The sequence below is a fragment of the Dasypus novemcinctus genome, chromosome 6 (assembly GCF_030445035.2).
Source record: "Dasypus novemcinctus isolate mDasNov1 chromosome 6, mDasNov1.1.hap2, whole genome shotgun sequence".
NCBI lineage: Eukaryota > Metazoa > Chordata > Mammalia > Cingulata > Dasypodidae > Dasypus > Dasypus novemcinctus.
The window spans coordinates 118,621,072-118,765,250 of record NC_080678.1 but is presented as its reverse complement, the minus strand read 5'-3'; the positions used below and the strand labels follow the sequence as shown (position 1 = coordinate 118,765,250).

The 144,179-nt window shown below is 44.6% G+C and overlaps 1 protein-coding gene, 1 long non-coding RNA gene and 1 other non-coding gene across 6 annotated transcripts; 1 reads left to right on the top strand and 2 right to left on the bottom strand.

Annotated features, from left to right (window-relative positions):
- Positions 1-82,307: 82,307 nt before the first annotated feature.
- On the bottom strand, positions 82,308-84,872 carry LOC101432146 (uncharacterized). Its single transcript, XR_011649114.1, has 3 exons — positions 84,850-84,872; positions 82,985-83,006; positions 82,308-82,390 (listed from the first exon to the last, which is right to left on the bottom strand). It is a non-coding gene; the product is annotated as an uncharacterized protein (transcript).
- Positions 84,873-86,216: 1,344 nt separating this feature from the next.
- Positions 86,217-89,106, bottom strand: LOC139436195 (uncharacterized). Its single transcript, XR_011649115.1, has 3 exons — positions 88,977-89,106; positions 86,376-86,441; positions 86,217-86,288 (listed from the first exon to the last, which is right to left on the bottom strand). It is a non-coding gene; the product is annotated as an uncharacterized lncRNA (long non-coding RNA).
- A 4,187-nt stretch (positions 89,107-93,293) lies between these two features.
- Positions 93,294-143,659, top strand: POLR3A (RNA polymerase III subunit A). Of its 4 annotated transcripts, none has more exons than XR_009186265.2 (32): positions 93,333-93,513; positions 97,921-98,056; positions 98,320-98,457; positions 98,914-99,085; positions 100,164-100,318; positions 103,406-103,645; positions 103,785-103,947; positions 104,090-104,226; positions 105,328-105,431; positions 106,543-106,684; positions 109,776-109,916; positions 112,959-113,028; positions 114,209-114,336; positions 114,551-114,689; positions 115,536-115,700; positions 117,776-117,948; positions 119,325-119,436; positions 120,802-120,920; positions 122,546-122,683; positions 124,486-124,656; positions 126,937-127,050; positions 128,495-128,530; positions 131,923-132,009; positions 132,095-132,177; positions 132,771-132,941; positions 134,187-134,280; positions 134,454-134,546; positions 135,577-135,741; positions 136,203-136,360; positions 136,599-136,730; positions 138,052-138,184; positions 140,627-142,779. XR_009186265.2 is itself a non-coding variant. In XM_004464836.5 (32 exons), exons 1-32 carry the CDS (start codon positions 93,470-93,472, stop codon positions 140,773-140,775), a joined length of 4,209 nt encoding a protein of 1,402 aa, XP_004464893.1. In that variant the 5' UTR covers positions 93,339-93,469; the 3' UTR covers positions 140,776-143,659. The 4 variants fall into 4 exon arrangements, 2 of the variants coding, with proteins under 2 accessions (XP_004464894.1, XP_004464893.1); XM_004464836.5 differs by having other exon boundaries at positions 93,339-93,513; positions 136,203-136,367; positions 140,627-143,659; XM_004464837.5 differs by lacking the exon at positions 128,495-128,530 and having other exon boundaries at positions 93,294-93,513; positions 136,203-136,367; positions 140,627-143,659.
- The last annotated feature ends 520 nt before the right edge of the window (positions 143,660-144,179 follow it).

Here is a 144,179-nt window from a genome sequence, read left to right as displayed (position 1 = left end):
ACAGCAGACCAGGGAGATGATGTGGCTCAAGCCATCGAGTGCCTCTCTCCCACACCAGAGGTCCTGGGACTAGTTCCTGGGGCCTCCTCAAGAGAAAGATGAGAAGAAAATGGACACAGAGAGCAGATGCAGGTGCAAACAACAATGCGGGAGGTAGATTTTAAAAAATGTTTTATATAAATAAAATTAACAGAAGTGCAAACTGCATCAGCAGCAATAAGAAAGGGAAACAGGATCAAAATCTAGCAGATGACTTGAGAAAGAGACAAAAAATATAACAAAAGAGCAAAGAGGTAAACTCTTTGATAAATATGGAGGATATCCAGCAAGCACTTACTTGATGTTCCTGAAAAAGAAAACAGATCTAGTAAAGCAGAAAAATAGTCAGAGATATAATAGAAGACAACATCCTAAATTAAAGCAAGACCTGGGGAAACGGACTTTGGCCCAGTGGTTAGAGCGTCCGTCTACCATATGGGAGGTCCGCGGTTCAAACCCCGGGCCTCCTTGACCCGTGTGGAGCTGGCCATGCGCAGTGCTGATGCGCGCAAGGAGTGCCGTGCCACGCAAGGGTGTCCCCCGCATGGGGGAGCCCCAAGCGCAAGGAGTGTGCCCGTGAGGAAAAGTCGCCCAGCGTGAAAAGAAAGAGCAGCCTGCCCAGGAATGGCACCGCCCACACTTCCCGTGCCTCTGACGACAACGGAAGCGGACAAAGAAACAAGACGCAGCAAATAGACACCAAGAACAGACAACCAGGGGAGGGGGGGGCGGAATTAAATAAATAAATAAATCTTTAAAAAAATAAAATAAAATAAATTAAAGCAAGACCTGAAACTGCAGATCAAAGGGCAATTTTTTTATTTCAGACTAATTTACTCAAGGAAAAGTGAAAACTCCAGTGGGCATCCAGGCAGATAAACAAGTCAGCCAAAAAGGCAGTCAGTCAGGTGGCCTCAGTGTCCCTCTCTGCTGCAGTCCACGCCAAGAGGTAGAGGAGTAATTCTTACAGAATTCAAGATTTTTATAAACTCCACAAAGTATCATTACGTTTAACAACAACAAAGAAGTTCTCAGGAAATAGGGCACCTGTCAAACCCCTCTGAATGATAAAAATTTAGCTGTTTTAGTCTGCTTGGCTGCCAAAAGCAATATACTAGAAATGGGTTAGCTTTTACAACGGGAATTTATTGGTTTACAAGCTTAGAGTTTCAAGGCTGAAAAAAATGTCCACATCAAGGTATCGGGTGATGCTTTCTCCCTGAAGACCAGCTGCCCACAATCCTGGACTCCTGTCACATGGCAAGGCACTTGTGGCATCTGCTAGAATCGCCTTCATCCTCTGGGTTTCCTGCCTCCACGGCTCTCTCTCTTTGTCTGTATCTCATTCGCTTAAAAAGGACTCCACTGAAGGATTAAGACCCACCCTGGGCAATACCTTACTAAACTAACCTAATCAAAAGGCCCTTAACTGAAGGAACGTAATCAAAAGGTCCCACCTACAATGGGTCACCCCCAAAGGAATGGAACCGCTTTAAGAACACGATTTTCTGGAGTACATATAGTCTCGAATCACCACACCAGTCCATCGATAAATGACTCAAAAAGGAGAATAACGAAGAACTCATGTAAAGGAATGCTATGCTAGGAAAGACCTGGTAGTAAAAATTGAATAGACTTAATCAAAGAGAAAAATTAAGAGGAATGTGGGAATTAAGACTACAAATAGAGAGAGAGAGAAAATAACTAACAAAAATCAGAAGACACAGAAGAAAGTAGGAAAAGGTGGAAGAAGTCTGTATGCCCTAAGTCCCTAGTACTTCCTTGTGGGGTGTCAATCCCATCTAAAATTGGGCTCATTTTTTTAACTTTTTAAGCATTATGCCTTCACTATTCAGCTCACTCAGCACCAAAGTCCTCCAAATTCAACCTTACCCATTGTGGGCAAAATTACTTACCCACACTCTCTTGTGGAAGCTTATTTTCCCACATCTAGCCAGTGACAATATTCAGAATAAACCACTAGGGATGATTAATCTTTCCCACTTTCAAAATCCTCCCTACTTGGGGCTGATCTCACAGCTCCAAGCTTACTTGGTATCTGTCCCCAGCTCCAATCTTCTCCTACCTCAGGTGTCCTCTGCCCAACTCAGCCACTCCCTCCATGCAAGTCTCTCTGCTCTGCTCAGTAATCCCTGCAATCCCCCAAATCCCCACCCTCCCCACTGCCATCTGCTCTTTCTCCTACCCCTCTAATTCCACAATTGAGGAGGGGTTCATTCCTTACTCCCCATAGCCACTTGCAAACTCTTGTCTCCCTAAAAACACTCAGGAAAGTCCCTTGCTCCAAAGTCCCTGCCATCACCATCCTTTTCTATAATGTTTCCTAAAACATGTTCCACAGATACTAAGCCTACAAAATGCCCCACTAAGTAAGGGTTACATAGTAACATGTATGTGGGAATCACAGATCCTATACTCTTGATCCTGGAAATTCCCAAGGTACGCAGGTATGTTAAAGGCTATGGGAACCCCAAAGTGAAGATATCCAGCATTTCCCAGACTTCCTCCTCCAAACCTTTGTTGCAAGGACGCCTATTAACATTCAGTTGAACAGGCACTCCATGGAACACACTTTGAGAAATTGGTTTTCCAACTCCAGGACACTCCCCCACACCTGATACAAGTTTCCTTCCTGTTTGGCTCCCTTCCTCCACTTTATCCTTTCTGCTCTTGTATGAACATGACTCTCTGCTTTCTAAGTATCGTTCCCCATGAAAAACATACTTTATTTTCTTTTTGAAGTCCCATCCTGCCCCCCACCCCATCAGACTGTGACTCAGCTCCAAGGTTAAACAGGACTTCGGCCTGGGTAGCGCAAGCATTGCGTCCTCCTGGCCACCGTAATCAGATCACTGATGGACTGGGATCAGCAGCCAGGTCAGGAAGAAGCAGCTTTAAGATCTCTGCTGGGGATTCAGGAGACGGTGCCCGGGCTTCAGTCGGCATTGCTTGGCTGGTAGGATAGAAGCCTGGAGGAGTTGGTGGCCGTCTTTCAGAGACCTGGCCTGAGAAGTAAGCCAACCCAGGGGACAGCAGAACCACAAGATATTCCTGATAGTGAAATGGATCCAGCAATGCCCCAAACCTAATCCTTTTCAGCTGTAAATCAGTAAATTCCCCTTTTTTCCTTAAGCCAGTTCGAACTGAGTTCTATTGCTTGGAACTAAATCAGTAATAGTCATAGTTAATATTTACTTAATACCATACTCCATGCATGTTGTGTGTTTAACCTAGATTTTCCCATTTCATTCTAATAGATAATAAGAAACAAATAGTACTGTCATTTATTCTAAGCACAGAGAGATTAAGTAACTTGCCAAAGTTCACACAACCAGTAAATCACTAACCAAGGACTCAAATTCAAGTTGCTCCCACACCCACCTTCTTAACCACAAAGCTATCTGCTCTATAACTATATTCAAGCATTCTCACCAATATAGCAGGCTCTCCACCCAAACACAGCGCCTGATTCTATCGTTAACCAGGAGGGATTTCAGTGACTGATGAATTCAGGAAAATTTGACCTCAAAAATTCAGCTCAGCTGAATCCCTCTTGCTGCTCAGCAAACCTTTTTAACCAACCTCTCATCAACTGCCTGTCAGATTTCCCACCTCAGCGGTTCTAAATTTTCTCTCTCACTTTGTTGAGAAAACAGGGGCCCTCTGACATGATTTTCCTCAGCAACATTCATCTCAAACTCAAATTTTGTCTTTAGTTACTTATTCCTCCCTTGCAACTCTCTGAGAAAGGCTGGGCCCTCCTCCCTCTGGGACTAATCGTGGACTGGGGTACTTGGTCCCTTCCCCGGGCTCTCCTTCAAAGTAATTGTTCCAAACTGGGAAAATGATTTAGCATATTAGAGTGCCACAATATGATGGGATACTCCGTATGATGTTATCAAGATGTTACAGCAACATGAGAAAAGAGTATTCGGTGTGAAAAGCAGAACCCAAAGTTGTGTGTGAAGTAGAATCTAAAATGCAGATATAGAAAGATCAATAGGTGGGTAAGAAACCCACTAAAATACTGAAAATAAGTGTCTTTTTCCCCAGTGGAATGATAGTGATTTTTGTTTTGAGGTGGAATTTTTTTTTTTTTGTCTTTCTATTCTTCTACATTTTCCACATGTATTTGTAGGTATAACTTTTATAAATAAAAAATATATATATTTCAAAAATATTGATAATCACAGAAAAGAGCGTGGGCAAATTAATTAATTAAAATGTCTTTCAGGTACTATATTTTCTGTTTCCCAACCCCCAAAATTTTGGGGAAAATGTATCTAAACCTTCTTCCCCCACCTTCTTCACTCATCACCCATCACTCCTTCCCCCTTTGTTTTCTGACGTTCCTCCACAACAATCCTCTAACAGCCCCTCAGGAACATCGCTGGTTGGACTACTTCTAGCCCTCTCCATCAGCTAAAAATGTTTCGTTAGGGGAAATTTTCATATATCTAATATATAAGATGCAATAAATAAATATAAATATACTATACAGTACATGAATATATAAGATATATGAGACAATAGTATAACGAGCTTCCATTAACCCATCGGTCGGCTTTCACAGTCATCAGTTACTATCAGTCTTGCTTCAGTCACACCCCACCCACTTCTCCCTATCTAATTTTTTTCTCACATGCAGTTTTCTAAAAGTTTTTTTCCAAGTTTAGGAAAAATGCACATTGTAGAAAGTAGGGACATTCAAAAAAAAATTATAGTCACTATTATTTTGGTTGTAAATGAGCAAAAACCCATCTCAAATCAGCTTAACTGGCTTATCTAAAAAAGGAAATCCAAAGGGAATGCAATAGCTTCAGGCATGGCTAGAACCAGGAGTTGAAATAATGTCACTTGGGTTATATGTTGCAGGGAGCGTGGAGGTGCAGATAAACTCCCTGGCTGCACACTCCACGACAAACAACCGGAAGTAAAATGACAGCCTATATTCCCATTAAAACAAAATAACCATACTTAAATACTGGTATATTTTCTTCCAGTGAAAAATATACCAGTGTATTTCTTCATGCACAATTTACCCTGCTTACGTGCAAATTGTAAACCAAGCTAGGTATCGTACCCTAGAAGGCAAAGTAAAACCATGCGTACATTTTAACTGGCTCCATCACCATAAATAAGTGATGTGCTGACATCGTCACAGACCTTGCAGACAGGTGGCGAGCAAGCACGTCTGCAATGGCGGCTCACACCTAACCGCTGCCTCTCTATAGCAGCGCTATCCAACAGAACTTCCTGCGGTGATGCAGACGCTCAATATCTGCACTGTGCAATATGGTAGCCACTAGACATAGCTACCTCCATTTCCAATATGGCAAGTGTGACTGATGAACTGAATTTTTAATTTTATTGAATTTAAATTTAAACATTTTAGCTGCTTTATCGGGATATAATTCACATGATGTAAAACTCAGTGTTTCAAAAGTGTCCTATTCAGTGGTTTTCCACATATTTACAGTGTTGTGTAACCATCACCATTTTCTAATCTTAAGCATTTACATCACCCCAAAAGGAAACCTCATACCCATTACCAGTCACACTCAGTACCTTCTCCCTCTACCCCTAGCCCCTGGCAACCTGTAATCTACTTTCTGTCTCAAAGAATTTGTCTATTTAGACATTTATATAAATTGTAGCATACAAAATATGGTATTTTGTGACTGGCTTTTTTCAATTAGCATAATTTTTCCAAGGTTCTTCTGTGCTGTAACAAACATCACTACTTCATTCCTTTTTATTGCTACATGATAGTCCTTCATGTGACTGTAACACATTTTTTTGATCCATTCATCAGTTAATAGGCATTGGGTTGTTTCCACTTTGGGGCTGTTATGAATAATTCTGCTGCCATGAATAGCTTTGCATGGACATATGTTTTTATTTCTCTTAGTATATTCCTAGGAATAGAATTACAGTCTTATTTAAAGATTTATTTTATTTATTTCTCTCCCCTTCCCCACTCCTCCCCCCACCGCCCCATTGTCTGCTCTCTGTGTCCATTCACTGTGTGTGTTCTTCTGTGTCTGCTTGCACTCTTGTCAGGAGGCACCAGGAATCTGTGTCTCTTTTTGCTGCGTCATCTTGCTGAGTCAGCTCTCCACTCCTGGCACCACTCCTGGGTGGGCTGAACTTTTCACGTGGGGCGGCTCTCCTTGCAGGGTGCACTCCTTGCACATGGGGCACCCCTACATGGAGGCACCCCTGCGTGACACAGCACTCCTTGTGCACGGCAGCACTGCTCATGGGCCAGCTCACAACACAGTCCAGAAAACCCTGGGTTTTGAACCCTGGACCTCCTATATGGTAGGCAGACACTCTATTAGTTGAGTCACATCTGCTTCCCAATATTGTAACTCTAAGTATAACATTTTTCTTAACTATTTTTAAAGAAGCTTTAGATTACATAATGTTACATAGAAAATATAGGAGATTCCCATATACCTATCTCCTCCCCCACCCACACATTCCCCCATTAATAACATCTTCCATTAGTGTGGTACATTTGTTATAATTGAGGAACTATGTTTAACATTTTGAGGAATTGCCAAGCTGTTTTCCAAAGTCTTCCACCATTTTATATCCCACCAGCAATGAAGGAAGGTTCCAGTTTCTCCACATCCTCATCAACACTTGTTATTTTTTTATTTTAGCTTTCCTAGTGTGTATAAAGTGTTACATTTTTTATTTATGTTTCCTTAGTAACTAAAGATGTTGAGTATCTTTCCATGTGTTTATTGGGTACTTGTATACTTCTTTGGAGAAATGTCTATTCACATCCTTTGCCCCTTTTTAAACTGGGTTATTTGTTCTTTTTTCATATAATAAACTTCATTTTAGAGAAGTTTTAGATTACTTAAAAGTTACAGCAACAGTATTGGGGGGCGGGGGGAAGCGGATGTGGCTCAATTGACTGGGCTCCCGACTACCATACGGGAGGCCTGGGTTCACATCCCGGGGCCTCCTTGTGAAGGCAAGATGGCCCGTGCGCTGCAGAGAGCTGACTGCCCATGCATGCTGTGGAGAGCTGACGGCCCATGCCCATGTGGCGAAGAGGTGACAGCCCACACCTGCACTGCGAAGATCTGACACAGCAAGATGACGTAACAAAGGAAGACAAGCAGACACAGGGAAAAAAAAGTATAGGGGGGAAACGGATGTGGTTCAACTGATACAGCATCTGCCTACCATATGGAAGGGTCCAGGGTTCAATACCCAGGGTCTCCTGACTTGTGTGGTGAGCTGGACCCCACGCAGACCTGCCTCTCACAAGGAGTGCTGTGCCACGCAGGGGCGCCCCTGTGGGGGTTGCCCCATGCGCAAGGAGTGTGCCCTGCAAAGAGAGCTGCCCTGCATGAAAAAAAAGCGCAAGCCCACCCAGGAGTGGCACCGCACACACAGAGAGCTGATTCAGCAAGATGACACAACAAAAAAGAGACACAATTTCCCAGTGCCGCCGAGGGTGCAAGCGGACACAGAAGAACACACAGCAAATGGACACAGAGAGCAGACAACGGGGGGGAAGGGGGGGAGAAATAAATAAAAATAAATCTTTAAAAAAAAAACATATAGGGGATATCCGTATATCCCACTCATTCCCCCTCCCACATTTTCCCCTATTAATAACACCTTTCATTATTGTGGAACATTTGTTACAATTGATGAACACATATTGAAGCACTGCTACTAAGCAAGGGCTATAGTTTACATTATGGTTTATACTTTGTACTGTACAGTTTCATAGGATTTGACAAACTGTATAATGACCGGTATCCATCATTGCAATATCCTGCTCCAATGCCCTAAAAATGGCCTGTGTTCTGTGTTTTCTTTCCTCTCCCTCCCCTTAGAACTCTGGTAACCATTGTCTTTATAGCAATCTTACAATTTCATCCATTACTACTATAATAAGTCTACTTTAGTCCATCATCACACTCGCCCCTTAGGTTTGTTCATTCCTGAATCTTGAGGACTTGGGTATGGTGATGCTCAATCTGCTTCCAGTTGAGAGGGCACTTAGATCTTACGGGGCAGATGGAAGGAACTGTTTTGCTTGCAGTTATAGATATTCTTTTTTGGGAGGGATGGCGGTAGTCCATCATCATCATTTTGTGGTTGTCCTGGGCAAGCCCGATGAACTGGAGAGTAGGTGTTGGCCACAACTCTACTGAGATTCAAGTCTCAACTGGCAGATGAACAGACCAAAGATTTAAGTCCCTGGGACATATTTAATGAGTATTGTGCTAGTTTTGGTTTCAAATAAAACAGGTAAAAGAATCATGTGTAGGGAAATTATAAATGAGTCTAACTCTGTTATATTGGGGAAATAAATTATCATATAATCAAAGGTAAGGCCCACTGATGGGGTGCTGCTTTTGTGGAATTGTGTTCTTTGCCTATAGTGTCCAGCTGTTTCTAGAGCACTCAGGAACAAATGTGTTCTCTTTATTTCTGAGTTGTCAGAGTTTATATATAAATATATATATATATATATATATATATATATATATAGTGAACAGGCCCTTATTAGATACATGATTTGCAAATATTTTCTCTCAATCTGTGGGTGTCTTTTCATTTCTTGATCATGTTTTCTGAAGTACAAATTTTTTTTTATTTTGATGAAGTCCCATATCTGTTTTTCTTTTGTCACTTGTGCTTTTGGTGTCATATCTAAAAAACCATTGCCTAACCCAAGGTCACAAAGATTTAATTCTACATTTTCTTCTAGGGGCTTTATAAAGTTTTAGTGCTTACATTTAGGTCTATGATATATGTTATATATGGTGTCATGTATATCCAATGGTCCCAGAACCATTTGTTGAAAAGACTGTTCTTTCCCTACATCAAATATTCTTGGTACACTTGTCGAAAATCAGTGCCCATAAATCTGAGAGTTTTTTTCTGGTTTCTCAGTTCTATTCCATTCATCTACATGTCTTTCCTTGTGCCAGTATCACACAGCTTTGATTACTGTTAAATTTGTGATAAATTTTTAAGATGGGAAATGTGAATCATCCAACTTTGGCCTTCTTTTTTCAAGATTATTTGGCTATTTTCGGTTCTTTGCATATCCATATTAATTTTTTTTAAGATTTATTTATTTATTCCCCTACCCCCTCGTTTGCAGTCTCTGTCTGTGTCCACACACTCACGGTGTGCTCTCTGTGTCTGCTCATCTTCTCTTTAGGAGGCACCAGGAACTGAACCCAGGACCTCCTACATGGTAGGTGGGAGCTCAGTCATTTGAGCCACATCCGCTTCCTCCATATGACTTCTTTCTCCCCACCCCCCCACCGTTGTCTGCTCTCTGTGCCCATTCGCTGTGTGTTCTTCTGTGTCTGCTTGTATCCTCACTAGGTGGCTCCGGGAAACAATTCTGGGACCTTCTGGAGTGGAAGAGGGGCGATCATTCTCTTGTGCCACCTCAGCTCCCTGTTCTACTACATTTCTTATTGTCTCTCCTCTGTGTCTCTTTTTGTTGCATCTTCTTGCTGCACCAGCACTCCGCATCAGCCAGCACTCCTACACAGGGCAGTGCTCCCACATGGGGTGGCACTCTCTCATGGGCCAGCACTCCACCTGTGCCAGTTCACCACACAGGCCAGCTTGCCTTCACCAGAAGGCCCTGGGCCTTGAAACCTGGACCTCCTGTGGGTAGATGGGAGCCCAACTGCTTGAGCCACATCTGTTTCCCCATATGAATTTTAAAATCATCTTACCAATTTCTGTTTAAAAAAAAAAAAAAACAAGCTAGCTTAGATTTTGTCAGGGATTGCATTGAATCTATAGGTCAATTTGGGGAGTGTTGCCATCTTAACAATATCAAGCCTTCTGATCCATGAACAACGGATATCTATCCATTTATTTAGGTCCTTAATTTCTTTCAGCAATGTTTTGTACTTTTTGGTATACAAGTCTTGTACTTCTTTTGTTAAATTTATTCCTAAGTATTTTATTCTTTTGATGCTATTATCAGTGAGATTGTTTCCTTCTTTAAATCCTTGTTTGGATTGTTCATTGCTAAAGTTTAGAAATAAAATTGATTTCTGTATTTTTTTTTAGAAGGTACTGGGGATTGAACCCAAGACCTCTGAGCTCCATCTGCTGCCCAGTGAGAGTTGGTTTTCTTGTTTGTTTGTTTGTTTTTGTTTTTGAGCGGTACCAGGGATCAAACCTGGAACCTCGTACATGGGAAGCAAGCTCTGAACCACTTGAGCTACATCCGCTCCCCTGATTTTTGTATTTTAATCTTATATACTACAGCCTTGTTAACCTCGTTTCTTAGTTCTAAATGCTTGAGTGTGTGTATCTTTGGATTCCTCAAGATTTTCTATATATGAGATGATGTTATCTGCAAATAGAGACTGTATTAGTCAGCCAAAGGGGTGCTGATGCAAAATACCAGAAATTGGTTGGTGTTTATAAAGGGCATTTATTTGGGGTAGGAGCGTACAGATTCCAGGCCATAAAGCATAAGTTACTTCCCTCACCAAAGTCTATTTTCACATGTTGTAGCAAGATGGCTGCTGGCATCTGTGAGGGTTCAGGCTTCCTGGGTTCCTCTCTTCTTGGGTCTTGCTTCTTCCTGGGCTCAGGTTCCTCCCTTCCAGGGACTTGCTTCTCTTTCCTCTGTGAGCTTACTTCCCGGGGCTTCAGCTTAAGGTTTCAGCATCAAACTCCAACATCAAAACTCCAACATCAAAAACCCCTCAGCTCTGTCCCTTGCCATGTCCTACTGGCACAAGAAGTTTACCTGATTACTTAATCAAGTAAACCTAATAATCCAATATAATCTAATATGTCCAGAGGAGAAGATCAGTTTACAAACATAATCCAATATTTCTTTTTGGAATTCATCAATAATATCAAACTGCTAGAGAGACCATTTTACTTCTTCCTTTCCAATCTGGGTTCCTTTCATTCCTTTTTCTTGCCTACTTTCACTGGCTAGAATCTCCAGTGAAATGTCGAGGAGAGGTGGCAAGAGTAGACATCTTTATGCTATTCCTGTTCTTAGGAAGAAAGCTTTCAGTATTTCACCATTAAATATCATGTTAGCTAAGAGTTTTTTGTAGATGCTTTTCATCAGGTTGAAGACTTTCTCTTCTATTCCTAGTATATTGAGTGTTTTCTAACAAGAAAGAGTGTTGTATTTTGTCAAGGGCTTTTTTCTGTTTATCGAGGGGATCATGTGGTTTTTGTCCTTCATTCAGTTGATAGGGTGGATTACATTGATTGATTTTCATATGTTGAGCCACTCTTTCATTCCTGGGATAAATCCCACTTGGTCATGGTGTATAATACTTTTTTATATGTTGCTGGATTTGATTTACTCTCGTATGTTGCTGAAGATTTTTAGAGCAATATCCATAAAGGATTTTGGACTGTAGTTTTCTTCTATTGTGATATCTTTGTCTAGTTTTTTGGTATTTGGATAATACTGTCCTCATAGAATGGATTAGAAACTTTGTTCCTGCCTCTTCTGCTGTTTGGAGGAGTTTGTGATTGATATTAATTCTTCTTTAAATGATTGATAGAATTCACCAGTAAAGCAGCAACTGGGATTTTCTTTGTAGAAAACTTCTAATCACTAATTAAATATCTTGTTTACAGTTTATTCAGATTTCTTTTTTTTTTTTTTTTTTTTTTTTAATGTACCAGGTAACAGGGATTGCGCCCAGGATCTCGTATGTGCACTCAACCACTGAGCTACATCAGCTTTCCTGAGTTGGTTTTATCGTTTGTTTTGCTTATTGTTTGTTTTGCTTGTCTCAGGAGGCACCAGAAACCAAACCCAGGACCTCCCATGTGAGAAGCAGGCACTCAAATGCTTGAGCCATATCCACTCCCACTATTTCTTTTTAAAGTCAGTTTTGGTAGTTGGATCTTTCTAGAAATTTACCCATTTCATTTACATTATCTAATTTGTTGGCTTATAGTTGGTCATAATATTCCCTTTTATTTTATTTTATTTCTGTAGAATTGGTAGTCATATAACCTCTTTCTTTTTTATTTTAGTCATTTAATTCTTCTCCTTTTTTTCTTTACCAGTCTAGCTAAAGGTTTGTCAGTTTTGTTCCTCTTTTCAAATAACCAAACTTGGTTTTGTTGGTTTTTTATATTGTTTTCTATTCTTTCTTTTAAATGTATTAATAAATATTTTACAGCCTAACATGTGGTATAAACTGAAGAATGCTCCATGGGCACTTGAGAAGAATGTGTATTTTGCAGTTGTTGGATGGAGTGCTCTATAGATGTCTGACAGGGCTAGCTGGTTTATAGGGTTGCACAAGTCCTCTATTTCCTTGCTGGTTTTGTCTCCTTATTCTATTCACTATTGAAAATAGAATATTAAAGTCCCCAACTGTTAGGGTGGAGTTGTCTATTTCTCCCTTCTATCAGATTTTGCTAATGTATTTTGATACTCTCTTGTTAGGTGCATAAATGGTTATAATTGTTTATACCTTTCAATTGACCCTTATATCATTATATAATATCTTCTGTCTATAGTTACAATTTTTGTCTTAAAGCCTATTTTGTCTGATATAAGTATACCTACTCCAGCTCTCTTTTGGTTACTGTTTGCATAGTACAGCTTTTCCTCCCTTTTAATTTCAACCTATCTGTGTCTTTGAATCTAAATTGTGCCTCTTGTACCCAGCCTGCTTATGTATTTTAAAGTAAATCTCAACATCATATCATTTTTTTGTCTTTATTTATTTTTTTAATATTACATTAAAAAAATATGAGGTCCCCATATACCCCCCACTCCTCTCACCCCACTCCTCCCCCCATAACAACAACCTCCTCCATCATCATGAGACATTCATTGCATTTGGTAAATACATCTCTGAGCACCGCTGCACATCATGGTCAATGGTCTACACCATAGCCCACACTCTCCCACAGTCCACCCAGTGGGCCATGGGAGGACATACAATGTCCGGTAACTGTCCCTGCAGCACCACCCAGGACAACTCCAAGTCCTGAAAATGCCTCCACATCTCATCTCTTCCTCCCATTCCCCACATCCAGCAGCCACATGGCCACTTTCTCCACACCAAAGCCACATTTTTTTCGATTACTAATCACAATAGTTCATGAATAGAATATAAGTAAGTCCACTCTAATCCATACTCTATTCCTCCATCCTGTGGACCTTGGAATGGTTGTGTCCACTCCACATCTATATCAAGATGGGGCTTAGATTCCACATGGATGCTGGATGCAATCCTCCTGCTTTCAGTTGTAGGCACTCTTGGCTCCATGTTATCTGAGTGGGGTAAGTCCAATAAACCAGAGTGTAGGAGCTGAAGTCTGTTGAGGCACAGGGCCTGGCTATCATATGGTCAGTCCAGAGATTCAGGTCCCCTGGGTATATATTAAACCCCAGCCCCAACTACAGTTCTGATAAAAGTAACAGGAGAGGCTTGTGAAAAAAGATCACATCTGAGTCCAGCTCCATCACACAGAAACACAAACTCCAAAGAAGGGCCAACTGACATGGCACTGAACTCCATCTGCCATGACCATAGAACTTGTGAGTCTCTATAGCCCTCAGAAGAACCAATACCCGGGGTTGTATCTACTTTATCTGTCTCTGGGACTCTGCTCAGGTGTGCATAAGGGCAACCCCTCTGATAACCTCCCAGCTCTTTTTTGGAGACTCATAGCCATATAAACTCATATGTCCTTTCCATTTCCCCCTTGATTCAGGTCAAAAAACATTTTTAACTCCTGGTATTATATGTAGACTGAGATATTCTGCTGGTCCGAGTTGACCCTTTTATTCAAGGTCATTTTCTAGTTACATCATCAGCTGGTACTTGGTAGTAATCCCTTGGTGCCAGGAGGCTCATCCCCAGGAGTCATGTCCCATGCTGGGGGGAAGGCAACGCATTTACATGCTGAGTTTGGCTTTGAGACTAGCCACATTTGAGAAACATAGAGGCTCTCAGGAGGTAACTCTTAGGCACCCTGCAGCTCTAGGCCTTGTTCTTATTTCAGGTGCACAAGCTCACAAGCATAGTCATTAGTATGGGCTCATTGTTGGACCTTCCTTCTTTTTTGGTCTTTGCCATTGCACTTGGGGGATTGTTGCTGTTCCTTTAGGGACTGTGATAGAGCTGCCCTGGCTAGGAACTCAGCACTCCCTCAGTTGTTGTTTTTAATTGTATCCACTATGAAAATATCCAAACATTTTTATATACCCTGGATATATGCCCTGGAGAACTCCCTGCCAACCATGTGTCCCCTGACAATACCATCCCATACCAGTATTCCTCCGCTGCCATTGTTGAATCTCTCTGTGATCCAAAACTTCCTGAAAAGTGAAGCCCAATATATTGCTCGGTTCCACTAATAGTAAAATGGAGCACAGCAATGAGTTTAAAGGTTAGATATAGAATACATATTAATTAGAAAAAATTATGGTAAAAATAAATTGGGGTATCAAAAAATTTTTAAATGCAAAAGCTTTGTTTTTGATATTTTGCCTTCCATCACTGCAATAAGTGTTGCCCTGTATGCAAATTGGCAAGGCAACTACTTCCATCTTTTCCTCATCCAGAGAAGACCTGTAGGAAGAGGCTGGTAAATCGCCATAAATCTAGGTGACTTTCACGCTCCTTGAATCAGCTCCCTTCCGGTCCCACAACCTCATGGCAGGCAGTGAATGGGACTGCAGCCCCAGCTCCTGGTGCAGCTTGCTGTTGCCAAGGTGGCTTATAAGGACCTAGTCCTCCAGGATCCAGGGAGTGTGTGATCAAATTGATGATCACTGCTTTAATCAGCTCCTTCAGGCACTGGGGGGCCACCTCTAAAGGTAGCATTTTTCTACCATCCCCCCTCTCAGGGAAAGGTGACAGAGGAGTCTTAAAGAGGCAGTACCTATTTTTTCCTCTTTTCTCTTTTCATTCCCCATTTGGGAATAAAAATAGTTTTAAAAGTGCACAGATTGAGGACTCCAAACCTCAATAACAACACTAAAAACCCTAGCAATCCCAGAGGAGTAGGAGATCTAGATTTCCAGAGTTTTAACAATATAGTATTCAGAATGCCCCGTTTACCACCAAAAAATTACAAAACACAGATGCAAAGAAACAAGAAAATCTGGCCCATTCACAAGAGAACTAAAGGAATTTGCCAGAAACCATCCCTAAAAATTCATACATTGGAACTGTTAGCCAAAGACTTTAAATCATCTATACTAAATATGTTCAGTGAGCTGGAAAAAGCTTTAATAAAAGAACTACAGGAAATTAGGAAATGTTGTCTGAAAAAATAAAGAGATAGAAATTATAAAAAGGAACCAAACAGAAATTTAGGAGCTGAAAAGTCCAGTAATTGAAATGAAAATCTCATTAGACAGATTCTACAGCAAATTTTAACAGGCAGAAGAATGAATCAGTGAACTTGAAGACAAGACACTTGAAATTATCAAGTGTGAAGAACAGAAAGAAAAAATAATGTAGAAAAGTGAGGAAGCCAGAGAATGCTGTGGGACACCACCGAGCATACCAGCATATGTATCAATGGAGTCCAGAAGAAGAGGATAGAAGTATAAAGGGGCAGAAAATGTATTTGAAGTAATAGGGGCCAAAAATTTCCAAAATATGATAAAAGGCATGAATAGACACATTCAGGAAACTCAAAAAATTTCAAGAAAGATAGATTCTGAGATCTCCACTAAGACATATTTTACTAGAGACAAATAGAAGATTTTGAAGCAACAAGAGAGACAAGTTGTCAAGTACAAGGGATCTCCGATAAGATTAACAGCAGTTTCTCATCAGAAACTATGAAGGCCAGAAAATAGTCAGATGACATATTTAATGTCCTTAAAGATGAAAAATGGCATCCAAGAACTCTATATATGACAAAAGTATAATTGAAAAATGAGGGAGGAATTAAGACATTTAGAAATAAAAACATTGAAAGTGTTAATTACCAGAAGACCGGCACTACAAGAAATAGTAAAGGGAGTCCTTCAGGCTGGGAAAAAAAAAAAAAAAAAGAACAAAGAACATGAGACAATGACTCAAAACCATAAGAAGAAATAAAGAACACTGGTAAAGGTACATAGAAAATCCTGTATCATTGTACTTTGGGTTTGTAACTGCTTTTTCCCCTCTAGAGGACTTAATAGTCAAATGTTTAAAATAACAATTAAAATCTATATTAATGGGCATACAGTGTTTAAAGACGTAATCTCAGACAATAACAAATAATGGGGGAGGGACAGAGGTATATAAGATATATATAAGGGTTTGCATACTACTGAAACTAGTTTGCTAGAGTTTAACTAGATTGTTATTAATTTAAGATGTTCATTGTATTTACAAAGGTAAGCACAAAGAAAACTAAAAAATATGGAGAAAGGGAAACAAGAAGGGAATCAAAATGGTACACTAAAAAAGCAACTAAAATTTTTTGAGAGACAGCAATGGAGTAATCGCAGAACAGAAAACATAAAAGACATACAGGAAATAAATAGGTAAATGGCAGAAGTAAATCCTTCCTACTAAAGTAAAGAAAACCTATAGAAATGGAGAAAATAGTTTCAAACCATATATCTGAAAAGAGTTTAATATCCAGGATATATAAAGAACTCTTATAACTCCACAATGATTAAGGGCCAAGAACCTATACTCAGGTGTAGAGAAAATGCATAGACAGATAGATCATAGAATAATACAGCAAATATGGCAAAACGTTAAAATTTGTGCATCTGGGCATCTAGGAGTTCTTTGTATGGGATCTGTATTATTTTGTAATTATCCTATAAGTTTGAATGTATTTCAAAAGAAATTTCTTCTCCAAAGAAGATATTCAAATGGCCAAGCAGTATATGAAAAGATGCTCAATAGCATTTGCAGTTAGTGAAATGCAAATTAAAACTACAATGAGATACCACCGCACACCCACCAGCATGGCTTTTTTTTTTAAGCTGAAAATATTGTGTTAGTGAGGATGCGGAGAAATAGGAACCTGTGTACCTCGCTGGTGGGATGTAAAATGGCACAGAGAATTACCATATGACCCAGCAATTCCACTCCTCGGAATATATCCCAAGAACTATGAACAGGGACTCAGACAGATACACACCAGTGTTCATCACAGCATTATTCACAGTAGCCAAAAGGTAGAAACAACCCAAGTGTCCATCAGTAAACAAATGGATAAATAAAATGTGGACTATCCATACAATGGAATATTATTCAGCTAAAAAGAAGTGAAATGGGAGCAGATGTTACTCCAGTGGTTGAGCACTTGCTTCCCATGTACAAGATCCCAGGTTCAATCCCCAGTCCCTCCTTAAAAAAAAAAAGTGAAATGCTGGTACATGGGTGAACCTTGAAGACAGGTTGAGTGAAATCAGCCAGACCCAAAAGGACAAATATTATATGATTTATTTCATATGAAATACTTTGAATAATTAAATTTGTAAAGACAGAAAGTAAAATAATGACTAACAAGTAGGGGGGAAGAAGGGAAAGTTATGGCTAAATGTGTATGAGTTTTGGTTGGGGATGATGAAAATAGTCTGGAAATAATAGTGAAAGTTACACAGTATTGTCAGTGTACTTAATAGCAAAGAATTCTCCACTTAAAATCATTTTTATATTATGTATATTTTACTGAAATAAAGAATAAATAATTTTAATGCAGATAAGGAAGTGGTGGCCCAGATAAGTTAATTTAGTTACCCAAGGATGCACAGCTGATAATTAGTGTGGTCAAGACTTCAACCTAGGGCTACTCATCTCCAAGTTGTTCCATCCTGCTTACCAGGTCTAAGGGGCTTCTCTAGCCTTGTGGAAGGAACGAAGGTGATTAAGACACAGTCTTTGCCCTCCAGGAATTCACACTTTGATGGAAACCAAGACACAAATAGAAGAAAAGTCTGGGTTTTTTTTTATTAGATTTAAAGTACACCTAAGGCAGCAGCAAAAGAGCCAAGAGAGGGATTCTCCAGAAGCCTGAGGGTGCTGTGTGCTATGACTCGCTTATGAACGGTGGACCCTGGGGAGACGCAGGGCTTGAAGGTCAGGCCTTGGATAGGCCAAGAGGGAGAGGGGTCTGCGGCAGCTGGAAGAAAGGCAGGTGAGGCTGGTGGGGTGCTCGCACTGCAGAGGGTTTGGGCTGCCAGGATGAGGACATTATACTTGATTGACAGTGCATGTGTTTCTATTTGTTTGCTTTAAGTTGAGATGAGTAAAATGATAAATTTGGAAACTTTACCTGGTGGGAGTCCATAAAAGGACTGGTGCAAAGAGAGACTAGAGGCCTGGAGTTGCCTGAGCTCTAAGTTCTAGTCTAAGTGTGCCCACTAACAGACAACTCTTCCTCTGTGATGGGCCCTGTTCTAAACACTTCGCATGTATTACTAACTCATTCAATTCTCAAAACTCGATGAAGTGAGTATTTTTATTCCATTTTATAGACAAGAAAACAGGGGCATGGAGAAGTTAAATATCATTTTCATATTCCCATGGAGAGTAAGCTGTAGGTCTTGGGTTTCAAACCCAAGCTGTCTGGCCCCAAAGTCTATGCTCTAAACTAATACACTCTGCCATTCCCTAATGGACCATTTATCTTTGGCCAGTCACTATACCCACTTTGACTCTGTTTTCCTTTTTTCAAGTGGACTCAGCAGTCTCTCAAATCCTCACCTGGGTAGGGAAGGATAATAACATAGTTTAAATGTAGTTCTTGATGGTAGACCAGGCATTTCTCACCTGCCTGCTGAGACCCCAGTGAAATGACAGTGAAGGAGTTTAATAGGAATAAAGAGTATGTGGCTCAAGCAGTTGGGCTCCTGCCTACCACACAGAAGGTCCCGGGTTCAGCTCCTGGTGCCTCCTAAAGAAGACAAGCAAGACAGTGAGCTAACATGTTGGGCTGGTTCAGCAAGCCAATGCAACAAGATGACGCAACAAAGGGACACAATGAGCAAACACAATGAGAGACACAACAAGTGGAAATGGAGGTGGCTCAAGCCATTGGGTGCCTCCCTCCCATATGGGAGGTTCTGGGTTCAGTTCTCAGTGCCTCCTAAACAAGGAAGATCAGTACACAAAGAACAGACACAGAGAGCAGACGGTGGGTGCAAAACAACAAGGGGGGGGCAAGAAATGAATAAATAAATAAATAAATAAATAAATAAATAAATAAATAAAAATCTTTAAATAAATAAAGGGTAAATAAATCGCTAAGTGAATAAGTGAAAACAAATCTTAAATTAAAAAAGAATCAAGCCAATACAACAAAGAGAACAAGTGAGGGACATCAGTGGAGATGAGATTTCTCATATTTCTAGAATACAAAAACTGGTTGGAAATGGATGAGGTAGGATGGAAGAAGCAGCACCTTAGATCTCATGAGAATGAGTGACAGGCCATGAGGAAGCCATTCTGCCCTATCTTACACGTAAGTTGGAGACTCAGAGTTGCCAAGGAAGAAGGAAGTCAGGAGGGCAGGATAGAGGAAAAAAGAGAAGGGTTAGTCCTCCTAATAAGCAGCAGCTCTGTGAGTTAGTATTTTTATTCCATTTTATAGACAAGAAAACAGGGGCACCACACACACAATGGCCCTACTGCAAAGCATGCATCACCCAGGAGAAAAGGAGGAGTGTGAGCTCAGGAGTTGGGATGAACTATCTGGGAGACCAAAGGCAGCTCAGATGCACCTTGCAGCCTCCATCTTCGGGCATTCAGGGGCTCCCAGTGTAACAGCAGCTTCTGGCTCACCTATCACAGTAGGAAGCCCAGCGCTTCCAAGCAGCTCTTTCTGGTACCTCTTTCTTAAAGATGAATGGATAACTAAAGATCACCAGACATTTGAGGAAAGCCTCCAGCATGAAAACAAGAAATAGAGAAAAACCAGACCCAGGAGAAGCTATGATCATTCAGCAAATAGAAAAGCAGAGAGATTCAGAAGATAGTTCATTCATGAAGCAAGAAACATGAAAAATGGAAGAAGTACAGGGTACCATAAACAAGGAAGACCTGTTGGAAATTTAAAATGAGATTGTCAAAATAAAATTTTCCAGAAGAAGGTATGGAAGATAAAATCAAGAAAATTCTCCATAAAGTGAAAAAAATAAAAAATTACAAAACCAGTTGAGAGAGAACATACAGATTCATCCAAGAGTTCACCATTTGACCAATAAGTGTTCTAGAAAGAGAAAAGAGAGGAGAGGAACTTCACCAAGAAAATGCCATCTATAGCAACAGAACAGTAGTTCTGGAAGAGCATCAGCAAAGACAGGCCTGAGAGAGCATGAGCTGTTTACCAAGCAATTCCATGTGACAGAAGGACAGGATTCCTGGGAAGAAGAGCAGGGAGATGAGATCTCAGAGGAGACTCAGAAAGACCTTACATATTACACAAAAGTGTCGAGTCTTTAATCTGAAAACTTTTGAAGACTTTTAAGCAGAGGAGTAAAATGAGCAGGCTTACAATAGGAAAGATTAGTCTGGAGGCCAAAATATGGGAGGTGACTTATTCCAGCTATCAATTGCTATGTAACAAGCCATCCCAAACTTAGTGGCTTAAAACAACAGCAGTCTTTTCTTTTTGCTCACAGATCTGCAATTTAGACAGGTCCTAGTTGGAACAGTTGTCTCTGTTCCAAGTGGCATCTGCTGAGGAGGCTCAAATGCTGAGAGTCCTACTTTACCTCCCATTTAGGAAAACTGAGGGAATGGTTTTCCTGGAATTTGCAGCAAATGTTTCATTGAGTCTTGTTGGATGTGATTGGGTCACACATGTCCATCTGTTAACCAATCACTGTGGTCGGGGCAATGCAATACACTGATTGGCTCAGTGTCAGGCACATGACACGCCACACATACACTCTTCAGCTGGAGAGGAGCCCCACCCGAGCAAGGAGGAATCATGGTGAGTCTGGGAACACAGCAATTGCTGGAGGAAATGAGATGGATGCTAGGAAGACAAGCTTCAGAGATGCACTCCTCTGTCTCCTTGTGCCGCCTCTCTGCTCTGCCTGCTCTTCCTTCCATTCTCCCTGCTCCCGTGTCTTGCTGGGTGGGAGAAATGCTAATTCTTCTAACCAATATGCTCTGTACTCAGAAAGCCTATTTACACTCTGCTCAATACGACTGATGAAGCATAAACTAATTAATTCCTAGAGTAAGAGGATCCCTATCAGGTTTTTTCCCAAATAATAATAAATCATTATCAGCCAAAACCTTAACATCTGCTTACTCAATCAATCCACTGCTAGTCACATGCTATTAATATCATCTGCACTGTTGCCCCTGTGCCAGGCAGCCTGCATCCCAGCCCCCAGAGTCTCATTAGCCTGTGCAGCCAGAGGACCTCAGGCCTGCAAGAAGAGCTGGATTTTATTACAAGCATGGGGGTACAGCTTGTTGGGGGGATGGCAGTAAGCACAGCAAAAGGGTGACCTATTTCCAAGTCATAATCAGAAAACATTAGAGCTGAAGGGATTTTGGAGCCATACAGTTCTCCAGTCTCTTCTTATACACCTCTGATGACAGTGTGCTCTCAACCTCACAGAGCAGAACATTATTCTGTTTTGCTCATCTGACAGAACTATCAGTCTGTGCCCAATTAATTAGTTAATTATATTCAAACTTGAGGCAGCTTGAATATGTCCAAAGCAAAGGGATAAAATAAACAGGAAAGGGGGAGGAAAATAATAAAGCAAGGGATAACATCAGCATGTAGAAAGTCAGACCCTTCTATTCTGTAGAGCTACAAATTTTACTTCAAGCTTCTTTGTGGCCAAAAAGAAGAGGGAAGCATGATCAGTTAGAAATTCACAGTCTCAATAAGAATAAAATAAATAACAACAAAAAAAAAAGTTATTAAATCAACTTATTACTGAAGCCTGTTATTCCTGAAAGTGTTGACTCATATAGCCCAAACCTCCCTCCCTATAATTTCGACACATGAGTGCAATTCAACAGACATTTAAGAAAGCCCTACATTCCTCCAGTGTGGGACATGACTCTCAGAGATGAACCTCCCTGGCACTGAGGAATTAATACCAAGCACCGACCACTGTTGCATTTGGAAAAAGACCTTGACTGAAAGGGGTAAACATTAAATACAAAAGAGTTTTTATGGCTAAAAGATTTCAAAGTAAGTTAGGAGGTCATTCCAGAGATTATACTTCTGCACATCTCAGGCAGATCTCACTAACTACCGCAGTAAACAAAAGCCTCAAACAGGGGTACTCCCCAGGACTCTAGAGATATCCAGACACTATAGGCAAGGCACATAGCCCCAAGAAACACGCACTCTGTCAGTGGGCCTTACCTTGGAATATATGATAACCTATTTCCCCAATGTAACAGAGTTAAACTCATTTTTAATTTCCCTACACATGATACTTCTACCCCTGTATTTGAACCTATAATTAGCACTATACCATTAAATATATGTCCTATCAGTACAGATAATTCTGTTAACATGCCAGTTGAGACCTGAATCTTAGGAGAATTGCAGCCAACACCTATTCTCCAGTCCAACAGACTTGCCCAGGACAACCAACAAAATGATGATGATGGGGAAATGGACTTGGCCCAGTGGTTAGGGCATCCGTCTACCACATGGGAGGTCCACGGTTCAAACCCCAGGCCTCCTTGACCCGTGTGGAGCTGGCCCATGTACAGTGCTGATGCACGCAAGGAGTTCCCTGCCACGCAGGGGTGGCCCCCATGTAGGGGAGCCCCACGCGCAACGAGTGCGCCCCATAAGGAGAGCCGCCCAGCGTGAAACAAAGTGCAGCCTGCCCAGGAATGGCGCCACCCACACTTCCCATGCCGCTGACGATAACAGAAGCGGACAAAGAAACAAGACGCAGCAAATAGACACAGAGAACAGACAACCGAGGCGGGGGGGAGGGGGGATTAAAAATAAATAAATAAATCTTTTAAAAAAAAAAATGATGATGATGATGGCCAATCCCCATCCCAAAAAACAAAGACTATCTAAATCTACAAGCAAAACAGCTCCTTCCATCTGTCCCATAAGATCTAAACCCCCTATCAATCTGAAGCAGAGTGGGCATCACCGTCCCCAAATCCTCAAGATTCTAGAATGAACAAACATAAGGGAGGGAATGCAAACATGGACCAAAGTAGACTTATTATTATTGTAGTAACAGATGAAATTATAACATTAATATGAAGATAGTGGTTACCAGAGGTTCTGAGGGGAGGGTAAGGGAAGCAAAGGTTGTAATAGATGCTCTATTACGTTCTATAGGGTTAGAGTTCCCACAGTGTCCACCATTTATTACCTGTGTGATGTTAGGCAAGTCTCTTAGCTCAGTTTCCTCATCAAAACATGGAAACAAATTACCCTGGAGTACCTACTTTAAGGGGAAGGAGGTGCAAATGATGCATGATCCTCCCCCACCCCCACCCCAGAATTTATTCCTGTCCATCCTCATTTCCAACCACTACCTTTCAGGAACCATATACCTTTCCCAGGGTGCCCCCAAATTTGCCCTATTTCCAACTACCCAGTCTTTGCTCAAGCTGTGCCATCTACCTCGAATGCCTTTCTCCCTACTCTTGTATTGGTACAAAAATTTCTTTCCTGTATATCTGAGGACATTTAAATGTTTTTCTAAATCTCAACTCCCAAGAAGAATCAATCAAGATGATAGTAAAAAGTATCATAAATTCTCCTGTGAGAATTAAAGCTTATCAGTACAGAGACCAGTTCAGACTGGTCTGAAGGAATCCAATGATGTCAACTCAAAACTAAGTCCTGAAATTAGAAACTTTTGCATGTGATTCTGTATAATGCTGTTAACCTTGGCTAGGATATCTCAATGTCACATTATTCAAATGTTACCCAGTTATGTGTGCTACCACTTTCCACTGTTTTTATAACCACAATAAGCTACAGTGACCTAACCTAATATTAGACCTAACTTAATATTTCTTATTTCTGAAACAGAAGTTCTAGCTATGCATAGTAATGAGTAAGGAGAAGAAAGAATATGGGAAGGTTTAAGAAAAACTAGAATTTTGAGAATGCCCTGGAATTCTTATTTTTTGTGTGTGTGTTCCCAAATACTGAGGATTGGTATTACTGCATAAAGATACTCCCACTCTCTACTTTGCATGACAGTTATTCACTCATAGCCTCAGTCCTTCTAATAGACTGCTAGGTTTGATGACAGGATTGACACTTGGGTTTCTGCTACATCATGCCCTTACCTCACCACTGCACTGCTTAGCATGGACCTCACACATGGGAAGCAGAGGCAACTGCTCAAAACAGAAAGAGCATGGGCATTGGAGTTTGAATTCCAGGTTTGTCATTTTCTCACTGTGTGAGTAGGCTGCTTATCCTCGCTAAGCTTCAGCTTCCTTATATGTAAAATGGGAAAAATAATAATGTCCATCTCATGGGGTATGGTAATCCAGTGAGGTAACATGTATGAAATACACCCAGAACATTTCTTACCTTTCTTTCCAATAAACCTCAGTGCTAACTGGATACATGGTTGAAATGGATGACTAAATTGTACTGGAGAAAATGGCAGGTGCTTCCCATACATATATTCCCCACTCCTACCCCAAATCCTTCTCCTCATCAGAAGGAGAATCTAAACCAGAAGAATTTGTTAGATCAGTGCAAAAGTAATTGCAGTTTTGCACCGTTGAAATTTGCTGTTTGATATTGACATACATTCTTAAATAAATGTGATTATGTGCATTTCTCGCTTTATGTTTTTTGCTAAGGACATTACTTACTCTTTATTTTATATTTATTTTAGACTATGGAAATGATGTTAGAGAAAAAGCAAATTTGAGCAAATTTTCTTATTTGAGTTCAAAATGGGTCGTAAAGCAGCGAAGACAACTCCAACATCAACAAGGCATTTGGCCCAGGAACTGCTAACGAACACATGATGTAGTGGTTGTTCAAGAAGTTTTGCAGAGGAGGCAAGAGCCTTGATGAGGAGCAGCATAGTGACCCGCCATCAGAAGTTAACAACAACCAATTGAGAGCAATCATTGAAGCTGATCTTTTTTTTTTATTTATTTTTATTGTCTTTTTTTAAAAAGGATAAATAGATCACATAAAATGTTACATTAAAAAATACAAGAGTTCCCATATACCCCACTCCCCACTCCACCCCCACTCCTCCCACATCAACATTCCCTTTCATCAGTAAGGCACGTTCATTCCATTTAGTGAATGCACCCTGGAGCACTGCCACACTGCATGGACCATAGATTACACTGTAGTTACACTCTCCCCCAGTCCATCCAGTGGGTTATGGCAGGATATACAATGTCCTGGCATGTGTCCCTACAATATCATTCAGGACAACTCCAAGTCCCAAAAATGCACACATCACACCTCTTCCTCCCTCTCCGTGCCATCAGCAACTCCCGTGGCCATCGTCTCCATATCGATGATATAATTTTTCCCATTGCTAGAATCACAACAGTTCTATAGTAGAATACCAGCAAGTTCACTCCAATCCATATTATATTCCTTCATCCTGTGGACCCCGGGATCGTGATATCTACTTCACCTCTAAATCGAGAAAGGGCATATATCCCATGTGGATGATGGATGCGATTCTCCTGCTTGCGGCTGTAGACACTCTGGGTTTCCTGGTGTAGTGGGTGACCATTCTCACCTTTCCGTCAACTGACCTGAGTAAGTCCAACAAACCAGAGAGTAGGTGTTGGAGCTTATCTTCTTAAACTACACGAGAAGTTGATGAAGAACGTTTCAACCATTCTATGGTCATTTGGCATTTGAAGCAAATTGTAAAGGTGAAAAAGCTCAAAAAGTGGGTGCACTGAATCTCTGGACTGACCATGTGATAGCCAGGCCCTGAGCCTCAACAGACTTGCAACTCTACACTCTGGTTTACTGGACTTACCCCACTCAGCTAACATGGAGGTGAAGAAGGTCAATCACCACAACAGGGAGCCAAGAGTGACTACAACTGAAAGCAGGAGAATTGCATCCAGCATCCATGTGGAATCTAAGCCCCCTCTTGATATAGATGTGGAGTGGACACGGCCATTCTAGGGTCCACAGGATGGAGGAATAGAGTATGGATTAAAGTGGACTTACTGATATTCTGTTCATGAACTATTGTGATTAGTAATTGAAGAAAATGTGGCATTGGTGTGGAGAAAGTGGCCATGGTGGCTGCTGGGGGTAGGGAGTGGGAGGAAGAGATGTGATGTGGGGGCACTTTCGGGGGTTGGAGTTGTCTTGGGTGGTGCTGCAGGGATAATTACCGGACATTGTATGTCCTCCCATGGTCCACTGGGTGGACTGGGGGAGAGTGTGGGCTATGGTGTGGACCATTGACCATGAGGTGCTCACCAAATGCAATGAATGTCTCATGATGATGGAGGAGGTTGTTATGGGCGGAGGAGTGGAGTGAGGGGGGTGGGGGGTATATGGGGACCTCATATTTTTTTAATGTAACATTAAAAAAATAAAGAGAAAAAAAGTGGGTGCCTCGTGAGCTGACTCAAAATTTTTAAAAATTGTCATTTTGAAGTGTCATCTTCTCTTATTTTATGCAACAAAAATGAATCATTTCTCAATCGGATTGTGATACGTGATGAAAAGTGGGTTTTATATAAAAACTGGCAATAACCAATTAAGTGGTTGGACTGAGAAGAAGCTCCAAACCACTTCCTAAAGTCAAACTTGCACCAAAACAATGTCATCGTCAATGTTTGGTGGTGTGCTGCTGGTCTGACCTTCTACAGCTTTCTGAATCCAAGTGAAATGATTACATCTGAGAAGTATGCTCAGCAAATCGATAAGATGCACCAAAAATTGCAATGCCTGCAACCAGCACTGGTCAAAAGAAAGGGCCCAGTTCTTCTCCATGACAACGCCCAACCACAAAGACGCACAACCAACACTTCAAAAGTTGAATGAATTGGGCTACGAAATTTTGCTTCATCCACCATATCCATGTGACCTCTCACTAAGCAACTACCCCTTCTTCAAGCATCTCGACAATTTTTTGCAGGGAAAATGCTTCCACAACCAGTAGGATGCAGAAAATGCTTTCCAAGACTTCATCAAATCCTGAAGGATGGATTTTTAATGTACAGGAATAAACAAACTTATTTCTCATTGGCAAAAATGTGTTGATTGCAATGGTTCCTACTTTGATTAATTGCGGTCACCCCTCGGGCTGAAGCGTGGTTTGCTGGCCTGGCGGGGGAGCGGCCGCGGTAGGCCAAGCCGCTGCCCCCATAATAGGGTGGCTGGTTGAACTCACCGCCACCCCTGAAGGAAGCTCGGCATGGGCGCAGAGTGCCCTCGGGTCTCCCCTTCTCGGCAGCCATGCTTCCGCGGCCACCCCTCCTCCCAGATGGCGCCACCCGATGCCTTGCGGGGCGGCACCCTTCTTCTTTCTTCTCCCTGCGCAGGCGCAGGGCAGAAAATTCCAGTCTGCCCTTTTCCCCTCCCCCGACAGCAGCAACAGCCAGGCGTGGGCGGAAAAATCCAGCCCGCCCTTTTCCCCTCCCCCGACAGCAGCAACAGCCAGGTGTGGGCGGAAAAATCCAGCCCACCCTTTTCCCTTCCCCCGACAGCAGCAACAGCCAGGCGTGGGCGGGAAACTCAAGTCTGCCCTCCACCCCAGCAACAGCAGCCACCAATCCCTAAACCCTGCCCCTTCCCCCAGCAACAGCGACAGCCAATCCCTAACCACCACCCCTCCCCCATCCAGTACCGCCCACTGACCTTTCACCAGCAACCAATCAGAACAGGGCGTGGCTTCAACCAATCAGCCTTCCCCAGCCCCTATAAAACTGTTGCCTCTCCCTCAATAAAGTGGACTTGCGTGTTTACCTTGTCTCCGCGGTAGTTCTTCTGCCGTGCGCCCTCCAGTCCTGAGAGCCCCCGACAAGGGCCTGGCCTCCCTTGTCCCCAGTTCGTCGCCTGCTTCTCCGGGCGACCCCTTCGTCGCCGGCTTCGCCGGGCGACCCCGTCAGCCGAACCGCGCAACCCCTTGTGAGACCGATCCCTCGTCTGCTGCTGGACCGACCCCTCGTCCCAGGTGGGACCGACCCCTCGTCCCAAGCGGGACCGACCCCTCGTCCAGAGCTGGACCGACCCCTCGTCCGCAGCCAGACCCCACCTCTACCGACCGAGCAAGCCGCCGCAATTAATAAAGATGTGTTTGAGCCTAGTTGTAATGATTTAAAATTCACGGTCCAAATAGCAAGAGGTAGTGGCAATCCCGGGTTGGAGAAAGCAGCCATCCAAAATTAGAGTGGAGCAAGAACAAATCGCACATTCCTAAGCCAAATTGAGGGGTCTATGGCATCTCAAAGGGCAGGACCATCAGTACAGCAAATTGAGACAATGGAGTTTTTCTAAAGTATGGGTTTTGACTGTGCTATCCTAAAAAAAAAAAAATTAGAGACTTTCTGGAAGATGGCAGACTAGAAAGACATGGGACTCTCTTCTCCTCCAGAAAAATAGCTAGAGGATAGCCTGAAACAGCTTGGGAAAAGATCTTCTAGGGTTTAGGACACCAGGCGAAGGCTCGTACATCACCCAGAGGAGAAAGACAAAGAAGTAGAATCAGGACAGGCGAACAGAACTGGGAGGGAAACCAGCGGCTGCGCTGCCGGCACCTGACCCCGCACTAAAGACACTTAAGAATTCTCAGGTTTCTGGGCCTGCCTCGACAGACAAAGTAGACTCCAGGGATCCACAACCCAGGAAAAGGGAGAGAGGGACACAGCCTAAGGCTGACTCAGCTTTTGACTCACAAATTTGGTCTGCTGTGTCTCAGGAGCCATTCTTTGCCTTATGAGCCACAAGGGGCTAAAGTATACAGTCCTCCCAATCTCCTTCTCTGCTAACCAGGACTGATTGTTCAGGACTCAGAGAGGAGTGGAAATATTTCCTACCTGGGAAAAGTGAGGGGGCTGCCAGAGAAGGCTGGAGAACTGTCACTGAGGAAGTCTGAATTACCTTAGCCTGCAGGCAGGAAGCTCTATCACATTGATCCGGTCTGTGTTGCAACAAATACACTCCAACCAGACACTGAACTGAGAGCTGTCGAACAGCGCCATCTGCTGGCAGAGCAAGGAAGTGCACATGAGAAAATTAAAAATAAGAGAGGCTTTTTCTGAACTTTATAGCTTCCCTCACCAAGGCCCCAGGAAGTGGGTCTGCAACCAATTATTGGGTCCAGAGCCCAGTGTTGAGCAACTAGGAAGGATGATCCTAACAATTCAGGTTGAGCCAAGAATCAAAGAACAGTGATAACACACAACCTCACACTACTAAATCCCTATAAAAGAGAAAGAAATTGAGCATCTGAGTAAACTACATCCTAATCAGATGCCTAGACATCAGCAAAACATTATAATCCATACTAAGAAAATGGAAGAAATGCCCCAAGAAATATATCAAAGCCCCAGAAGAGATGCATAATTAGAGAGAATTCATTAGTGAGAGGCACACAAATTTCCAAAGTCAAATTAATGAGTTAAAACCAATATACTAAAGAGATAAACAACATCTAGAAGATATTGAGTGAGCACAAAGAATTTGAAATCCTGAGCAGAAAAGTGACAGAGCTCGTGGGAATGAAAGACAAAATAGGTGAGATTGAAAGCATATTAGAGGCATACAACAGCAGGCTCAAAATGATAGAATAAAGAATAAGTGATACAGAATACAGAACAGCTGGAATTGAAGGGAGAAAAGAATGGAAAAAATTGAGCAGGAGCTTGGGGAGTTGAATGACAATATGAAACACATGCAATAGGAATTCCAGAAGGAGAAGAGAAGGGGAAAGGAGCAGAAAGAGTATTTGAGGAAATAATAGCTGAAAATTTCTCAACTCTCACAAAAGAAATAAATTTACATGTCCAAAAGTACACTGTACCCCAATTAGAATAAATTTGAATAGACTTACTCCAAGACATATACTACTCAGAATATCAAATGCCAAAGAGAAAGAGAAAATTCTCAGAGCAGCAGGGAGAAGCAAACCATCACACACAAGGGACCCCCAGCAAGACTTAGCACAGATTTCTCTTCAGAAACCATGGAGACAAGGAGACAGTGGTATGATACAATTAGGATACTGAAAGAGAAAAAAATGCCTGCTGAGAATTCTTTATCAAGCAAGATTGTCCTTCAAATATGAAGGTGAGTATATAAACTATTCACAAACAAACAGAAACTAAGAGGGTTTGCAGAGAAGAATTCACCTTTACAGGAAATATTAAAGGAAGGCTTAAAACCTGATTAAAAAGACAGGAGAGGCCTGGAGGAGAATATAGAAGAAAGAATAGAGAAAGGATAACCAAGAGAGTAAAAAAACAGACAAAAATATGATATGATATATGAAAACCAAAAAATAAAATGGTGGAAGTAAATAAAGCATTTACAGTATTATCATTGAATGTGAATGGACTAAACTCATCAATCAAAAGATACTGGCTGACAGAATGGATAAAAAAACATGAGCCATCCATATGCTGCTTGCAAGAGGCTCACCTTTGACCCAGATACAAACTGGCTGAAAGAGAAAGGTTGGAAAAAGATACTCCTCACAAATAGTAACCAAAAAAGAGCAGGGGTAGCTATACTAAATTCAGACAATACAGACTTTAAATGCAAAGAAGTTATAAGAGATACAGAAGGTCATTATATGTTAATAAAAGGGACAATCCACCAGAAAGATATAACAATCATAAATATCTATGTACCTAACCAGGGTACTCCAAAATATATGAGGCAAACTCTGGTAAAACTGAAGGGAGAAACAGACATCTCTATAATAATTGTTGGAGACTTCAACACCCCACTCACATCATTAGATAGAACAACTAGGCAGAATATCAATAAGGAAACAGAGAACTTGAACAATATTATAAATGAGTTAGACCTAACAGACATATACAGAATGCTGCCTCCAAACTCAGCGGGTTATACATTCTTCTCAAGTGCCCTTGGATCTTTCTCCAGGATAGACCACATGTTAGGGCATAATGCAGCTCTCAATAAATATAAAAATATTGGGATTACACAAAACACCTTCACAGATCACAATGGAATGAAACTGGAAATCAATAACAGACAGGAAAACAGTAAATTCACAAATGGTGTAGAGCTAAACAACACACTCCTAAACAATCAGTGGGTCAAAGAAGAAATTGCAAGTGAAATCAGTAAATATATTGAGACAAATGAAAAGGAGAACACAACTTATCAAAAATTATGGAATACAGCAAGGGCAGTCTTGAGAGGGAAATTGACAGCCCTAAATGCCTATATTAAAAAAGAAGAAGGAGCTAAACTCAAAGATTTAACTGAACAACTAGAGAAACTAGAAAAAGAGCAGGAAACCAATCCCAAAGCAAGCAAAAAGAAAGAATAAAGATTAGAGCAGAAATAAATGAAATTGAGAACAAAAAAAGAGGGAGAAAATCAACATAACCAAAATCAGCTTCTTCAAGAAGATCAGTAAAATTGACAAACCCCCAGGTAGACTAACAAAGATAAAAAGAGAGAAGATGTAAATAAATACAATCAGAAATGAAAGAGGGGAAGTTATGACTGACCCCTCATTATAACAGGATATTATGAGAAACTGTATGCCAACAAACTAGACAATCTAGATGAAATGGACAAATTCCTAGAAATGTACAACCAACCCATACTGATGCTACAAGAAATACAAGAACTTAACAAACCAATCACATTTCCTTTTTTTAAGATTTATTTATTTATTTAATTCCCCGCCCTCCCCCAGTTGTCTGTTCTCTGAGTCTATTTGCTGCATCTTGTTTCTTTGTCCGCTTCTGTTGTCGTCAGCGGCATGGGAAGTGTGGGCGGCGCCATTCCTGGGGCAGGCTGCACTTTCTTTCACACTGGGCGGTTCTCCTTATGGGGCGCACTCCTTGTGTGTGGGGCTCCCCTACGCGGGGGACACCCCTGCGTGGCAGGGCACTCCTTGCGTGCATCAGCACTGCGCATGGGCCAGCTCCACACGGGTCAAGGGGGCCCGGGGTTTGAACCGCGGACCTCCCATGTGGTAGACAGACGCCCTAACCACTGGGCCAAGTCCATTTCCCTGCATTTAAAAAGATTGAATCTGTCATCAAAAATCTCCAGCATCACAGAGTGTTTCAACAATGGCAATGGAGGGATACTGGTATGGGATACCAATGACAGATGATATATGACTGACAGGGAGCTGTACAGAACATATGTCCAGGGTGCATGGTAATGTTTGGATATACTCATAGTGGCAACAATTAAAAACCACAGTAGGGGGGGTACTGGGTTCCCGGCCAGTGGTGCTCTGTCGTGGTCCCTAGGGGAGCAGCGACAGTCTCCCAGGTACAGTGGTGGGGACCGGGAGGGAGTGAGGGTTCAACAGTGAGCCCCTGATACTAATGACTATGCTTGTGAGCTGATAAACCCAAAATAATAACAAGGCCTAGAGCAACTTTGTGCCTGGGAATTTCCTTCTGTCAGCCTTCATGTTACTCAAATGTGGCCAGTCTCGAAGCCAAACTCAGCATGTAAATGCAATGCCTTCCCCCCAGCGTGGGACATGACACCCGGGGATGAGCCTCCCTGGCAACGAGGGACCACTATCAACTACCAACTGATGATGCAACTGGAAAATGACCTTATATGGAAGGTTCAATGCGGATCAGCAGAATATCCATGTCTACATAAAATACCATGACTTTAAAATGCTGTTTGACCTAAAGTAAGGGGGAAATGGAAAGGAGAAATGAGTTTATATGGCTACGAGTTTCTAAAAAAGAGTCTGGAGGCTGGCAGAAGGTTTGCCCTCATGCACAACTGAGCAGAGTCAGAGAGACAGATAAAGCAGATACAACCCCCAGATATTGGTTCCTTTGAGGGCTAAAGAGACCCATGGGAGTTATGGTCATGGCCGATGGGGTTAACTACCAGGGCAGATGGCCCCTCTTTGGAAATGGTGTTTATGTGTGATGAATCTGGACTCAGATGGGATCTCCCTTCATAAGACTTTCATGCTAATGTGCTGGAGGTGCAGTTAATGTTGGGGTTTAAGATATATTTAGGGGATTTGAATCTCTGGACTGACAATGTGATAGCCAGATCCTGAGCCTCAACAGACTCCAGCACCTACAATCTGATTTATTGGACTTACCACACTCAGCTAAGATGGAGTTGAAGAAGGACAACCACCACACCATGGAGCCTAGAGTGATTACAACTGAAAATGGGAGGATTGCATCCAGCATCCAGGTGGAATCTGAGCCTCCTCTTGACATAGAGGTGCAATGGACACAACCAATCCAATGTCCACATAGAAGAGGTGGCATTGGATTGGGAAAAGTGGACATAATGGACAAAGGGTATGGGGAAAGGCAGGAAGAGATGAGAGGTGGAGGCGTCTTCGGGACATGGAGCTGCCCTGGATGGTGCTTCAGAGGTAATCACCGGACATTGTAAATCCTCACAGGGCCCACTTGATGGAATAGAGGAGAGTATGGGCCATGATGTGAACCAATGTATATGAGGTGCAGAGGTGCCCAAAGATGTACTTACCAAATCCAATGGATGTGTCATGATGATGGGAACGAGTGTTGTTGGGGGGGGGGAGAGGGGGGGTGGGGGGGTGGGGTTGAATGGGACCTCACATATATATTTTTAATGTAATATTATTACAAAGTCAATAAAAAATAAAAAAATTAAAAAAAAAAAAAAAAAAAAAAAAAAAAAAAAATCTCCAGCAAAGAAAAGTCCAGGACCAGACAGCTTCACAGGTATATTCTACCAAGAATTTTGAAAAGAATTAACACCAATCCTGTTTAAATTCTTCTAAAAAAAAATTGAAGAGGTAAAATTACCCAACACATTCTATGAGGCCAACATCACCCTAATGCCAAAGCCAGATGAAGATACTACAAGAAAAAAACACTACAGACCAAGCTCTCTGAACATAGATGAAAAAGTCTCAACAAAATTCTTGCATATTAAATACAACAGCATACCAAAAGACAAAATGGGATTTATTCTTGGTATACAAGGCTGGCTCAACATAAGAAAATCAATCAATGTAACACACCACATTAACAAACTGAAGGAAAAAACACATGATCATCTCAATTGACGCAGAAAAGACGTTCAACAAAATCCATCATCCTTTTTTGATAAAAACACTTCAACAGATAGGAATCAAAGGAAAATTCCCCAATCTGATAAAAGGCAAATCATACCCAATGGGGAAAACCCACAGCCAAATCATACCCAATGGGGAAAGGTTCAAAGCTTTCCCTCTAAGATCCAGAAAAAGACAAGGATGCCCACTGTCACCATCATTATTCAAAATTGTACTAGAAGTTCTAGCTAGGGCAGTTAGATAGAAAAAAAAAAATTTAAGACATCCAAATAGGAAAAGAGGAAGTAAAACTCTCACTGTTTGCAGATGATGTGATGCTGTATTTAGAAAATTTTAAAGTATCCACAACAAAGCTACTTGAGCTAATAAATGAGTTCAGCAAAGTGACAGGAGACAATATCAACACGCAAAAATCAGTAATGGGGAAGCAGATTTGGCTCAATGGATAGAGCATCCACCTACCACATGGGAAGTCCAGGGTTCAAACCCAGGGCCTCCTGACCCATGTGGTGAGCTAGCCCACTCATAGTGCTGATGCGCACAAGCAGTGCTGTGCCACACAAGGAGTGCTGTTCCATGCAGGGGTGTCCTCCACATAGGGGAGCCCCACGCAGAAGGAGTGCACCCTGTAAAGAGAGCCACCCTGTACAAAGAAAGCGCAGCCTGCCCAGGTGTGGCGCCACACACACGGAGAGCTGACGCAGCAAGATGATGCAATAAAAAGAGACAGATTCCTGGTGTCCCTAACAAGAATCCAAGTGACACAGAACACACAGCAAATGGACACAGAGAGCAGACAACGGGGTGGGGGGAGAGAAATAAATGAAAAATAAATCTTTAAAAAAAAAATCGATAGTGTTTTTGTACACTAGTACCAAATAATCTGAAGAGGAAATCGGGAGAAATTCCATTTTCTTTATTTTCCAAATTCTACTCAATTTATTCATTTTTTTAAAAGATATTACATTTTAAAAAAATATGAGGTCCCCACGCCCCCACCACCCTCACCCCACCCTTCCCCCCACAGTAACACTCTCCCCCATCATCATGTTACATCCATTGCATCTGGTGAGTACATCTCCGGGCATCGCTGCACCCCATGTCCCGTGTTCCACACCATAGCCCACACTTTCCCACGTTCCATCCAGTGGGCCATGGGAGGACATACAACATCCGGCCATTGTCCCTGGGGCACCACCCAGGACAACTCCAAGTCCCGAGAATGCCTCCACATCTCTTCTCTTCCTCCCCTTCCCCACACCCAGCAGCCACCATGGCCACTTTTTCCACATCAGTCCCACATTTTCTCGATTATTAACCACAATAGTTCATGAATAGAATATCATTAAGTCCACTCTGATCCTTACTGTATTCCTCCTTCCTGTGGACCTTGGCTTGGTTGTATCCATTACACATCTGTGTCAAGAGGGGGTTTAGATTCCACATGGATATTGGATGCAATCCTCCTGCTTTCAGTTGTAGGCACTCTAGGCTCCATGGTGTGGTGGTTGACATTCTTCAACTCCATGTTAGCTGAGTGGAGTAAGTCCAATAAATCAGAGTGTAGGAGCTGAAGTCTGTTGAAGTCAGGGCCTGGCTATCATATTGTCAGTCCAGAGATTCAAATCCCCTAGATATATCCTAAGCCCCAGCACCAACTACAATTCCAGTAAAGTAGCATGAAAGTCTTGTGAAAAGAGATCCCATCTGAGTCCAACTCCATCACACAGAAACACCAGCACCAAAGAAGGGCCAACTGACATGGCAGTGAACCCCATCTGTCATGACCATAGAAGAGAAATTCCATTTTCAACAGCAATAAAAAACACTCAGATATCTCAGAATTAATTTAACCAAAGAAGTGTAGGGCTTATATGCAGAAAACTACAAAACAATGCCAAAATAAATTTAAAAAGACCTTAACAAATGGAAAAACATTTCATGTTCATAGATTGGAAGAATAAATATTGTGAAGATGTCTATCTTACCCAAACTGGTTTATAGATTCAAGGCAATACTAATCAAAATTCCAACAGACTGCTTTACAGAATTAGAAAAGGCAATTACCAAATTCATTTGGAAGGGAAAGCGCACCCAAATAGCCAAAAGCACTCTAAACAAGAAGAGCAACTTGGGAGGAATTACACTGCCTGAACCTGAAACATATTACAAAGCTACAGTGGTCAAAACAGCATGGTACTGGCATAAAGATAAACACATCAATCAGTAGAATAGAACTGAGAATCCAAAAATAAACCCTCACCTATATGGTCAGCTGGTTTTTGACAAACCTACTGAGTCCATACTAACAGGACAAAACAGTCTCTTCACCTGGTGCTGGGAGAACTGGGTATCCATAACCAAAAGAATGAAAGAGGACCCCTATCTCACTCCCTATGCAAGAATCAACTCAAAATGGATCAAAGACCTAAATATAAAAGCCAAGACAATAAAACTACCAGAAGAAAATGTAGGGAAACATCTTCAAGACCTTGTGGAAGGTGGTGGTTTCTTAGATCTTATACCCAAAGTACACACAACAAATGAAAAAACAGATAAATGGGACCTCCTCAAAATTAAACACCTTTGCACCTCCCAGGACTCTGTCAAAAGAGTGAAAAGGCAGCTGAATCAATGGGAGAAAATATTTGGAAATCACATGTCTAATAAGAGTTTAATATCCAGGATATGGAAAGAGATGTTAGAACTCAATAATAAAAAGGCAAACAACCCAGTTAAAAAATGGGCAAAAAATTTGAATAATTTGACATCTGTCCAAAGAAGAAATAGAAATGGTAAAAAAAAAAAAAAAAAAAAGGAAGAATGTTCAACATCACTTATGATTAGGGGAATGCAAACCAAAACTATAAGATATCATTTCACACCTATCACAATGGTCACTGTTAAAAAGACAGAGAACTACAAGGGTCGGAGAGGATGTGGAGAGATAAGAACACTTTTTCTCTGTTGGTGGGAATGCAGAATGGTACAGCCACTGTGGCAGTTCCTAAAGACGCTGAATATAGACTTGCCACATGACGCTGCAATACCTCTACTGGGTAAATACCCAGAACTGAGAGCAATGACACAGACAGACATCTGCACACCAATGTTCATAGCAGCATTGTTCACGAGTCCAACAGATGGAAACAACCCAGGTGTCCATCAACCCATGAATGATGTGTATTCACACATCATACATTGGTGCATTCACATGATGGAATATTATGCAGCTGTAAGAGGAAATGAAGCACATGACAACATGGATGAACCTGCAGGACATTATGTTGAGTGAAACAAGCCAGCCACAAAAGGACAAATACTGTATGATTGCATTACTATGAACCAAATATACTGTGTAACACATTTTATGATTCAAAAAATATTTTATATATCCAGTATGTTTAATTGAGAAATGTATGTTTTTATTCAACTGTGTTTTCTTTTTCTCTTTTAATTATTGTTTATGTTTTCAATTATTAAACATACAAAATAAAAGTAAAAAAAATTTTTCTTAATTAAATGCTACTGAACAATGAGCTCACTTAATAGGGCACCTGAAAGGAAACCAGCAGAGCCACAGCTCTCACTCACAGGAAGATGGAATTAGAACTGGTGGAACCATGTTTCTTCTTTTCCTCATTAGCATGAAATATGTATGTGCACACACACACAAGTCTGCAAGGCTGGGCCAAATCAGGAACTGGATAAGTCAAAACTCTTTAGCTGTAGGTGGCTTCAGCAAAAAAATAAATAAATGTCTTACCTCGGGAAGCAGACTTGGCCCAGTGGTTAGGACATCCGTCTACCACATGGGAGGTCCGCAGTTCAAACCCCGGGCCTCCTTGACCTGTGTGGAGATGGCCCATGCACAATGCTGATGCGCACAAGGAGTGCCCTGCCACGCAGGGGTGTCCCCCGCTTAGGGGAGTCCCACGCACAAGGAGTGCGCCACATAAGGAGAGCCGCCCAGCAGGAAAGAAAGTGCAGCCTGCCCAGGAATGGTGCTGCACACACGGAGAGCTGACACAACAAGATGATGCAACAAAAAGAAACAGATTCCCATGCTGCTGACAACAGAAGTGGACAAAGAAGACGCAGCAAAATAGACACAGAGAACAGACAAATGGGGCGGAGGGGGAGGGGAGATAAATAAATCTGTAAATAAATAAATAAATAAATGTCTTATCTCCAGGAACTGTAGAATCCAGGGTAGATCTAGATTCAGGCAAAATTGAACCCAGGACCTCAAATCCTTTCTTCAAGTCTCTCTCTCTCTCTTGCTCTCTTTCTCTCTCTCTCTTTTCCTCTCTGGGGAGAATGTGGAACAGACTACATTGCTTGTGGAAGTTTTAAATTATAACCACTTCAGAAAACTTTTTAAAATATATATATTTTTAGAGAGGTTGTGAACTTATCAAAAAATTATGCCTATCATGGAATTCCCATACAACACCCCTCCACCAACACTCTACATTCTTTTAGAACATTTGTTACAGATTGTGAGATAATGTCATTAGACTATAACCACTAACTATGGTCCACAGCATACATTTGGCATATTTTTTCCATACCCCCTATTATTAACACAGTACATCTTTGGCATTAATGCAAGAATATTACAGTATTGCTGTTAACTGAAGTCCATAGGTTACATTAATTGTATTTTTCCCGTGCTTCTCCATATTCTTATCACCTTGCAATAGTGAAATATGTTTGTTCTAGTTCACAGAAAGACATTCTTGCATGTGTACTATTAACCACAATTCTCACCCACCTCTGGGTTCTCCGTGTTATTCAGTCCCTAGATTATTCTCTAGATTTCTTTCAACTGGCATTTACATCCCTAGACTACCATTTTCAGCCACAATCCCATTTACAAACTGGCTGCATTAGTTTTACTCACTATAAAGTGTTACCATCAACTATCCAGTTCCACACTTTTACAGTCAAGTTAATTAAAATTTCTACATACATTAAGCATCAGTACAGCTTCTCAGCCCTCCTCTTATCTAGTTTGGAAAACTTTTTGGCAGTTTCTTATGAAACTAAACATAAACTTATACTATGATCAAGCAATTCCATTCTTAGGTATTTTTCCCAAAACAAATGAAAACAAATCCATGAAAGGATTTTTACAGGAATTTTCATAGCAGTTTTATTCAAAATAGCCAAAAATTAGAATCATTCAAATATCCATGTATAGTAGAAATATCCATGTATAGTATAGTAGTAAACAAATGTGGAACAGTCAAATAAGAATACTGCTCTGCTATAGAAAAAAGTACAAACTCCTCGTAACCAAGACAATATGGTTGAACCTCCAAAACATTGTGCTGAGGTAAAGAAGCCAAGAACAAATGAGGGCCTATATGATTCGACTTAACATAAAATTCTAGAACAAGCAAAACAGGTCTTTGGTGATAAAATAGTGGTTGACTCTGGTGTGTGCATGGGGAAGGAGGGGTTATTGACCAGAAAGGAACAAGAGGGGACTTTCTGATATCAACTGTAACAGCTTGAGGGAATTTCTTAGTTTGATGGAAATGATCTACATCTTGATTTAGGTGTTGGTTACACAAATGTGAATATATTTGTCAAAACTCTTCAAACTGAACACTAAGGATCCATACATTTCACGGTATGTAAATTACATCTCAATTTTTTTTTAATTTAAAAGACAGCTTCTCTGTAAAAAGTTCTAAGTTCCCAGGGATGTCCCTTCTTGCACAGATGTGAGTCACATGTCCATACCTGAACCAATCACTGGCCAGGGGCATATTAATAGAATAATCTGATTGGTCAGGTCTGAGTTACCTGTTTATCCCTAGAACTTAGCTAAGTAGTCAGCACTCCTGAACCAGATGGCCTGGGGTGAGGTAATTCTCCAAAGGAGAGTCAGGGTGCTCACCCCTTCAGGTTCAAGGAGTTATAGGAAAGATAAGACGGGTGCAGGGAGGGGAAGCTAGAGGTGAAGCCAGTGAGTCTTCCCCTCCGCTCTCCTCTCAAAACTGCAGTCCCACCTTAAAGAGATAAGTTAGATAGCTTGAAGGGAAAGCCAAGCCCATCCAAAGGCCCACTTCCCTTGCCTTTAATAGGAGTCTATAAGCCTCCAGAACAGCCACTCTTTTTTTTTTTTTAATTATTTATTTATTTTTTTAAAATTACATTATGAAAAATATGAGGTCCCATTCAACCCCACCGCCCCCGCCCCCCACTCCCCCCACAGCAACACTCTCTCCCATCATCATGACACATCCATTGCACCTGGTAAGTTCATCTCTGAGCATCACTGCACCCCATAGTCAATGGTCCACATCATAGCCCAGACTCTCTCATGTTCCATCCAGTGGGCCCTGGGGGGATCTATAATGTCCCGTAATTGTCCGTGAAGCACTATCCAGGACAACTCCACGTCCCGAAAACGCCTCCACATCTCATCTCTTCCTCCCGTTCCCCACACCCAGCAGCCACCATGGCTACCGTTCCCACACCCATTCCACATTTTCTCTGTGGGCATTGGATTGGTTGTGTCCATTGCACATCTATGTCAAGTGAGGAACAGCCACTCTTAAAAGCACTTCCAAGATGGCGGAGGATGACAGCACAGGAGGGATTGCAGGAACTGGCCAGATGCATATGCTAGAGACAGCAATCCTGACTCCCCAGAAAGGAGGGAATCTGAAGACACCAGAGTGCAGGGGCCTGGGATCAAGAGGAAAAAGCCACCATGGAGGGAACTCTGTGCGCTGAGGTCACATGACTGAAAGCACAGGCGCCCCCAGCACACCACCCCGGAAGGCTGGTGGAGGCCGTCACACCTTCACAGTCACCTCTGTAGGTGGCAGCCAGACTGGCCGCTGGCTGTGGAGAACACCAGGTGGACCTGGGGTCCCCCCTCCTCGCTGCCTTGAGAATGCTGTAAACCCCTCAAACATACGGTCGCCATCTTGGAGAGGGAAGGAGTGGGGAATGGAACTCTTACAGGCTGAGCGTTTACTTCAAGAGTCATTCAGTCATCCCCAAGGGAATAATTAAAGCCACCCGGGGAAGAAGATGAAAATGAAGAGTGGGAGCATTTTAACTGACGGGAGACTGAGTAGACTGGTGGAGACTTAATTGGCATGTTAAGTTTCCTTCTTTTCCTAGAGGAAAGGAAGTTCCGATAAGCTAAGGGGACTAATTTTGGAGCATGTTGATGTGTGGTGGAAGGAAAAATGCAGGTTCTCCCACACAGATCTCCTTTCATTTCAGGGTCAGAAGAGCCAAGTTGCATATCCAGGGTCACATAGTCAGTAAAAAACAGTCCAAAGACACGTTCTTTCTGCTGCTCTGTGGTGCTTCCCTGCCTCTGGATCCTTTCATCGTGCTGCTCCATCTGGAACCTTCTCCCAATACCTCCATGGCTTTCTCTTGAGGGATGGTTCTGCCTAACCCAGGCCTTGCCTAGCTTCCACCGCAAAGGAGAAAATGTCTTTTTGTGCAGAAAGTCCCCGGCCCTCGGGCTTGGCAGCAGCCTCAGTAGCCCCAGACTCCTGGGCGTCCTTTGTCTCCTCCGTCAGCTTGCCAGTCCTTTCCAAACTGCCTTCCATGGCCTGAGGGAACAAAGCTAAAATCTCCAGCCTGGCACCCCAAACAACTCCCCATCTGCCTCCAGCCTTTCTTTCCACTCGCCCCCACTCTTCCTACACTCTCAGTGCCAATCAGACCTGCCATCCCCAAACTCCTTGGGAACATTCTCATCTCTGCACCTCTACCTGCCACCCTCCTTGCTTCCATCCAAATCCTCTTAATCCTTTGTGGGTCACCCAAGACTATTCCCCCCTCTAACAGTCTCTCCCTCTTCTAACTCCTCCAAATTACTAGGGAATTTTTGCTGAGTGGAGAGAATTTTGAGAAACAGACAGAACTGTGTTCAAATCTTAGCTGTAACTGCCTACAAGTTGTCTGATATTAGGCAAGTCACTCTATCTCTTAAATCTGTTTTGTTGTTGCTGTTGTTGTTGTTCTTTGTGGTTTTTTTTAAGGAGGTTCTGGGGTTTGAACCCAGGACCTCATGCATGCAAGGTAGGCACACAACCACTGAGCTACACCTGCTCCCACACTATCTCTTGATGCTCGCTTTGACTTAACTGCAAAATTGGAAGGAAATTGCTTACCTTACATAGTTGCCCTGAATTTTAAATGAGACAACACATGCCAGGTGCCTGACCAGGCCTGGCAAACAGTAGGTGTACAAGAAATATCAGCTCCCTTTTGCTGCATCTGGAGGATCTTGCTGTTTTACCCTCTTACCCACAAAGTAATAACTCTCAGTGTAAGCACGTCTCTCCATACCTACTCCAGAGTCGCCTCTTATAGCAGGATAGAATGGCTTTTAGAAGCACATACTTGTAGTCAGGTAAATCTGGGTTTGAGTGCTGACTAGCTGCTTATGGGTGTGTGCCATTGGACACAATACTTAACCTCTCTGTGCCTCGATTTTGTCATGTAAAAATGCAGGTAATTACGATGACTAGTTCTTAGGATTGTTTAAGGATTAAGTGCGTGGGTTACAATTTTACTAGAATGAAATCAGTTGACCTCTGATTCTGTGTTTCAAAAATACAAAACAGGTTTTTTTTCTGTGTCTTGATGATCTCTCTTTCCTATTTTGCAAAGACATCTCAGGAAGAGGCCCTAGCCTCCTGCCCATTTCCAGTACTTAGATTGAGAGTCCAATCTGGTTTTAAGTCTCAATCACATATCTAACTTAGCACTCCCCTTCTCTCCTTCCTCCCATACTAGCCAGGAATCAACCTGAGAGTCATCAAAAAGGGAGAGGGCAGGTTCTGCTCTTTTGCCTCCTTCTGTTCCTCTCCTAGGCTCCTTTCACCTCCGGTTCCTTGGGACCAGGAAAGAAGGTTATAAGGGAAAGGGGATTGGTAGATATTAGTACTGGTCAGTAAATTTCCCCATTCTACCCTTTTCCAGGTACATGGTAGGATTATACTTCCCAGTCCCCTTGAAATTAGGTGGAGTCATGTAGCTTGCTTTAGCAAATGCCATGTGAGCATGGGTCCCTCTGTGATGAGTAGAGATAGGCATGGAGCATGAATAAGGAATGATCTTCCTTGTTTAAAGTCACTAATTTTGGGGGGTTATTCATTACTAGTATATCCTAGCTCATCAACTAATACAGATGGCTAATACCATTTACACAGCACTCTCTGCACTGTCTGTGGTGATACCTTCTATGTGGTAGATCCCAAGCCAATCTTGAAACGGCTGCATGAGCTCTTCAGGAGACCCCATAGGAAAGGGCATCTCCACTACATTCCCAAGAGCTGCTCCAACTGGACCTCTGACCCTCTCAACTACACCCTTGGTGGCCCATTCCAAAGCCTCTTGCTGCTTCCCCTGCAGCCAGCCTCTTAGATGATCTTGGCAGAATGCCTCAAGCCCATCTGCATTCCAAGATAGCCACTCAACCCGTGGGCACTCAAACATTTTTGCTCTGCCAAATTGCTGTCCCCCCTCTCCAACCCAATATCTTTCTTTGTATTCATTTTCTAGTGCTGCTGTAACAAATTTCCTCAAAGGTGGAGGCTTAAATCAACACAAATGTATTCTCTTAAAATTCTATAGGTCAAAAACCCAACACAGATCTCACTGGGCTAAAATCAAGGTGTTGGCAAGGCTGGTTCCTTTCTGGAACCATCTTCAAAGACAGCATTGACAAATCAAGAATCTTTCACACCTATAATCTCTCCTACCTTTTCTTCCATCATCCCAGTCATCCCATCTCTCTCTGACTACAGCCAGGGCAGCTTCTCCACTTTAAAGAACTCTTGATTAGATCGGGCCCACCATTTTAATTTGTGTTAATCTCCCATTTGAAGGTCCTTAACTTTAATCAAATCTGCAAAATCTCTTTTGCCATGTAAGGCAACATATTCAGAGGTTCCGGCGATTAGGACATGGACATCTGGGGGTGGGGGACATTATTCTGCCTACCACACTCTCCAATTATCTTTTCCCTATATTCAATTTGGAACTGGGAGCAGATCAGCAATTCCCCTGCCTAAAGAGAGGTCCAACCAAGAAATAAAATGCTAATCTTCTCTTCATCTGGCAGCCCCCCACTCACACACCATCTCTAATGGGAGGAGGAAGCCACATCACCACCCTCCTAAAACTCTGTACTCCCATGAGATAAAATCTTTTACTATCTAAACCAGCACTGTACAATAGAAATACAAAGCAAAATATATGTAATTTAGATGTCCTAGAAGCCCCACTCAAGTAGAAAGAAACAGGTGAAATTAACTTCAATATTTTATTTTATTTAACTTAGTATATCCAAAATATTATTTGAATGTGCAGTCAATATAAAAAATTCTTAATGAGATAGTTTACATTTTTTTTGTATCAAATCTTCAAAATCCAGTGTGTATTTTATACACTGACAGCAATCTTGATGTGGACTAGCCACTTTTCAATGTTCAATAACCACATGTCTTTAGGAACTGCCATATTTGATCGCGCAGGTCTGGGCTTTGGTTTATATGGGCTGGGAGGGAGAGGGTGGGACCAAGGCCTGGTCTGTAGAGATGGTTTGACGTAGACAAGCCCATCCAGTAGCTTCTGGAGGGGTGCCTCTCCCCATTTGGCGTTGGTTTCCTTTATAATGTGAGTGCTTTCTGCCTCTTGTCCCTACCTTTAATTCATGATAGCCCCCTCCAGGCTATTCCAGCCTAACCCAGGAATAGTCTCATGCATCATGCTTTTAAATGTTGCTCTAGCCAGTAAATGCTATTATTCTACATACTATAGGGACAGACACACAGTAGGTACCCGAAAAGAGCATGCTGGATGAATTGGCTTTTACTCAGTCCCTAAGTAGAATTCCCAAGTTCCACCAAGTTACGCCAACCCCAGGCCCAGGGCCAGACACAAAGTAGGACTCAGTGCATGACCACAGTAGGGGCTCAACAAGATTGAACTTTCACTCCATGAAGAATTAGAAGAATTATAGTCCAGATATGGAAACCAGAATCCCTTACTGAGTGCATAAAGCCATAGCCAACTGAGGGACTTAAAAGAAGATGACAATCCTGGAATGTCAAAGCTAGTTTAAGAGGCCTCCAAAAGGTTACCTTATCCAACCTTTTTATTTCACAGGTAGAGAAGGTGAGGTCTGGGAATGGATAGTGACTTGCTGACCCAGGAAAAGCATCCCACACCCCTGACTTCTAGCCAGGGGCTCGGTTCTGAAATGAATACCCAGAAATACTTGCCATGGTTTTTAGTACACAGGAAAATCAGCGTTCTAACTTGGCAGGAGGAGGGTGGGTCTCATGAGAAGTGGGTCTTAAAGTTCTCACTCCACCTTCTCGTTAGATTCCGGAGAATGAAGAGACGTTCCAAGCAGATGAAATGCTGATGAACTTCTACCAAGGGGTCAGAAATGACACAAATCATCCAGCCCAAGCCCCATTTTTCAAATGGGAAAACTAAGGCCCAGAGGTGGGAGGGGACTTATGGGTGAGATTGCCCAGCAAATTAGTGACAGACCCTCACCTAGAACCCACAGTTACAGGGCTCTTTCTTCCATGCCATGCCGGAAAGTTCTCCCCAGGTGAGAGGCATCTGGAGGATGGGTGGGCACTCCGTTGACTTTTCTGAGTAGGGCTTTGACAATGGAGGAATAAATGGGAATTGGAAGGCCAGGCTAAGGTAAGAGCTGGCAGCCAACAATCAGAACTAGAGAAAAATGCAAATGAAGTGCAGCCAAGGAGGAGAAATTCAGAGACCTGAGGCTAGCTCCACGAAGCCTGCACACACAAACACACACAAACACACACATGCTGTCTGAGCCTCACATCCCACGTCATTCAATTCCCCTGCGTGTTCTAAACCTAGATGATCAGATAATAAGAGGTTGAGTGGTATGCATAACATCAAGTTGATTAAATTTGTTTACTGGTAATTCTTTCAGGTTCCCATGAATATCGTGTAATTTCCTTGCTGTATTTCAAACAGATTTGGGCTAATGCATTATTGACAGCCCCCTTGCAGACCATCTCGACAATGTCATTCAGGATAATTATTTCACAACAGATTTCCAGAGCCCCTGGTTCCTGTTGGGATTCACTTGGGCATAAATTACAGAGCCGAATATTTAATCAGTGTCCCCATTAGAACCCCATGGCTTATTTTTAGGAATTGAGGGGGGAGAGCGGGTGGGGAACAGGGTATTTGTATTATTATAGCATGAATACATTTCTTCTTCTGTTCTGGGTGGGGTTTTTTTTTTTTCCCAAAGCTCAACCAAGCTGAAAAGCAGCCTTAAGCATCCTTGCCTTTTTTTAGAAATAAACACAAGCATTAATCTTTTGACTGCATTAAATTAAATATTAATGTTAACGGATCACATAATGTGAAGTTAAAAAAACGATTAACATGTACACCACATTCTCTCTCTCTCCCTGTGACTTTTCCATTACACAAATTAGTCCCTCTCTTAACTAATAATGCCTAAGCGATGGCACCTTGGAGAGGCAGGGTCAGGAGGCAGGGCTGTGTTGTTTCTGGCAGGTTTTAAGGGAAACGGTGAGAAAGGGGTTCGCGGGCACCCTTTGGCCGGGCCTGCCTGCCCATGCAGGTGGTTCGGCCATAATCAGGTGGGACACAGTCGCTCCTCTCCCAGAACAATCTCCGAGCTAATTAGCAATGCCAAGGCGCGCTGTGCTGGGAGATGGGCGTGTTTATATTTCCAGCTATTTGTGTTGTTCCAGCAGCAGAATCCATCAACAGGGAGCCTGCGCTGGGCGCCCACGCTGCAGGCCACGAGGCCGCCGCCGCCGCCCGCCTCCCCGCGCGGTCCAGCGGTGCTGCCGTCACGCCACGGAAAGTGAGCTCAGCAGGCTGGCGGGGCCTCCTGGCCGCCCGTGCAGAGCCTCTCCCGGGGCCTGTGAAATCAGCCATCACCCGTCCTTCGTAAAAGGGTGTGCCCACTCAGCCTTTTGTGGATCTTTTGTGGTAAAACATATATAAAACACAAAATATCCTGTTTTTACCACTGTTAAGTGTACATTAGCATTTACATTCACAATGTTGTGCTACCACCACTACCATCCATTACCAAAATTTTTTCATTACCCCAAAGAAAAACTGTACCTATTAAGCAGTAACTTCCCATAATATCTCCCCCTGGCCCCTGGCCACCTCTAATCTACTTTGTCTATGAATTTGCCTATTCTAGATATTTCATGTAAATGGAATTATACAATATTTTGTGTCTGGCTTTTTTCACTCAGCATGTTTTCATCCATTTCGTAGCATGTATCAGAACTTCATTCTCTTTAAGACTGAGTAATAGTCTATTGTATGGCTATACCATGTTTCTTTATCCATTCATCTGTTGATGGACACTGGGGCTGTTCCCACATTTTAGCTATTGCAGATACGCTGCTATCAACATTTGTGTGCACGGGTCTGTTTGAGTCCCAGTTTTCAATTCTTTGGGGTATATCCTTAGAATGTCCTCTCTATTTTCTGAGATATCCTCTTGCCCCTCGTTTCTCTTGTGATTCTATACTGCCCAAGGACCAGCCCATCAGAGGCAAGCAGGCCCTTCCTGCCCTTTCTTCCAGCCTCCACGACCTTGACTGCTGATTCCTGCTCTGACAACGGGTCGCACACCGGCCTCCAGCCCCCTGTTCCTCCACCACTACCTAATTCAGCGCCATCAAGAGTCCTCCGCCTGCTGAGCTCCCTGGCCTTCTCCAGCCAGCCTCCACCTGTGGCCCCTGGCTCCCCTTACAGCTGCAGTTTTCCCACTGGTGCTGAGCTCTCCTAGTCTCTCTCAATTTTTTTTTCACTATTTAAGTCAGCTAGAGTCAATTTCTGTTACTTGTAACAATTAACTTGGACTCGCACTGAGCCTCGTGGACACAGAGTCCTCTGAAGCTGAGAAGAACAGGGGCCCTGGACTTTCTGTCCCATGTCATTAGAGCCAAAGAGCCATACCTAGAAGATCCTGAGCCCTTCAACTTCATTTTTTGGTAGTAATAATCCCTCACAATGAAGCAACAATTCTGCTATTTTCAAAGCTGTCCCATTCACTATCCCAGCTCATTAAAACAACCCACAGGTGAGGTATTTGTAATTGACAGCTGAGAGTAAGAAAGGACAAGAGAGAGAAAAGTATGAAGACTGAGAGTCAGGACACCTGAGGGTATATATATATTTTTTACTGTTACCAATATTACTAACAATAATAAAAGCCATCATTTGTTGAGTTGGCTATTTTCAAGCACTGTGCTAAACACTTTATATAGATCACGCAATGCAACCCTATAATGTAGACAATTTGATCCCCATTTTAGTAATAAGGAAACAGGCTCAGAGAGGTTGGGTAATTTACCTAAAGCCATCCAGCTAGTATGCACAAAGACTTGAATCCAGGTCTGTCTGGCTCCAGAGTCAAAAGTCTTGTCCATTATATTGGCTTTGCGCTGCTTTGCCACTTCCTAGCCCTCAGGACAAGCCATTTAAGCTCCTCTGAGTTCTAAGTGATTACTCTGGCTTGCAACACTAACGTTCAGTGATTGTCCACGAGGAGACCAAATACCCTTGAGATAAGGTGGCTTGCCACGCTCTGGTGGGGAAGGAATTGTGTTAGAATTGTATTCAGGGGGCGGGGGCGGTGGGGTTGAATGGGACCTCATATTTTTTTTAATGTAATTTAAAAAATAAATAAATAAATAATTTTAAAAAAGAGAGAGAAAAATAAAAAAATAAATAAAAATAAAAATAAAAATAAAAGAATTGTATTCAGGTGTCCTGAATCTCAGCACCAGGGTCCTCTAGATAGGTTCACTTCCAGCTCAAGCTTGGAGCTCTGATTTTGTAGCCTCGTCATTAGAGAACCCTCTCTCCTGCTCTTCCAGGTTCTTTTGGAGCAGAAGTTCTTAAAAAGGGGTCAATGAGCTTGAACTTAAACTCAAAAAAACCATTATTCTTGTAGGGACATATTGGTGCAAGTGTGGTTTATTTATTAAATAATCCACAGTATAGTGTGGACTTAGGAAGGGGTCCATGGTTTTCACCTGACTGGCAAAGGGGTCCGTGGAACAAAAAGGTTAAGGACCCCTGCTGCAGAGGTAGGGGACTGGCTGAACTGGCGGGCCATGTTATTAACTTGGATGCTGATTCACTCCACCTCATAATTGGGAAAGATTCTAATTATAAAACGCTGAGAAGTGGAAGTCCTGGGGGCTGGCTACATCTGCCCATTACTGCTCATCCTTTGCCTTGCCTGGGGACACCTCTGAAAAGGAACCCAGAGCAGAGGGAGGGCTGGCCTGAGACAGAGGGCTCGTCCATGCCAGTTGGGGGCGGGGGTGGCAGGTTCTGCTTGGTAGCAGAGGAGGGGAGCTGGGTCCTGGGCGGCTCCAGCGGAGGACTCTGCCCTTTTCCTTGTGCTCAGAGGAGATGGAGCCACCACCCACCCTGCAGCCCAGTGGGGCCAATTAGAGCATTTACAGTAAAACATGGGAGGGCAAGGACCTCCCGAGCTCCATCTCGCAGGGTTTGCTGAAGGAGCGCCTCTGACGTTACACGTACTCCACTGTGACATTACACCCACTCCACCGAGCAAATTAGTCCTTGGGATTTCATTCCCTACCTGTGGCTTATAAATTTTAATTGGCTCTAAACTGCCACCTGAACTGATGTGAGAGCTGGTGATGCAAGGGAAGACGTCGAAAACAGTACTCGCCACACATGTAGCTTGGGGTGGGGGGGAGTGCAGCTGACTCCAGATGCCAAAGAGATGCGAGAAGGAGAGAACAGCGCAGGTCCCAGGATTTCCATCTCTATCCAAGGAGGAAGAATGAAGAAGTAACCCTCTGTGACCCTCTGCCTCCTCCGTCCGCTCTGTTCCTCTCAATCTTGTCCATCTTTCAAGTCCCGATTCAACAACGTCACAGACTTTGATTGGGCACTTAGTACTCTATGTGTCATGACCTGTGCTGGGTGGGGGAGTCCCTGTGAAATTGTTCATTGCAAAAACAGAAACCCGCTGGGGCCAGCTTAGGTAAAAGTGGAGGGCAGCGGTGTTGTAAAATGCCAAGGGACCACAGGGAGACGGGGACCTCGTGGGAACTCTCCATTTCTATCTCTTTCAGGGGCTCGGGTCTCTCGTCTTGCTTTCTTTCTAGATATCTGCTTTATTCCCCTCTCTCCCCAAAGACGAGCATCTCTTCTTTCTGCACACCTCCTCCATAACCCCCCAAACATGGTAGCCTGAGTCTAATGACTGTCCAACTCAGCTTCCACAGTTGATGGATTCGGTTGCTGTGTACCAATTCATATTTCCAGGAGAAAGGAACTATTTGGCCCAGCTCAAGTCCCATGTCCACCTGTGCTCTTGCTAGTGTTGCTAATGGCTTCCCAATTTTTGAAATTGTCTTCTCTTTTGCTTCTGGGTCCCAACTTGAGCAGTATTATCTCCTGCCTCTTTGTGCCTCCTGTGGCCTCTCCCGTTGTTCCAGCACTCTGCTATAGGCCTCTGAGCACTGCATCAACTCTGCCCACACACTGCCCTTGAACTTTAGCAACTGGTCTTGCACTTTTAGAGGGTCCTCCTCTGGCCACACTCCTCCTTCCCTGAAGTAAGGAGTCCATGGCTCCAAAGAGATATGCCTACCCAGATACCACAGTACCCTTCTAGACCGGCACTGTCCAATAGAACTTTCTTGAGTGATGGAAAACTTCTATATTTGCACTCTCCAATGGTAGCCACTAGCTACATATGGCAACTGAGACCTTGAAATGTGGCTAGTACCACTGAAGAACTGAATGTTTTATTTTACTTAATTTTAATTAATTTAATCTCCCAACTGGTGTCCCAACCCTGCCGGGCTTCTTCTCTAATCCATCATCCACCCAACAGTAGTTCTTGAGTCACTACCTCCACTGTAAAATGTCCAATGATCCTCTGCCACCTCTATTTCGGAATAAAGCCTAACTTCTAATCACAACGATCAAGGCTTTTGCAGCCCTGCTTCATCTCCCACAACTCCTCCCTCATCTCCCCCTGCACACTTAGAGCTACGTTCCCCGTGCCCTTTCTCTGTGCTCCTTGAGCAAGCCTCACCTTTTCTCATCACTGTACTTGCAAAAACTGTTCCCTTTTGCCCAAAACGTTCTGCACCACTCCCTACTCCAGTCCCAGCAAACTCCTACTCATGCCTGCAGCAGCAGGTAAACTGTCACCCCACCCCTGCTCCTGTGACCGTCCCTGGCCCCCTCTCTCTTCTCCAGGCTGGTCATGCCTTCCTCGGAGCCCAGATACCACACCCAGGCCTATATACGCTTTAGGCAGACCTAGGCATATACAAATTTAACAAAGAGATAACAGTCACATTACTTTCCTTTTAAATATTAATTTCACTCAGGGCTCCATAGATACGCGAGCATCTCTGGAGGTTCTGAAAGGAGTAGCTTGTCATTTGTGGATGTGCAGGTTTCAATCTCATTGTGCAAGGGGAGTCATTCAGCTGCTTGGTGAGCCCAGCTGGCCACTCACGCTCCACATCTCGGTCTATGTTGGTCACTCTCTATTCATCATTTGTGAGGCAGCGTGATTTTTTAGTGGAAAAAAAAATTTCATTTTGGGGGGAAAAAAGTGCTACCCCGCTCTCTAGCCCAAAAGAGCTCTGTGGTAGTGGTGCACGTAAATTTAGATACAAATCAAGATGGTCTCAGGATATAACCTCCTAAACCCCATCAGCCCACAGCAGGGGTTCTCAAAGGGTGATCCCTGGGCCGGCATCAGCATCACCTGGAAACCTGTTAAATGTGCGCATTATCAGCCTTCCCCAGACCTGCTGAATCAGGGACTCCAGAGGCGGGGCCCACCAGCCCCAGGTGGTTCTGATGCGATGGTCTACCTACACACTGTGGGTGCTCCTTGGGGGAGGGGGCAGGCACGCCCTGGCCATCCTCAGCCCCCGTGCCCGGTGCCAGCCAAATGCCCACATGCGGCCTTCCATCATTCAGTAAGCGTATACCGAGTGAGCAAACGCCTGCCTGCCTGAGAAGCAAGTTAAAAACAAATGGAAGGGAAATGGAGCACCAGATCCAAAAGAAACTCGGAAAACTCAAGAGATCCAGTGGGGAGCCAGAGACGAGTGTGAAAGGACACCACGAGGGCTGAAGGCCCCACGCAGATGGTTTTTCCCCCAAACCCCCTCCCACGCCGCCACCACCCGCCCCACCCCACCACCATGCTGAGGTCTGTGTGGCAAACCTTGGCCATTCAATTTCTCCAACCAAAGTCCCAAGTGAAAACTCCTGCCAAAGGACCTCCTCGAAGAAGAACCCCAGAAGCAAGGGAGCATTTTGTCTTAAACAGCCTGTGCAGGACCCATAAATTAATTACTTAATATCATTTACAGAAGGCCAGTTGGTCTCAAAATGAATGGAGCTAATGCTGTTCTTGGCATCCAACTTGAAGATCCAAGGCGCCAGAAATACAAAGGAAGGCTTCTTTCAACTTCCAGACTAGCCGGCTGAATGGAGCTAGGAGGAGAGGATGGGGGGAGGGGTGTCTATTAAAGGAAGGAATAAAGGTTTCTTCGGTGAAGAAATATCAATCTCAATATTCACATGGCGTTAAAATATATGTTTGAGATCTCCAGAATGAGATGTTCATAAATAGATAAGCTCTAAGTGGATGATTTTTTAGCCTTGATTTTCCTTTACTGAAATATAATTAACACTTCCTGAAACCAGCTAGCTTGGAATAATTTAGTTCAATTGTAAGTATGCAAAACACTTAACAATTAGCTCCATGAAATGAGACCAGCAAGCACTGAGCCGACTTCATTAATGCCCTAAGTGCATATGCCCTATTATAAGAGCTTTCAGAAATCTTGTATAAATCTGAAATGCCCCCATAGAATGGAACGGGGAGGGAGTTTCCGATTATTTCCATTCATTTGAAAGCTACATCTCATAAACGCAGGAGTCTGAAAGATGACAGCAATTGGTTTTAATATTTTTACAGCCGCTTCCGAGGTGGTAAAAAGAAAAGAAACCAAGGTATTGTAATGGGATCTTTAAAGCCAGCATGATTTAACCTGCCGTAGTGAGGTAAGGGAAGAACTTGCCGGTTCTGAGTCGGGGGTCCTGGGTTCAGCTGTGTGGCCTTGCACCTCTCTGAGATTTCTCACCTGCAAAATGGGGACAACCAGGGGTACAATTAAATCAGTAACCATGGGTCCAAATGGGCCCTGACCAATCAGAAGGGACGCCAGCAGTAAAAGGCCAGTACTGGACACACATGTACACCCTGGTTGAATGTGGGAGCAGCAACCTCCCTAAATAAGTTCAGATAAGGCAGCGGACTTGGCCCAGTGGTTAGGGTGTCCATCTACCACATGGGAGGTCTGCGGTTCAAACCCCGGGCCTCCTTGACCCGTGTGGAGCTGGCCCACGTGCAGTGCTGATGCACACAAGGAGTGCCCTGCCATGCAGGGGTGTCCCCCGCGTAGGGGAGCCCTGTGCGCAAGGAGTGCGCCCCGTAAGGAGAGCTGCCCAGCACGAAAGAAAGTGCAGCCTGCCAGGGAATGGCACTGCACACACGGAGACCTGACACAACAAGATGACTCAACAAAAAGAAACACAGATTCCCACGCCGCTGACAACAACAGAATCAGACAAGACGCAGCAAATAGACACAGAGAACAGACAACTGGGGGGCGGAGGGGAGAGAAATAAATAAATAAAATCTTACCAAAAAAGAAATAAGTTCAGGTAAGTACTTCCATTTCTTAAAGCTCTGGGTGAAAAGGACTTCCTGAAGCCAGAATGCAAAAAAAAAAAAAAAAAAAATGGTGATGAATTTCAAAGTATACATTTACCCAACTATTTTAGGCCACCTACCTAAAACAAAGCATAGTACAATACAAAATTGCAGGTCATGAAATAAGTATGGTGTCACAGGGCACTGCGGATAGTGAGGGCGAGGCCTGAGCCACAAGTGCAAACCTGTGAGGTGCCCATGTCCACTCTGAGCCCCGCCAGGAGGCTCTGTGGTCTGCGCCCACGTCTGAGGCCATGTGAAGCGCCAGCCCAGTGACCCTGCCTGGCTCCTGTGGGACAGCGCTGGGAGGGGAGGAACAGTCATAAAGCCTAGGTCCCCCCAAAACAAAGGAGGCCCCAGGAGCTGGCTCCACTGGGAAGCTCTGGCTGCAAACAAGTTCTTCCCTTCCATCTACTCCAAATTCTGCCTTGCGACTGCATGGACAGGCTGGCCACTCCCTCTTCCCCAGAAGAGCCCCCAGACATGGGAGGGGTTGAACATAAACCCCAGAGCCTGCTTTTGCCAAAAAAGGGGTCTCCCCTGGGGAAGAGACGTAGGGTGTATCTAAGTCCGGGAGAAGAGGTAGGAACATTGGTTGGGCTAGACTCTACTGGGTGCCAGGCCCACAAGGGAACTCTCATATGTTAATCTCTCTACAGGTAAGGAAACTGAGGCTCAGAGAGGGCAGGTGAATGGCCCAAGGTCACACTACCGTGAGCAGGGAGAGGGATTCCCGCTCAGACCTGCCACATCAGCACTCACTCACTCTGCCTGCACGTATCACACTACTTGTAGAAACACATTTAGGTAAGAGTACCTAGCAGTGCCTGGCCTGGAAGAGGGCCTTAATTACTGCCCGTAGCATTTGAATAGAAAATATTAAACAAGGACCTTGCATTTGTTTCCTACTGTTGTCATAACAAAATAACCTAAGCTTGGTGGCTTAAAACAGTGCAAATTAAGTGTTTACTTTTCTGGAAGTCAGCAGTTCTTCTAGAGCAGGGGTTCTTAGTCAGGGGTCCATGGAAAGATTTCAGGGGGCCCATGAGCTTGAATTGAAAATAATCAACTTATCTTTATTTTCTCTGACCTCTAACTGAAATCTAGCATTTCCTTCACTTATGAATATATGCAATAAATAAATCACAGAAGTATTCATTTCACCTGACTGGCCAAGGGGTCTGTGGAACAAGAAAAGTTAAGAACCCCTGTTCTAGAGGCTCCAGGGGAAAATCCATTTTCTTCCCTTTTCTAGCTTCCAAAGGCTTCCCACATTCACTGGTTCATGGCCCCTTCCTCCATCTTCAAAGCTGCATGAAGCATCTTCAGATCTCGTCCTTTCTCTGCGAACTATCTTCCATCGTCACATCTCCTCTGACACTGACCTCCTGCCTCCCTCTTGTAAGTATCCTTGGGATTACATTGGGTCCATATAGACAATTCAGGACAATCTCCCCATCTCAAGGTCCTTAACTTAACCATATCACAAAGTTCCTTTTGCCATTTAAGATAACATAGTCCCAGGTTCTAGGATTAAGAGCCATTATTCAGCCTATAACAGACGTTAGAAAATGAAATCAAAATAGCCATTCCTTCTTTAGAAACTTGCCCAAAGCTATAGCCTATCGTTGCAGCAACCTAATCCCACATTTTCAGGATAAAACTCACTAGCACATTTTGGTACTCATTGTCAAAAATAATGATAATCTAGTGACTACAGTTCACATATTAGATATGCTAAATGACTTCTAAAAATTATCTCATTTGATCTCAAAAAGAGCCCTATGATTTAAACATCATTATCCCCAATGTACGAAGTAGAAACTGAGACATCAACAATCACGTGACGTGCTCAAGGCCACAGTTAGTAAATGGAGGAGCTGGGATTGAACCTGGGCTGTTGGGGTTAGACAGGACATCCTCGTGGTTGGTTCAGGAATTATTGTCACCAAACAGCCTGTGCATGGCAGAGAAAGTGCTCTGGAAAAAGTCTTAATGTTAAAGAGAAGAACAATGGGAAACGAACTTTGGCCCAGTGGTTAGGGCGTCCGACTACCACATGGGATGCCGGCGGTTCAAGCCCCGGGCCTCCTTGACCCGTGTGGAGCTGGCCCATGCGCAGTGCTGATGCGCGCAAGGAGTGCCATGTCACGCAGGGGTGTCCCCCGCGTAGGGGAGCCCCACGCGCAAGGAGTGCACCCCTAAGGAGAGCCACCCAGCGCGAAGGAGGGAGCAGCCTGCCCAGGAATGGCGCCGCCCACACTTCCCGTGCCGCTGACGACAACAGAAGCGGACAAAGAAACAAGACGCAGCAAAAAGACACAGAAAACAGACAACTGGGGGAGGGGAATTAAAGAAATAAAAATAAATCTTAAAAAAAAAAAGAGAGAGAAGAACAAGGAATAATAAAGAGACATTGGGGTCAAATTCTGGTCATGGCACTCGAACCCCTATTTCCTCATCTGTAATGTGAGAGTGACTTAATAACACCTACCTCCTTGGGTTGTTGTGTATATGAAATGGAGATAATCCATGCAAGATGCTGTAGCAGTGCCTGGCACCTCTGAGCCCTTCTGTATATGTTGGCTAGGCAGAGAGGAAGGCCAGGCTTGGCCTTAACTGACTCGGTGCCAGGACTAATGCTGTTTGCTCTTGAGCCAGTTCCTTCTCCTGACTGTACCTGAGTCCATGTACAAGGAAAGGGATGGACTAAACGCTCTCAGAGGCTTCAGTCTAACTCCCTCGGAGGAAACCTCTGACTCTAGACTAAAGAAATTTGGAGCACAGACGTCCCAAGGCTACAAGCATTCTCATTTCTGCTCATTCCAGGGCAGCCTCTGAATGGATGGGAATGTCTTAAAAGGTCTTAAAGATGCTTGCTCAGAACCTTTTTCCACAGATGCCCTTCAAGCCTTCTCCAGCAGAATCGTTTATCAGAGCGTGAAAACACGGCAGCGAAGACAGGCTCCGGGAGTCTGATCCCAACTGTTTTACATGTGGAGTAATGACTGGTGTGATCAACCAGGAGAGGCTGGCATGGCACAGCTTGGTGCTGACAACATCTGGGGTAGCTCCTTTGTCCCTGGGAGGAGAAGCTCTACCCTCTTGCCTTCTCATACCCTTGGGAGATGCCCACAGCCTGACTGGATGCCAAAAGGCAGTGGAACAGGCACAGCTCTTGGGGACCAGCCACTCCATGGTCAAGGGGTCCAGAGACCTGGGCCATGTCTCACAGCAGGTTAGCAGCAGGGCAGTGACCTGGCGTACAGGTTAAATAGCACATCACTGGCTATTCTGCCACTAATTGGCTGTGTGAGCTTGGGCAAGACATTTACCCCTTCTGCACCTCAATTTCATCTACAAAAAAATGAGGAAAATAATATACTTATCTCCTAGGGTTATTGAGAGCATTAATGAGTTAAATTATGTAAGGTGCTTCGAAGAGTGCCTAGCCCATAGTAAGCACTAGTTATTATTAGCTTTTCTCTTTCTAGAACTTGATGCCAAACTTCCCATCTCCTACCTTAGTGCTCATTCCATGACATCAAAGCCATCTCCTGCCAGGCTAGTGCTCTGATATTGTCATGTCTTCTTTACTCAGCTCAAGTGGGTGTCCCAAGGGCCAAGGGACCCCAAGATCACCTCTCACACTCCCAATACATCCAACATAAGTTGTTTCCTTCACCCAATACTCTCACCAGTGACCTTTGGATTAGTCATTAACGTAGAACATTGTTTTAATGGCCTACGAGTTAAAAACACCCAGCCAAAAGCTTCTTCTCTAGGCCACGATAAGGCATCAGGCAGAAGGAGGAGGCTCTCACCCCAGTTTGGGAAAGCTGGCCGAGCCAGTTGGTACCTGTGAGTTTAAGCCTTCTGGATTCTGGGACCCAGAGGGAAGGCTGCCCCTGCCCTCTGCCTGCCTGATTCTGGCCAAGTTCTGAGAGTTGGCTGGCCACCTGTGGCCCCAGTGCAGCTGCGCTTCAAGGGCACAGGAGGCCTATGTGGACATAGCAAGACCCAGCTGGCAGTTGTGATAGCCAATTAAGGACCATCACCTTGCCACTTTGCCCATGAAAAGCCCTGATGGTAAAGCCTCCTTTTATGTCTAATCCGCTCTCTCACACACAGGCCCAGAGCTTGCCTTTGCAGGGGAGACATGACCCGACATCAGGAGAAGCGCACAGGAGCACAGGGGGAGGTGCTGATGGGGGCAGGTGCAGACAACACGGCCCTGCTCAGCCAGCTGGGCCAGCAGAGCTCCCAGGCACAACGGCAGGATGAGGACACGGCCCGCAAGGAGGCCATGCGTCTTTGGCTGTGAACCCAGGGAGGGGAGCATCACGCCTCAGGGGCAGGAGTGAAGCCAGGAGAGGGAAGAGACGTTCACGAGGACCCCGTTTCCCGCCACCCCTTCAGAGCTCAAAGTAACCATTTCAGGTCAAGAGAACATTATTTCCAAAACCACCCCTTGACTGGCAAAGATCTATCTCTACCTGGAATTCCTGGTTTGCATGATAAGGGCTATCAGGCCCGGGTTCAAATTCAGCTGTGTGACCTTCTATGAGGAACTTAACCTCTCTGCACTTCATTTTCCTTATCCATACAATGGACTAAAAGTAGAAATTCTCTCTTAGGGTTGTTGTGTGGATTAAAGGGGATACTTACTGTGTAATCAGTCGGGTTCTCCAGGGAAAAAGAGCCAATAGGAGATAGATGTGTATATACACACAAGAAAGGGGGAGCTGGGTGATGGTGGCAGGTGGACACACAATGGCTCGAATCTGATGGAAACGGCCCAGCACACGCTGGTCCTGTGGGCCCACCCCAAAGGCACAGTCGCCATCTGAGAGCCTTCAGAAGGCAGCTGCCTGCTCAGAAAATCAGGCCACAGGCAGCCAGGCCTGGGAAGTTCTGCAGCGGTTCTGCCGTCCTGTCCGTGCTCTGGAGCGAGACAGACCGCCTCGGCCTGCCTGTGGCCTATGACCCAATTTACAGGTGTGCTTAGGGGGGCTTGCCCGACCACACTCAGCTGAAAGGGAGGGACAGCCCTAAGCAGCCATCTTCATACCCCACGCTTTCCCCTGATTGGATCAGAGGTAGTCACCTGACCTAAGGACTTCAGAGTCATTGGCTCAACAGTGACCAGTTGGGTTTTTTTTTTCCTCTCAGGAATTTGAGCCAAGGACTGTGTGTGTGTATATGAGAGAAGCAGGTATATATGGGAATTCTGTACTCTGTGTGTGATTTTTCTTAGACTCCTCTGTGTGTGTGTGTGAGACACAAGAGACTAGCACTGCAGTTAGATGGTGATGGGCGTCTTGGGTTGTGTGGAGTCATGCCATAGTTGGCGCCCTAGTGAACCAGGCTGAAGTTGGAGGAAGGTGGTGCTTCAGAGAAGAGAAGCCGTGAGAAAGCAGAGGAGTCCTGCCTGCAGAGAGGAGAATGGAAGGAAGACTCAGAGAGAGGCAAAGGGCAGAGGCCACACAGCCCCAGAGAGGTGGAGGGGCTCAGAGACAGAAAGAGCCCCAGAAACCACTCCTGGAGGTGCCCTGACCACCGCCAGCGGGAACGAGGGGATTATTTCCCATGTACCCAGGGATCCCTGCCCGCAGCCGAGGCTAGGGAGATTCCCAGAAGGCCAGGCCCACACGCCTGCACAGAGCTCCTGGGCGAGGGTGCAGACAAGGCTTCCACAGAACTCAGCACATCACGGCTCGGCTGACTTTGGACATGAGAGGAGAGGTCTGTCACATATTCCTGGAAGAACTGCTCTTTACTGAAGAAGTTTCAGTTCAGCACAACACGAAGGCTTGTTCGTTTGGGTCTCCTGAATCTGAAACAGTCTCCTCGACCAAAAAAATATATAACCCTTCAAGGGCACTGCACCATTAGTCAAGCTGGCAGCTTGTAGTCAAAAGACTTGGGTTCATTAATTGAAATAAAATGTGGTATATACATACAATGGAATATTATTCAGCCATGAAAAGTAACGAAGTTTTGATACATGTGACAACATGGCTGAACCTTGGAGACATTGTGTTGAGTAAAATAAGCCAGGTATAATAGGACAAATATTGTATGATCTCACGTATATGAAATTTTTAGAATAAGAAAATTCAGAGTCAGAAACTAGAATATAAGTGCCCAGGGGCCAGGGTGGGAGTAGGGAATGGAGTTACTGCTAAATGGATAGAGTTTCTGTTACAGAACTAAATTATATATTTGAATGTAGTTAAAAGAGGAAATTTTAGATTGTATATATGTTACTAGATTCATTTTTTAAGCAAACAAACCCTAATATAAACTATGGACTATAGTTAATAGTATAATTATGATAATATAATTTCACCAATTGTAACAAAGTATCACATTAATACAAAGTGTTAATAATATGGAAAACTGTATATGTAGGGGGTGGTATATGGGAACTTTGATTTTTCTGTAAACCTACAACTGCTCTAATAAAAAATTTTTTAAAGATTTGCGTTCAAATTCTGGCTCTACCACTTGCTAGCTCTGTGACCTTAGGCAAATTGCTTAACCTTTCTGTAGCCCCAACTTTTCATCTCCTATGGAGATAGTATGAATGGAATGGATTCAGCAAAATAATGCATCTAGAGCAAAAATTTTTGTAGGTTGTCTTTCTGTATGCCTGCGTCTCTCTCTCTCTTTCATTATAACTGGCTGGCAATACACTGGTTGGTTGGATGGTTGGTGGGCTGATGGTTTTGAGAACCTATGAATGATGGAGAAAAAATCCAAAGCACTGAAATAAGAGAATTGCAGGTAGAAGTGCAAGCACTGTTTTACCTTTTCATAGAAGTTGATCTTTTCTCAGCTCTGTCACAAATACTATCTAAGACAGAACAACTTACAGGTAAAGCCCTGACTCCCAGGGACCTTTTCCATCCCCTCTCAGGATGACGCAGGAGGGAACCCTGAGTGGACTTCACTGGACCAGTTCTCCCCATCCTGGATACCCTCTCTGTTCCAACATCAGGGCCACAGGGAAGTCCCACACCTTGGTTCTCCTTCCTCTTGACCCCGGGTGATGAACGGGGTCCCTGGAATAGGTCTGGGGCCCAGGAGACTTTGCTCCATGTGTCTCAGAAAGCCCAATGGAACAGCGAATCGTGTCTGCCAACCTCAGAACCACTCCCCATCGACACCGTTCAGAGCCTTCCATCCGGGACTCCCGCCTCCCTGACCGGGTGGCACACTATGCCCGCAACCACGCCCCATGGTCTCCTGTGCTCCAAGCTGATGGCCTGGGCCGGCCTTACCCTGCACGGGGCTTGGAAGCTGCTGGGAGCTGGGAATGCGACCTCCAGGGTTGGGCGGCCTGCCCGCGACCTTGCACCCTTCGCTTGCTCTGAGCACGTTGCCTCGGCTGTAGTAGTGCTGACCTCACCAGGCAGTTGTGAAGATGAACTCACTCAGGAGGAGGGCTCGTCGCTGAGCGTGGTAAGGGCTGCAGAAGCGTCGGCCCTCACCGTGTCTGTGAGGTGACTGGCTGCTAAGCCCAAAGCCATTCAGCACACATCAAGAACCAGCTCCCGGTTCCACTGGACTGCGAATCTCTTGAGGACAGGAGCAGCAACTTACTGACCCCGCTATCTCCCAATTCCCCACACAGATTGGAAGAATAAAGAAACGAATGAATGGTTTCCTTATCGTGTGTTTAGCTCTGGAATGACTTGGGTCTGATGATCATGAACGTGCATTCTCTGAGCCCACACCAGCTGGCTGGGAGAATCTGGGACCTAAGCACGGGCTTGAGACAAGGAGTCCTGCCCCACTGGGATCAGAGACTCCCACTGTGGATAATGCATGTGCAGATGACTGGGGGCCGGGGCCGGTCGGTGGGGACACTCCGCTCCTCTGAACCCTGGGAGCAGATTCTCAGCTGGGACAATAGCTCCCTGCCAATCTCTCTCTCTCAACAGATACACACGTATAACCAGGCCAGGGAAGAAATCTACCTAGCTTCACCTAGAAGGTCCCAATCCTCCTGGGCAGGGGAGGCGAGGAGGTGAGGACCCTCGTGATGCTCCTAAAATCATGCGCAGCCGCTCACTTTAAATGTGGACCCATGGGTGTCAATCGGGGACCCCGGGGGTACACAGCTGAGGGCGCCACCCCACAGCTAAGAGAGTCCCCAGCAGCCACCTCCCCAGGGATTTCACTGAGGAAACTGACCCAGCCCCTCTAACACCAGGCTGCACCCGAAACCATCACCCACCCCACCACCCCCACACGTACTCAGTTTATATAAAAGACCCAGAGTGGAGGGAGAGAAGAGGTCCCTGAGATCGTTGGTCACGAAGCGAGCAAGCTGTTTGCACTGAGAAGGGCTTCCAGAGAATTACTTGTGAAAATTAGGGGTGCTTGCCAGATGGGGAGGCTGGCATTTCCTCCCAAACTGGGTGCTTGCTGAGCTGCAGAATCTGCTGCTCCACCTCTATACTGTCGCCAACGAGGAACAAAGCCTAGGGAAGGAGTGCCCTGCGTGAGATTGGCACGGGTCCCCTGGAGCTTGGGAAATCCACGAGCAGGGAACCTGGTGCCCACGTCCCTCGGGATCCCCGAGGGCAGAAGCTTGTTGGAAGAGCCCCCAGCACCAGCAGGTACAGAGGGGTCGTGTACAGAGCTCCCAGGAAAGAATGGGGGGGCGCCCGCACCTCCGATCCCGTGGCACAGAAGGGACCTCCGCAGCTCCTGTGGAGCCACATGGAGGCGCGCAGGCGAGAGGATGGGCCAGAGCCACGGGGCCACCCAGGAGACACGATGCTCCACCCGGGAAGGAAACTGGGGGTGCACCGTTGGTCGGGCAGAAGGAAGACACGGCTACCGCTCTCGGAGGAGAGTCTCCCTGTGCGTGGTGCTGTCGGGAGCTGGCCTGTAAGCCAAAGCAGCAAGCTGTGGACAAAGTCAGACCCAAGCTGAGGCACCTCTCCACCAGCAGGTGACGGCTGCTCCACGAGGACCAGCCTGCTCAGGCCATCTCCCCGCTCCAGACCCGGAGCTGGACCGCAGGCTCTGAGTGGGGGGAGGAGAGAGAGAACCCACACTGCCCCCCCACCTCCGTCACCCAGCACAGGTCTGACCTGCCACGGGCCAAGGGGAGAGTTTCAATTCCGAGATGAGACGGCGGTTTTGAGCCAGCCCTGGACTTTAAATGGCCGTAAAGCAATGTACTCTGCTCGAGCTGATGTCAAGGGTAATTTGACAAGAGTTCACCAGAAGCAGTGACTGGAGAAAAATAAAACCACTTCACATCTCTACCCCACCAAGTTGACACTCGTCAATAAACCAATTACGGGAAGCCCAATGGAGAAGCCCCTCCAGGCTGCTGGGGAAGGAAGAAAGTGGAGAGGTGGAGAAACTTTCAGGCCCCCACCTCTTTCTCTCAATAAGATAGAACTTAAGTCAAAACCTCCTCAGTCTTAATTACCAACAAAAAAATAACCAGACAAGCCTCTCACTGTATGTCTTTATTTATACTGTCATCTGCTCCGGCATTTTAATATCCAGCTTTCTGTTGGAAGACAGATGCCTGGATGTTCACACCCCGCTCTAATGGCTTAATACCCTGGGTGCCGGCGCGGGGAGGGTCCTGCGAGCAGGGAGGGGGATGAAAGCCCCGCCACGTCAAGCACAACTTCGGAGCAAATGGGTTTGAATATTCATTAAACAACATTTAATTTAAACACCCAAACTCTGAAAGCAGCAGCATATGGCCTGTTTTATTTTACATAAACTGAATAGGAGGTTGGGCCATTAGCTTCTGCAGACATAATGTTCGTTACCAATGAAGAATGCTTTCCTTTGAGGACAGCCCGGACCGGGCGCACGGCCCCGGCGCCCCCACGGGCTCCCCGCCCACCCACTCGTGCGGCGAGAGGAATGGAAACCAAATCCCCATCACCCATGGGGGCAGATCAAGCTTCATCAAGGGGAGAGGGAAGCCTCGGGAGGCCTCCTGGTTGGCAGCTTGGAAGGGTGGGCAGGACAGAATTCCCAGCCTCCTCGGTGCCTCGGGGGCTGGGCAGCAGTGCCGAGCTGGCATGGGGCTGACCTCCCACCATGCAGCAGCCAGGCCAGGCCGGGCCAGGGGTCTCTCTCCACTTCTGCCTGGGAGTTAGGGCTGTGTACGCACGTGTGCATGAGGGTTGTGTGCCGCAGCATGTGTCTGTGACACTCCCAGGCAGGTGGGAGTGAGTGTGGTAGTGCCTGTCTCTGTGGGGAGGGGTGTGTCCACATAGCCCCCAGTACTGACGTGCCAGCATGCGTGTGCACACACGTGCAGTGTTTCTCTGTGTGCGGGCGCGTGCATACCCCAAGGTCTGCCAGGGGAGGTAGGAGGTGTCCTCTGCAGTTCTGGGTATGGGTATGAGTCTCTTGGAAGGTGTGCAGGTATCTCTGGCCACATCATTTCAAATGTACACAGCTATACAGGGGCAGAGTTTGGGTTTTTTACACCTGTCACTCAGGGAATCTTAGCAGAGGCCCACAGACACCTGCCGTGAGATCGATGGTAGAATACGGGGCCAGTGAACTCTGATGAGGAAAGAGATTGCATTTTCACTAGCCTCTAACGTTTTTCAATTAAGAATATAGACAGTAAACCACCGTCATTTGAGCAGTTCTATTGTCACCAGCAGAAATCACAGATATTTTCATATAACATCACAGCTGTTACAGATATCTCAAACTGTCATTTACGTTCTCCATCCCTGCTTTGAGTTATAGCAGTTATTAGACCTGCCACAAGATATTTGTATTATTGCATTAATAAAGAAGCCTTGGTTACTTTGTCACAATTTTGTAAACATTTTGCTAATTGTATTTTAACAGAATTGTTTTTCTTTGTAAATTTATTTTTCAACACATTTATAAATATTCCAAGACGAGGCCCCTTGGTCACCAGTCTTCCAAAGGAGTCCACGGCCAAGCAAAGGTCAAGGGCTCTGCACGTGGGGTGTCACGAAGCTGCCTGTGGCTCCCAGCGGTCATGGCAGGGACGTGTGCGCAGGCCTGCAGCCGCGAGTGTGCCCCCAGCAGAGGCGTGAGCCGACGCCTCCCCCGAGAGACCCTCCCCGGAGGGTACGTGCAGGCAGGTGGGGTTTAAAAAGTCAGGGGCTCTGTAGGAAGGCAGGTCTCTCTCCATGGTCCCAGCAGTGTCAGAAGCCCTGCTGACAGCCCTAGCTGGCCCACTTGCAGGAACAAACAGCTCCAAGTGTTTCCGTGGTGCTTCACCCTCCACGTCTGGGAGGAGCAGGGACTTTGGGGGTGAATTCAAGCAAAAGCCACATCTGGCCCTCACCGTCCCTGCCCCACCCCAGCCACTTCCTCATCATCACTGCCCAACCCCTCAGATCTGTTGGTCTTTCTTCAATAACTAATGACAGGAAAAGCACCTCACGCTAGCTCACACAGTGTACAGCACCCAGAGCCCAGGGGTGTGGGCCCTCGGGTGATCTGGCCAGGCTCTGGCTGTTTCCCTGCTCTTCTCTCGGCCCTGCCCTGCTCTGAAGATCAGCGTTGTTCGCAGGCTGCCTTGGTCATGGTAGCCAAATGTCTGCAGCGGCTCCAAGCCTGCGAGAAATTGCGCTCCGCAGCCTCGCGAGAGAGCTGACCTCCCCAGCTGCCCACCGGAGGCCCTTGCACCACTCTGGGTGGACCGGCCTCCACCAACCACGTCTGCAGGCCAGGTCCACGTGCCGCTCGGCTCAGGGCTGGATCGCTGCCGCTCCCCAAGCCGGCACCGCAGCAGGCGCAGATGCCGCGTTTCAGCCAATCGAGACCCACCTCCAGGGAAAACAAACGAGGGGGCGGTGGGGGGACAGAACGGTCGCCTGGAGAGTCAGCAAGCCCCCCCCCCCCCCCGCATCCGCCTCTCTCGGCACTCCAAGGCCTCCGACCTGAGGGCAGTACCCTGGGCAGGGACGAGCGCGCTGCTCCCCATTCACCGACCCCAAGGTGGCCCCTGAGACGGGCACTGCTCACTTGTCCTCCGCCACCACGACAGGCCTCCACCTGCCACCGCAGTCCCTAAGGCGCTCCCAGCCACGGCCACACAACCCCGAGGCATAGCCCTTCCCCATGGAGACAGGAGTTCTTGAAGGAGAAGAGAAGGCTGGGGGACAGGAGGGTGAGGCTCCAGCCCTCACGCAGTGGAGAATTGCTTTTGTGGGCCTCAGTTTCCCATGTGGGCAAAGAGGGGATTGGACAAACTACAGTGAAAAGCCCTTCTCAACTGAAGGTTCACAGCAAGCAAAGAGCCTCCAAGACTCGGCATTCTGAGATCCTGCCACGGCCTCCCAACGGGGGTCCCTGCCTCTGCGCCAGCCCTGCTCCCCACCCCAGTCCACTCACACACAACCATTCAGTCCATTATTCATTCAACAAGTATTTATTGAGCAACTACCATGTACCAGACACTGGTCTAAGTCCTTGGGATACAGAAATGAACAAACTAGGGAAATGGACTTTGGCCCAGTGGTTAGGGCATCCGTCTACCACATGGGAGATCCGCGGTTCAAACCCCGGGCCTCCCTGACCCATGTGGAGCTGGCCCATGCGCAGCGCTGATGCGTGCAAGGAGTGCCCTGCCATGCAGGGGAGCCCCACGCTCAAGGGGTGCACCCCATAAGGAATGCCACCCAGCGCAAAAGAACATGCAGCCTGCCCAGGAATGGCGCCGCACACACGGACAGCTGACACAGCAAGATGACACAACAAAAAGAAACACAGATTCCCGCGCTGCTGACAACAACAGAAGCGAACAAAGAAAACGCAGCAAATAGACACAGAGAACAGACAACCGGGGGGGAGGCGGAGGAGAGAAGTAAATAAATCTTTAAAAAAAAAAAAAGAAATGAACAAACTAGGCACGCACACACTGTCCCTGCCTTCATGATGTTTCCTTTTTAGTGGGAGACCATCAATACACAAGGAACTGGAAGAACGTATAGGATGTCTAATGCAAGTGAGTGCTAAGGAGAAAAACATTAAAGCACAGAAGGAAGTTCCAGGAGGATGCCATCTTTGATAAGGCAGGGGGAAGAGGGGGAGCAGGATCCAGGGGCTAGCAGGGGAGCCCAGGCAGGGGGGACAGCAAATAAATGCCCTGGGGCAGGAGCGCAGTTGAGCTGGTGAGGGGCAGGGAGGGAGCCAGTGAGCCTGGGGCGAGTGGGCAGCGGGGCCCAGCCCACACGGAGCCTGTGGGCCACGGCAAGGCTTTTGGCTTCTGTTCCCAGTGGGAACTCTGCTCCCTGGCGGGTCTTGAACAGAGCAGGGAGCTCATCTGACTTCCATTTCACAGCGCCGCTCTCACTGCTGCGTGGAGGATAAATCAAAGGATGTGCAGGTAGAATCAGCTCGGTGAGGAGGCCACGGCAGTCACGCAGGTGACACCTGACAGTGGCTTGGACCAAGTGATGAGAAGCAGTCAGATTCTGGGTATATTCTGAAAGAAGAGCCAGAAGACTTGCTGATGGACTGGACCCGGGGTGTGAGAGGAAGTGTCAAGGCTGCCGACGAGGCTTTTAGCCGGAGCCACTGGAGGGATAAAGTTGTCTTCCACGGGTGTGGGCAAGATCAGCGAGCAGGTGAAACAGAAATGTCAAGAGTCCACGCCTACCAGAGCTCTCCACCCGAACACTCTTCCCTCCCCTTCCCGCCCGCTCCTCACAGTCAGTTGCAGCCCCTCTTTCCTGAGCTGGCCCACACTCCCCCCTCGGCCAGCCCAGGCTCTCCCTCAATCTGTCCAACAAAGCACTCAGGTCATGGGCTTAGAACCTTACAGAGCACCCAACCTACCCCCTCTCCTGGGAGAGGGGCCTAGGGAGCACCAGGGCTTGACCACAATGCATGCCAGTAGGCAATAAAGCGGGACTCAAACTCCCAGGGCCCGGGTCTCCGCAGGACTCTGCGCCTCCCCCAGGGAGCCGTCCTGCCAGGTCCCAATCCTCCCCGGGCCCTCCCACCCTGCCTAGTGATGGCACAGTGGTCTTCCCCTCTCACCCTCGGGCTCAGACCTCATCTTGCTCACATCCGCCCACTCCACCTCCTGACAGTCTACCTGGAGCCTTCCACACAGCAGGTGCATCTTGAACTTTTTGTGGAATCAAATCACAATACACTGTGCCCAAGACATGAACTTCCCTCTGGAGAGGCACATTCTTTATCAGATCGGCAACTTGTGCTTCGTGAGGGGAGCGAGGCAGAGGGGCTGTGATCCAGAACCTTCTCCCAGGCCCTGGCTTGCTCCTAATCCCAGCCCCTCTCAACTTCAGGATGTGGAGAAGCCAAAGAAACATTCCTTCCCCTCTCTCGCCCTCCCTCACCTTCCGCCTGGGGATGTTATGAGTATTAATGGGAAAACAGATGAAGTGCCTCCAAGGAAACAGGCTACATAAATCCAAAGTGTTGTTATTCAATTCCAAATTTAGCTCTGGGGATTGGTGAGACTTGACAGATCTGGGCTGGGAGCAATCCCAGCTGCACGGACAGGAGGCCTCTGTAACATCGGAAGTCACAACACAGAGGCTTTTGGGGTTAAAGGAACTCTAAGAAATTCCCAGACCTGCACCTCATCCAAGGTCCAAAGAGCCTCTACTGCAGTCCCACGAAGTAAGCAGCCAGACCCTGCCCAGCACCACCGGTCACAGCACGCTCACTGCTCCCCACGCTGTCAGTCCCTGCTTTCTTCCATCAGCTCTGAATTTTTAAAATTTCTTCTTGTCCAGCCAAACCTATTTCCCTGTCTGTCCCACACTCCAGGAGTAATCTCACCCTTTTCCCATGTTAGTTCTTGACCAACAGCTCCCCTCTCTTCATTTCCAGTGCAACACTCCCAGACCCTCCAACAGGCCACGTACCACGTGGTCTGAAAGCAGGTTACATATTGATACTCTTTCTGAATGGCCTCCACTTTGTGGCTTCCAGAAATAACATCATACCCAGGAGTGGCCACACAGGACATGGCAGGGTAGGGCCCACCATTCCTTCCCTCTGGATACCCTGTCCTAGGGAGGCAGCTAGGGGCAGAATTTGCATTTTTTAGCATACACATCACACTGTGAAACCATATAACCTACATTTAGGATATAGGCCATAATCCCTGCCCCCAGATGTAGCTGGTTGATTGCTCATGGACCCAAAGGATCTTCAGAAGAGACTCAAGCTTAAGGTATATGTGAGTATATATACACACATATATATGTATATACACACACAGGTATATACACACACACACACAATATGCCTAACTCAATGAAGACTTGATGCTCATAAAAGGAAGGTATTAGTGTCACATGCAAAGCCTCCATAGGAACCCTGACAGCAGTTTCCAAGGACAGAAAACCCAAAAAGTAGCAACATGGTCAGTTCATTTACAATAAGGATTCCAAGGCAATTTAATGGGGAAAGTATAGTCTCTTCAACAAATGGTGCTGGGAGAGCTAAAACTATAAAACTCTTAGAAGAAAGCATAGGAGTAAATCTTTATGACCTTGGGTTAGGCAATATTTCCTTATATTTAACAGCAAAAGCATAAGTGACAAAAGAGGAAAAAAAACGGTATATTGAATATCATCAAAATTTAAAACTTCTGATCATGAAATGGTACTATCAAGAAAGCATAGACAGCCTGCAGAATGGGAAAAACATTTCAAATCATATATCTGATAAGGGGCTTGTATCCAGAATACATACAGACCTCATGCATCTTAACAATAAAAAAAAAAATAGCCCATTTTAAATTTGGGCAAAGCCTATCAACAGAGCTGCAAAATACATGAAGCAAAACACTGACAGAACTGAAGCAAGAAACAGACCTCTCTAACAATAATAATTGGAGACTTCACTTACCCCACTTTCAATAATGGATAGAACAACCAGACAGAAGATCAATAGGGAAATTAAGAACCTGAACAACACTGTAAACCAATTAGACCTAACAACACATTCAGAGCGCTCCACCCAACGTCAGCAGAGTACACATCCCTTCCAAGCACACATGGAACATTCTCCAGGACAGCTCAAATGTTAGGCCATAAAACAAGTCTCAGTAAAAATTAAAAGATTGAAATTATCCAGAGTATCTTTTCCAATAATGGAATGAAAGCAGAAATGAGTAACAGAAGGAAAACTGGAAAACTTACAAATAAGTAAGAATTAAACAACACACTCTTAAACAATCATTGGGTCAAAGAAAAAAAACACAGGGAAATTAGAAAATTCTTTGAGACAAATGAAAACAAAAATGCAACCTATCAAAAAGTATGGGATGCAGCAAAAGCAGTGCTCAGAGGGAAATTATTAAAAGTATTATACACCATGACCAAATGGGATTTATCCCAGAAATGCAAGGGTGGTTCAACACACAAAAATGAAGGCTTTTCATAGAACAAAGGGCTAAAACACATGATCATCTCGATTGATGCAGAAAAAGCATTTTAAAAATCCAGCACACTTTCATAATTAGAAAAAAAAAACAAAAACCTGGCAATCAAAGGGAACTTCCTCAAAATAATAAACGCATCTATGAAAAACCCATAGCAAACACCATACTCAATGAAAGACTGTGGTAGGTTGAATTATGTTCTCCAGGGGAAAAAAAAAAGAAAACATGTTCTTAATCTTTTAATCCATTCCTGTGGGTATGGAACTTTTGAAGATGTTATTTTTAGTTAAGGTGTGGCTCAACTGAATGAGGTTGGGCTTTTATTCTATTCCCTGAGGCTTGTTGAAGAAAAAGCTATGTGGAAGAGTAGAAGCTAGAAGTCAATAAAACCCAGAAGAAAAAGGAGAGGACATCACCATGAAACAGAAAAGCCAAGTAACTCCAAGGATTGCTGGTCAGCCAGAACAATACCAAGACTTCTAGCCTCTGAAACCATGAGCCAATAAATTCCTGTTGTAAGCCAACCCATTGTGTGGTATTTGTCTTGGCAAATGGTAAACTCAGACAAAGACTGAAAACATTCCCCCTATGATGAGAAAAAAAGCAAGAATGCCCACTTTAACCACTGCTATTTAGTATAATGTTGGATGTTCTAGCAAGAGCAATTAGGCATGAAAAATAAACAAAATACATCCAAATTGGAAAGGAAGATGTGAAACTATCTCTATTTCCATAAAACTCCACACACAAAAAAGACTATTAGAGCTATAAACTAAATCAGCAGAGCTGCAGAAAACAAAACCACACAAAAATCAGTTATACTAGCAATGAACAATTAGAAAAGGAAATTAAGAAAACAATTCTATTTACAAATCATCAAAAAATAAATAAAATATTTAAGGATAAATTTGACCAAGTTGGTGAAACACATGTACACTGAAGACTATAAAGCATTGCATAAAGAAATTAAAGAGGACCTAAATAAATGGAAAGACATCCCATGTTCATGGATTGAAGACTTAATATTGTTAACATGACAATACTACCCAAAGGAATATACAGAGTCAATGTGATCACTATCAAATCCCCCACAGTGTTTTTGCAGAAATTGACAAGCTAACTCTAAAATTCATTTGAAAATGAAAGGAGCCAAGAATAGTCAAAACAGTCTTGAAAAGGAAGAACAAAAAGGACTCACAATTTCTGATTTCTAAACTTACTTCAAAGCTACAGTAATCAAAACAGTATGGTGTTGGTATAAGGATATATATATTGCCCAATGGAATAGAATTGAGGGCCCAGAAACAAACTCTTACATCTAAGTTTGATTGATTTTTTTTTCATATCTTCCTCTGGTTGCATCATCATCTTTTTTGGTGCATCGCTTCACCATGTGCCTCTCTGCACTGCTTGGGGACCTGCACCTCACCATGCAGATCTGGGACACCTTTTTTCTTTTTTTTCCAGGAGGTCCCAGGGATCAAACCCAGGTCCTCCATATGGTAAACAGGAACTCAATTGCTTGAGCCACAGCTGCTTCCCAGAGTCTCATGCTCTACCAACTGAGCTACCCAGGCAGATGCGGATTGATTTTTGACAAGGATACAAAATCACTAAATGGAGAAAGAAGAGACCCTTCAGTAAATACTGCTAGGAAAACTGGATATCCATCTGCCAAGAATGAAGTAGGATCCTTGCCTTATACCATATACAAGAATTAACTCAAAGTATACTAAAGACCTGCCTAAGCTTAAGAATTAAAGCCATAAACTCTTGTTTTTAAGATTTATTTATTTTACCTCATTTTTATTTATTCCCCCCACACACACACCCTTTGTTGTTTGCACTTGCTGTCTGCTGTCAACTCTCTGTGGCAGCGCAGCCCAGCTTGCCTTTACCAGGAGGCCACGGGAATTGAAACTGGGGCCTCTGATATGGTAGACAGGAGGCCAATCACCTGAGCCACATCTTCCTCCCAAGCCATAAACTCTTAAAAGAAATCACAGGGGCAAATCTTCATGACCTTGGATTTGGCAATGGTTTCTAATGCAATACTAAAAGCATAGGCAACAAATGGGGGGGAAACAGATAAACTGGATTTCATTAAAATTTAAAACTTTTGTGCATCAAAGGATACTATCAGGAGAGTGGGAAAACAACCAACAGAATGAGAGAAAATATTTGCAAATAATATATCTGATAAGGATGTAATATCCAGAATATATAAAGAACTCCTACAACTGAATAACAAAAAGACAAGCAACCCAATTTTTTTTAAATGGGCAAAGGATTTGAATAGACATTTCTTTGAAAAAGTTATACAAATGGCACATAAGCATCTGAAAAGATGCTCAATGTCATTAGCCTTTTGGGAAATGTAAATGAAAACCACAATGAGATACCACTTCACATTTACTAGGATGGCTCTAATCAAAAACATAACAAATGTTGGCAATGATTAGAGAAATTAGCACCCTCATTTATTGCTGATGGGAATATAAAATGGTGCAGCCATTATGGAAAATAGTTTCACAGCTCCTCAAAAGGTTAAACATAGAACTACCAGGAAGCAGACATGGCTCAACTGGTAAGAGGTCCGCCTACCATATGGAGGGTCCAGGGTTCAATACCCAGGGTCTCCTGACTTGTGTGGTGAGCTGGCCCATGCGCAATGCTGCTGCATGCAAGGCATGCTGTGCCACGCAGGGTCCCCCTACATAGGAGTGTCCCATGCACAAGGAGTGCGCCCCTCAAGGAGAGCCATACCATGTGAAAAAAAAAACAGCCTGCCCAGGAGTGGTGCCGCACACACAAAGAACTGATGCTGCAAGATGACACAACAAAAAAGAGGCGCAGTTTCTCGGTGCCCCCTGATAATGCAAGTGGATGCAGAAGAACACAGCTAATGGACACAGAGAGCAGATAACTAGGGGGAAGGGGAGAGAAATAAATAAAAATAAATCTTAAAAAAAAAAAAAGAACTACCATTTGAGCCAGGAATATACTCAAAAGAATTGAAAACAGACTCAAATTACTTGTATCAAATGTTCATACTAAGAGTATTCACACTGGACATTTTCACAGTCTCTGTATGTAAAATTTTACCCTAATAAATTTCCATTATAAAAGCCAACCCATTTCTGTTTTATTGGCAGCCTTTAGCAAACTAAAACACCCTGCTAGTTCTTTCCTTATATATTTTGAGACTATATTGCTAGAAACATCATTACAGGGAAGCGGATGTGGCTCAACTGACAGAGTGTCCGTCTACCATATGGAGGGTCCAGGGTTCAATCCCCAGGGCCTTGTGACCCATGTGATAAGCTGGCCCCCGTGCAGGAGTGCCATGCCACACAAGGCGCCCCAGTGTAGGGGTGGCCCACGTGCAAGGAGTGTGCCCCGCAAGGAGCAATGGCCTGCGTGAAAAAAGCACAGCCCGTGCAGGAGTGGCGCCACACACACAGAGAGCTGACACAGCAAGATGACACAACAAAAACAGAGACCCAGTTTTCCAGTTCCACCAGATAAGGCAACCAGAGGCAGAAGATAATACAGTGAATGAACACAGAGAGCAGACAACAGGGGGGAAAGTGGAGAGAAATAAATAAAAATAAATCTTAAAAAATAAAGAGTATTCACAACAGCCCAAATATGGGAATAACTCAAATACCTCTCAACTTATGAATGGATAAACAAAATGTGATATACACATATAATGGAATATCATTCAGCTATAAAAAGGAACAAACATGGATGAACCTTGGAAACATTATGCTAAGTGAAATAAGCCAAACACAAAAAGGCAAATATTTTATAGTGCCACTTGCATGAAACACCTAGAATCAGCAAATTCATAGAGAAGCAAAGCAGATTAGAGGTTAACAAGTATGGGAGGAGGCAGGAATGGGTAGTTGTTGCTTAATGGGTAGAGTTTCTGTTTTGGGTGATGACAAGTTTTGGAAATAGTGGTGAAGTTCACACAACATTGTGAACATAATTAATACCACTGAACTTAACACTTTAAATTGGCAAATTTTATAAATCACAATTAAAAAGTGAAAAGTAATGGGAAAGGATTTTAATAGACGTTTCTACAAAAAAATATATACATATAGCCAATAGGAACATGAAAAGATGCTCAACATCCTTAGCCATAAGGAAATGCAAATCAAAACCATAGTGATCTCACTTCACACCTAGTAGGATGGATAAAATTAAAAAGACAAATAATAACAAGCACTGGTGAGGATAATGAAGAAATTAGAGCCCTCATTCCCTGCTGGTGAGAATGAAAATGATGTAGCCACCTTACAGAACAGTTTGGCAGTTCCTCAAAATAGTAAACATAGTTACCATATGACCCGGCCAACTCCACCCTTTGGCATAAATCCAAGAAAAATAAAAGCACATGTCTAAACAAATCTTGTACTCCAGGAATGTTCATAGCAGCATTATTCTTAATAGCCAAACGGTAGAAATAAACCAAATACCCATCAACTGATAAATAGGTAAATAAAAATGCAGTGTGCCCATACAATAGAATATTATTCAGCTGTAAATAGGAATGAAGTTTCAATACATGCTGCAACATGATGAACCTTGAAAATATTAAACTAAGTGAAATAAGCCTGTCACAAAAGACCACATATTTTATTATCCCATTTATATAAAAAAGCCAGAATAGGTAAATACAGAGAGACAGATTAGTGGTTATCAGGGACTGGGGGGGGCAGGGGGGGAACTGGAGTGCCTAATAATTGGGCATGGGATTTATTTTTGGAGTGATGAAAATGTTCTGGAATTAGAGTGGCGATGGTTGCACAACTCCAAGAATATACTGAAAACCACTGAATTGTATACTTTAAAAGAGTGAATATTATGGTACATTACTTATGTCTCAAAAAAAACTGTTATTATCCCCTAAAAAAGGGAAGGCAACATGGGGCGGTCCGAGTGTGATGCCGAGAAAAAGGCAGAAGCCTTAGCACGGTGAGTGGTGGGCACATTAGTAGCCCCCTCTGCTCGAATGGCTTCAGCTCAGAGTCCCTATTAAGCATCCATTTCTTCTTCCTGCTATGACAAGTCCGGCTGGTTTTGTCCCCCAAAACCACCACCACTTTCCCAGCCTCCCTGTAGTTCGATGTACCCAGGAAATGAGTCCCAGTCCATAGAATAGGACAGAAATGATGTGGGCAGGCGACTTCAGATCAGGCCTTCGTGCAGAATGGTGGCCTTTCCAGCACTTCTTTTTCCCCTTCTGCCAGATGGACTCGGGTGACAACGAGGTCCTAAATAGGACTGATACACAGGATGGAAGGATCCTGAGCTCCTGAACCTACACACCCAAGGAAAGCCTCTCCCATACCCGCAACATCCCGCCTTGGACTATTAGGAGAGCTTTTGTCAATCTCATTTTGGACCTATTTGTTACAACAGCTTAGCCTACCCTAACTGCAGTAAGGCAGGGAGCAGTTTCTCCCTCCCATCAGACATGAAGAAGGGCACGTAGAGCCTCCGGGCCCAGGACTAGGACAAGGTAAATGGGGTGCCTAAGAGGCAAGTAAATACATAAATACATATCATCTAAGGAGCTCACTCTCAGGGTATGAAAGTGCTGATCCTGCGCCTACACAACTTTGATGGAATGCCCCTTCGATTTTGCATTCTAAGTTTCTCTCTCACATCACTCTAGTCCTGGCCCAGTTAGCCCTGACTGTCATTGGCAACCATCCTACAGGATGGAGCCATCTCTCTGGATAGCAAAGCAGAGAGGCAGGAAAATTCTAGGTCCTTGATGACACTGTCAAACTGCTACATCAATCAATTCTGAAGTCCTTTCTGTATCTAGATGGCCTCTTACATAAGCTAATAAATGTTCTCATTGGTTAAGGCTGTTTGAGTTGCCAGTTATGTGCAGCTGAAGGATTTCTACCCAACACTCCTTCTCAACCAATGACAAAGCCAGCTCATTGAGCACCAGTAGTAGATGTTTCAACTCTCAGCCTAGTGACAGACTCTGCAAGACAGCACAAGGCTGTGAGCTGAACAGCATGGAAAAGGTCCCCCGGACAACAGTGCATTTGTAACCTTAAAAACATATGGAAATGGTGCCTGACTAGTAAACGGCTCCCCTGTTAGCAGCAGGGAAGTACGATGACCACCATTAATGAGCTGGGGGACTTTGGGCAAGTTGCCTAACCTCTCTGGTCCTCCATGACTTCATCCATAAGCAAAAGAAAATGCAGCACTGTCTGCATGCAAAACAGTAGGCCAGGTTCACAAAAGAGCTTTCCCTTTCTTCCCCAAGGAGACCTGCTACAAAAGGACGTTTGGTTTGCCATGTTCCACCACCAAGGAGAGAAGTGTGATGGTGTTTGCCTGTGGGTTGAGCAGTTTCTAACTGAAGTCTGAATCCCACCATATATGGTGGGGAACAGCAGAGGGCTGGACCAGAAACGTCTGGATCTCCGTGTGGCTCTGGGTACACCTACGCTGTACATGCAATACATTCGTGTACATCTGCTGCTCTCTGGATATGCAATTCCAGAGACAACTGCCCACACGGTGGTTCTGCTGCGCGAGGGCTGAGCGGGCACCATGAGGTGTAGGATGCTAATCCCTGGATAATGAGATGAAGGCTGAAGCCCCCACAGTGTCACAGCCCCTCCCTCTGGGGAAGAGTATTTTCAGAAATATACACTCAGCTGAGCAGGGGAGAACCAGGTGTCAATCTTTCCTCTTTCCAAGCAATGCAGAATAGAAATCTATAGAGGCAAATCCTGGCTGTCTAAAGATCTGGACTTTTTTTTTTTATCCAATTTGATAGGTTCCACCTTACTGCCTTGCACCAAGTCCCTGGAAATGTTTACTTAGATGGATACAGGAGGTGGATGTCAAATAGCAGCGCTTGGAACTTTCCTGCAATCCAGGTTCCTTGAGTAGCGCAAGTGTCTCTTTCACAGCTCCCAGGGCAGAATTTTATATGTGGAGAAAAACAGGACAAAAGCCTTCTTCTCAACACCGCTCCCTCATCTTCGGGATAGGAAAGTGAGGCCCAGAGAGAAAAGGGGACTTGCCTGAGATCACAAAGGATGGTTGGGGGCCGAGCCAAGGCTCACAGGCAGCTCTCATGACCTAGCACCGTGCCCGCCACCCAGGCTGTCAGAGCAGGACAGAGAAATCACGGCGTCAGGAGAAGAACACTGAGCCAGAACCGGGTCCCTGGCATTCTAGCACAGTTCCCTCTCCCCACAGAAACCACAAGCCCCTAGGCTGGACAGCTACAAAAGAGGATGCTGTTGATAGAGGATCTGCAAAGATACTGCAGCACGCATGGGTAGACTTCGCCGTGCAATGTGAGCAGCACAAAGCCCTCCAGGTTCAGCTTCCCTGCGAGGGCCGAATCCTATAAACAAGATTACCACCCCCATTAGACCTTCTCTGAGAAGAAAGAGTGACCTCTCCAGTTGATCTGGCGTCAGGCTTTTTTCACACTTCCGCAAGGGTAGCTGCCCAGACAACAAAGCAGGCAGCCTGCATGTCCGTGCCCACAGTGCCCCCTCGCGGGCGCGGTGTGCCTCTTCATACGGCTTTATTCCACCCCAGCAACCCTGGGAGAGTGGGTCACACGGCCCTATTGGTCTCCACAGCTGTCCTTCTCCGGAATGTCCTCCCTTCCCCCTAGTGCAGTAATCCTCAAACTTTCGCCAGCATCAGAATCACCAGAGGGCTTGTTTCAACACAGGTTGAATTTCTGATTCAGGAGATCTGGGAGGGAGCCTGAGAACTGGCATGTCTAACAAGTTCCCAGGTGCTGCTGATGCTACCTGTTCGGGACTTTGAAAACCACTGCCTTAGTTAATCCCTTTGCATCCTTCAAGTCCAAGCATAGTTCTAGCTTCTTTAGTGAGACTTTCCACAAAGCCCCAGGCTTATTATAAAATCTAAAAGCTGTGTAATTTTGGCCAAGCTCTTTAACATTTCTGAGCCTTGATTTCCAATCTATAAAATAGGGCTAATATATCTATCTCACAGAGTGGTTGTAAAAGCTAAATGAGATCATTCATGCAACAGAACTTCCTTAGCACAGTACCTGGCACATAGTAAGCATTCAATAAACGGAAGCTAACCTCGTTTTTAATTAGCAGTAATAATAGTATTACTGTTCGTTTGCCACATTCTTGAGCACAGCAACCATGCCTCCTACTCAGACACACAGCATTCTCAGAAGCAGAAGGGACCTAAGAGACACTTCAGTCTAAAGTTTTTCCAAACTTGGCTGATGAGCAGCATTATGCAGGAAACTGGTAAAATTTCAGATGCTTGGGTGACACTCAGACCTACTAATTAAGAAAATTGGGGCAAGAGGCCTAGGAACCTGCATTTTTAACAAGCCCCCAGGTGCCAAGTTTGGGAACCACTCAATTAGCCCTTGCACCTCATATAGCGATATGGAGAGGGAGGCCCAGAAAGGGAAGTGCCTGGCCCATCCATGGCCCTAGCTGGTTGGTGGCTGTGCAGGGATCAGGGACCAGGTCTCCCAATTCCTGGTCCAGGCATTTATTCACAGATTAGATTGCTTAGAGGCCACCTCATCCTACACTTAACCTTTTGTACAAACCCCATCTCCTACACGCACGATGAGCACCTAACGAGTTTAAACATCTCCTGGTTGTGGAACTGGAGGAACTGTGAAACTGAGAAACTCAGCACATGACAAGGACATGCACTCCAAGCTTGAACATCTAATTCTCCAGTGGTTCTTTTATTTAGCCAAAATATCTAAAAGGGAAATCTTTCCAAAACAGATTTTACCATGCCATTTCCCTACTTTAACTTCCTCCAATGATGCACTAGTGACTTCAAGGTAAAAATACAAGCTCCTTCGCCTGGCACACAAGGTCCTTCCTAACCTGTTCTGCTGATTGCTCAGTCTCACTTCTCACCAGGACCTCACTTGCACCCCAGCTCCGGCCCAGAACACTGAAATTGTTCACTTGTCTTTTTCCCACACTGGGCTCTTTGAGAACAGAGATGCAGTCTCATTTCAGCTCCACCAAAACTGAATGCAATGTCTGGCCCATAGGAAGTTCAAGGATGAGTGAATGGGAAGGTCAGAAGAATGTGTGAAGGTGTGTAAGCTCCCTGCCTCCCACATTAAAGTTCCGAGAATTCAGGAAACCTCTGCTTTGTCAGCAGGAATGACGTGCCATACTTCCATGCTCTTACAGCCTATCTGAAATCTGTTTTTTAAATAGCATTTCTACCAGAAACCCATTGTGCAAAGCGCCACCAGAAACCACCAAAGTCATGCAGGGCCTCTCATCTCACTGATTCAGGAAGTGAATGCCTACCTGCCCACCTGACCCCACTACCAGTCTTGCCCCCACTTCTCCCCTGGCCAAATGACTGATCTCGCCTTGCCTGCCTGTTCTTACCTCCCTGCCTTCTTTTTCCTTTCATAGCCTCAGCTGAGACCCCTGCTCCTGTGTATCCAAAATAGATCCAGTTGATGTTACTTCCTCCAGAAGCCTTGCAAGACCCAGCCTTCCTACACTGATTTTCATGTCTGGGTTCCCAGCACGGGACTTATCACAACTATGCACTGTCTGCTGCTTCACAGTAAGGAACACCAGCCAGGCCACAAGACCATGGGTTAATTGCTAAAAGGTACTAAGGGTAGGGACAGCTTCTTCATCCATGTCTCCAGCACCCCACACAGGGACTGGTGCACAGCAGCAGCGCACTAAAGGGGAATTCAGTTGACTTATCGAACACTTACTTGTCCAATAACTCCATCGCCATTTGGGTTGCTCAGCACATAGTAGGCTCACAAACTCTTATACACTGTTATATCAGATAGAGCTGCTTGATTAATATTTACTGAGTGACTGAATGAACAAATGAACAGCTATGAAGGCTTTGAAGTCAATTTGCATTCAATTCCCAGCCCCACCACTTAGTGGCTGAGACCTTGGGAGAGTTGCTCAACTGCTCTAAATCCTCTTCAGTGGGGGTCCAGAGGATCTTGTAGGGTTATTATGCAGATTAGAGAATGTATAGTTTAGAAGTGCCTAACTCCATTCCATGAGTAGGTGCTTCTATATAAGATTTTGTCAAGGAGTGTCCCAAATAATGAACTTGCCAGGGAAGAGAGAACATTACTAGAAGTGGTCTAATTATTTGCAGCACAGGCAGCTGCAAATGGAACTTAAGGGGGCAGAGCTCAGGGAAGCTGTAAAGAAGCACCCCCAAAGTATTCACAGAACTTATAAGCCTGCCCCCTATCTAGAACCACCCCTAGCTTCTCATAGGCCCCTTCAGAAATTTCCTGCCACCCTCCATTAGATCACAGCTTTCCTCCAGTGTAAAAGATGAGGGAAGGGATGTACTTTCTCCCTTACTGTTTATTCTTAGTAAAGTCAACTTGGCATTTTTATGAAGGCTTTTTCAAAGCCCGGTGACAGCACAGCTTGGTCTGGCTACTGTCAAGGCAACAAAAGGCTGAATCTCCAAGAATCTGAAAACTCAACAGCACAATGCTCACAATTTAAAGCGAGTTCCTGCAAGCCCTTGCTTCCTGTCAGTTGCCTAGCACTTGTTTCCAAACTCTTCTCCCAGATGCTCCTTCATTTGAATCTCAAACTAGCCTTGTGTCAGGTAAGCAAAGCAGGGACTTTTGGGAGCCCCAATTTGAAGAGAAGTTAATCCAATCCAGGGACCAAGTGACTAGCACCAAGGAGACACAGGTGGACTAGATGGATAGAAAAGTGTGCCATTAGGGGAACAAGACAGGTAGATAATGCCCGGAGTTTGGCTGAAGGAGCTGAGGCTGCGGAGGCCTAAGAGCAGACACCTGTCCTGGGGGACGCGGCCAACCCTCTAGCCTGCCATCCAGTCAGCACGCAGGAGGGCGGGCTCGTTGTACCCCAAGGGGCTGGAAAACTGTATTTTATGTAACATCTGCTAAGTTTTAAAATGCTATGCCTGTCCAACAAAGCTCACATCCAAACTTGTCTGTGACTTCCATAACATCCCAGAGTTCACGACAATACCCTTCTCCAGAGGCTACTGGCTCAGTGAATGCAAAATGCCCTCCCTCCGCACCAGACAGAAAACCCCCATCATTTTACTAACCTTCTGCTTGATTCAGGACCCTGCAGCTGTGCCACTAACATGTGCCTGACACTGCTAACCCCCTTCAGTTCTCACTCCATTGCTTCTACTTGCCTGCTCCGGAACCTCGTGACCACCCACCCCTGTACACTCCCCTACCCCTCCACCCTTCTCACCCTTCCCACTCCTAGTTCACCTGCAGCTGGTCCTGCCGTAACCCCTCAGAGCAGCACCCAGGATCCTGTCCTGCCCCTGCATATCACTGACCAGTAACAACCCAGTTCAGGCCCTCAACTCTGATGCCTGAAAGGCATGATTGATAAAGAAAAAGACTTATTTGCTACCATTTTCCAAGCAATTACCCACGACATCTAAAATTTCTTTCTCACAAACCACTCATTTACACACACACCCCATAAGCAAAAATATGCAATGTACACACAATTCTGACATCCTTTTCAAGATAAATGAAAACGTGATCTAACAATTTCCAGTATGGCAGAAAATAATTTCACTATTAAAGGGAGCAGCAAACACTACCCCATTAGACAAAGTTTTCACTGAATGTTTAATGGGACAATAGGTGAACCCTGAGCATCAATCTAAATCTGCCGTAACAGCAGACTGACATTTCCAGTAAACTTCAAATGTATTTCAAACAACCAAACATATCAAAATTTTTATAGTTTTATTAATCCTCTGGTGAAAAATCTGCAAAATCACCAATCAAGTCACTGAAGAATCTTTACTCCTTCTGTAAATCAAAGAAAAAAAAAATTAGTTTGCTGTTAGCAACTACTTTTTTTTTTTAAGATCTATTTATTTTCCATTTTTTCATTTCAATATATCCTCCACCCCTCCCCCAGATGGTCCTCTTGTCTGCTCATTGTTTGCTCCCCTTCTCCAGGGGGCACCAGGAACCAAACCCAGGACCTCCCACGTGGGAGGTGAGGGCCAAACACAGCCTGAGCCATATCTGCTCCCAGAGCAAATGCTTTTAAACATCTCTAAAAATTAAAGTTCAAAGTCTTCAACATATAAAAAAATTAAGGATACTCATGCAGAACAAATATTAGTAAACTAGAATCAAATTATGTTGGAGTGATCAAAACAAAGCATCAAAAACTTAACTTATAAATACACTTAAGTTAGAAATTTTTTAAATTTTTAATTATTATTAAACAAAACCAGGTCATTATTAGTAGCTTTAAGACAAGAGGCTCCACAACTCTTCAGAGCATTTGTACAGCTACTTCTAAATCTACTTCACATGCTCTACTTTAAAATGCTCCATCAGGAATTCAAGGAGTCTAGGCTAGAGGTCTGAATGAAAAGCTTAGAATTATACCTGTTATCCAATCTCCGGCTCACTGAATCAGTGGCAGGGAAGGGAGAAAGGAAGAGGGAAAGAAGCATTTCATTAATAATTATCTTTTCAAACTCCAAAATAATCACATTGATGTGCATGCAATCAAATACCTTAAAGATGACCGATTTTCCTTTTGCAGTTGTATAGAGAGCACTCCAGAAACAGATAAACATACATTTCTAATTTTATTCCTCTCAATTCTGAGAACACCTTGCCAGATTACTGTGGTTCTTATGAAAACAAGTGGTAACTTCACAGTGAAGAGATCGTTCTGCCAATGGCTGTGCCAATCCACACTGCCACACCACGCTGAGCAGGCAGGGGATGCTCTGCTCAGCAGCTTCATGCTGGGGTTCTCTCTAACACCATTCGCAGACTTGTGAATCATCATAAACTCAATCTAATTTGACCCCAACAGGAGAGATCAGGGAAGTCTTTTAAAGGTCATCTCAGCTTAAAACTTTTAAGCCACGACTCAAAACCAAAGTAATGGAAGTGCACATGAGAATTTAAAGAGGAAGAATTTAGCTGAAGCAAAAATGCTACCACTTCTCTTCATATTTAAGACTTGTTCCTTAGTTTAAAATATTATATTGCACCCAACGTTTAAGGGCAGGTATCAATTCTAACATCTGAACCAAACAATTACAAGAAATACTCAATCTTTTAAATGTTTAATTTGGCTCTGTGTGCCAGATATGCCAGATGGCTTTTTAGAGCCATGCTAGTCAAGTGCACCAGCGCAACTTCATCAAATAACCTGACAACATGACATAATCAGTAGGATGGTGATGGCTTAGGTCCCACAAGGTAGCCCCCTTGGGACACATCCTCACAGAGCACCAACACATTGGACTCAAAGGCTAAATGGGGAAAAGGAACCAATGTGTTTCATGTCCTTCACAGCTAGACCAAAGGAAAAATTGGGGCAATCTTTTTCCCACCTCTGGAACTTCTGTCAACTTTCTCACAAGGAGGAAGTCATCTTAAGTAACGAGTAATTCCATTGGCAGTTTGTTCATTACTACTAACTCCATGTCACTGGGAGGGTCAATTTGATTATAGTCCCAGGCAGGCAATATCAGGTTCACCACCTTGCCTGATGAGGAGTCACTCTAAAAGGAAGTACACAGGTGCAGTGAGCACTACTGATTCATTACCCAGACTACCCACCCACCCCACTCTTAGCCCAGTTTATACATCACTGGTTTAGCTGGTCAACATGCAAAATGTGCTCAAAATGAGGGAGGTGGACTATTCTGACCAAATGTTTGTAGGAACTGTATTTAAGCAAAGGCTTTAACATGAATTTACAATTATCTCAAGAAAATGATAAAGGCACTGACAGCAAATTGCAGATTAACAGAGAACAGAAATGATAAAAGGTGACTTTGAATGAACGCTACCAGGACAGAGAGTGGCTTTACCAGACTTGATGGATCAGTTTTTTACAAAGCACCCAGTAATCAATTCATGGGGAAAAAACAAGACATGGCTCCTCGAGGGGAAGAACTGCCCAGGAATGGAGATGACCCTTTCCTAAGGCTGTTTCATAAAACACGATTTCTTGGGTATGTGATTCTGTTGGATACAGCATTTCCCAAGTTCAAGTTAAAAGCAGGGCATCTGCTTTCCTCCACCGGGTCAATTCACAACATAACATGCATTTTTCAGTTTCTAAAATAAATGTGATTAAAAGGTTTGCTCCTTTGGTTATATTACTCTAAAATACAACATTTGTAGTAAAACAGATCATACTGTAAACTCTATAGTCCAAAGCCAACATGCAAAGCATCAAAGCAAACTCAGTGAGGGTATCATCACACCGTGCTCAATCTCAGTACCTGCTAGACACTTCATTTCTGATGAACAAGAAATCCAAGAGAGTAGAGGAAAAAGGCAAAGGAAAAAGTTACAACTAAAGTTCACAGAACACTTGATTATTTGTTACTTTAACAACCCAATACCTTAATTCCACTCTACTACTATTTACAATTAACTAGCAAAGCTGGTAAAAAGCTGCTTTTTGTTACTTGGGTTCTGACTACCTGGAGAGATCTGGGCTACCTCTCCAGCATGCTAGGAAAACATGGACCACATTGATTCAACTGCTCTCATAAACGATTTGCCTATTTTAATAGAGTAAATTAAACCCCAAGGAACTAATTTGCTCCCCTTTAACGTACTATGCCAATTAGCAAAATGAAAATTTCATGAAAGGGCTCGAGAAGTGCCCACCAAGATAAATGAACCAATGTGGTCCTCGTGCTAATCTGTGAGCTGACGGGTGGGCAAAGCTACTCTAAGGTGTTACGATACTATGTTATGTAGTATCTCAAAACACGTTACCTTCTGTAATCCAGAAGAAGTAGGAAGAGAAGAAACATTAAGAATGGTTATTAAGAAAACAAAGCCCCTTCCTTTCTAGAAACTAAAGCCTTATAATTATCGACATTTCTGGGTCTTCCTTAATGAATCATACCTTTTTGCCCGCACCAACATTGGCCTTTGCAGTCCCCCTGACTTTCTTCATTCTGTTCTTGCGTTCTTTTCGCTGTTTTCTTGAGGTCTTTTTCTTCTCATACAGGCCATGCTAAAAGAGAAAGAATTGTAAATAGGTGACTTGCAAACATTAACTCATCATTATTTGTTACTCTTATAGAAACAGACCAGGTCAGAGATGAAGAAATGCAGCTTTCCAAGTCACTTTCTAAAGGCAGCCCTCCACCTCCCTTCCAAGAAGCAATCCTCCCACCAGCCCCGGCTATAAGCACTACTTCATGCTTTTCTGGATACAGCTCCAACGCTACCTCCTCAAATGATGGAAACCTCTTTTTTGAAACCCCCCCCATACCTGTGCATTTATCAAAGAACTCTGTCTCTTTTTGTATCCTTAAGAGCTCTTTATATATGTTGTCATTCCCCAAAATGCTTTTTTTTCTTTTCTTCTGTCTTTATGTGAATTTCTCTTTCTTTTCTCCCTAAAATGCCTTTTGAGCAAGCCACTGCACCCAGGACACAATACTTTGAAAAAAGATTTTCAGTAACTGCTGAAGAAATTAAAGACACCTACTCTTGCAAGTCTGTGTTTGGGTTCATTTTTCTTTGCATAATCCAAGGAATCATAAATCATGCCAAAGCCAGTTGTCTTGCCGCCACCAAAATGGGTTCTGAATCCAAATACAAAGATGACATCAGGTGTGGTCTTATACATTTTGGCTAGTTTTTCCCGAATTTCTGTCTTAGGTACTGTTGCCTTCCCAGGATGAAGGACATCGATGACCTAAAAGTAAGTCTCAAATTTAGTATTCCTTATGTATACCTTCAAAGGAAGTAATAATGAATCAAACCTTTAAGTGTTCGTCCTTACCATTTGTTTCCGCTGAAGTAGTCTGTTAGTCATGAACTTCCTGGTCCGGATAGTTACAGTGTCATTCTGAAAATATAGCACAAGAGTTAATGAAACTACTCAATCTTTTTTAAACCTTATGATTTTTTTTTATTTTTTTTCATTTTTTATTTATTTCTCTCCACCCCTCCCCCCCAATTGTCTGCTCTCTGTGTCCATTCACCGTGTGTTCTTCTGTGTCTGCTTATATTTTTGTCAGCAGCACCAGGAATCTGTCTTTTTGTTGCATCATCTTGCAGCATCAGCTCTGTGTGTGTGTGGCGCCACTCCTAGGCAGGCTGCACTTTCTTTCACGCTGGGCGGCTCTCCTTACAGGGCGCACTCCTTGCGCGTGGGGCTCCCCTATGCGGGGGACACCCCTGCGTGGCAGGGCACTCCTTGCGCACATCAGCACTGCTCATGGGCCAGCTCCACATGGGTCAGGAGGGCCTGGGTTTGAACCGCGGACCTCCCATGTGGTAGACTGATGCCCTATCCATTGAGCCAAATCCACTTCCCCCCTTATGATTTTCTAAGATCTAGAACTGCACTGTCCAATCCAATGGCCCCTAGGCATGGCAGCTAATTAACTTAAATTAAAAATGCCATTCCCCAGTTGCAGTAGCCACATTTCAAATGTTCAACAGCCTAACAAAGTTAGTGCCTATCCTCTAACAGCTCAGGTACAGATTTCCATCTCACAGAAAGTACTGCTCCAGAATGTTTGCTCTCATAGCTCTGAAGAAACTGACTAGTACAATACACGTACTGAATTGCAACAAAAGGCAAACCAAAATACATAGCAAGTCACTGTTTCAGTGCAGGTCAATGAGCTGGGCTTTAGACTAGCTCCCATCACAGCAGAAGACAGGCTGTGAATGTCTATCATTTGCTATACTACTCGTGTTTAAAATGACAGAGTGTAGCTGAAATGCTTGCATTTACCGAAAGTGTTATGAAGTTTACTATCTTTTGGGTTTATCAGTTTTCCCATGCACAGGCAATATATGAACTTAAAATAATTTGTGAGCCACTAGAATCTGTCTGGGTATTTCCTTGAAAAAAAAAAAATCACTCTCATTCTCTTAGGTTATTATATTCTCCCATACACAACTACAAGAAATTAAAACATTAAAGTAACATAAAATGAGATCAGACCAATAAATCAATGGAAATAAAAATTTCACTACTTTCATAGTTGTTCACAAAAGGTTATGAGACCATTCTGCCCACCAGTCCATGCACTGTACTGACATAGTAGAAAGTCAGCATGGAAGCATAACTAGAGTAAGGCTAGACCACAGTATGTAAGAAAAATCTGCCTTATGAAGCTCAACTAATCAAAAACTTGTACTGTCCAATGGTGGTATATGAGATAGTGTCATAACCAATTTGATGGTTGCAAACAAAATAACAATCGCTAGCTTTTACAAAAAAAAAAAAAGGGCAGGAGAGCTTCAGTAGAAAACAAAGGCAAAAACTGCCATCTCTTCCCCAAACACAAAGTACAATACCAAACTCACATGACACATCTAACTAAACAAATTCAGTACCAAGAAAATGCACTGCACTGCACTTTCTAGGTTATGGCAATCACTAGAGAATAAAATTTCTCAACTTTAGCAATACTGACATTTTAAGCCAGGTAATTCTGGGTGGTGGGGGTTGCCCTGTGCATTTTAGAATGTTTGACAGTAACTTGTTGGTCCTACCCACTTAATGCCAGTAGAACCTCCAATTTTTAAGCATCAAAAATGTGTCCAGATTTGCCAGGTACTGCCTCAGGGAAACACTTCTCTGGAGCACTGACTACTGTGGTTTCACCAAACATTATAATCACAAAACCATATTTAAAACATCACACTTAAATTTGGCCCAAATAAACGTGCACTACCTGCATGTAATGTACTACTAAATGGTCAACTGTAGAGTTGACTATTCAGCTACTTCTGAGAGGCCCAACAGGTCTTTTCACCCAAGAAATAACTTGCCAAGGTACGTAGATATTCAGGAAGCTTACGCTGACACTGAAAAAACTTACCAACTAATAGACTCTTTTACATTAATAACTGATTTCCTAGATTTCTTTCAATCTCAGAAATCACACAAAACAAGTTCACTGTTCAATTCTGGAAAGGGAAGGGAAGGAATAGAAAACAGATAGCTGGTGGAGTAAGAAACAAGTGCGAAAACTCTTGATGGACCTAACTAGCCAAGACTTGGGGGAAGCTCTTTGGTGACTTTTCTTTCCAGGATGTTTCCCAGGTAAGAAACAAAATAATCCGTTTAAGTGACAATTTTCTAGCTAGTACGTGGAACGGTTTAACTCGTCGCCAACTCGCCCAGGCGCTGGCAGCAGCCTCTTCGCTTCTCGGGCTGCCATCACCCATCACCACAAGCCGCTTATCCCAAGTTGGAACTGCAGGCGGAAAGTGCCTCCTAGTATCTAACCCCCATCCCATCCGCTGCGCACTAAGAAGCCAACAAGCACAGCCGCTCTCGAAGCCGGGCGTGTTTGGGTCCCAGCGCAACCCTGCCAACTCCGACTCCCCGCCGGCGGCTCCAGAGCCCTCGGCAACCAACCCCGGTCAAACACGGCCAGGGAAGGACAACGGGACTTCAGGCAGCTGTCGAGCAGTCGGCGGGACCTGGGGACGAAGGATGGCTCGGATATGCTGCAGATGATTGCACGGCTGCGAGCAGACTCACCATGATGGCTGGAGTTCTTCAGGCAGCCAGGGAGGAAAAGAGGGTCACTGCGCCCGGGCCAATCATATCAACGCGCACCGAAGGACCCCAGGCGGCGCCGCCGAGGGGGCGGGGCCCGGGCCGCGGGGCCGACCGCTCGGATGCCGGACTGAAAGTGCTGAGGGCCCCGCTCCGCCCGCTTTGGCCACACCCCTGGCTTTCTGAACTAGCCAATCCGGAGGCTGAACGGCGCGGGCGAACTAAGATTTACTGAAGGCAGCGTTCAATTTCAGTTCAATTCATTCTCCAATTGTGCATGTTTAGGGTTTCAGGACCCCGAATTATGATTTAAATTGCGTCCTTCGAGTAAGAGCTTGGTAAAGCTAGAAGGCATCTAACGAAATCCTCTTGACCAGTCTCCACATTTTACAGCAGTAACCCTGTCTCCAGAACCGATGTTATTCCAAGTATACAACGCTGCCCGTTTTAATTTATTTTTGCTAAGTAGTCTCTGAGACCTCTCTACTAAGTCTCTGCTTTAAAAGGAAAAAATCTTTAACTTATCTTTTTCTGCAAATCTGAGTCCTTACTCAAAATGAACTTTTAATAGTAGTTGAATGATCCAGAAATGTGTTTTGCTTAAAATGGGACATGTGAAAATAAAGAACGAAGCGTGAAAGGGGTTAAAATGGGAAGTGTTATGTTGTATTATGTTACGACAATAAATAGGAAGGAAAAAAACGAAAGAAAGAGAAAAATGTAAACATGCGTGTTCCAAGAGAGGTATTAGGAAGAACTACCCAAAGGGTAGTGTGGACCAGATCAGGGAGCAGGCTTTACCGGCAGCTTTCCGGTAATCAGCAGAATCATCAAAATAGTTACTATCCATTGAGTGACTGCTTTGTTCCTGTTAGAGATAATTACTTTAACTTCCTTTTGTCGTTTAGCTTTTCCAGCAACTCTAAAAAATAAGTTAACTGTTTCTCATCCTCTTTATAAATGTGGAAACTGGGACCCAATGAGATTAAATCATTTGCCCAAGGTCACACAGCTTTTAAGTGGTAGTACTTAGTCTCCCCTGGAGGCACTGTGACCCCAGAGACTTCCCTCAACCTCTACAAGATAAAAGTCATTCATTACAAAATCTTCTTGGTACAGTACTGTCAACACTACACCAAAGATCTGTGATTAACTGCAGGTTAGTAAACTTGATTTGCTTAGCAGTCCATTGCATTTCTACGTTAATAGTAAACCTATGCTATCTGAAAATGAGATGGCTTCCTTTTTTTTTTCCAAACAAATCAATTTAATTGATACATATTAATAAAAGATTGAACATGGGACCTCCTATGTGGGAAGCTGATGCTCAACCACTGAGCCTCACTGGCTCCCCTGAGTTGGTTGGTTTATAGGAGGCATACAGGTTGGAAGCAGAACTTCCCCTATGGAAAGCAGGCCTCCACTGTTTGAGCCACATCCACTCCCTTTTTTTGTGTTTTGTTTGCTTTTGTGTTTTTTATAATACCTTTATGAACTGGAGGTGCATGCAGGGTTGTGTTTTCTACTATGTTTATTCCCCTCGTTGGTCCATCTTATGCAAATTTTGGCTCTCCAACTGCCTAAAAGCTCAGAGGCAAATGGTCCCAGTTTCTCTGTAGATGTCTAAAATTACTTAGAGAAACACACTGGAAATGGGATTTTTTTTAGGAGGTACCAGGGATTGAACCAGGAACCTCATGCATGGGAGGCAAGCACTCAACCACTGAGCTACACCCACTCCCCAGGAATAATTCTTAAAAACAGTGCAGCACCAAGGTTCGTAGCAGTGTTATTCACAATTGCCAAAAGTTGGAAATAACCCAGGTGCCCATCAACAAATGAATGGGTAAACTGTGGTGTATTCACAGGATGGAATATTATGCAGCTGTAAGAAGAAATGAAGTCAGAAGGCATGTGACAACATGCATAAACCTGGAGGACATTATGTTGAGTGAAGCAACCAAGACACAAAAAGACAAATACTGTATGACTGTGCTACTATGAAATAAATATACTATGTAACATATTGTATGATTCCATTTATATAAAATGTAAATATAAATCATACATAGGATAATATGATACTCTATGTAGAGAAAATCCTGAAAAATCCACAATGACACTACTACAGCTAATAAACAAATTCAGCCAAGGGTGTAAGCTCAACAAGCAAAAATCAGTAGTGTTTCTATACACTAATAATTAAGAATCTGAAAAGGAAATAATGAAAAATTTCCATTTACAATAACAACTAAAAGCATCAACTAGGAAAAAAATGTAACCAAGGCTATAAAGGGCTTGTATGTGGAAAACTACAAAACATGTTGAAGGAAATCTAAGAAGACCTAAATACATGGAAGGACATTCGTGTTCAGGGTTTGGAAGACTAAATATTGTTAAGATGTCAATTCTACCCAAAGAAATTTACAGATTCAACACAGTCTCAATCAAAACAGCCTACTTTGCAGAAATGGAAAAGCCAATGATCAAATTTATATCAAATAATCAAAGCCATCTTGAAAATGAAGAGTAAAATTGGATGACTCACTTCCTGGTTTTAAAATTAATTACAAAGTCACAGTAATCAAAACAGCATGGCATTTGCACAAGATCAGACATATAAACCAATGGAATCAAACTGAGAGTTCAGAAGTAAATCCTCATATCTATGGTCAACTGATTTTTGACAAAGATGCCAAGCCCACTCAATAGGGAAAGAATAATCTCTTCAACAAATGGTTCTGGGATATCCATATTTAAAAGAATAAAGATAGACCCCTACCTCACACCATATATAAAATGAAACTCAAAATGGATCAAAGAACTCAATTTAAGAACCAAAACCATAAAACTTCTAGAAGAAAACATAGGGAAGCATCTTCAAGACCTTGTGTTTGGCAATAGTAGATCTTACTCTAAAACAATGAGCAATAAAGAAAATAATACATAGCTCCATCAAAATTAAACACTTTCGTGCATCAAAGGACTTCATCACGAAGATGAAAAGACAACCTATAGAATGGAAGAAAATATTTGGAAACCATATATCCAATAAGGGTTTAATATCCAGATTATATAAAGGTCCTACAAATCAACAGCAAAAAGACAACCCAATTAAAGTATGGGCAACAGACTTGAATAGAGAGTCTCCAAAGAAAATATACAAATGGCTGAAAAGTATGTAAGATGATGTTCAACATCATTAGCCATTAGGGAAATGCAAATAAAACCACAATGGAAATCATTTCATACTCTCTAAAATGACTACTATTTAAAAAGCAGGTAAATATTGGAGAGGATGTGGAGAAATAGCAACAGCAGTGCATTGCTGGTGGGAATGTAAAATGGTGCAGTCACATGGGAAAAGATTGTTGGTTCCTCAAAAAGTTAAGTACTGAATTACCATATAACCCATCATATCCACTTCTAGGTGTATGTTCAAAAGAATGGAAAGCAGGCACTTGAAAACTTGAAATTATATTTGCACGGTGTTGTGCATGCATCACCACAAAAAAATTTTAGAACAATTTCACTGTGGTTATATTAAAAGCCACTGGATAGATTGTATGTTATGTGAACATATATCAATAAAACTGCATTTAAATACACATATAAATCAATTTATAAAAATAAAATTAGATTAGTAGTTATATAGGGCTGGGGAAGGCGTGCTAAGGGGTGTGGAGTTTTTCTTTTGAGTAATGAAATGGTTCTAAAATTTTTTGTGGTGATGCATGCACAACACTGTGATTATACTAAAAGTCATTGATTATACACTTTGGGTAGATCGTATGGTATGTGAGTATATCTCAATAAAACTGCTGAATAAATGAATAAATAATTGTGCAAGAATAGCCAGAAATAGCAGCTATGTACAGCAGGGGAAACAGATTGAGAGATGAAGAATTTTCTTGTCTGTTTTTTTTTACCGTTCTTATTGAAGTAATGAAAATAATAACGAAGTACTGAATGTAAAACTATGTGATTAAACCAAATCCCATTGATTATACACTTTGGACGAATTGTATGCTTTATTAATATATACCAATAAAAACTGATTTGATTGAAAAACAGTGCAGACCTCGGTGCAGTTCCAAGGAGGTGCCGCCAAGTGGCAGTGTAGTGAGAGGCCAAAGAGCTTCTTACCGGTAGCCTCTCTTGACAGACAGACTAGCTGGCAAATCACGGAAAAGGAGACGGACACGTGGGGTGCTCTACGGTGGCCGAGGGGATGCCGAGGCTGTGTTAGCTGCGAGAGGGGCGAGAGGGTGCTCCGGGAGCTGTGGGAGCTCGGGTTCTCTAATCCCGCTTCCGGAGACCCCGAGAAGGGAGCCCCAGCGGCCGTCGCCATGGTGAAGGAGCAGTTTCGAGAGACGGATGTGGCTAAGAAAATGTAAGATGGAGCGAGTGGCCAGAGAGCGGAGAAATGAGGGGCAGAGGGGTCCGAAAGGTCAGGGGTCCCGGGTTTCGAAGGGCCAGAGGTCAGGGACTATTGGGAAGGACAGGGCCAGAGATTAGCAGGAGTGACCGGCTGCTGGAAGAAGATGGAGGTCAAAGCGCAGTGGTCACGCAGAGGGTTCGCAGCACCCGGGGGGCTGCAGACCGGACGGGTCCCTGGCCTCTGGCGGACAAAGGGGAATTATGGCGTGAGCCTTGGCGATGCGGACATCGTGGGACAAAGCATGAATTTTTCCGAGGTCGAAGGACCTCTTTTAGCGAATCTTGCGCCAGCTGCTGCTTGCAGCGCGCTCTGGAGTCAGGACTGTACTTTGGGTTTTACCAGAGAGGGCCTGACACAGAGGTATTATTTGCTGACCACAGGTAGATGGATGGTAGTCGGAGAAATGAAGCTGCTATTCTGGGCCTTCTATGTTAGAGCTTATTTATGAGGCCATGACCCCTCCTTAGAGCTTCCAGTAGGAATGTGAAATCTTATTTCATCAGTCGTTCTTGCATGAGACATGTAGTGAGGGGCTAGGTCCAGGCTAGGCATTAACAATGGTGAATAAGAACCTTTGTTGCCAAGGCTAATTGGAGAAGGTCCACAAGGCAATGCTGGGTGGTGGGTGTGATGAATGCAATGGCATAAAGGGTACTGAGAGCACCTAGTGGAAAGAGGATCCGGACAGAAAGAGACAGAGAGAACTGCCTTTTTCAAGGAGCATACTGGAGGGAGGATAGGTGGATGATAAGTTATCTGGAGTCCCGAATATGTGTTGAGTCATCTTGCAGGTGAGAAACCTTTGAAGAAGGGTAGTGTATTGTTACGAGTATTAAGAAAGATCCCTCCTGATTCCAAGGGGCAAGGATTAGATGTCATGGTGGGGATCCAGCCAGGGGATGATGATGGTCTACTCAAGGAAGGTGGAGTTCTTGGGGAAATGTGGATTTCAGGGGGGTTTAGGGTGTGTTTTAGTTTCTCAGCTGATAGAACAAATGTCATACAATGGGTTGACTTAACAACCTGAACTCATTGGTTACAGGGGCTAGAAGGCTTGCTTCCTCCCAGGGTCATTATCTTCTGGGCAACCGGCAGACCTTGGGGTTCCTTGCCTTGTCCATCACATGGCAATGCATGTGGCAGTGCCTTCTTTCTCTTCCAGATTCCACTGACTTCTAGCTTCTGGCTGCCTTCTGTGGTTTCTATTTCTGGGTCCAATTTCCTTTGTTTATAAGGACTTCAGCCATATTGGATTAAGGTCCTTCAGTTTGGACACCGTAAATGATAACACCTTCAAAAGGTCCTATTTATAAATAGGTTCACACCTCTCACTGGACCAGGGGTTGGGACCTAAACATGCTTTCTATAGGGAATATGATTCCATCCCCAACAAGGTGTAGAATTGTCAGGATTGGTAGAGATGAGTGAGCAACTGTGTGGATGATGTTGCCATTTGCTGGAATGTGTCTTACCTGGATCAGTGCAGAATGCTCCCAGATGGTCTCTCCATATCCATCCTAGCCCCCCATGCCCACCCTAACCCCTACCCCATTCACATATAGTCCATTCTTACAAAGCAGCCAAAGTGATTTTTAAAATGAAAATTAGATTCACGTCACTTCAGCTTAAAATCCTCTAGCTGCTTTCCCTTGCACTAACATTCTTACCAGCCTTCCCTAGCCCTGTGTGATCTGACCCCTGCATACCTCACTGACTTCATCTTGTACCATTAGCCTTCTCTTCTCCAGCTGTACCGGTTTCATTTAGTACCTTGAAAATACCAAACTTGTGCCAGCCCTAGAACCCTTACCCTAATCATTTTCTACTTAAATGTTCCTCCTTCTAATCATCATATGGCTGGCTCCCTCTTACTCAGAACTCAGCCAAATGTCATTCTTAACAGTGAGGCCTTCTGACCACACCATATAAATATAGTCTCCTCAGAGTCTTCTCTACTACCTCACATCATTTTAATTCTCTGCAGAATGCACATCATTCACAGTTATGTTTTTATCCGTTTATCCCATCTTCCCCACCCTGAACTCGTGCTCCCTGATGGAAGAGACCTCGTCTGTGTCATTTATATCCTCAGCCCCTATGTTGGTGACTGGCACATAGTAAACACCCAGTAAGCATTTGTTGGAAGAAAGACGAAGGTACGTATTTGAGGAGAAGGTGGTGGATTCTGTTGTAAATATGTCAGGTTTGAGGTGCCTGTGGAATTTCCAGATGGATCTGTTGAGAAGTTGTCTGTTCAGGTCTCCAGTTGAGGAGAAGTAGCTGGCTTCCAGGGAAAGATTTGTGAGTCCTCAGTGCAAATTCAGGTAGAAAGTGTAGCATGAAAGAAAAGAGGGTGTGGGCTCCCACCCTCGGTGGGGACATCATTTTTAAGGGATGGCAGTAGGAAAAGAGGCCACAAATAGAGGCCTATTTCTAGTCTAATCTTTGTTATGTCTTTCTTTCTGCTTGTTTTGGGATTGGTTTGGTGTTCTTTATCTAGTTTCTCCAGTTGTTCAGTTAGTTAATTTTAGTTCTTTTTTAATATAGGCATTTAGGGCTATGTATTTCCCTCTCAGCATTTCTTATGCTGTATCCCATAAGTTGTGTTCTCATTTTTATTCGTCTCAAGATATCTATTAGTTTCTCTTGCAATTTCTTCTTTGATCCACTGATTGTTTAGGATTGGTGTTGTTTAGCTTCCATATATTTGCAAAATTTCCCATTTCCTGCCTGTTATTAATTTCCAGCCTCGTTCTATTATGATCAGAGGTATTCTGTATAATTTTCAGTCTTCTTAAATTATTGAGAGCTATCTTGTGACTCAACATGTGGTCTACCCTGGAAAAAGATCCATGGCACTTGAGCAGAATATATAACCTGCTCATTTAGGGTGTAAGACTCAGCATATTAGCGACATTATTTACAATTGCCAAAATAGGGAAATAATCCAGGTGTCCATCAACTGACAGATGGCTAAAAATACTGTGGTATATACACACAATGGACTGTTATCCAGCTTTAAGAAGAATTGAAGTCATGAGGCATTTGACAACATGGATGAACCTGGAGGATATTATGTTGAGTGAAGCAAACCAGACACAAAAGGACAAATATATTTGTGATTTCGCTAGTATGAACTAAATGTAATGAGCAAACTCATGGAGGTAATAGCTAGAATGTTAGTCACCAGAGAATAGAATGTGGTTAGAGAATGGAAAGCTGAGTTTAATCTGTGCAGAATTGGTAAAAAGTTGTTTGTAAATGTTTGGAAATAGGAATGGTGAAAGCACATCCATAGGATTTGTAATTAGCACTAATACATGGGTATGATAGTGGGTTTTTTTGTTTGTTTGTTTTTGTTTTTTTACAGTAATGAAAATGCTCTACTATTGATTGAAGCAATGAATGCACAACAGGGGGATTATACCAAATGATATTGATTGTACACTTTAGATAAATTATATGGTTTATGAACAACAACAACAAAAAATGGATTGGGGGAAAATACACCAAATATAAGATAAAGACTAGCTAGTAGTAATACTTTGATGATGCTCTTTCAAAGTTTTTTACAAATGTTTCACAACAGAACTAGGCATTTGTAGTGTGGTGGTGTATGGAGCTCTTTATGAGGTTATGCATGCTTATTGTGTAAGTTCACAACTTTTACTCTATGCTTATTGTTTATATATATTCTTGTATGAATGATGAACTTCAATAAAAATTATTTTTTATCGGGGGTTGAACCCAGGACCTTGTACATGGTTTCCATGCACTCACCCACTGAGCTGCAATCTGCTCTACATGTGAGAGAGTTGGGTTTTTTCTTTTTATTTGTTTGTTTTGTTTTTAGGAGGTACCCGGGATCAAACCCTGGACCTCATACTTGGGAAGCTGGCTCTCAACCACTCAGGCTACAACCACTTCCAGTAAATTGTTTTTAAACTGAAAAAAGAAATAGAGGCATAAAGAGGAGCAACCAGAGAGGAGAAGACCATTCAAAGGGTATATAGTGTCAACAAGAGAGAGAAGAAAGTATTTAAGGTAGGAGGGGTGCTTAACAGCCAATGCTGCCAAGAAGTAAAAAGAGAAAAATACTTACTGGCTTTTGTAATGAAACCATCTTGGTGACCTTGGCATGTGCCGTTCGTTTGATGGTGAAAGTAGAAACTGGGTTGCAGTAGGTTAAAGGGATGTTCATAAAGGGAAAATGGGAGAGCTTTGAATGTATTTAGTGCTGGCAAGGAGAGCCGGTAGAGAGAGTAGGAAGGGTGAGGGCAGTGAGGGTGGGTCACCTATGTACTGGCTGCTTTGTTAAAGGGTTTTGATGTAACTGCTCCCTGTATCTTTCCATTCCAGAAGCCACATCTGTTTTGGAATGAAGTCGTCGGAGGAGATGCGCCAGCAGGCGCACATCCAGGTTGTAAGTAAGAACCTGTACAGCCAGGACAACAACCATGCCCCCCTGCTGTATGGGGTGCTTGACCATAGGATGGTAAGACCCCCCCGCCCCTTACGCACGCCTTCTGTTTTGACTTGCTGATAAAAGTGGTGACTTCTTCCCATCTCTCCTAATTCCTCAGACCGAGTCAGAGACTCGGACATTCCTCAGACCGAATCAGGGGCTCCAGCCTTCAGTCAGCTGACTGTGAATGCACTGCAGCTTCCCAGCTGATCCTTGACAGTTGGGGAGACTGGTCCCACTTTCCTTTCCAGAGGTCTCCATTGATACACTGGTGGGTGTGCTTTTATCCAAAGGGTACGAGTGAGAAGGATCGTCCTTGTGAAACCTGTGGGAAAAATTTGGCTGACTGTCTAGGGCACTACGGATACATTGACTTGGAATTGCCGTGTTTCCATGTGGGCTACTTCAGAGCAGTTATAGGAATCTTACAGGTAAGCACAGAAGTGTTGATTTCCAAGGCATTAATTCTGGAGTTACTGGTCGGGGGACATTATAGGGAGCTTAGGAATTGTGAGTGGTGGGGCGTACATCTAGGGGAAACTTTTACACTAAATACATAATGTGTTCATCTTGTGCTACATTAAGTTGCTTAAGGATTGTTTATTCTTTCATCTTCCTTGAAAAGTTGCTAGATATACTTTGCCAAAAACAGTGGTAATAATTCAATACAGAACATCGCAGAGTAAAACACAAAAGTTAACACAAATCCTCCCGCCTGTGTGACTACTGCTAACATGCTTGTGACCGTCATGTGCCTCTTTACACAAATCTCCACGGAGATCTGTAGAGGCAGTCACTCGGCTAAATGTCCTGGATGAGGCGTGTCATTTACAAAGAAAAGGCATTTCGTTCTCAACCTTTTCTCTGCTTGGTTTCATTTTTAAAAGATGATCTGTAAAACCTGCTGCCACATCATGCTGTCCCAGGAGGAGAAGAAACAGTTTCTAGATTATCTGAAGAAGCCTGGCCTGACCTACCTTCAGAAGCGAGGACTGAAGAAGAAAATTTCTGACAAGTGCCGAAAGAAAAGCATTTGCCACCACTGTGGATCTTTTAATGGTGAGTGGAATGCCTAAAAGGCTTAGTGATAACCTTTACACTCACTCCTGCTCAGTTGATTAGTTTTATGTTATGTTTTAGAATCAGCTTTTTCCCTTATAAATTAGGCTTTAGAGCCTAGCAGTAGTCACACTATTAAGAACTTCAGGGAGGCGGTGGACTTGGCCCAGTGGTTAGGGCGTCCGTCTACCACATGGCAGGTCCGCAGTTCAAACCCCGGGCCTCCTTGACCCGCGTGGAGCTGGCCCATGCGCAGTGCTGACGTGCACAAGGAGTGCTGTGCCACGTGGGGGTCATGTAGGGGAGCCCCACGCGCAAGGAGTGCGCCCCGTAAGGAGAGCCGCACAGCGCCAAAGAAAGTGCAGCCTGCCCAGGAATGGTGCCGCACACTCGGAGAGCTGACACAACAAGATGACGCAACAAAAAGAGACACAGATTCCCGTGCCGTTGATAACAACAGAAGCGGACAAAGAAGATGCAGCAAATAGACAAAGAGAACAGACAACCAGGGTGGAGGGGAAGGGGAGAGAAATAAATAAATAAATATTAAAAATTAAAAAAAAATAAAAAACTTCAGGTAAGTAGATGTGACTCAAGAGATTGCACTCCTGCCTACCATACGGGAGATCCCAAGTTCAGTTCCCAGTGGCTCCTAAAGAAGACAAGTGAGCCAGACAGTGAGCTGATGCAATAGGCTGGCATGGCAAGCTGATGCAACAAGATAACACAGCAAGAGTCACAAGGAGGAAATCATATTGAGAGACAAAACAAAGCAGGGAGTGGAGGTGGTTCAAGTGATTAGGTACCTCCCTCCCACATGGGAGGCCCTATATCCCCAGGTTTGCTTCCCAAGCACACAACGAATGAGCACACAACGAAGAGACAGCAAGCACAAAACAATAAGGAGGTGGGGAGAAATAAATAAGTCTTTTAAAAATATATATATACCTCTCATCCTTCATTGCTTTAACAGTTTCAGTCATTCTATTAACCAGACCATAGCATCCAGCCAGCCAGCCTAAGAACCTAATTTCAGAAGCCAACTTTTTAATCATTTTTAATCAATTGACCCTTATAGGTACTGTAAAGAAGTGTGGATTACTGAAGATAATTCATGAGAAATACAAGACCAACAAAAAAATTGTGGATCCTGTCGTATCAAATTTCCTTCACTCTTTTGAAACCGCCATCGAACATAACAAGGAAGTAGAGCCACTTCTGGGAAGGGCACAGGTGGGCCTAACTCCCCAAACCTTCTCACATGCATGTGCTCATGCTCTCTCTTTCTCTCTCTCTCTCTGATGTACTTATATCTTTCCAATAGGAGAAGTCCAATTAAGTTAGCTCTACAGGAATATTTCGTGTAACAAGTTTTTATGTGGCACTAAATTTAAGGTCAACTGGCCTTGTAACTATACTTGTTAACTTAGTTTTTTTTTTTAACAATAATATGTTTTAAAATTATACAGGTAATGTGGTAGGTTTTCACTGTAAAGGATTAAAAACTTAACTGTATGACATATAAACTGTGAGAGGTCTTGTTCCCACATGGGTAATGAGGTGCAAAACGTAGGTAACTCCCCTGCAGCCCTGAGTGTACTTGAGTTGATATAAGCTTAAATGATAGAATTTTATGAAATGTCTTGTTTTTCTTTACTCTCAATTTGATGAGTATTTAATTCACGTAGTACCATCTAGAATTGGTAGTACATGATTATTTCAGTGGCAGCTGAGTACCTAAATTCCAGACCTGTGAGGGGTGTCAGGTCCAGTAACACAATGTGTCTGCTCTCAAGGCTCCCACAGCTTAGATGTTTATAGGCCATTAACCTATGTAAAGATGCCCAATATTACAAAGCTGACTTGCTGGCTGTTACACAAATGTCAAGAACAGGAAATTCATCGAGAAATCAGACGGAGAGAACTGTCACTTTGACTTGGTGGTTAAGGAAAGATGTGGCTTGATCTCTAGCCAAACCCTTCCCTCCCCCTTCTCTCCAAGATTCTACCCATCTCATTTTTCCATGAATTCTTCTAAGACTCCTCTTTGAGATCTGGACCACATGTACTTCATTGATGCTACATAAAGCACTTGGTCTTATCATTTGTGTTCCATCTTGGACTTGTGCTTGTTTCTTCATCTTAAGATCAGTCTGTAACGAGAACCGCCTTTCGGGGATCCTGCCTGATTCCACTCATGGTGTTTGGAGCAGTGGCAGGTCCTCCATGTCCATCACCTCATTCGGTTCTCCCTCCACCCCCTGGGGTAGGGAAGGCAAAACCACGGTCACCATTTGCCTAATTCCAGGCAGCCTTCCATCAGAGAAGGCCCCTGAGGCACCCGAGTGAATGAAACATCAGAGAGCACATTCACATTTTCTGGAGCAGGCAGCTCATCCACAGGGGATGGAATGGCTGCAGTGCTCACTGAAGTACCTCAGGGTTCTCCATAGACCTGAAATTGTCACCTGCCTATTTAATTTCCAAGACCTTGGAACCCCATACCTTTGTGGGTTGCACAATTGGAAAAGACGTTAGAGCAGGATTTCTTAACATTTTCTGCATCACAGATGCCTTTGGGAATTGTACAGAAACCACAGGCTCTATTCCTAGAAGATTCCTGCATACACCCAATTTTAAGACAATCCCAGCAGTTAGTGGACCTCCAGACAAGTGTCTTCATGGAGCTCCTCAGCCACGCCTCTCCCCTCAAGTAGAAATGACCCAGCAGCCCGAGCGATAGGCTGCCCTGCCTGGCACCTGCCAGCTGTGGTATTCTCACCAACAGCCAATCCATCACTAGAGATTTATAGTTAGACTACTCTTCCTGGTACACTATTCTTCCTGGTACAAAAATGGACCCTCCCTGTGCTGTGTCTCCACTGGTCCCAGTTTCTCTTTCCTCCTGTGTAACTGAATAGGCCAGCAGCCTCCTCTGGATCCCTTCAGAGGCAGTTGTTACACTATTGAGTTTTCTCTTTCACACTCAGCAGCCTCTTTACCTAATTGCTCTGCCAGGAAATGATTTCCGGATTCTTGCCAATCCTCTTGCCCTCTGGACATCCTTCAGTTCCATGATGTTCTTAATCTCTTAAAACTGGCGGTGTTACTCGGTGGTGTCCGCCCTCCATCCCATCCTTAGAATTCTATTAATACTGTCTTTTTTGAAATATTTATTTTATTCATTTCTCTCCTTCCCCCGCCCCGTTGTCTTCTCTCTGTGTCCATTAGCTGTGTGTTCTTCTGCATCCGCTTGTATTATCAAGCGGCACTGGGAAACTGCATCTCTTTTTTGTGCGTCATCTTGTTGCGTCAGCTCTGCATGTGTGCGGCACCGCTCCTGGGCAGGCTGCGCTTTTTTCACGCAGGGTGGCTCTCCTTGCAGGGCACACCCCTTGCGCATAGGGCTTCCCTACGCAAGGATGCCCTTGCGTGGCACAGCACTCCTTGCATGCAGCAGCACTGCGCATGGGCCAGCTCACCACGTGGGTCAGGAGGCCCTGGGGATCAAACCCTGGATCCTACATATGGTAGGCGGACACTCTGTCAGTTGAGCCATGTCCACTTCCCTATTAATATTGCCTTAAGAGTTCTGCCTCACTGCCCCAGGTGATGGGGAGGCACCAATAGCTGGAAGACAGGAAAGCTATGGAAGGGAATTCTGCTCTGGGCAAGGACCAGAACTAGAATTTCGTTCTAATGGTCTCTCGTATCTCCCCAGCTACACTGTGAACCCACCCAGAGCAGGACCTCAGTGCTGTAGTTTTCTAAATATAGTACCTGCTCAAATGTTTCTTTCTAATTTTGTTCCTCTTCTCACTAAGTTTATGCATACTAAATTCTGTTTGAATGTATACTTTTGGTCACACAATTTTAGATCCCAAGAAAACGTATTAAATAGGCAGCAAGACACAAGCTGACTATTCTTACCATAGGTCTTTGGATCTCCCTGATAATTTGCATAGTTCCTGTAACATGAGTACCTTGTTACAGCATAGTACTTTTACTAAATGAAGTTATTGCAAAGGCAGTGTAAGCTCATTACAGAATGTTTAAGTAGTAAAAGAGAAGTAGAAAGATTATAATTCCTTTCACCTAGAGACATGCCCTTTGGAATGATTATGAGAAGTGGAATTATTGGCCTAAAGAGCATGCATGTTTTTAAGGGTCTTGCAACATATGTTATCAATTGAAATCTCTGCCATCGCATATACTTCTAAGTTTACTGAGGTATAGGTCAGAAGGCCTGGAGAAGTAAACTCTTGCCTAGGCTCTGGGAAATTAATATGCTGTCTCCATTCCTTCCTTTCCTCTCTGTAGGAAAACTTGAATCCTTTGGTAGTTCTGAATCTATTTAAACGAATCCCAGCTGAAGATGTCCCTCTACTGCTAATGAACCCAGAAGCCGGAAAGCCTGCAGATTTGATCCTCACGCGACTTTTGGTGCCCCCATTGTGTATCAGACCCTCCGTCGTGAGCGATTTAAAGTCTGGCACCAATGAAGATGATCTGACAATGAAATTGACAGAAATCATTTTCCTAAATGATGTTATTAAAAAGGTCAGTGCTTCCCATTAGCATTTTCAAGCCATAAGTGTTGGAGTATATTTGCACACAGACTTCTTGTCGAGAAAATGCAGGAAGATCAAACTGACCATGGAAATGAGCTTGTTTCTCTTCATTCTCTGCTCGTTCTCAGCATCGGATATCAGGAGCCAAGACCCAGATGATTATGGAGGACTGGGATTTCCTGCAGCTGCAGTGCGCCCTCTACATTAACAGTGAGCTCTCGGGCATTCCCCTCAACATGGCGCCCAAGAAGTGGACCCGGGGTTTTGTCCAGCGCCTGAAGGGAAAACAGGGTATGTTCCTGACAAAACGTACAGAAGACAGCTAACTTTGGTACTTTTTTTGGTGTGTGTGTGGGGAGGTGTCTTTGTTCATATTACCTCAAACAGGAGATGATGTGCCATTAGGACCTGTGGTGTATTTTTATCTGTTTAGGTCGATTTAGAGGCAATCTGTCTGGAAAGAGAGTGGATTTTTCTGGGAGAACAGTTATTTCACCTGATCCCAACCTCCGAATTGATGAGGTAGCTGTGCCAGTTCATGTGGCCAAAATTCTAACTTTTCCTGAAAAGGTAAATATCATTCAGCTACTGTATTCTTCATTTCCAATCCAGTCTTTTACTTTGCATTCTATCTTGAGGTTCCAAACATCGGAGAGTAGAAAGAGTCCCCAGTAGTATACCCAATCCAGTTTGGCGTGTGTGGTTATGTGTCTCTTTCCAGCTTGTCTTATAATAACATAACCATATGTCATACCTACAACATATACAAATACAATCGTGTCTGGCTTTCTGAGTATATATATTCACAAATGTAGGACATACACTGTTTGGCAACTTTTTTCCCCTTTTATCTTGTAGATTTTTATATGTTGGTTCATACCTAATGAATAAAAGTTGCTGAATTAAAATAACCACCCGTAGATTATTATTTTTAAAACTTTACACAGATTTAAAGAGTTTGAATATTTTAAAACTATAGCTGTGTATCTAGAGAGGTTTTACCATTTTATACTGAACTCTCACTATGAATATAAAATGTTACTTACAGTGCTTTTTGTCTTAGCAGAGGTCCAGATGCTAAGATGCAGGGCATAATAACAGGGAGATGTTGATTGATGTTGCCCTGGTGATTGATAATTAGCCCAGATAATGGATGCTTCTTGTAGAGCTTACATAAAGTTGAGTTCTTAATAATCCAAGGGCTTTTTTCTCTGAAATGGTGTTCCATTGAGGCTGTTGGTCCAAATTGTTATACAACAACCAGTGGCCATGCAAACCAGGGCCTATGGTCCCGGGTGCACAGCTCTTACATGTTAGAAGCCCATAGTGAATAGCTGCAGTTGAAGTCGTCACCTCTTTCTGGGGTCTCAGATTGCATGCTTGGAAGCTCTGTGCACATCCGGCCAGCCCACTCGTTTTACCAATGGGGAAACTAAAGGCCAGAACTTGGCTAGGTCACCCAGCAAACGAGTGACCGAGTTGAGTGTAGAACCAGGACTTCTGTTTGCCTGTCCATTTTTCACACTCACGACTCCAGGCAGCAGTTTGTCGACAGCCTCTCATTCTACAGGCGAAAGCACAGGGAATGGAAAAATGAAGGCACAGTTCAGCCTGGTTGATAACATGTGGAAACCTAAGAGTATCCCCATGTGTTTTTTATTGTGACTGCAGGTGAACAAAGCAAACATCAATTTTTTGAGGAAACTGGTTCAAAATGGCCCTGAAGTTCACCCAGGAGCCAATTTCATTCAGCAGAGACATACACAGATGAAAAGGTAATGCTTTCCCAATCTAGTTGGATTTAACTACCTTCTCATGACAAAATACACTGTTGCCCTACTCAGCCACAGAATGCAATCTAACATGGAATTTTTGTGACATTTTAGCATGTATAAAAAGTATAATGTGTGTAATATAAGTGCAGATATTTGCATACATGTGTATTTTGTGTATGTGTGTATAATATAAGCGTGTATAAAATACCTGGGGAAGTGGATGTGGCTCAAGCAGTTGGGTGCCCACCTACTTCACAGGAGGTCCTGAGTTCAATTCCCGGTACCTCCTAAAGAGAACAAGCATGACAGTGAGCTGACACAGCAAGATGACACAACAAGGAGATACAACAAGAGACACAAAAAGCAGGGAGCCCATGTGGCTTAAGCAATTAGGTGCCTCCCTCTCACATGGGAGGTCCCAGGTTTGGTTCCCGGTGCCTCCTACAAAGAAGAGGAACAGACACAGAGAGCACACAGTGAACAGACAAAGAAAGCAGACAGTGAGCGTAAACAACGGTGGGGGGTGGGGAGGCAGAAAGAAATAAATCTTTAAATATATGTATATATATATTTATCTGTTAAATTGCAGTTGGCCTAGGAATGTTATTTGCTGTGTTTGATCATTGAATATAAAGAAGAGCTCCATTGCCCGCTAGACAACAGATTTAGCCTTATTGATTCTAAGTAGACGAAATACATTGTGATGTGAAAGTTAATCATTTTATGGGTGGCCTGGCCTCTTAGAGATTACTTTGGTGTAGCCGTAAGCCAGGAGGCACTCGTTTCATCAACTCTGGCATTTCTCAAAGGCTTTTTTTCTTAAGAGAAGATTTTATCAATGGGCCTATGGTAGAGAAGCTTCTATGTTACCATATTCCATCAACTCTAAGACACACTTGTTTTCATATTTCTGTGAACATTTCTAAAATCAGGATATGTCATGATTGGTTGTCAGTTTATTTGGTAGATTTTTTTTTCCTTTCTTGGTGGCACGTAAAGTACTGATACGTCTTATAAATTGGAAGCATCTAATGGAATGCTGATCTGTAGGGGGAGAAACTTGGTAAAGGAACTTTGTCTCAGAGATCATGTGTATTGTTGCTTTTTTAAGGTTTTTGAAATATGGAAATCGGGAAAAGATGGCTCAGGAGCTCAAGTATGGCGACATCGTAGAGAGACACCTCATAGATGGAGATGTGGTGCTGTTCAATCGGCAACCCTCACTACACAAGCTGAGTATTATGGCTCATCTGGTGAGTGTGAGGTTGCAGTTTTACTATTTTTTTCTACTTTGGGGTAGACACTTGCTGCGAGTGTTCAGTGCTAAATTCTGGAGTCCTAAAATAAAATTTGCCAGTAATCTCAAATTTTCATGACTTTTGATCATCTTCTTCTGTCACTTTTTGTTGTGCATGCAACATTTTAGTTTCATGCTTCCCTTCAGTGTTTTTTATATTTTTACAGCAGTATTCATGCACAGTAGTAAAATAGAAAGGAATTAATTGAAAATGTGGATGAAAGTGACTAGCGTGATGTCACTTGCAAACCAAAGTATGTACATAGATATTTGTGTGCACCAACTTACATAATGTAGGTATGGCATAAAATTTTTTTTCCTTTATTTTTTTTTAAATGTTACGTTAAAAAAATATGAGGTCCCCAAAAACCCCCCACCTCCCTCACCCACTCCTCCCACATCAACAACCTCTTTCATCATTGTGCCACATTCATTGTATTTGGTGAATACATTTTGGATCACTGCTGCACTGCATGGATAGTGGTTTACATTGTAGTTTACACTCTCCCCCAGTCTACCCAGTGGCATGGCAGGACATACAATGTCCAGCATCTGTCCCTGCAGCACCACCCAGGACAACTCCAAGTCCTGAAAATGTTATGGCATAAAATTGACTTTTGATTTTACTTACCTTTAGTAGCTAAAGTACCAAAGTGCTTAAGGACTTTTTCTTTGCACTAGTCTTCAACTAAGATCTTAAGTCATATTTTTTGGTGATTTAGTTTTGTAATAACAGCAGTTTCCTTTTCTGGAGATGTAAAATGGAAATGAGATGGTACTTTATTTTTTAAAATAGTCGTAAGTTCTCTTATTTGCAAAGCTTTTAAATCCATGAGCTTTTGCATACAGTGTTTAAGCAGGCCCTGAAGGTAGTATTTTCCTGGATTCAGATTTTCAGTCATCTATAAACACATTACATCAGTCTTTTTACTTAATGGTCGGAATAGTTGATGCTTATGAGATTTTATGGGATTGACAAAAGCCCTCTTTTGAAGTTTTTGCTTAACTTTGGGGTATTTTAAAATATAATTTTGTTTGTTTGGAAAATATTTAAGTACACACACAAAAAAAGAAAGAATAGTTTGAGCTATCATCTTCCCTTCCTCCATATTCAGTATTTTTCAAGATTTACCACATTTGTTTTTCTGATCTTTTCACCAAATGATACAACGATAAAGAAAAATACATTTTCTTATATAACCACAGTGCCATTATCACACCAAACAAAATTAATTTCTTGGTATTGTCCAGTACCCAGTCCATATTCAGATTTCTCCATGTCCAGTTGTCTCCATGTCCTTTTGCAGCTAGTTTGTTGGAACCAGGATCCAAACAGTCTACACATGTATGTAGTAGTATCTGTTAGTCTAGAAGAGTGCCTCCCCACCTTTTTTGTAATTTCATTGTCATTAACTTGTGAAAACACTAGGCCATTTGTCCTGAAGATTGTCCAGTGTTCTCAGTTTGTCTCTATATGGGCATTAAATATTTCTCCATTTTTCCTTTAATTCCTGTAAACTGGAAATTAATCTCTCAAGGCATGATCACGATTCACATCCAACTTTTTGGCAAGAATAACTCATAGGGAAGCGGATGTGGCTCAAGGAATAAGGCCACTGCCTACCATATGGGAGGACCCAGATTCCATCCCTGGGGCCTCCTGGTGAAAGAGAAGAGAAAGCATACCCATATGACAAACCAGTGCCCACATGGCAAGCCAAGTGCTCACGTGGCAAGCCGAGTGCTTGCATGGTGAGCCGAGTACCCGCGCAGTGAGCTGAGTGCCTGTGCAGTAAGCCAAGTGCCCACGAAGTGCCCGCGAGGCAGGCCAATGCCCATGTGAGCACCCGCACGGTGAGCCAGTGCCCGCACGGTGAGCCGAGTGCCTGCACAAGTGCCCGTGTGGCGAGCCGAATGCTCGTGTGAGTGCGCGCGCAGTGAACCAGTGCCCACACAAATGAGTCACACAGCAAAATGATGACGCAACAAAAGAGACTAAGGGGAGGGTCAGGATGAAGTGCCGCAGAGACCAGCAACTGAGGTGCCGCAATTGACAGAACCTCTCCACATCAGAGGTCCCCAGGATTGAATCCCGGTGAATCTTAGAGGAGAAAGATGAGAAGAGGAGACAAAAAGAGAAATAGAAATGGGGAAGATCACACAGCGAATGGAGACAAACAGCAGAAACAACAGGACGGGGGAGGAGGAGGGGGAGACGGGAGAAAAATTAATAAAATTTGAAGGAAAAAAAAACTCATAGGTGATGCTGGCTGCTTCCTCTTGCCTGATTTCAGATGGCTCATGTTGTCTGGCTGCCCCACTGTGAGTTATGCTAAGATAATTAGGGATCCAGATGCATCATCCTAATGCCTGCCATATAAGGTTCCTCCACTTTTTTTTCTTAAATGGTTTCATCCATTTATGAGTGTTACTGCATTATTTCATTGGGGCTGCAAAATGATGATTTTCTAATTCTGTCATTCCTTTCACATTTACTGTCCAAATTTCTTCTGTATTGAAGAATTTCCTCTTGTTAACTAGGGCTGTCTGCTTACCCAGAGCAGTTCATAAATGAAAGGCAACATAAAGGCCTAATTTTTTTCCTTAATTGTCAATTTGGACAGTAAAAGGTTGTTACTTCCAACTAGTGTGCTTTGGGTTTTGGGTTGTCTTCCAAACTTCCCTCCTACAGTGTCACTATAAACTTGTTTTGTTTGTTCAGTGTGTTTTCATCAACTTCCGCCCTTCCTCTTTTGTGTACTGACTGTGTAACGTTGTTGGCCAGCGGGAGCCCCTTTGTGGTATTGACTCCTACGTAGACTTGGTGTTTACCTCGTAGATTAAAACAAATTCACGACTTTTGTTGGATCTGCTACAGCTACCTGAATGAGTCCATAAGTGACGTGTATCACTTGACAGAATATACTAGAAATTGATTCCTTAATCTAAAGTGTCCTATTTTCTAGAACTATTTTTTGCTGTCTGAAAACTCAGAAGCTTTTCGATAAATGACGAACTCCCTTTCCTGTTCTGTTTTGCCTCCACAGGCCAGGGTCAAGCCCCACCGGACCTTCAGGTTTAACGAGTGTGTCTGCACACCCTACAATGCAGATTTTGACGGTGATGAGATGAACCTTCATCTTCCCCAAACAGAAGAAGCTAAGGCAGAGGCCCTTGTTCTCATGGGGGTATGTAGGGGGATGCAGCCCAGCTTTTGCCTAACAGCTTTTTGGAAGGAGTAGAAGAGGAGCAGGTCCTGCTGGAAAAGCATCAGTACAGCTAACAGCCAGAGGAGCCAGGCTTTTTCTGTTCTTAGCATCATTTCACCTCTTTTTTCATTGGTTTCTTTTAAGCCTTCAAGCAGTCTGCCTTGGAAATTGTGGTATATAAACACATTAATGTCTGTAACAGGTGCTTATTGGGGGTATTGCATATTATTTTCTGCCCTATGAAGTGGACACCTGAGGAAAAATACATAGATGAGTACCAGTTATGAAATAAGACAGCATTATAACAATACTCTGACTGTTGGTTATCTTGGGGGAGGAGATGTTCCATATAGAGTAGATTTTCCAGTAGCAGAATATTCTTTAAGCTCCAGTCCATTTTATTTGCACATTCTGAATGGAGACTTCCTAGAGCGTGTTACATGCTTCCTTGTGTCCTTAAAGGGCTCACTGACCCTGATGATCTTGTAATGACCCTCACCACCAATATATTTTACAAATGGTCCAGGAGGAGAGGTCAGAGATGTGTGAGGCAGGTGCCTGTTCTGAAGGAGTTTACAGCTAGACTCTTAATTGTTGTGCTACACACATGACCTGCTCCTGAACCCAGCCTTAACGTGGCAGTACGTGGGACCTGCCTTGCCGGGTCTTTCCTCCTAAACTTAATGGCCCAGAATTGTTGAGCTTTCAGAACTTGAGTCTTTATTTTTGCCAATATTCTAGTTTATCATATGATATGTCTTGTGGTTGTGTTCCTACCTCCAAAAACACTCTTTGCTATTTCTGATGTGATGCTTCTGTAATCTTTACGAAGTGTCGGTATTGATTCTGAAATACAGAGAATTGGGTTCTGCAAGAGGATTTCTGTATAAAGTACATGAGGATTTGGTGGGGGCAGGGAGGAGTAGCTGCCTTCATCGCCCTTGCCTAGGTTCTTCATGGCTGAAGTTGGCAGGTATCTTTTCTGATAAATCAAGTGTCTAATGTATCACATAGTTTATAGGCACATTTAAATTTTTCCTTCAGAGAGTTTAATACTTCTAAGAAGTTTGTGTAGACTGAGCTCCCCAACTTTTTGTGTGTATGGGCGTGGTACTGGGGGCTGGGGATTGAACCTGAGACCTAATACGTGGGAAGCTGGCGCTCAACCACTGAGCCTCATCAGCTTCCCAGAGTTGGTTTTCATGTTTGTTTTGCCTGTTTGTTGTTTTTTCAGGAGGCACTGGGAACCAAACCCAGGACCTCCCGTGTGGGAGGCAGGTGCTCAACCGAGCCACAGCCACTCCCTCCCCAACTTTTTTTTAAAGATTTACTTATTTCTCTCCCCCCTCCCCACCCCCCATTGTCTGCTCTCGTGTCCATTCACTGTGTGTTCTTCTGTGTCTGCTTGCATTCTTGTCAGCAGCACCAGGAATCTGTGTCTCTTTTTGTTGCGTCATCTCGCTGCGTCAGCTCTCCATGTTTGCGGTGCCACTTCTGGGCGGGCCGCCCTTTTTGCTCAGGGCGGCTCTTCTTGCAGGTTGTACTCCTTGCATGTGGGGCACCCCTCGGGGTCACCCCTGCGTGGCATGGCACTCCTGGTGCACAGCATCACTGCGCATGGGCCAGCTCACTACACGGGCCAGGAGGCCCTGGGTTTGAACCCTGGACCTCCCATGTGGTAGGCGGATGCTCTGTCCATTGAGCACATCTGCTTCCCCCTCCCCAGCTTTTACAGCATTGAATTTTACTTACTCAAACATTATAGCATCTTAATCAGAATTACTTAAATAAGGAGACATCTATAAATTACAACTTATTTCCTTGGATAAAAATAAAACATAGGCTTTGAGGATGTTGGAGTGAACAGATCGTTAGTTACCACCTGGACAAATATCAGTTTCACATGAGAAAATTATCATCTACTGTACTAGACTCACTGTTTCTTGGTGGAACAGGGAAGAGCCCTAGCATGGATACATGTCCAAATTACCCAAAGGCTTTTCCAGAATACATGTATCTAGGGCCATGCTTCCTGCTTCCACCCTGAACTCCCCACTATCCCTTCTCAAATAGGTTCTCTAAGTAGGAGTGCGGGCAGCAGCCAGGCTGAGGTGTGTCAAGGAGGCGAATCTGGTTGAGCACTCCTCTTCCCACCAGTTGAAAGATCACGGCTCTATGTAGTAGTTCAGAAAAGACAATAGGTCTCTTCCTTTGAGGACTTTACACTCTAGTTGAGGAGATCCAGGAAACCCATAAATGTACATCAAGATTAAAGTAAGTATGCTGTGATACTCAGAACCTTCTTTAAAGTTAATTATGCATTAAACAACTAATTTAAACAGTTTGCCCAGTGTAGGCACTCATTAATATTTAAATTCCATGAGCTATGAATATAATTAAATATTTTTTTCCTTCATTAACAAGGTGACTTTGGTCATGTGTTCACTTTTATATCTTTCTGAATACCAGAGAAGCAATTGAGTTTGTTCTTAGGATTAAATGAGAAATGTACCTGGGGGAAAATATATATATATATATATTTAAGTTCCATTTTTCAACTGATCTTAAAACTAATTTAAATGTGTTAATAACCAAGAGCAATTTAACATACAGTTCTGCCGTCATTGTGAAGTGTGGAATTGTTTAACTCCAAAGGTAACGGTGCTGTGCATCATTCATAGGAGTGAATTTTTGTTTGGAGAAGTGAATTTATTAATAAGAGTAATGTCTTATCTGTGTAGAGTTCTTTACAGGATTCCAAAACAACCTCAGTCAACATTTCAGTTTAGTTTGGGGGGACCCTCTGAGGTTAATCTTGCTGGTGTTACTTCTCTCCTTATGATAGATGAGGGACCTGGGAGTGAGCAGGCTGAGCCTGATACCCCTGGCTTCCATTTGTCAGCCTCATCTTCTTTCTGCTCCCCTTTATTTGTTCATAAACAAACATCTGTGATGCAGGTCTTCGGATTGCATCGCCCATCCAAGGTGGCTAACTTACTCTTTTTGTATTTTTTCCTTCAGACTAAAGCAAATCTTGTTACGCCAAGGAATGGGGAACCACTAATTGCTGCTATTCAGGATTTTCTAACAGGTGGGTTTGTGCTCTTCACATGATATGATTATCATTCATAAGGAGTCATGTGACAATTTGTAAAACTGTTAACTGCCTGTGTTTAATTTTGTTTACTGTTTGTAAACCTCCTTGAGATATTCTTTTCTTAAGATTTATTTATTATTTCCCACCTGCCTTGTTGTTTTGCACTTGCTGTCTGCTCTCCGTGCCTGTTTGCTTGCTGTGTGCTCTCTGTGTCTGCTCGTCTCCTCTTTAAGAGGCAACAGGGGGAAACGGACTTTGGCCCAGTGGTTAGGGCGTCCGTCTACCACATGGGAGGTCCGCGGTTCAAGCCCCGGGCCTCCTTGACCCGTGTGGAGCTGGCCCATGCGCAGTGCTGATGCGCGCAAGGAGTGCCGAGCCACCCAGGGGTGTCCCCCGCTTGGGGGAGCCCCATGTGCAAGGAGTGCACCCATAAGGAGAGCCGCCCAGCGCGAAGGAGGGAGCAGCCTGCTGAGGAATGGTGCCGCCCACACTTCCCGTGCCGCTGACGACAACAGAAGCGGACAAAGAAACAAGACGCAGCAAAAAGACACAGAAAACAGACAACCGGGGTAGGGGAGGGGAATTAAATAAATAAAAATAAATCTTTAAAAAAAAAAAAAAAGAGGCAACAGGAACCAAACCTGGGACCTCTCCTGTAGGGGAGAGACCTTCAATCAGTTTAGCCACCTCAGCTCCCTGCTTTTTTGTGTCTCTCATTCTCTTTCCTCTTTGGGTCTCCTTGTTGCATCATCTTGTTGTGTCAGCTCACCACACCTGCCCCTTGCTCCAGCTCACTGTCTTGCTCGTCTTCTCTAGGCATTAGGAACTGAACCTGGGACCTCTCGTGGTAGGCAGGAGCTCATTTGCTTGAGCCACGTCGCTTCCCTTGAGATGTTTTTTACTGGTTGGTCATTCATTTATTCATCAAGTATTTTGGAGGCTCTTTCCTTAGGCCAGGCATTTTTCTTGGTGCTGGCTATATAATAGTGAGTAAAACAAAGTCCCTTTACTTATGTAGCTCAGGTTCTATCTGGAGTAAAGAGCCAATAAACAGTTATATGTTTTAACGCATTGTTTTAGTTGTATTCCAAATTATGTAAAATTCTAAACATTGTGGCTTTTTCATAATTTGATTCCTTTTCTTTGTTTAATGTTCTTTCTTTAACGTTCCTAGGTGCCTATCTCCTCACTCTTAAAGACACTTTCTTTGACCGTGCCAAGGCTTGCCAAATCATTGCTTCAATATTGGTTGGCAAGGATGAGAAAATTAAAGTTCGCCTTCCACCTCCTACAATACTAAAGGTTAGTGCAGCACCTGTGCATGTACATCCATGACGTGTGTTTATAACCATGAGGATGTACTCATGGAGTTAGCATAACCATGCTGGTGCCACTGAACCGGATTTGAACTCTGCCAGTTCAAGTGCGGTCACTGCCTGGCTTGCCCTGTTTGCATCAGGGGTGACTGAGACCAGCCTCAGCCAGATGGTAGCATGTCTTACCTTCCCTCCTTCAGCCTGTCACCCTGTGGACTGGAAAGCAGATCTTCAGTGTCATCCTCAGACCTAGTGATGACAACCCAGTGAAGGCCAACCTCCGAACCAAGGGCAAGCAGTACTGTGGCAAAGGGGAAGACCTCTGTGTCAACGACGCCTGTGAGTTAAAGGAACTGGGAAGGGGGCGGAGGTGGCAGAGCTAGTGGCCAGTGGCTCGCGTTGCTGGGCTCCTTCACTTAGCAGACAGGACCCAATGTTTCTGGCTGTAGGTGGGGAGTTATTCTTCAGGAAATTGTAGCTGTTGCAATTTACCATTTCTCCAAAAGGTAGGTCTATAGACACGTAATCCAGTGCTTAGAATGTTCTTCTCCAAGTGTGTTTTTGTCTTACGTAACTAGTTCTTGTCTGTAATGCAGTTTTCTATTTTGCCATCAACAAGGGTCTCATTATTTAAAGAATATAATTTATTATTTTGTGTCCAGAAATGTGTTCATTGTTTACAAGTGTGACTGAAAAATATAACTAAAAAGACCAATGCATTTTACCTGGCTCACCTGGCCAGTAGTTTTCAATATCACAAAGGTTAGCTGTGACAGTCCCTCAACATAATGTCCTCCAGGTTCACCCATGTTGTCATATGCTTTATGACTTCATTTCTTCTTACAGCTGCATAATATTCCATCGTGTGAATGCACCACAGTTTGTTTATCTATTCATCTGTTGATGGGTACCTGGGTTTCCAACTTTCGGCAATCATGAATAACAACTAATACATTTCAGAATTAAAAATATAAGTTAACAAATTGGACCTTTCATACTTTTCAAAAGCCCCTAGTTTTCCCTTTTTTCCCTTCAAAAAAAATCTTGAAAGAGAATTTCTGTTTGCTCTGCTTGAACTTTCAGTTTAGGAACATATTTTCTCAGCTGCCTCATTCTTTGGGGATGAGGCAAAGTAGTAAATAATTAATTGTGTACTTAAATGCACAATCGTTCTTATCCTTTCAGATGTTACTATCCAGAACAGCGAGTTGATGAGTGGCAGCATGGACAAAGGAACACTGGGATCAGGATCCAAGAACAATATTTTTTACATTTTGCTGCGAGACTGGGGGCAGAACGAAGCTGCAGATGCCATGTCCCGGCTCGCCAGGCTGGCTCCTGTCTACCTCTGTGGGTATCTCGGCATCCTTGGTCTATTACTATAGATATTGGGGTTTTAGAGGTTTGTTATTTTGTGCTTTCCCTGTTGTTTCATTTTTCTCCCCATTCCCCCATGCAAAAAAATGATACTTATTCCTGGCTAAATTATTTGTGCTTTTCCTAATAAAGTGAACTCAATACACACAGTTTGGCTGCAAATTTGTATATACTTTTCCAGACTCTTCTCAAAATCTGTGGTAGCTACCTATGGTCTACCAGACGGGGTTGAGTTACATAAAAGGCTCTTCATGGGCTGCTGCCAAGTTCTTAGGCACCCACTCTCACCCTCTGGGCCTTCCATGATTCAACCCTGTCAGATTACTCAATATTTCCTTACTATCCTTGCACTGTTCCATTCCCTTTGTTCAGGCCTTGAGCATGCTATGTGTGAATTGATTTTTGCATGCCTGAAAACTTCTTGATTCCACCCCTATACTTTTATACTTAATTGACACTGTATAAAATTCTAGATTGGAAATTATTTTCCCTCGAAATTTTCAAAGTGTTGCTCTATCTATTCTGTTTGATTCTTTCAGGGTCACTGTTAAAGTGTATTGCCATTCTTGTTTACAAGTTTTTATCTTCGAATTGTTTTGTCATTCTGGAAGCTTTGAGAATCCTCTCTTTGTTCTTGGAGATCTGGAATTTCGTAACGATATGTTGTGTAGGTCATTTTTCATTCGTTGTGATAAACAGTAAACTCTTAATATATAAGTATGTATCTTAAGTTCTGGCAATTTTCTTGTGTTGTTTGATAATTTTCTCTCCTTTATTTTACTGTGCTTTCTTTCTGGAACTTCTCTTTATCTCTTATTATACCTCCTAGGTGGATTCTCTAATTTTCTTATCTTCTTTTCCTATTTTCCATTTCTTCCTGATTTCTGAAAAAAAATTTTCACTTTGTCTTTCAGTGCTTCTCTGGGATTTTTTTTTGTTTTCATTATGGAGTTAATTTCCAATCATATTTTTCCTTTGTTATTCACGGGCATTTCCTTTCATTTATTTAAAGATTTTCTTCAAACATTTGGTGTTCCCTAGCTATCCACTCAAATTTTTAGAGTAAGACACCAAAATACTGGGTAGAAATGGAGCTTATTGAATTAAGGGCCTTTTGGCTCCTTGACTGAGCTAGAAGCCAGCTTGGTTATTGAGAAGCTACCAGATATCTTTATCGGTCATGCTTTCCCCTAGGGAGGCTTGGTTTCTCCAGAGAGGCCTCCTATCTCAGTCTCCTGTCAAGGGCTAGAGACCTGGCTGCCAGAATCCTGGGAGCTGGACAGGGAAAGGAGCTGAGGATCTCAACTCCGGAATAGATAGGCTTTGCTCCCTTGCCTTGGTTTTCAGTTATCCCCACCTAGCTGTCCCTGGAATCTCCAAATCCAGAGCCTCTTTGATTCCATTTCTTAGGGAAGAAACTTCTACCTCCCACAAGATCAGGGACTTGGAGCCTGTTTTCCCTATTTCTAGAACATTCTTCATCTCTAGTATCTTGTACAATCTGATGACCTAGTTTCTGAGCTGTCCAGGTTTCTACCAGATAATCTAGCTTGGGGCTCATTGGTCCTCCCCTTGGCAGGTACTTAGGCATCCCCTTCTAGTTGCTGCTCATCCGTCCACTTATTTCCACATGTATTGTTGGGATTAGTGACAGCACCTAGTTTCATCAGCAGTGGATTTCTGTATGTTTCTTATTCTCTATGTTTTGGAATGGTTTCCAAGGAGAAAAGTGGGGCAGAAGGGTCTCTACTCCACCGTCTTAGAATTGGAACTCAGATGGCTCACTATCCATAGCTTGTTTTCTCAGGCTACCCTGTGGTATTTCATATCGGTCTGTTTCTATTCTAGTAGTTAGGAACAGTACTGTGGACCCCACTAGACTGTGAGGTCTCCGAGAGAACTCAGTGAGTCTTGGTCATTTTGTGTAATGCCCTAGAACCTGATGCAGTAAGTTTTTGTATAATTGAATTTGAAAAAATTCTGTGAAGATACAAACCTATATTCACATAGAAAAACATCCGTGCCTCTACCCACTAATTATTCTACAGCTAACCGCGGATTCTCAATTGGAATCGGTGACGTCACACCTGGTCAAGGACTGCTAAAGGCCAAGTATGAGCTGCTGAATGCTGGCTACAAAAAATGTGATGAATACATTGAAGCCTTAAACACAGGCAAGCTGCAGCAGCAGCCCGGGTGCACTGCTGAGGAGACTCTGGAGGTAAGTTTGTTTCTTTGGTTCTGGTTAGCCACGCCATAATCTCAGTGGCTGGAAGGATGTCCCCTTGGGGTGTGCCCTAAGTCCTTAAAAGAGAGCAGATGAGGAGAATGGGAAGGAAAGGCAGTGGTGGAAGCCTTGCCTCGGCTCCATGCTGGTTGTGGGTGTTCCCATTGGTTTCATGAGGTGAGGGGCGTCTCTCAGCTCTTCATATCCCTTCCAGCTTTCCCATTCCAGGGGGCAAACCATGGACAGCTGGCTGTTCACTTGGCCACACGGGGCTGCTCTTGCCTGGCATAAGACTCGAGCCCCTTCTGGAGCTGTTCAAGTACTTGTGCCCTTTCTACCTTCCTTTCCGTAGAAACTGGCACCACAATTCTGTGAATGGATGAGAAGAGGGAGAATTCATGGTTAATAGCACCAATCTGCTGTCCTATCACATCTGAAAGTAGGTTAGCTGAGAACACGACCAGCGCTTACCTGAGTCAGAATCACCACCAGTTTCTGAAAGCCCTGAAGTTTCCATTGAGCAACCAGTGCTGAGCCCATCAGGGTTTTGCCTGGCTTTCTTCTGCCTGACCCCCAACTTGTGGCTCAGAGCTTTTAATTTGCCAAGGTATGGGCAAATTAAGCAATAATAAATTAAAAAGGCTCTTTAAGCAATAAGAAATTACCTGATGAATTTGAAGCTGAGAGAAAGCAGAGTTGCATGGGGTAGTCACTATTAGCACATGCTTAGTCTCACTGAGTCTTTATTTTAGAAGAGGAGAAAGAGAGCAAAAAATATGTTTCTTACTGGTACCTACTTAGAAAAATACTTGAGGCCTTAGCAGCACTCGTTTTTAATGAACCATGACTCCTAACTGATCCAGCATCTTAAGTCGTGAACTGAGAATGGCAGTCTGTGGATGAGCTCATCAGCCAGAATACTCCTGTAGAGCCAACTCATCATATGCTTAACTTGTGGAAATGCAAGTATGTGTTCTTGGCCAGAAAAAAATCGAGACAAAACTTTATAAATAGTGCAAGCAATTCTCTTTTGCATACTATGTGCGGTCTTAGACTTTTTACATTTCTGCACATGTATTGTTGTATAGGATATACAAAGCCACATCCAGTCTACCTAGTGGGCCATTTAAAGGATTTTCCAAGTTTTTGTCACTAATGAATTTGGCTTCACACCTTGATTCTAGAACCCTTGGTCAAGGTGCAGGTCTTTATATATTGAGGACTGTGGTCCTCTGAGACTGAAACCCCTTTATTTGGAAATCTGACATCTTGCCTGTATGTTTTCAGATTTCTTAAAATGTCCGATTGAAAATTTGTGGTCAGAGCCAATGCAGATGACTTTCCGCATGTCTCTCCCTTTCTCCGTGCAGGCACTGATCCTAAAGGAGCTGTCTGTGATCCGAGACCACGCCGGCAGCGCCTGCCTCCGGGAGCTTGACAAGAGCAACAGTCCCCTCACCATGGCGCTGTGCGGCTCTAAAGGTGGGCTCACCCCACGGGTGCCGCTCCCGCTTCATTCTCCACTTGGCTTTGTTCCAAAAAGCGCAGTAACCGTCACTTGAAGCAGACATTGCGTTTACAAGGACATATGTTTTTGTCATTTAGAGAGAAACTTAATTACTTGCATTTTTGGAAGTTTAACTCCTTTGGAAGAACTTGCTGATAATGTATGAGGCAGGATTTCTGAGTTTAGGGACTTTGAACAAACTTGATCTTTGGAAAATAAACAACAGAAGCTAAGGATTTCTTAATCATGTATTTAGTGATGTGGCAGAATTCTCTTCATTTCAGTGTCCAGGATCTGAGGGCATTAGGTTTCATGATACTGCACTCAAATTCAATACCTTTGGTGCTTCTCCTTTGTCTGGATGCTGTTTTACAAAATAAAGTCCAGTCTCTTTAATTTGCTGCATTTTACCCCATTATTCTCCTACTGTGTATTCCTGATACATACCCCACTGTGACCCATTCCTTTTTTTTTTTTTCCCCAAACCCTTGTGTCGAGAGCTGACCTTCAATAGATTGCAGCGAGGGAGCTGCCCTGCTACATAGGAAACCCCCACCCAGAAGCAGGTCATCTGCGAGTGGTTTTGCACGGCCCCTTCCTTTGTCTTTGCTTCTCATTCTTCTGTCTACTTTGGAATGCTTCCCCCACCTGTTCTTTCTTTCTGTTTTTAAGATTTATTTATTTCTCCCCTCCCCCATTTGTTCTTTGCACCCACTGTGTCCATTTGCTGTGCACTCTCTGTGTCTGTTCATCTTCTCTTTAGGAGGCACCGGGGACTGAACCCGGGACTTCCATGTGAGAGAGAGGCGCTCAATTGCTTGAGCCACCTCTGCTCCCTGCTTTGTTATATCTCTTATCACGTTTCCTCTTTGTGTTTCCTCGTTGCATCATCTTGTTGGCATCAGCTCACTGTACCAGCCTGTCAGGTCAGCTCACTGTTTGCTCGTCTTCTCTGGGTTTTCTGGGAACCAAACCCAGGACCTCCTGTGTGGCAAGCAGGTACCCAAATACTTGAGCCACATCCACTCCCTCCCAGCACACACACACCTCTCTTTGTGTCCTTGGAAAGCCTGACCTGGTGCTGCTGCCTCCTTGCACTCTCTCCTGACTCGTCTTCCTCCCACCCACAGCTGGTCATTTGCTCTGCCTTTCTTGTGTTACTGACAGCCTTCTGGCCTGTGCTCTTGAAGTTCTGTTTTCCACTGTTCTAGACTGTGAACTTGCCCTGGGATAAGGAGGGTGCTGGGTTGTGTTCCCGTTTTACCCCACAGAGCTGCTTACACACTTCAGTGAGTGCTGTTTCGGGAAATGAATGCTGCTCTCCTGACCTGTTTCCCCAGGTTCCTTCATCAACATATCACAGATGATCGCCTGTGTGGGACAGCAAGCCATCAGTGGCTCTCGCGTGCCAGATGGCTTTGAAAACAGGTCCTTGCCTCACTTTGAAAAACACTCAAAGGTAGGCAGTAGTAGATTAGCCAGACCTTTTAAAGAAGATCCTCCACCGCACAGGAGAGAGTGGTTGAAGCTCTGTGGCTATCCACCAGTTGACTTCTAGAGGTGGTAGATAAGGGCAGGAGGCCCAGGTCACTCCCTTTCAGCCCAAACGGAGCCCTGTAGAAGGAGCCCTGCAGGCACGGGCTCTAGAACTTGAGCCAATGTCTTTTCACATATTTTCTCTGTAAAGAGGATTTCAGATTCTCATCCACCTTACCTTGAGTCATCAAAATGTATAATTTACCTTATAAATGCACGCAAGGTATGTGCTTGTTTTTTGGCATGCTTAAGGTAAAAGTATGAGACTTTAAAATAGTGATCGTGTGAAGCACACTGAAATGACCGGAGAATTCCAGGTTCTCTCCAAAATGTTCAAGCTCAGGTTTTTTTTTGTTTGTTTTGGCTTTGTTTTATTTTGTTTTGTTTTAAGAAGGTACCGGGGATTGAACCTGGGACCTCATACATGGGAGGCAGGAGCTCAACCACTGAGCTACATTTGCTGCCCCACGCTGTTTTCAAATTAGTTCTGGGTTCCACCAGCTCTCATAGTTTAGGCTCTAAGTGTAAGCAGGGTGAAAAGAGAAAGAGAGAAAGAAACCCATCCTGGGATTTTTCTGGGATTCAAGAGCAGGTAAATATTAAATGTTAAGATGAAGAACTCAGAATAGATTTGGTTACTTAATAAATTCTCCATTTGGGGTCAGCTCTTGTTCCCATTAAAGCCTAGATGCAGGAAGCAGATGTGGCTCCAGCAGTTGGGCACCTGCCTGCCACATGGGAGGTCCCTTGTTCAGTTTCCAATGCCTCCTAAAAAAGAGAGCAGACAGTAAACGCAAACAAGAGGGCGGGTGGAAATAGATCAATAAAATGAATTTTAAAGCAAAAAAAGCCTAGGGTGCCCCAGCTGCTCCTGCTCCTTGAGCTGCAGGGTCTGTCCAGTCCCTCCTGGGTCTGTGTAGTCCTCCAAGTAACGCAGTCCTGTCCAGATTAAGGACCATTTCGTGTGTGTGTGTGTGTGTAGTTTCTTTTACAGTTTTATTGAGATATATTTTACTTACCATAAAAATTTACCCACTTAATATATGACTGTTAACATATTCAGAATTGTGTCACCATTACCACAATCTAATCTTAGGACATTTTCAGTGCCCGAAAATGAAACCCCAAACATATTAGCAACTCATGGTTATATTTCCGAGACAGACAAGTGTGACCCACAGAAAGGTCTTGAAAGGTATATCTCCACGGGAATGGGCGAGCTGCACCCAGCTGGGCCTGCACCACTCCCACTTGCCTGCTCTGGAAGCAGCCCCTGCTTAGCTTTTCCTCTCCTGAGGCACTGGCCTGACACCGGCTCCCCGCTGGCTTGGAGCTCGCCCTTCCTGTCTCTGGCAGGGATGGCTTGTGCCAGACTATTTCCTGTTTCTCCTTTAGGAAAGGAAATACAACAGCGGCCATGGCAGGACAGTGCTTAAGCCGGGTATTTATCATCTAAAGGTGTGGCTTTTCTGAGTTGAGGGATTTTAGAATTGTAGTCCTCAAACCCTTTTTTTTTGTTTGATTTTCTTTTTTCCTACCTCTCTTCAGCTCCCAGCTGCCAAAGGCTTTGTGGCCAATAGCTTTTATTCCGGGTTGACTCCAACCGAGTTTTTCTTCCACACAATGGCTGGCCGGGAAGGTCTAGTCGACACCGCTGTAAAGACAGCTGAAACAGGATACATGCAGGTAACTCAATGAAACATGGGCCTGTAGCAGCAGAGCAGGCCAGGAAGCTGTCCGTTTGTACCATTGGATGTTGATGTAGCCTGCATACAAGCTGTAATTTATCTGCTTTTGGTATTTAAAAGGAAAGTAATTAGAAATATAGGTACACTGGAAATCAACGAGAAAAAAGATATTACGTTCCAAACTCTCCCTTGTAGCTGGAATGATTGAGACCAGGCAGGTGCCCGCATACTCAAGCTCTGATGGAGAACATGAATTGGAAGCGCATTGTCATTTAATCTCTGTTTACTGGTACATGAAGATGGAGATGATAATACCTGTATAATACCCTCCTGGTTATTGAGAGAACTCCGCAAGGCACTTGGAAATAATTTTTGGTATCATTGTAATGACTCCGATAAACCTGTTCCAGTTCCTGCAGGAAGGCTTGGGCAGTTACAGGGAAGGCTGTACTCCAGTGTGTGTGTCGTTCTAGAACAGCCTCTGGAGGGTGCTGGGCTTAGCAAGAGGTTCCTTGGGCCTGTGCTTCTCAAACTGCCACAAAAGCACCCCTTTTGGCAGAGTGTGAAAATATACCTTTAACTGTGTTCTTCCATCGAGCAAAGAATTTCTTTCCTTCTGGTCTCCAAGTTATCTTTTCTACTCTCTACCCCATAATTCAATGATGTTTGTTTTCTTTAAAAAAAATTTTTTTTAATGTTTTTAACTGCTTACCACAGCAGATAAAGTCAACACTCCAGCCTTTGGGGCCGTGACCTTGCTGTGGCTTTGTGTCACCTCTCTCCCCACTGTGTATCCTAGTCTGAGAAGCATGGTGCTGTGCAAACTGGGAAGCCAAGATTGATAAACTAAGCATGAGAAAGTGCGCCAGAGCAAACAAGGCTGAGTAGTGAAAATGAACCCAAGTTCATAGATACCGTTTCCATAATAACCTCTTCTGTATCTCCTTTATTATTATCTTATATTTTCCTTTTAATCATCTTTTGATGGGAAATTATCCTTCAGTTTTAGAGCTTGCTGCTTTTGTCAAAAACCCAACAGACTGTGAAATGCTGCTAACACTCTTGCCATAATGTGTTTTGACTTTATTTTTTTTGTCTTTGCCTTTTTGAAGTAGAGGGTATGACTTTCCCAGAGCTACATGTTAACCTAAAACAAATTAGTTCTGGCATGAGGGATTTCTGTTTTGAAGTTGCCTGGAGGAAGATTGCTTTCTCTTTAATTCACTGAGCCACCATAGCATTGCTAGCTAGTATATTCTGCTGGTGGAAGGTTCTCCCTAAGCAGATTTGAGAAACGGTTGCCGCCTGCCGGTTCAAACACAATGCTGCCCCTGTTCTCTCTTCTTTGCCCTCTGTCCAAGAAGGGGGCATGCGCTTGATCCTCTGTAATTCATATTGAAGTCCACAGGAGTCCTGGCTTAAGTCATGTTCAAAAAATGTAAAGCTATTGCATTAATTTATACCTCAGGGGGAAAGAGGGAAGGCAGAACAACCTAGGAAAACAGTTAGTGTTTGCAAAGTACTTTGGGAGTAATGGGGTTTAAATTGCATGTATTCTAAAATACGCCAGCATGCTGGTGGTTGGGGCATATTCTAAATCCTACTGCAAAGAACAGTGAGGTGCTCTTTGGTGCTGTTCTTGGGGTAAAAGGGCTATAATTAAGGGATTCCTAATAAAGTGTTCTTATGTGATGAAAGTGCTTGTTACCTTGAAACTTTCCATTGTAAGCCTCATCCTCTGCACACATGACTAGTCTTCTAAAAGCAGCTGAGCTTTTGTTTCCTCTCCTTTTCCTTTAGAGAAGACTCGTAAAATCCCTTGAAGATCTTTGCTCGCAGTATGATTTGACTGTCCGAAGCTCTACCGGTGATATTATCCAATTCATTTATGGAGGAGATGGCTTAGATCCTGCTGCTATGGAAGGAAAGGATGAACCCTTGGAGTTTAAAAGGGTTCTAGACAACATCAAAGTAAGATTTAGCATTATCTTACTGGAGTTAGTTACCTAACTCGGGCTAGAGTTTTCAAGAATGGTTCTTTAGGATGGAGGTCACATTTGGAATATCACGCACGGTTACTGCTTCTGTCTTATCTTCCAAACCACTGATTAAGTATTTTTCTCTCAGTGTTACTGTACATAATTTTCCCAAATGTCAAAGGGCAAATTTTTTTTTTTTGGAAGTCTAGTATTAGTAATAATCGAATAAAGAGGACTTTGGTTTTTTCTTTGTCTAGTCAGGGAGTATAGCAGAGGCCAGCTTTCTAAGTTGTGGATATTGAGAAACAGGCATATTTTGCATACATTAACTGTGAGTATAGTTTGAACCACCCTTTTTGGAGGGTGGTTTGATAATAGTGATCTGACTTTTAAATATATATGCCTTTAAATCCAACAGTTTCATATATAGGAAGTTATCTTTCACAAATTATCTAAATGTGCAACGAATGATTTTATGTAGCAGTTTATAGTCCAGGCGAGTTGACAGTAGAGGGTAGCTCAAATAAATAGTAATCTGTCCATACAGTAGAATAATATATAGCCATTCACATGTGGGGGAAATCCCTTGTGTTTTGAGTGGGGGAGATTTCCATTTTTTTGTTTGTTTGTTTTGATTGTCAAGTTTTTAATGAAATTGTAGAAAGGAATCATACTGAAAGGTTTCATGGCATGGATATTGCTGAATTGTTGGTATTTTGGCAATTAGTCACTTTTTTTTCCGTCTATTTATTAAGCAGTTTTATTGAGACGTATTCCTTTACAAGAAGATCTGTTTTCCACTTTTTTTTTTTTTTTTTTTTGAGGGACCAGGGACTGAACCCGGAACCACATATGTGGGAAGCTGACACCGAACCACTGAGTCACATTGGCTTTCCTGAGTTGTTTTTTGTTTTTGTTTTTTAAGAAGGTACCAGGAACTGAACCCAGGACCTCCCATGTGGGAAGTAGGCGCTCAACTGCTTGAGCCATATCCACTCCCCTCTACTTTTTTTTTTTTAAGATTTATTTTTTATTTATTTCTCTCCCCTTCTTCCCCCCCCCATTGTCTGCTTTCTGTGTCCATTTGCTGTGTGTTCTTCTGTGACCGCTTCTGTCCTTAGCAGCAGCACCAGGAATCTGTTTTGTTGTTGTTGTTGCGTCATCTCGTTGTGTCAGCTCTCCGTGTTGCAGCGCCATTCTCCGGCAGGCTGCGCTTTCTTTCGCTCTGGGCGGCTCTCCTTTCGGGGTTGCACTCCTTGTGCGTGCGGCTCCCCTACGTGTGTGGCACGGCACTCCTTGCACGCATCAGCACTGCACACGGGTCAAGGAGGCCCGGGGTTTGAACCGCGGACCTCCCATGTGGTAGGCGGATGCCCTATCCATTGGGCCAAGTCCGCTTCCCTCCCCTCTACTTTTGACATCATATTTCAAATTTTTAAAAAGGAGTGTTGTTGAGATATATTCTTATAGCTTATAATCTATCCAAAGTGAACAAATAATGGCTTTTAGTATAATTATAGTGTTGTGTATTCATCACCACAAAAAGTTTTAGAACAATTTCATCACTCCAAAAAGAAAAACTCCTCACCCCTTAGCAGTCACCTCTCAATCCCTCTATCATTCCCTAGCCCTACACAACCACTGATCTAATTCCATCTTTATAAATGGATTTATATACCCAGACATTTATTTTTTTAGGAGGTACCAGGGATTGAACAAGAGACCTTGTGTATGGGAAGCAGGTGCTCAGCTACTGCGCCACACCTGTTCCCCATGTTGCCCGATGGATTTATATATTTACATTTATTCGGGTTGGTTTTTTTTGCACACTCGGACCTCATATGTGCGAAGCTCAACCACTGAGCCACATCAGCTCCCCTGAGTTGATTTTTTCATTCCTTCGCTTGTTATTGCCTTTAGGAGGCACTGGGAACCAAATCCAGGACCTCTCATGTGGGAAGCAGGCACTCAACCTCTTGAGCCACATCTGCTCCCGTTAACAAGTGTATTTTTATTGGAGAGTAATGAACAGTATCCACTGAATAGCCAAGTCTTTATATGGCATAAGTTTAGCCTTTTTTCCCATTTGTGTTAAAGGTAGAGTCTAAAATTTGTTTCAAAAGGAAAAAAAAAAGATTGCTAAGATGCTCACTCCAGGTAACCTTGAAGGTCCTTTTGTCTTTTCTAGATTCTTTCATTTAAAACTGTCCCCCCTTCCCCATAGCCCTCCTCCACCCCCACCCCATAACGTGATTTCTTTTTAATACTCAAGGCGGTCTTCCCGTGCCAGAGTGAACCTGCTCTCAGTAAACACGAGCTGATCCTGACCATGGAGTCCATCATGAAGAAAAACGAGTTCCTCTGCTGCCAGGACAGCTTCCTCCAGGTGAGCTGCACCAGGGGTGGAATTGCACCCAGCCTGGCTGGCCTTAGGAGATCTGTTTGCCAGGGGCCAGCAGATGAGTTTTGTAGCTGGGTTTTTAAAAAATGTAATACTGCTCCTTTGTTAGAAATTTAAAGAAAATCTCACCAGCCAGCATGAAGGCTTTTTCTCATCTCTTTCTTAGTTCACATCTTTCACAGATGTATTCCCTGTTAGAAAAAAAAATGCTTTAGGGAAGTGATTTTTTTTAACCCTACCCCTATCACCATCCACTTTCTTTCTTAGTCTGTAGGGCAACCCTTCCCTCAGGCATTCTGCATCCAAATAATTATTTTTGTTAGTAGTATTGTTTTACTATCTTTCTTTTTTTCTTTTTCTAATCTGCTCTTTCTCTGATCATATAATGGGTCAGAAATTGGGGGAGCAGAGGTGGCTCCAGGGGCTGAGTTCCCACCTCCCACATGGGAGGTCCTTGAAAAGAACAACAAGCAGAACAAACGAAAAAAACAACGCAGGGGAGCTGATGTGGCTCAGTGGTTGAGTGCCGGCTTCCCACATACAAGGTCCCGGGTTCAGTCTCTGACCCCATGACCCCAGTACCTGAAAAAAAAAAGAAAAGAAAGAAATCCCCTGCGTTGGACTCTTTCTTCCAGGCCAGGGGGCTGTTACCTGGAGGTGCCTTCTTGAGGTGTTTGGTTGGTTCGTTTGTTTTTTAATTTCATTGACCTGCTCAGGCAGTTCCTTCATGCTTATAATCATGGTTATAACCAAAAGCAAATCAATACAGAAATCAGAAAATGGTTTCCTTTGTCTACTGATGGGTAATTCAAATGCCGCACAAGCTCTGCATGCAAGAGTGAAAGGTATCATACTGTGAAGAATATACTAAATTCAAGGATTTTGTCTTTAAGAAAAATGTAGTAGTATTCTGAAATTCAAATGATGCAGTCTCTATTATTGGAAAATGAAATAAAATAACTTGAAGAATGAACTTTACAAAATATCTTCAATACCTTATTAAATAAATATTTATATCATGAGAAACACTGATAATTAGAAGACAATATTCACTGCTATGTGAATAAGACAGTGGCTCTACCCTCAAGGAATTTTCTTTATAATGAAGTATTTAAACAAATTTTTTAAAAATTTAAGAAAAGACTGTATTCCTTTCAGGGTGTCAAAAATAAAAACAAAGTGAAGTTTGAATAATAATGTTTTATTTAAGGAAGCTTTTTTCTTCTTCCATTCATGTGTTGAGGTATGAAAGTTGTAAAAGAGACTCTTCCAGATCTTAGTATGTTTCAAATCAAGAGCGTGGCTAGCCTGAGTGTCCTTGATTTTTTTTTCAGAAGTCTTATTCTTTTTTTATTATTTTAAAAATTAGAATTGTAATTTGTTTTTTTCTATATGTTTACTTATTTACTTTTTCTTTTTATTCTCAAAGACCTTCCCTGAGACAGGTTATGAAAGCTATAATGAGGTAATCTGACTGGCATGCCTGCGAATTGTGAGTGTAAAGGAAGTAACTCGAGCAGCACTCCAGCATTTGCCAGCATCAGAAATGACAGATATCTGTCCCAGTTCTGGCAAATGTGACTTCTCTGTTTCTTGCTGTGGACCAGCTCCATTTTGCCTCTGACCAGGTTAACAGGGCACCTCTGGGCCAGCTGTAAGCATTTATGCAGTGAGCGCTTAGTCAGCACTCAGGACGTGTCACACCCTGCCAGGTAGTGCGGATGTAAAGGAGCCTCAGCCTGGCCTCACCCTCCAGTGGCTCACATTCTGAAGACTCTTTATTTGTCCAGAAAATTCAGAAATCCATTGGCCAGAACAGATTTGTCTGAGTCCACGAAATGTTCTCCAGCCCCAGCCCACCCTCGCCCTGAAGCAGCGGAGGCAGTTCCTGCCTGGCCTCAAGCCAGCGCCCCTGCTCAAAGGCCAGCTGTGGAGTGAATATGAGGATTTAACTACGCCTTAACTGTGGGATTAATTGCTTGCCGATTGCCATGTTGTGAGTTCCCTCCAATCCGAGTGGATTGCTTTAGCTGAATTTTCAGTAGTTATTTCAGTTTTCATTTCTGTCAAGTGAACTCTTTTTTAAGCTAACTTCCTGAATATCTGTCTTAACTTTGCTGTAAGGGAAGTCATTCCTTTCACCAAAGCACCTGAAAACAAGTCCACTTGGGTGGCAGCTGAAAGATCTGATTTCCAGTGGGAAATGAGCTGGGGAATGTTTTTAAGTGTGGGCTCTCTTTGCTTCTTATGTGTGCAAACTTCTTCAGAGATGAAGCCTCCCCAGTCTGCTTGGCCTTGGATTCTGGCTGTTTCCCTAAGCCTTCAGCTGAGGCCTCCTGTCACACCTAGTGACTGAAAGGCAGCATCTGGGCCGAGGGGCCCTTTCAGGGAACTTGCTCCAAAGGACACCTCCATAGCCAAACAAGGAGGCAGGATGGAGTAAACCGCTAAAGTGAAAGAGGGTCTTTAAACGGAATGATTTGGAGGGAACAGTAGGTAGCAGCGGGCATTAATGCCTCTGAATGGTCCCACCTGTTGAAGCAGAGCCTTGCCTGGAGAGATTGGTCTGCTGCCCCCTCCAGCTTTATTTTTCTCCTCTGATGTGCAAAACCTGACTGTATCTGAAAATGTGGTATAAAGTTTGTCATTAATGAGTAAGCCTGGAGAGTTCCTTTTTTAAAAAGAGCCACTTAAGAATGTTCCAAGTCCTTTCTTAAAGTAGATCTGTGAGGATGGTGCCCTTTCTCGATGGGGAGGAGTGTTGGCCAGCTGGGCAGTCATGAGCAAGGGAGCAAGGGAGAGCCAGGGGTGCAGTGGACCCCCAGGGAGCCCTTGGTCTCCAGGACTCCTGGGAAACAGACTGAAATTCCCAGTGGGCAAAGATGACATCCCAGAAACCGCTGCCCAGAAAGCAGACCTTGGAGAAAATACCAGATTTCACGGCGTGGCCGCTGGCATCACCCAGCAGCTCCAGGCCTCCTCTCTAGCGTGATGGGGCCTACGCCGTGCTGCCTCCCAGGGAGGCCTCACTGAGCCAGGCAGCAGCTGGGTTGGGAGTGGTATGTAAGCCGTGGGCTGTGTGGACGCAGAGGACTCAGGCTATTTAAACATAAGAACGAAGCGTTAGTGTTTTTCCTTTAGGGAAAATGGTAATTAGAAATTGTTAGGTAGTCTATAGGAAGCTAATAGGGTTTGTTTTTTTTGTTTTTTTTTTTTGCAGGGTTGGGATAGAGCTGAGCTAGTATAAAAACCACCTGAGGTTGCCTTATCAGATTTTATTTTTTCAAAAGTGGCCTTCTGGCTAAGACTGCTTTAAAACATGTTGTAGGCATAGGCATTTTCAGCTGTGTGATGTCTGAGCAGATTTGGGTCAAGGCTTGCTGACTTTCTCACCGCGTCCCCCTCAACCCACCTCAGAACTGAGGAATTGAGAATTATGGCCTCACAAGGCTTCTTATCGCCACGCTTACAGTCCGCCCTTCCACTTCTCCGTCGTATGTGCAGGTCTGTCCTCAACCAGCCACAGTGAGCAGCTGGAATTGGCCAGAGCCATTTAAGCCTACTGCCACCACTACTAGTCCAAAATCATTGAGAGAAATTCTATTTCAGGAGGCCTGCTGAAGGGACGGGCTGTCCATCCACTCCTCCCCGTTTTCTCAGAACGTCCCTGGGTCAGGCCAGAGCGGCTGGTTCCCAGCTCCCTGGGGCTGCATTCTCTCGGCCTCTGAAGGATGCCTCTCCTATATGGTGCATCAGCTCACCGTGACAGGTGCTGAGACGGCCCCATGATGCTGGCCTGACACACTGTGAGCATGATGCTGACCGACGTAGTTCAGGAAATCAAGCCACACCTCTCTGCAAGTACTCCCCAAGAGAAGTTGCTTTCTGATACTGGTTCTAGGAATGCTGGTCAGGTTCCTGAAGAGTTGGTCTGTGTTCATTTCATGGACACACTGTAAACTGCAAAACAGACCATCTTCTTCCCCTTTGAGTAGTCACCGTAAAACAGACTCACGTCTGCAGGCTGTAGCCCTGCCCTGCCAGGCCTCTGTGCATATGCTGCTCTGCATAACCTTCCTTGCTCCATCTTGTCGTCAGCGCTGGGCTTTACATTGTGGTTTTAAGTACAGCGGGAATGGCATATACACTGAGCTTTCATGTCTGACCTTATAGCGGTTTCCAGGAACTCTTAGAAGTTCTAATTATGGGATGGGAATATGGGGCTAGGAGAGGTGGTGATGCAGAGAAAGGGGTCAGAGGGAAATAGACTTGCAAGTGTTTCCCTTGAAATGAAGGCAAGTTTGAGGCTTTTGTTTCAAGTGCATGTCAAATGTCTACAAAGTTATGCTTTAGCTGTAGATTTTAATTGATAGTAATATAGTGGCTTTAGAAGAAAACACTCAAAAGTTAGTACATCTAGAGTAGAAAAGTGGAAATGGTACTGTTACACCTGTTCTGAGCTTTGTACACGCAGGCAACCTGGTGTGCCAGGAGGGCAAAAAAGAAAGTCGCAGTTGAGATGTGAACCGTCCAGGTGCCGCTTTCCACACGCTGTGGGGAAGGCCACTGAGAGCCGTGCTGCGAGGTGGTTAATGCATGCTGTTTCTGTACCAATTGTTGGAGGAAAAAGGCCTGAAAAATGGCTTAACTAACGAAGCACTTGTCAGGGTGTGGATGTGTGTGAGATGCAGCCCTTGCAAACATGCCTTGTAATAGAACCATTAGCTAGGCCAGATCCTTTTCTGAGGTTATAACTAGCATGCTCCAGACTCGCCATGTATCACTGCAGTGCGTGATGTGAATCATGTTCGGGATACTGAGAAATATAAAACTGATACTTGCTCTATTATGTTTCAGGAAATAAAAAAATTCATTAAGGGAGTTTCTGAGAAAATCAAGAAAACCAGAGATAAATATGGCATCAATGATAACGGCACAACTGAGGTAACAGCCTTCCTGCGTGTGGTAGTACAGCGAGGTGTAGTGAGATGCTGCCTCCTAAATCCACACTTGGCTTTTGTTCCTCCAGCCCCGAGTGCTGTACCAGTTGGACCGGATCACCCCCACCCAAATAGAAAAGTTTCTGGAGACCTGCAGGGACAAGTACATGAGGTAGGAATGCTCATTGTCGTAGACCAGAGGACATGCCATCAGTCTCTCGTTGCTCCTGAGTGCTTGCCCTCAGCGCCAGGTCCTGCGCCAGCACTGCTCATTGGCTGCCAGCATGGCAGACTGGTCAGTATTTGACAGGCTCTACTCCCCTGTTATCTAGGGACTCCAGAGGGTCTCTAAGCTGGAGGCTCCAAGATGTGGAGACAATTGTAAAGAACTTTCTGAGTGTCCCCTCCCTATGGAGAGACTACCAAAAACACATCAGATGGCAATTGCTCTTTCCCCTTCAGTACCAGTTGTCAGCAGAGCCTTCAGATCTCCAGGCAATAGACATTTGGGACCCAGTCGTCCCTTGCTGACCACAAGTGGCCCCACAACATTGAATGCCATTGTCAGCCCCTCTGTGTGCACCATGTTCCCCTGTCTGCATCTGACACTCGCCTGTGCCCAGCCTCTCCGGCCTAAGCACAGCCTGGCTCGTTGTCAGTTCATCCCTGACCCTGCTGTCATCTGTCTCATCAGAAGCCTCTCCCCAGCAGTTTTGCTGGACTTTGCTTTGTCACGGCGTGTTTTCATCCGTCTTTGCTTTCTAGGGCCCAGATGGAGCCAGGCTCTGCGGTAGGCGCGCTCTGTGCGCAGAGCATTGGTGAGCCGGGCACCCAGATGACCCTGAAGACTTTCCACTTTGCCGGCGTGGCCTCCATGAACATCACCCTGGGCGTGCCCCGCATCAAAGAGATCATCAACGCCTCCAAGGCCATCAGGTGCCACCGGCTTCCCTCCCGTTCTGCACTGGCCTGCCTACGGCTTGAGGAGCTGTGGGCCTGTCACATTTGTGCATGCCATACTCTGAAGGGATCAGCATGTCGAACTCTGGGCAGTGTCTTTGTTATGTTAATCGTTATTTAGATTTTTTGAAAAAAAGCCACTTAAAATTTTAGAGTGAAAAATGGAGAGTCAAAATTTAAGCTGGATGTGCGAGTGGATGTGGCTCAAGTGGTTGAGCTCCTGCTTCCCACTGGGAGGTCCCAGGTTCAGTCCCTGGTTCCTCCTAAAAGCAAAAAAACAAACCACAAGCAAACAAATGAAGGAAAAAAAAACACCCCAACTCAGGTAAGCCAGTGTTCCTCAGTGGTTGAACATTGGCTGCCCACATAAGAGGTCCCTGGTTCAATCCCTGGCTCCAGTACCTAAAAAAAAGAGAGAGAGAGAAATGTAACGATTGACAGGAAAAACTGGAGCAATATATCATTGTAGGTTCCAGCCTTTTGCTGTCCTAATTCCCAGCCTAAATAGGCCTGGCTGGTGTGTTCTATCACTCAGACTGTGGTCGTATTCTGTAAAGGCCTGGGGATTTTATGGAAGGTTTTATAGGTGACCTGAAGCTAGAAAAATAGAAATGCATTACATTGCATTCTGTGGCAAAAATCAGGAAACACCCAGGATGTGAGTCTAACAAATAATACATAGCATTAAATGGAAGGTAGCTCTGGGCATCCAGGATGGCAGGATCTCTGCCTGTTCCTCTGGGCTGGTCCGATCATCCCCGAAGGCGGGGTGTCAGACTGAAATGTGTCCAGCAGAAGGTATCCAGGCCAGTGTAGGCAGAGGCTGATGGCTAGTGGTCAGAGGAGCTGGAAATGTTCCTGGGTAGGGGAGAAATGGAGAAGGTTTAATACAGGAAGAGTCAGTGTAATCATGGGACCGGCCTGAAATAACTGCTTCTCAGGCCCAAAGAGGAAGAAGTAGGTTCCACTGGCAAGGGAGAATTTTCTGTAAGTCATTTCATTCACTGTTGCGTTGCCTTGGGAGTTCCAAAATTGCAAGTGTAAATGGGAGTGTTCATGGAGCCCTTAGTGGAATGCCTGGCCGCTAAGTCAATGCACAGGAGTTGTAGTTGCTGTTTCTATTAGTGCTACAGTTGTAAATAGTAATTGGGTTTCTAGAAGCAGTGATCTTCAAACAGGCTCTTTCCTGTGCTTGAAGCATTTTTCCTTTCCTTCTCATAGCACTCCAATTATCACTGCACAGCTAGACAAGGATGACGACGCAGACTACGCCCGCCTCGTGAAAGGGAGAATTGAGAAAACCCTCTTGGGGGAGGTAAGATAACAAGCAAACTGGATCAGCAGTCTTGGGAGGAAGTCAAAAGCCAGTCCCAGTTAGTTGACCAGGCAGCAGTGTCCACATTATCCTTTGCCCTGAGAAGAAAGCAGGTTGCGTAAGCTCTTAGGAGAGGGGAAACTGATTAACATGCTGATCTTCGGACACCACAGATCGCAGAATATATTGAAGAAGTGTTTCTTCCTGACGACTGCTTCATTCTCATCAAGCTCTCCCTGGAACGGATTAGACTGCTGAGACTGGAAGTGAGTCACGTCATGAAATGTGGGAGGGAAGCCATCCTGTGTTCGTCCCAAGGCAGGTGCTGATAAACCAGGGCAAGCGCTAAGCAAGACACGGGATGCCTTGCTTTTGCTGGGTTTCTGTGCTGTGTGATTCTGCTGTCCCTTCACATTCTCTCTTTCTACACCTGATCTTGACACAGATCCTGCCGTTTAAAGACAGTCGGGAAATGAGTTGAAATTTAGTGCAGGCCACAGTAGTGGTTCACTCGTGACCCAGCATCATGGTCATCAGTCTCCTTGCCCAGCTTCCCTGACTCTGGGGGGTCCACACTGCAGGGTGGCTTATCAGTGGGTACCAGCATAGCACGTGGCTGGGCTCAGCATAGCACGTACCTGGATGTATTTGGATGGGTGGATTCTGGCTTGTTCTCCTGCTGTTTATGGCCAGGTAACAGGTGAAAGATGATCAGCCTCTCTCAGTGACAGACTGCTTTGGGGATGCAAACTGTGTCACTTAGTGGTACCTTCTCTCTCTCTCTCAAGGAGTTGAAATCTCTCCCAGCCTTTACAACCCATTCTGTCAGTCCATTCTCTCAAGTACCAAATTCATTTGCTGTCCGTACAACAATTGACTCAAATTTAGCAGACCTTATCCAGTTGGGGGCTTTCTCTGGCTTGTCTCTTGCTGCCTGCCTTGTGACTCACATCCAAGAATGTGGCACATGAACAATTGGGGGCACAACAGATGCCTCCTTGAGCATGCCACAGAAGCTGCAGTTGTGGCTTTGAACCGAGCCTGCATTTTCAATAGGCAAAAACTGGACCTGGGGAGGGGAGGGTCAATTGCACAGATACGTGTACAATACTTAAAAAGATGTGCAACATATTTACGATATTCAAATTTTGCAGGGGGGTAGGAAAAAAATAATAAAAATACTTTTGGGGGAGTGGGGATAGTAACGAAATACAAGGTGGGGAAAGCCTGGGACTGAAGCCTCCAAACACATCGGTAAGGTCCTGGGTGTGCGGCCCCTGCCCGGGCCCCTTGCAGGTGAACACCGAGACAGTGCGGTATTCCATCTGCACGTCCAGGCTCCGCGTGAAGCCTGGGGACGTGGCTGTCCACGGCGAGGCTGTGGTGTGCGTCACACCCAGGGAGAACAGTAAGAGCTCCATGTACTACGTGCTGCAGTTCCTGAAAGAGGATCTCCCCAAGGTGAGACAAAGGCCACTTCTCTGGGGCCCCTGCCGGCCAAGTGCCTCGAGATTTGTGAAGGGCGAGGCAGCATTTACCTTAGTGTGAGCACCCAGGTGTGATGGGGCCCAGTGACTTTGTCACTCTGACACCACCTTAGTCAGGACCGAGGCGCTGGGCGGTGCCCCGTTTCCATTTCTTTGCCACCTCCCTAGGAATCAGGCAAGTTTTTACTCCTCTGAGGAACTCTGCCTTTTAGACTCTTGTCTCCTCTCACAAAGCAGAACCTGTGAGGAGCCCCGTCCCCTGGACTCCTCCTTCACGCAGCACTTCGAAGCTGAGTGTTACCGATCGCCAGTAGAGAGAAAGGGAGGGGGCGGCAGCACGGGGCCTGCCGTGCCTGGGGATTTCTGGGGCTGCTGGTGTGGGGCCGCCGGCCGCGGGCCGGCACTGCCTCAGGCCGTCCTCGTCTCTGAATGCAGGTGGTGGTGCAGGGCATCCCCGAGGTGTCCAGAGCCGTCATCCACGTGGACGAGCAGAGCGGCAGGGAGAAGTACAAGCTCCTGGTGGAAGGCGATAACCTGCGCGCCGTCATGGCCACCCACGGCGTGAAGGGCACCCGCACCACCTCCAATAACACGTACGAGGTAGCGCTCGCCAGGCTGGGTCACGGGGGAGTCGGGCCGTCTCCCCTCAGTGCCGCCCGCAGGCGCTCAGCTGGTTCCGGGCACGCATCGCTGACGCCGCTGTTGGGTCTGGGCCAGGGACTAAAAATCCATCACAGACAACAGACCTAGGGTGAACCCTAGGGCAGAGAGGGAAGCAGAGAGAAGGGGCCTCGGCCCTGGAAGGGCTCGCTCATCCCTGGTTCCCTGCAGGTGGAGAAAACCCTGGGCATCGAGGCTGCACGGACAACAATCATCAATGAGATCCAGTACACGATGGTCAACCACGGCATGAGCATCGACAGGAGGCACGTGATGCTGCTGTCTGACCTCATGACCTACAAGGTTCGTGGGCACGTCCAGGGGAGCTGTTGACACGGGTAGGATTCACGGCTGTGATGCACGGCTGTTACTGCCGCTGAGAGAAGATGTCACAGTCACCCAAACTGCAAAGAGAGCAGTCAAGCCAAGGGCTCTGGGGACATCTCAACTGGCAGTTGTGACCTCATGGCAAACTTTCACACCCCATTAGTTGACTAAGGCGATGAGGCGGAGCATGTGTTTTTCTTGATGATAAATTTTATCGTAATGCAAAGCTAGCCGTCGACAGAAGCCCAGGAACTTCTCTGGCAAGCCAAAGTGTTCATCCCTCATACCTCATCCATAGCCATTTCCAAGTGAAAAATAAGTTATTGAGATCTGCAGTGGAGGGACTGGGGAGCTTTCTTCAAAACATGTATTTCTTATAGCAATGCCACAGGACTGCACCTTTACAGCATGCATCCCATACAAAGCCTGAACTATACTACCATGTTAGAAAATAGGTGGGACAAAATGACCCATTTCTAGAGAGCGGGTGCAGCTCAAGCGGTTGAACGCCTGTTTCCCAAATGGGAGGTCTGGGTTCAGTTCCCAGTGCCTCCTTAAAAGAAACAAAGACAGGCAACAAGCAAACAAATGAAATAAACAACTCAGGGGAGCCAATGTGGCTCCTGTGTACAAGGTCCCGGGTTCAATCCCCAGTCCCAGTACCTAAAAAAAAAAAAATGACCCACTTCCTACCACGCTGAGTAAACTATCATTTTTATGTCTTTAAGTCTTCTTTTTATATTCATATATATATTTTTTTACCATAGTTGGACTAAGTGGTATGTATACAGTTTTTATCCTGATTCTTTACTGTATAAATACATTTCATGTTATGTAGTTTTTTAAATATACTTTTTAAATGATGGCACAATATTCCTTTGAATATACTTAAATTTACTTCTTCCCTGCTTTGAGGTTTTTAAAAATTCTTTGAGGTTTTAATTCCTTAAGCCATATAAACATCTTCTGAAGTACTCTCCTTCTCCCCACCCCCTTTTTTTAAGTCAGATTCTCAATTCAAGTTCTCAAATCCAAATAGTGGTTGTAAGTCTTAATTCTTTGTTCCAAAGGCATCTAGTTGAGAGTAAGGACCCGTCTTGTCAGTGACCAGTGGCCTCTTCGTGACACACAGTTCAGACAGCTCGCTAGCTGCTGCGATCCCTTTAGACCAGGGCCTGTGGTGTGGACATCTGTGCAGCTGGCTTGTGTTCTGCTGGACGCCGTGGGTGTGGCTCAGCTCACAGCCTTTGCACGGGGCCCACGCACCTGGTGCTCTGACGCTTCTCCCTTGGCACAGGGTGAAGTCCTGGGCATCACTCGGTTTGGCCTGGCAAAGATGAAGGAGAGCGTGCTGATGCTGGCTTCCTTTGAGAAGACGGCCGACCACCTCTTTGACGCTGCCTACTTCGGGCAGAAGGATTCCGTGTGCGGTAGGTTGCAGGTGTCTGGGAGCAAACTGCGGAGGTGGAGCTTTGGTCTTTTAAGAATAAGGTCAAGATCATGGGATTGGAACTGATCGATCTTTTGTCCCCAAAGCCTGCCTGCATCCCCCTGCATCTGTTAGGGGCCTCTTTCTGTTAGGACGGGTGGGAGAGCAAATGATTTTTGGTCCAAGAAGATCAGAGCCACCCTGGGCATGTAGGAACTGTTATAGCCCTTGAAAACTTGTAGTCAGGGACTTTTTAAAAATCTTTTTTCCCCTCTTCCCTGCCACCTTTATTGTTTGCACATGCTTTCTGCTCTCTGTGTCCATTCATTATGTGCTTGTCCTCTTTTTAGGAGGCACTGAACCTGGGACCTCCCACGTGGGAGGGAGGCGCCCAGTGGCTTGAGCCACTTCTCCCCCCTACCCTTTATTGTGTCTTTCATTGTGTTTCCCATTGTGTCTCTTCATCGTGTTATCCTGTTGCAACAGCCATCACGGGAGCTCGCTGCCTTGCTTGACTTCTTTTAGGAGGCACTGGGTAACTAAACCCGCGGACCCCAACTGCCTGAGCCACATCCACTTCCCGGGGACTTTTTAATAAACTTCTGAAATTTGAAATAATTTCAAACATACCAGACAACTGCACAGATAGTACAAAATCCATACATAGACTGCCACCCGGATACCCAGATCCACCAGCTTTTAACGTTTTTCCACACTTGGCTCATCGTTCTCTCTCTTGCTCTGATCCCCCCACAATCTCGCGGTCTCGGTGTGGTGAGGAGGCTGCACCCCTGGGAGCGGCAGAGGGCCCTGCTGCCCTGACGCCCTGGGGAAGGTGCTCGTCGTGCTGCACGCGCCCCGCGGTGTGGGCGCCTCGTCTGCCGCCTCCACAGACCTGTGAGGCGCAGGTATTAAACGGGTCAGCAGACTGAGGCGAACGGGCTTGCTTGCAGTCAAGTCGGACTGCACGGCCTCGTCCCTCGCTGTGCTGCCGCCTCACACCACAGAGTGCGCCCTGGAGGGGCACGTCGACTCCCCTGGCACGAGGGGCAGGGTTGACTGGAGCAGCAGGTGCCTTTTACTTATCCAGCTCCTGTGTCCCGTCCTTCGCTGACCATGCTGGGCTCTTGCTGTAGCCTTTGCGATGTGTGGCAAGACCCTGTAGGCTCATGGGTGCTGAGAAACCTGACCAAGGCCACACGCTGCTCAGGCCCGGGGCGGGGGCGCAGAGCCTCCGAAGCTCTCCTTCCTAAGGACCACTTTCTGCCTTACTCCTCCCCTTGTGTAGTCTTAACAAAGAAGCAGTGGTCGCTGTGCGTCCCCCGGGCAGATTATCCAGTCATCTTCTGCTCCTGAAGTGAACTCAGACTTGGTCTTCTTCTCTTTTCAAAGGGGATCCAAATCTAGAGGGAGGAGAAGAGGAGTTATATAATTGTTTAGGAAAGAGAAGGGAAAGGAAATTGGGGTGGGGGGAGAGGGAGGTGTGGGAGGCCAAGGCCAAAGGAAGAGTGAGTCTCCTTGACAACTGGGCTAAGGCCCAGCCGCCCCAAACCTGACACCTGGAAGCTGAGCCCCGAGCCTTGGCTTTAGCCAGCCATCCTCCAGCAGCCCCACCCACCACCGCCTTCCTACAGGGGACCTGGCATCGCCACCCCATGTCACATTGAAATCTCCCGCTCCTCGTTGTCCTGTAGCATATGGTTACTCACTGTTGGTCCTCACTACATTTTGGCTTTCGGTTTGGTTTGGTTCCCTGATAGCACAAACCTTGGAATGGAGTAGGCACTTAATTCGCTGCTCATGGAGTCAGAAGCCTGATGTTAAGCCCACCATTTGGATCTCATAAAAGTTGAAATGTCTTCGGAGAAAGATTCTGTACCCGCCCCCTTCCTTTAAGTTTCCAGGAACCCTGCCTTTTGAGTGTTTGGCTGTGGATCTCCCGGGCTCAGGCGTGCTATTAAGCCTGGCCCAGCCCTATCTCTGAGCACAGCTAAGCACTTTCTGCTGCCATTTCCAGTAGGATTGTAGTCTTCTCATCCCCAGTTGTTTGCTTTTCTTCCAGGCACTAAGTTAAGGAAACAGTGGGTTTCCTGAAACATCATTCAGTGTCCTTAATGTGTATGTTCAGTGTCCCCAAAGGCAGTGCCTGAGGAGTGCCCCTCACCAGTCTGCCTCTGGCTCCGAGAGGAGAGAATAGGCGAGGCTGCCTCAGCCTCCAGCAAGCTGCCCGGCTGTGAGGGCACTGGCCCTTTCCCAGGGCCGCAGGGATTCCCTCCGGCCACCTAGGAGAGCAGAGCTGAGCCCGGCTTCACAGCCACCCCCAGTTTTTAGGTGGGAAGTGAGTGACTCACCCAGATGCCGCCAGGTGATGGTAGTGGAGCTGTTTCTGACTCCTAGGTGGGTAGTCTGGAGGACCTCTGATCTCTATTCTGGTTTGTTCCAGGAGTGTCTGAATGCATCATCATGGGAATCCCGATGAACATTGGGACCGGGCTCTTCAAGCTGCTCCACAAGGCCAACCGGGACCCCAACCCTCCCAGGAGGCCCCTCATCTTCGACTCAAATGAATTCCACATTCCCCTTGTCACATAGTTGAGGGGAAGCGGGGCCCATCCCTGGTCTCGGGCGCCTCTTCCTGTCGGGAAAGGGGCTCGAGACCAGTGGCTGACTTGGGAGACTTCGTCCTTCCGGGACAGAGACCCTACGCCCCGGCCTGTGCCCGCCCTCAGAGAAGGCCCTTGGAGCCCAGGAGCAGCGCCTCCTCCGATGCGGAGCAGCTCGCAGCGGTGCCCTGGCTGCACCACACCGCTTGTGAGCACTAAAGTGTTTGTTCTTTGTTTTGAAACCCTGTCTGTGGACAGCCCAGTACCCCTTGCCCACCCTGCCTTGCTGGACTTCAGAGGGACCCCGGCCCAGTATCACTGTTGATTCCCACCTCACTCCATGCCATCCGGTGGTCCCCCGTGGGGTCTTCCAGCCTGACCTTGTACCTAGTCTAAGCCCGCACAGGCCAGGGAGATTCCCAGTTTTTCCATTCCTCAGTCACACTGGAATCTCAATGTGACAGACTCGTGTAAATATTGTTACCATTATTTATTTGTTCAGTTTGAGGGATTTGGGGACTTTTGTTGTTATGATTTTACTTTTGAAACTCAAAAGTATAAAGCCAGCATCGACACATCTCTGGAAAACCTGGTTAAGCAAATGGGGCGTCTAGGGTTTATAACGGGGCTGCGCCTGCTGTGAGCCCCACAGCTGCTCTGAAGTGGCCTTTACAGAAGGCCCAGCTACCCTGTTGTTTCCTTCTTCCTCCTACCCCTTCAGCAGGGACTCTTACCTCATGACAAGTCACGCCCATCTCTCAGGGCCTCTAGAATCTACACCAGCGTTCGGGGCCTGTGGAGATGGGGTCAGGATGGCTTGAGCCTCTCGGGTGTGCCCACCAATGGCAGGTGAGACGCCCCGGCAGCCCTCACTGCCTGTGCTGGCCTCCACGCCTTCCTGGGGATCCCCGTTCTCGTCCTGCCTCTCAGGCCCCACAAGTGAGTGTGCGGGGCAGATGCAGAACCAGCAGCCTAAAAAGTGCCCCAGGGCAGTGGTAGGAGAGGGCCAGCCCCAGGGCCAGCAAGCAGGCGCCAGCTTTGAGGGGTGCAAGGGCCACCCAGCAGGAAGGGAGGAGGCTCACCCCCCAGGGATCAGGGGCTGGGTCAGCTGAAGCCGGGGATCTGCCCCAGTTGGCAGCAGCTTGAAGGGTGTAAATCTCCTGTGACAATAAAAACCACATGTCAGGGCTGTGAGGAGAGAAACAGCAGGATATGCCAGGAAGGACCCCGTTTAATCGTTTGCTCAGGCTTCCGCACAATAACCTCCCCGTCGCTGGTGGATTCCGCCAGGCTTTTGAGGGGGTTTTGTGCAGCATACGAAAGAAACGTAAGTAGCTTGTCTTCTCCAGAGAAGAGGGGTTTTGCTCCTAGAGACAGTGTGTTCTTTGTGCTGAGTTTGCTCATTAAGATTGGCTGAGAGCCAGGAAGACGAAATGGCGATGGCTGCAGCTCCCTCCCTCTGGAGAAGGTTCCGCAGAGCCTGTCCTTGCCTCCCTGCTCTGGGCCCCGCTGTCCCCACTCCTCCTTCCTCCTCAGTGGCTCAGCTGGAAGTGAGTTGATGGTAGAAAGGAGGGCTCGGACCCTGCTTCCCCCTCCATGCGCTGGAGAAGGCCAGTTTCTGAAATGACCCTGCTGACGTGTCAGCCAGCACCCAAGAGATGTGAGTTTATTGTTGAGCAAGAAGATGGTTTGGATGATGAAAAAAGTAGATGTGGTAACAGGAAAAGTAGGGAGGCCCAAAGAATTCCATTGCTGTTTTATGGAATCGCCTTTGGGCGCTCACTGTTGATTTCCCAGTTCTGGGTTAATGCTACCGAGGTGCTTAATAGTACCGTTAGTTGGGGCGTCTGAACTAGATGAGCGCTTTCTCTCCACTCTGCTATGATTGTGAGTTATCACTTCCTGACCTGAGTTGTTTTAGGCCAATGCTCAAGTTTAAAATTCTATTAAATTCTAATAAAATATTGTAGTTTGGCCCTAGGGTCTCCGTGCACCCATGAGGTTGATCTGTGAACTTCTCTTGGGACATCAGAGACATGAGAAAAATGCCATTTTCCCTAATGTTCAAGCTTTTCAGTCTCGGAACGGACCTAACCTGGCTGAAGACAGAGGACTAGATCCATTAGCAGCCATCGATGCCAGGCTGGCACTTGAGAGCTCGCAGGGCTGCTGCTGCTCCTGCCCCAAGGGTGAAGCGCGTCAGTGCCCACCCTCACGCCTGGGAACGAAGTCACAGGCCAGGGCAGACCCACTACTGCTGGAGAGGACCTGAGGAGGAGGGGAGGGGGCATGGACTCCCGGGAGGAACCCGGCGCCCACTCCTGTCCATGTGTGGCAGCAGCTTGAGATGGAGGAGGGGGCGTGGCCGTCAGGTGCTGCTTTGGGCAATGGTCAGCCCTTGATGAGCCCCTGCCGGGGCGGGCTCAGCTTGGCGCTGAGGTGTCGCCGAGGTTCTGTGATTGTGCGTCCCGAGGCCGGGGCTCCGCTGGCACTGCCGTCCCCCTGGGACCACTGACAGGCAAGGCTTGCTGCCAGCCCCACTCAGTACTGCCTACTCTGTTTCGTGGTTGGGTGTTAAATTCTCCTCCCTACTGTGATCATCTGCTCTGACCCGAGCATTTGGCTTTATGCAAGCGTAAAACTTGAAGACGGGCTAGGAATGTATTCTCCAGAGTGAACTCAGTGGAAGGTTAAGATGTTACTCTGAGCCTGTTTGTAAGAAGTATGAAAAAAACACATTTAAATTCTGCCTCCTCCATTAACCAATACATATTTCTGACTACTGATCTCTCTAACCCTTTACCCCCTCCCTTTTTTTCTTTTTCCTTTTTTGCATCTTTCGTGCAAGGGGATTAAAATAGCAGTTTGCTTCAGTGACAGCCCCCTCCTTTATTCAGCACTTGGGAGGTGGCGAGAGACATTCTGGAGTCTTCCAACATCTGTGTCAGTTAAATTATGGGGCCATGTTTCTATTTCAGGGTTTATCCGAGTGTATTCACATTGATTCATCTCTAGTTGAACTTGACACTATGTAATGATTATTCTTCTGGCATTTTTGCTGTCTCTTGGCAGAACTCTGTTTTTCTATGAAAACTCAAGAGGCAAACTTGCTCTACATAAAACTATGACAGAGTCCCCCTTGCAGGCTGTGAAGTGCGTGGTTGGGATATGTGTGGGCCTTAATGCCTGAAATGAGACGTCTCCCATGCGACAAGCTCACCTCTCCAGGTGCTGGAGGTGAGTGTGAGTGCCCTCGCCAACCCCTGGGACTTAGAAACACGGGAGAAGAGGTTGCCCACCGTCCTGGAGCTGGTTTAAATTCAGTGGGAGGCAGCTGGGGCTCCCAAGCCCATGCGCTGGCAGTACCAGCCAGCCAAGAACAGGGACCTAACT

Bases quoted from the DNA above. Each gene is read 5' to 3' on its own strand.
- POLR3A (XM_004464836.5), top strand. From the start codon at position 93,470: ATGGTGAAGGAGCAGTTTCGAGAGACGGATGTGGCTAAGAAAAT. The intron at 105,432-106,542 runs GTAATGCTTTCC...TGCTTTTTTAAG, and splicing joins AGACATACACAGATGAAAAG to GTTTTTGAAATATGGAAATC. The intron at 109,917-112,958 runs GTATGTAGGGGG...TTTTTCCTTCAG, and splicing joins AGGCCCTTGTTCTCATGGGG to ACTAAAGCAAATCTTGTTAC.